The 143248-nt window shown below is 48.4% G+C and overlaps 1 protein-coding gene and 1 long non-coding RNA gene across 2 annotated transcripts; one reads left to right on the top strand and one right to left on the bottom strand.

Moving 5' to 3' along the window:
* Positions 1-23945: 23945 nt before the first annotated feature.
* On the bottom strand, positions 23946-33803 carry LOC147004324 (uncharacterized). Its single transcript, XR_015047384.1, has 2 exons — positions 33541-33803; positions 23946-26374 (listed from the first exon to the last, which is right to left on the bottom strand). It is a non-coding gene; the product is annotated as an uncharacterized LOC147004324 (long non-coding RNA).
* On the top strand, positions 33081-137802 carry Col15a1 (collagen type XV alpha 1 chain). Its single transcript, XM_021160109.3, has 40 exons — positions 33081-33481; positions 33565-33653; positions 70203-70750; positions 72344-72418; positions 74022-74102; positions 79040-79184; positions 82234-82343; positions 83766-83900; positions 84943-85071; positions 86881-87147; positions 87550-87678; positions 93755-93847; positions 94942-95067; positions 95595-95657; positions 104150-104185; positions 104560-104700; positions 104895-104960; positions 105599-105634; positions 105734-105817; positions 107389-107454; positions 109476-109511; positions 112033-112095; positions 113935-114003; positions 114110-114145; positions 116917-116970; positions 117067-117126; positions 117837-117905; positions 118023-118064; positions 120730-120775; positions 123430-123510; positions 123980-124029; positions 124463-124555; positions 125228-125372; positions 128645-128709; positions 131271-131399; positions 131536-131595; positions 132387-132446; positions 135000-135185; positions 135398-135513; positions 136696-137802. The coding sequence occupies exons 1-40, from the start codon at positions 33471-33473 to the stop codon at positions 136907-136909; spliced, it is 4104 nt and encodes a 1367-aa protein (XP_021015768.1). The 5' UTR covers positions 33081-33470; the 3' UTR covers positions 136910-137802.
* The last annotated feature ends 5446 nt before the right edge of the window (positions 137803-143248 follow it).

Genomic DNA, 143248 nt, shown 5'->3' with positions numbered 1-143248 from the left:
GTGTTACCTAAACTGCCAACGGCTTCTAACACAGCAGTGTCATGCTTAAGGCACATGCCCCAGGCTGCGTTCCTGCAGATATACGGGAGGCGGAGTGACTCGGAATGCTCGCAGCCACGGGGCATTGTTAGTAGTTTCCTCTTCTGAAGTAAGTTTCCAAATGATTTGATGACTTTTATTTTGTGAGTATGAGAATTTTGTCTGCATGCACGTGTGTGTGTGTGTGTGTGTGTGTGTGTGTGTGTGTGTGTGTGTATTTGCATGTGTAGGACAACTTGTGACCCTGGAGGAGCATCAGTCACTGTCTTACTCCCCAGAGCTACCTGCCAGCGGTCTGGGCCTTCCTGTACCAATCAGCAATCAAGGAAAGACATCTCACAGAATGTCCATAGGCAACCTGATGCAGGCCTTTCTCAGTTGAGGTTCCTCTTCCCATTTGATGCGAGCTTGTGTTGAGTTGATAAAAAAACTAGCTGGACTGTTGGTCTCTGTGATATAAAACTACACACACATGTGAACAAAGAGAGGTCTGAAACGGATGCCCTTCTTCCACTATGTGTGTCTCAGGAATTAAACTCGAGTCACCAGACTTGATAGCACATGCCTCTACCTGTTCAGCTATCTTGCCTGTTTTTGTTCTTGTTTTGCTTTGTTTGTTTGTTTGTTTCCTTTTCTTTTCATTTAAAAATAGAATTATTTTCTTTCCAGGCAGATAGAGAGAGAAGTCTGTTTAACACGGACATTTGACCATTTCCTGTTTCTATTTATAAGCCCTCCTATGGATTCTCTGCTCTCTACCAAACAGACTTGTAAAGCAATGCTCACCTACTCCTTTTTCTCTCCTTTTTCTCTCCCATCTACCGTGATTTGGCTTAGATGGGTAGAAAGGCTGACACACACTGCTGTGGGCATGTATGCTCTTTCTCCCATGTGCCCCTCTCATCTTGATGCGCTCTGGAGCAGGCTGGCTCCTCCTTTGCCTAGACGGCTTCTCCTGTCTCCTTCCCACCTCCCTTGGGCTCTCAGCTGACGTCTCCCAGGGCAGCTTCAGGAAGCGTCCCAAGCTTGTCCGAGATTCCTTTCCCACACCGCCCCAGTGTCTTCGCTCACAGTACACAGTTCTCAAGACCCTGTCCTGGAGTGCGTCTCCCTGACTCATTAGACAGTAAGCTCCCCGAGAGCGGGGTCTGTGTGGTGTGCCCTGCATTTGTGGAATGGCTCTGTGTGGTAGCCAGCAGGGAGGAAATGAGTCTAGATGCATCAGTAAGATGAGGCGTGGGAAGTGGGGGGAGCGTTGAGTGAATGTGTAAAGAATGAGTGAGGTCCTGGATGAATGGGTACTGTTGATAGGAGCACAGCTATGTCAATAACCAATGCCTTAGACCCAAGGGAATCTGGCAAAATCGCCCCACTGAGTCAGGCTCAGAGGAATGGCAAAGCTTTTCTCTGGTCCAAGTGTGAATATTGACAGTGTGCAAAAACGAGAAATTATAGCTCCATCCTTCCAGATATTTATAGCCAGAGACCACTCATGCCTGGAAACTGCCTGCTGAGACAAGCTGGCCCATCCCCTTGTGCTGAAGGTCTGGATTGCTCTGTAGCTGGTACCACTCCATCCGAGCATTCACAGCTGCCAATCCCAGCCTTCCTCCATGTGCATCTGTCCTCTCTTCATTCTCTTTCGGCCACAGTCATGAAGGATGGGTAATGGGGAACCAACTGTTGGTCAGGCTAGATATGAGTCCAGTCACCCTCATATCTTCAGCATTCAGATATGGGAACTGAGGTCTGGAGCTGCACACCTGGTCTGTATGGAGCCAGCTCTGCTCCACAGTCTCCCGAGGGCATGCTGGGAGACTCTCCCCTACACTGTACTTTGAAGAAGTGGGTTACATCACAGTTAAAGGAAGTGTTCTGAGTCCTACTTCCCATAGTCAGGGATACCAGCCTCTCTTCTGTCCTATAAGCCAGGAGCCTAAATGGCCCATGTCCTATATGCTTGGAGAAAGCAAAAGCAAAGCTAATGATATATAGTGAAAACCTGCTGTGCACAGGCATGACCTCTCAAGCCTCTGGAGTATGTGGTTGTAGGTAGCTTTTCCCATGTGTGCATAGGCAGCCTGAAGTAAGGCAGTGCACTCATAATCACTAAAGCAGAGATGGATTGGTCACCATTGATGGAGGGAGTTGAGTGGTATCCTAACCCTAACTCTCTGTGGTCTGTGCTCTATTTCTGCACAGCAGAGAACTCCACAGAGGGTTGGCCTGGCCTTCTTGGAGCTGTCCTCACTTCATGGACTTTCTGGTCTTTCCGGTGTCCATCGTTTGCCTCAGGGTCCCCAGGTGACGTCAGCTTGAGCATCTGTTGGGCTGACTCAGGTGTCCAGGAGGAAAGAGCTTGGCCCCTTGATGGCAGCCGAATGAAGCAGCTGGTTCCCAGAAGGGGACCTCTAAACAGAGTTCCCAGGAAGCCCAGTCTGCTCAGGGCCGCCTATGGAAAGGGCCAGCAAGGACAATTGGCTACAGGGAATTTGATGAACACCATCAGCTGCAAACTCCCACAAAACAAACAGAGCTTGATCCAGAGGTCTGAATAACAGCCCCCTCCACCAGATGGCTTGCAGGAGCTGTGCCAGAGAGAGAGAAAAAGCCTCCTCTGCCCTGAATTTCTTCTTTGTTCCAGACCTGGCTCTTCCAGGATATCAGTGGGGTGCTCCCGTGGGCCAGCTATCCAGATAGTGTCTTGTGCTTGGAGAGATTAAGGCAGCTGTCCCCTGATCAGGATTTGGGGACAGTGAACTGGACAAAGAAGCAGCTTCCTTGTCCCAGCGTGAATCACCACCAGCTGAAGGGATCACACAGCTGTCCACATCTGGGCCTGGAATGCTGGGATAAGAAGACTCTCAAAGAGCCCTAGCCCCCTGTGGTCTAGACCAGGAAGTTATAAGCAAGGCCACCCTGCATGAAGGCAGACCCCCTGGCCACCTCAGGTCTTTCCTTTAGGTTTGATCTACCAGGACCCAATGCCCGCTTGTCGCCCTGTTAAACAGGAGCTGAGCTTAGGGCAGATGTGGTCAGTACTCAGCCCCCTCATTGTTCCAAGGACAGTGGTATAAGATCAAGGCCTCTGTGGTTTGAATCCTTGCTGTGTATCATGGGCAACGTATTTGACCTCTCTGAGCCTCGTTCCTACTTCAGAGAGAGTAATAGATTGCAGTTTTAGTGCACACAGCAACTGTCCTATTCCATACATGCCTTCAATGATCCATGGCCCAGTCACTGCTGTTGTCTGCCCTTCCAAATGCAATCCTTTCACATCTTCCCTGAGTAGATTCCCATGTCTACCAAACTTTAGCTACTCGGTTCTCCAGTACAGAGTTGGACTTGCTAACCGGCTGCAGACTCTGGAAGTGACAAGGGAGGGCATGGTTACAACTAATTTATATCAGGCTCCTCTGAACTGCCAGCTGGCTTTGAGAACTTTCTTTTCCTGGTAAGACATAAAGCCACTTACAAAAAAAAAATCTTTACTACTACAGTACATTTATTAACCTGTATGAAGCACCCAGTCTGTCTGCAGGGATAAGCCAGGGTTTGCTGTACTAATGACTCTTCAGTGAGGAAGTTATCCAACAAAAGTGTTTCCACCCTAGAAGGTTGCCAGGTCTCTGTCCACACTGGCCTTTAGCAACTCAGTGTTCACCTTCCAGACTGCTGTCAGTCACTACAGCAGAGGGGGATGAAGAAGAGTCACACAGCTCCTTTCCACTGCACCCGCCCATTCTGTCGACCGGAGCAGACACCTAGAGCTTCCTGTAGGGGAATAATCAGAAACTCTAATGAGTGCTGCCAGCCTCAGCCACACAGAGGCTCAGTATCTTGACAGAGTGGAGGAGAACCTGCGGTAAACAGAACTTTGGAATCTTCCACCCTGACATTCACCAACACGAACGGTTATCAGATGGTTGCAAACAGAAGATGCCCTGACATTTGCAGGAAGCCATTCCTTGCCTCTCCCTTCAGTCGGCTTCAGTGGGCCTCGGCTGCCAGTGTACCAGGGATTTGTTTAGCGGTGTGTGGCACTGCTGACCAGTTCTAAGCGGCTACAAAGGATTTTGAACATATGTAGCTATTGTCTTGGGTGTGCTCAGGTTAGCACCAAATCTACTTCAAGGGTGGGTGACTACTATATTTAAAGAGGGTTTCTTTTTTCTTTTCTTTTTTTTTTTTTTTTGGTTTTTTGAAACAGGGTTTCTCTGTGTAGTCTTGGCCGTCCTGGAACTCACTCTGTAGACCAGGCTGGCCTCGAACTCAGAAATTCGCCTGCCTCTGCCTCCCAAGTGCTGGGATTAAATGTATGTACCACCACGCCTAGCTAAAGAGGCTTTCGTGTTTTGTTTTAGATTTCAAACATTTACCTCCTTCCATCCCCACCCCCCATTTTTTTATTGTTTTTTGAGATAGGGTTTCTCTGTATAGCCCTGGCTGTCCTGGAACTCACTTTGTAGACCAGGATGGCCTTGAACTCAGAAATCTGCCTGCCTCTGCCTCCCGAGTGCTGGGATTAAAGGCGTGCGCCATCACGCCCGGCTCCCACCCCCCACTTTTAAAGATTTCAGACACCTTCATTTCTTTTTTTTTAAATTTTTAATTTTGTGTCTGTGTGGGGTATGTGGGTGCCAGATCCCCTGGAGCTGGAATTATAGGCTAGTTGTGAGGTGTTGGACGTGGGTGCTGGGAACTGAACAGGGGTTTTCTGTAGGGGAAGCTCTTCTGCTTCACTGCTGAGCCATTGCTCCAAACCCACGACTCCTATATTTAACCTTGATCACATTTAATTGTCCCAATGATTTTTCACCTTCTCTTCTGTACTTTTTATTTCCAGCCCTAGAGACCACTCAATCTGAATTCAATTGCAATTGATATTTACCATAAGAATTTATAACTAGTGGTGTGTGTGTGTGTGTGTGTGGCCAAAGGTATCTTGGGTGTCATCCCCAGGAGTGTTGTCCACCTCTTTTGAACAAGGTCTTCCATTGGCTAGAACTACATTGGCTGTCCACTAAGCCCAAAGAGTCCTCTTGTTTCTTCCTCTACAGTGTGGACTACAGGTTATCTATCACCCCTGCTATTTTTATGTGGCATCTGAGGTTCAAACTTAGCTCCTCATCCTTGCAAGGCAAGCACTTTGTTAACAGAACTAGCTTCCCACCTCCACATAATAACTTATCTTAGTCTTATTCAAAACTCTGAAACCATCTTCCACCTACCTAGTAAACCTCACTACATCCCTACAGTTACTACAGAGCATTTATGTTATTCAGAGAGATGAACTGGCCTGTCCAATGAAGCAGTACACAAATATCAAAGTCAGGCTTTTGAACCCATTTCTGGTGTCAAACACTGTGGCTTTTCCTTTATCTCAGGGTGAATATGGATTTGGACAAAGAGGCCCTGTTTGGAAAGTGGGTGAACTCTGCTCTGGAAATCTGGAAAACTCAAGAGAGAAAGAGGAGGCTTCTTCTCTCACTGTCACCCTGCCAGCCAGGACGTGGAGCCTGCCGTATCCGACTCTCACCGGGATGATGGGGGCACTCGTTTGAGGAGCTACAAGGCCAGAAGTTTGGGTTAATGAGGCTTTTATTCATGGATAAACATCCCGCAGAGCACTCAGCAGTTGGCAAAGTCAGCCTGCTCCAGTTGGGCCTCAGACCATGAGATTCCCATTAATGTGCAGTGCATGACAGGGTGAGGTATGTATTCCCATGTGAACTGCTTGTGTGAGGGTGTAATGTATACAAGCATGTAGGCTGAATCATTTTCTGTGCAGGGTCCATGTTTTTTAGCCATCTCCTGGTACAAGATCACTAGATAAAATACAGGATGCTCAGATATATTTGAATTTCAGTTGAGTAATGAAATTTTTTTTTGTTAGTGTAACTGAATGAAAAAAATAAAAGAAATAAAAAGGAGGACCATGACTGCTCCTAGGTATGGTGGAGGAGAACATTTATTAGAGATATGTGGGAGAACATAGCCAGAGGCAGGAACATCTGGGAGAGCACAGAGTGAACATGATCAGATTGAGCTGTGCCATGTAAGGAGAGGGGAGTGGGGAGAGGGGGGAGGGGGGAGGGGGGAGGGGGAGGGGGGAGAGGGGAGAGGGGAGAGGGGAGAGGGGAGAGGGGAGAGGGGAGAGATGGGAACCAGGTACAGCAGCCAGGAGGTCCAAAGGAGAGTAGACCCAAAGGACCAATTAACCAAAATGGCTGGACTATATAGGGAAGGGCAGCTCAACCCCTGAGCTGGAGGAGTTCAGGGTAGGGGTGGGATATGCCAGTCAGGAGGGCCCTGTAGCCGGTAGGGACAGAGAGATGCTGCGAGAACCTGATGACCAGAGTCTGCCCCTCAGCCATTTGTCCCACATTTGTAGATCTAACAGTAAGTCTGTCCCAGGTGTTCTATGGACATCCTTATACTCAAACAAACAAACAAAGAAACAAACAAACAAAAAGCATTAATCTGAAAGTCAGTTGGAACCCGTGTCTTTGCTTTCCTGGCAGGCAGACCTCCAAGTAGGTGTGTCTATGTCAGCATCTCAGGGCTCATGAGTGTGTATATTTGTGCTGGAGTCCCTGAGTGTTCACAGGAGTTTGTGTGCTCATGGACCTGTTAAGGAGTCAGCAGATAGAGCCAACAGCCCCACTACCCCTAACGCATCTCCTCTCAGACCAACTTCTTAGTGTAAAGGGAATCAGGATGAGCTGTGATTCAAGGCCAGGCCAGCACCCCACATGGCATGTAACAGACATTCCAGGATGTTTATGGCATAAATGAGTGCATGCATGGGTGCATGTTTGTGTGTGTGAGTGTGTGTGTGAGTGTGTGTGTGTGTGTATGTGTGTGTGTGTGTGTGTGTGTGTGAGAGAGAGAGAGAGAGAGAGAGAGAGAGAGAGAGAGAGAGAGAGAGAGAGAGAGATGGGGACAGGAGTAGGAGGAGGGTGGAGGAATAAGAGAGGGAGAGGAGCCTAGGAATGAGGCTGGCTGCAGCTATTTGGGGAACCCTTGAATTTGAGGTGACTGTAGGACTTCAGTGTCCAGAAAGGCTGTGGCCCTGGGCCAGCTCATGCCAGAGGTCTAGGCTAGAGAAAGAGATTCAGGGGTGTGGGTGGGACTGAAAGGGAGATGGAAACCCTAGGAGAGAGGCAGTGATCCCATCAGTAGAGAACAAGGTGGACCAGGCAGGCAGTGGCTCAGAAGGAGGCTTAGGGACAGCAGCATTTGGGAAACAGGAAGAGAGAGTCTGAGAAGGTCACAGGGCTGCTGGGAGCTAGATGAGATACCCACATGCTTGGTAGTCCCGAAGGTCCAGACAAGGGGTGATTCAGAGCAGCACCAATGAGGAGATACTGGCCATTGGGTCTGGCTGAGCCTTGGGTCCTTGGACTCGAAGCTGTGCAGTGTTAATTCTTGAGCTTCTGGGTCACAGGGAGTGGGGTAACAACAAAAACCCAGGGGTGGGGGTGGGGGTGGGGATGAGGGTGCTCAGAGTCACAGGGGTAGGTGTAGAGTGAAAACATGAAATATTCTGCCCAGTGGGCTGGATGCACAGGGGCATTCCATGCCCAGATAAAGCTCTATGCTGAAGTAGTGTCTAGCAAATGACAGTATAAAGAGAGCCTAGCATGGTGCCAGGTATACATTAGGTGCTCCATAGATGGTCCGGCTTTCTTTTCAGGGTGTAAAGGCTCTTCAGGAGGCTCTAGAAAATCCCTCCTAGAGTACAGATTTTCTCCTTAGGGAGTCAGATTTTCCTCTTTGTTGGGAAGACCTGTCTTTTCTGCCATTAATTTCAAAGGCACCAGGCCTGACAGCTTTCTGTGGTTGAGGGGACAGTGGAGTCTGAGTGAACAATGGTGGCCCCAGGGGACAGCTCTGATCAGGGTCACCCCTCCACGAGCCCCCCCTTCCTTCCGATACGGCCTTGTCATCTGCCGGGAGCCAGGGGCTTCTCACGGGGCTGGCTCACAGTGTGTGCTGTGTAAATGTTGGCCCTGATTATTTTTGTTATTGCTGTCCCTGGGCCTGGTGTTTCCTGAAATTGAATCATTTCAGTGACTCTAACGTTTAGTTTATTTTAGTTAATCCAAACCTCAGGCTGACACCTCAGCAGCCCTGGGTTCCCAAGGCAGGGAAGACTAATTTCAACACAATCTCCTTCCGGTTCTTTGAAACCCTCACAGCGCAGGAGAAGGTGGGCTGCCTTCAAGAGGCCACTTAGTTTAGATAAACACTTGGCCTGTGGCTATACATAGTCAACAGGCACCTTCCCTAGGTTCTGAGCATCCGGAGTCTATATGTGCATTTGGCCGTTGACTTAGCCACCTGATTGTGTCCTCCTATATGTTACATAGGCCAGTCTCTCCCTCTGTTTGTTCATTACTGCAAATCCATTGCTGGAGCACTCCATTGCTGGAGCACTCTGTGTCACATGATAAGGGCTGAGGACATATTTGCTGAATGAATGAATGAATGAATGAATGAATGAATGAGTGATGAGTTGAATGACCAATACCAGAGTGAGACACAGTCCTGGCTGTTCTAGAACATGTGGTCTAGAACACCCGCATTCCGTTCCCATCTCCCAACATCTACCTGAAGTCCACACCAGACAAATACGACTGCCAGGCACTTGATCAACACTCCCCAAAGATCACAGGAACCTGGCAGGAGGGGTGACATCCCACTGGGTGTATAGCAATTGCATCGTAGATGAGGCAGCATCTGGTTGGGAAGAGTTGGAAGAAGCGGCCTAGGACCCAGACCTGTAGTCTCATTATGGCCCTGGAAAGATCATTCGCTACCTCGGGGTTCTGTTTTCCCTGTGTGCTGAAGACAGTTGTAAGTACAGGTGAGACAAATCTGAGAGGCAGGAAACCAAGGCTTGTAGGCCAGCCTAGCTGTACAGGCAGCTCCATCAGGGCAGCCACGGTTGCCTGCCTTAACCATGGTATATACAACTTGGCGTGAGGCACAGACAGGGCTCTTAATATGCCACAGAATGTGGGCCTGGGAAACTAGCTTGGTTGACAGAGTGTTTGCCTAGCAAATGTGAACTAGGCATGGTGGTACGTGTCTATAATCCCAGCACCCAGGAGGTGATGTAGGTGCATTACAAGTTCATTGTCATCCACAATGGGGCCAGCCTGGGATATATGAGACCATGTAGACCAAGGAGAAGAAGAAGGAGAAGGAGGAGGAGGAGGAGAAGAAGGGAAGGAAGGAAGGAAGGAAGGAAGGAAGGAAGGAAGGAAGGAAGGAAGGAAGGGAAGGAGGGAGGGAGGGAGGGAGGAAGGAAACTGGAGAATGAAGAAGGATGACTAGCCTAGAAAGAAAAAGCAGGATCTAGAAACTGTTTGGGAGGGGTTGCTTAGCAACCTTCCTGGGCTCATTGCATCTTTCCACCCCAACCTGGAAGGAAACTAGGTCCACCCTCATCACCTCTACATCATTCTGCCATATGAACCTATAGTTAGGACTAAGATGCCTCTTCAGGATGGGGCACCCCTTCCCACCAGAGGCGCAGCCAGCCTTAGGGCACCAACACATAGGTAAAAGGGCAGCAGGAAAAGGCTGAACTTGAAGTCAGAAGATGTAGGCTGACCCTGTAACAGATCACTGGGCAGGGTGGTATCATTATTATGAGCATGGAGTCTGATGTCCGCAGAAACCATCTGGGTACCTTGACACCATGTCTACAGCATGAGGATATCATTAGATCTCTCTCTCTCACAGGTCTCACGGGTTACAGAAAGACACGTGAGGTACTCTTAATGCCTTGTTTGTCAAAGTTGATCGCACTCAGTGACAGCCAGTCATGGATTATGGTGTGGTCATCTTTCTGAATCTCTGTTGCTTTGTCTGTATAATGGGTATAAGAACCTTTGCCTGGAAATTGTAGAGTGTCTGTGCAGAGGCAGAGACAGTGGGACATGGTCCAGTGGCAGAGCTGAGGGATTCTGTGTCCTTCCCATCAGTGTGGTCCTTTGCTGAGGGAGACCTCACCAGATTCAGTTTCCTCTACCCAACCTAAACCCTCAGTTTTCTCTCCCTCTGGTGCCTAGATCTCTCTTCCTCAGTCTTGATCTCTAAGATATGTCTGTCTATGTCAGACAGGCCAGAGAAGAAAGGATGTGGAGAAGGAAGTGGGCAAGGCTTTCCCGCAGGTCCTTCGAATTCTCGGACCTCTGCCTCTGACCCCTTTGCCAAATGACTGGTCTAGACTTTGAAATGACCATTTCCTGCCCTCCTGGTGTGCTCGACATCAGAGAGGTGGGAGGAGTGCCAAGATTCGGTTCTAGAAATTCCGAACTGGATTTGCCAGCTTCCCCCTGACGTTGCCTCCCCTGGCTCTGGTGGCAGGCCTCACTCACTGTAGAGGCCCCCCGCCTGTGGTCTACCTTGGACTCACCACAGGCCCAGCTGCCCTGACCATGGGACTTCTTTTAAGAGGCCTTGGCTGGCAAAGCTTTAAGCTACTGTGCTTCCCTGATACCACACCCTCATCCCCCATTGCCACCCAGGCCTCAGGACAGGGAAATTCTCAGACTGTCTCCAGGTTTTTACAGAAACCTCCAAAGAAATGTGTATGGCTCTCATGTGAGGCTCCCAGGCCCCTAACAGTCTCAGACACTTCTACTTTCTCCAGGATGGGGTCTTGGGTAACATTAGAGCATCTCCTTGAGCTAGCCAGGTCCCCATACTCTTATCAGCTCACTGATCATGGGTCTCAGAGGATGCTTATGGTTTTTGTTCTGCAGGTGGAGAAACTGAGGGACAAAGGGTGGGTTATGTGCTCTGAGGCCCCAGCCCCAGCTGCCTGAACCCAAGCTCCAATCATCCCCACCAGAAATATGGATGCTACATCCAGGGTCTGGATGCCCTATGGGGTGGACACACTTACCATTGTTTAGGAAAAGGGAGTGGGTAGGGAAATTCGAGGACTTAAGGACATTGAGGGAGGAATAGCAGAACTGTGGAGGGATTCCCACCTGTTTGGGAGAACAAACCCACATAGGGAGTCTTGTCCACATTCATCCTGTGACCCGACACTCTTGCTCTCTGCAAATGGACTCCTTGGGCCTGTTTCCAGAGGGCCTTCAGTGAGCCAGGAAGCAGGGCAAAGGCAGACCATGCTGAGCCGATGGCACATGCCTGCAGGTCTGCCTAAAGAGTCTGTGAGTCCCTGTGGCTCTAGGCCACTCCCCAGCAAGGATCAGACCACACATCCTGCCTGATTTTCCACCAGTCCCCACTCCCCACCCACCAGCTGCACAGTGCCTTGTTGGCCTCGCCAGACCGCAGAGGCCTATGGGGTTGCCAGGACCAGCAGTGTGCATCTTCAGCAAACTCTACCACTGCCTCCTCTGCACCTTCCTAGCCCATACTGGTGTGTGCACTTAACAGTTTGTAGAGGGCTTCCACAGCATCCACATTGTGTAAGTTGAGTCCTAGGGTGCTTCTGGGAGGTGGGTAATAAAGCATTTTACCTAGGAGAAATACAACCATAGTCACATACCCAAATCCCCCTCTCAGGGGTCTCACAAGGTATGGAAAGGCACATGAGATATGCTTAATGTCTTGTTTGGCAATCCCTTGTAGTCAAGGGACTGAGACAGAAAGATGTAGTTTAAAGCTAGCCTCAACTACTATGGTCAAAGACAACCTGGGCAGTTTAACAAAACCTTGCCTGTAAAAGTCGATAACAAGAAGGAAACTACTGAGAGAAGAAGGCAGTTCTAAGGGGTGATGTACCTAGTTCAAAGTACACACCCAGATGAGAAATATTAGAGTCAGAAATGGGAGCTGGCTCAGTCTTTCTAGCCACCATTATAGGCTAACATCGATTTGACCTCATTAAGAGTTAGAGAGTGGCCATGAACCAGGGGACAAGCTGCCTCCTACAAAGAACTTCCCACCCCATTGACTCTATCCCAGTTAACCACATCTTTCCTTCCCAGAGTAGACTAACACAGGGACCCAAGTGAACCAAGCCTGCAGGCCGGATCACTGTGAGCTCATGATGTAGGTGCTTAGTTTGAAAGTGGCCTAGGTCCCAGACCTGTAATCTCATTATGGCCCTGGAAGGATCATTTATTTACTACCTCAGAGTTCTGTTTTCTCTGTGTGCTGAAGATGGTTGTAAGTACTTGCCGCTTATGAAGACACAGCAGAGAGGGCTATTGTTTCCAAGTACCTCTGTAGAAATTTAATAACTGTTATTCAACTGTCATACATACCATTGAGGCCTTACAAACAGCTGAGGCAATGGAGACTTGCATGCTAATGATTAAGTAATCCTTAAATGATTTACATGGCTCCCCATAGTCGTGTGAACAAAAGCCTTGTTATGGTTTGAATCTGAAATGCTCTTCTCCCGCCAACTCATGTTTTGAAGGCTTGGTTCCCAGCTTGTGGAGTTATTTTGAAGTCAACGGAACCTTTAGGAGGTGGGCCTGGTTGCTGGAGGTGGGCCACCATGGGAGAGCGTTTGAAGGTTTCTCAGCTGTGCTCTCTGCATTGTGGTCTGTGCAGAGCAACAGCCCACACTATTTGATCCTGTGCCTCAGAGCCATGATTGCTGTTGTGGCCTCTCCTGCCATGGCGGACTGAGCTCTCTTTGAAACCAGGAGTCAAAAGAAATCTATCCCCGCTAAAGTTGTTTCTGCTGTGAATTTTGTCACATTAACAAGAAAAGAAACCAAATAAGTCTGAGGAGATCGGGTACCGTTATCATGCTAGAGGAGGAAGTGAGACCAGAGAGTTTTGAGGAATGGGTTTCAGCAGAAGCAGGCTGTCAGATCTTGATAGTCTGGTACCAACAGGGAAGCTAGCAGTCTTGCTGCATCAGAGTCAACGAATGGCTGATTAAGCACGAGGCTGGGCACAGCCCAGAGTTTCTGATCCAGCAGGTTGATGATGGAGTTCTAGCTCCCAGGTAATCAGGGACCACACATTAAAAAAACCCTGTCCTCTCTCTCCTATTAGTGGTCTGTCCCAGGCTGTCTGAGGCCCATTGGCCCAGGTTGTCTGGACACCCCAATACTTCCCTATGTCCTGTGGTCACAGATGCTGCTGGAGGAGAAGAGGGAGGGAGGGGTTGGGAGACAGAGGATCTCTTTTCCCTTATGAGTGAGGAAAGATACTCCATCCATCTACTTGTGTCTGAAACCCTGCAGATGACTGAATCCTTGTAGCAGCCTAAGCCCCTCAAACACAGCCAGAAGAAGAAGACCACTTGTCTGGATCTCGGAGAAGAGATTCATAGCATCCTTCCATAGATTACATCAGCCGTGTGCCTCTAAGAGTCTCAGGCTCCCAGAGCTCAGGAAATGGTACGAGGAGGGAGAGATAAGGACCAGCTTTTGAAAACAGAGAGCACAAGCCAAGAATATATAAACTTAATTAAACAGTTAAATTTATGTTTTTGGAATCAGATGACTTCTAGAAGAACAGAAGCATTGCAGGAAGCAGGGGCATAGGCAGCGGAGAACGGAAAGTCAAAGGCTGATCCATCGTGACCTGAGTTGTAATTTGATGGTTGATCTTAGGTTTGGAATCACCCAGAAGACACAGCTCCCGGGAGGGAAGGGCTACCCTGAGTGTGAACAGCACCATCCAGGCTGGTGTCTCAGATCGAAGGAAAAAGGGGGAGGGAAGTGAGCCCAGCACAAGCTTTTTTCTCTCTGCAGACAATCTTCACACCATGCCCCGCTACTGTTGTGGACCGACCAGCGGCTCGCTAGGAACGGTACAACTGAGATGGCAGCTCGGGCTGAAAGAGAGGAACTAGACGGACGGAAGGAAGAACAGAGCCAAGTCAAAGCAGATTTTGATCAAAGCTCAATTTTACTATTTTGACACGCAGTTATGAAGGAGGGGAAGGGGGGCCCGATTCCCGCCAAATAATCTTGGGGTCCAGTAGCAGGGTGACCACGTGTATGGCTCTGGAACAGCAAAGCGGCAGGCTCCAGCAGTGGGCGTGGCAGAACGATTGAGCAGCAAGCTCCATCCCAATGTAAACAGTGGAACCTAAGCAGGCAGGTTTCAGGCTGGGGGAGGGGAGGCTATACCCTACACCATGATGGACTCTGCACCCTCAAACCATGAGCCAAAATAAACCATTCCTTTCTCTTTTTTTCTTTTTTTTAATTAGATATTTTCTTTATATACATTTCAAACTTCAAATGCTATCCCGAAAGTTCCCTATACCTTCCCTCCGCCCTGCTCCCCTACCCACCCACTCCCAGTTCTTGGCCCTGGTATTCCCCTGTACTGGAGCATATAAAGTTTGCAAGACCATTCCTTTCTTAAGTTGCCTTCACAGAGTGAAACAGGCCACTAATGCAATCTGTGGAGAAGTCTACGCATTCTCCACTAAACTCCTTGCACTTCTTTATCAAGATCTAGAATCCAGGGTTGAGGAAGAACGCATGGGGTGGGGGGACCCCTACGTCACAATCACAGATGTTACCACATGTCTGCAGCAGCCAGCATGGCACGCTCCTGGCTGAGTTAGAACTATAGCCCAATGTGATAGAACTTGAGAGCTCAGAACTAAGACTTCACATTTTTGATGGAAAGACTTTCTGCAAGGTGACTGATTGAGGAAAGGCAATCTTAAGCCGTGGGATTGGGATCATGCGTCCACAGGTCAAACCTTTCCTTCACACAGATAAAGCAACCAGTTCCCAGCAAACCAAAGGTACAAATGTAGACGTTACAGTGATAAAACTTGGAAGAGCAAATGGCCATGTTTAGGATCCTGAATTAAGCAGTGGCTTATTTAAGTCTGCTTCTCTCAGTGATGAGTGCGCTTTTCACTGTAGGCTTTTCACATTTTGAACCAGGTTTGGACCTGAGCATTTTATATTTTATGCTATTTTAAACGGTATTCTTAGTCAGGCATGGAGGCACATAGCTGAAATCCAAGCCCTGGGAAGGCTGAGGCAGGAGGGTCCCTTCAAGTTGCACACTGGCCTGGATGATGTAGCAAGACCCTGTCTCATAAAATAACAACAAAAAATATTACTTAAAGTTTTTATTGTCCAGTTTTTGTGTCTCTAGTATAAAGAGACAGAAGCATTTTATGTATTAAACTGGTACCCTGTAACTCCTGAGTCTGGTCTGCTGTTCTAGCAGGTTCAATGAGGATGCCCTGAGTTTTCTCCCTGGATCTTGATGCCAGCTATAAAATGAAGTTGTTTCCATCTTTTCTGATCTGGATGCCTTTCAGTTCTCTGGGCTTCAGGAACATTCTAGAATCTCTGAGAAAATAGAGCATCAAAAAGAGCAAATAGCATCAGGGAGAACAGCAGCCTCCTGGAGTAGGGTGAGGTTAAGTGATGTTAGTGATATTCTCCTGGACAGATGGAAGACTCACCATTGCTCCCTCTGATTCTTAGTTCTGAGGCTTTTAATTGAGAATGGACATCAAATGCCTTTGGGGCATGTATGATATAGAGAACACCATGATCACAGATGACAGTCTAAACCCAAGGGCAGCCTTGGCTATCTCTGAGGAAACCTGGGAAGGGGAGGAAGGAGTCCTGACATGACTGGAGTCCTCCTCGGGGAGTTTGGTGTGGCTTTCCTTGTGCATAGGACATTGGACAGTGAACTGTAAAACTGCTGTCCTTTCTTCTGCACCAAACTCTCAGAGGCCTTTGACTCCTGAGCTCTACCTGGTCAAAACTGCTAAGATGGATGAAAGTTCAGATTCCTCCAAGAAATGGTGGTGTTCATTTGTGAAGCACTTTTGAAATACCAGGGACTGGCTGAGACCTGCGTAATAGCATCTCCTGAGGGGAAGTTTAGGGGAGTCAATCTCTCCAAGACACTGCCTGGCCTTCCTCTCTTCCTGGCCCTAGGGAGAACAGGCTAGAGGCTCTACTTGAACGCACTCCCTTAGTCATCAAACAGCCCTGGAGTGGGAGTGGTAGAGGCTGCTTCCATCCATTGTGTCGTGAGGAAACTGAGGCGCATGGTGGAAAAGTGACCTGGCCAGGTAGTGAGCGGCATTGCTGGCATTTGAAGCAACCTCTGTTCATGCCTAGTTTGTCTGTGCTCCTCTCTCATCACTGTGACAAATACTCAAGAGGAACAAATGAAGGGAGTAGTTTATTCTGACTTCCAGTTTCAGAAGTTTGAGTCTGCCAGGTCAGGGAGGAAATGGCAGAGTCGAGCAGATCACCTTGTGCAGCCAGAAAGGAGAGGGAGAGGGAGAGGGAGAGGGAGAGGGAGAGGGAGAGGGAGAGGGAGAGGGAGAGGGAGAGGGAGAGGGAGAGGGAGAGGGAGAGGGAGAGGGAGAGGGAGAGGGAGAGGGAGAGGGAGAGGGAGAGGGAGAGGGAGAGGGAGAGGGAGAGGGAGAGGGAGAGGGAGAGGGAGAGGGAGAGGGAGAGGGAGAGGGAGAGGGAGAGGGAGAGGGAGAGGGAGAGGGAGAGGGAGAGGGAGAGGGAGAGGGAGAGGGAGAGGGAGAGGGAGAGGGAGAGGGAGAGGGAGAGGGAGAGGGAGAGGGAGAGGGAGAGGGAGAGGGAGAGGGAGAGGGAGAGGGAGAGGGAGAGGGAGAGGGAGGGAGAGGGAGAGGGAGAGGGAGAGGGAGAGGGAGGGAGAGGGAGAGGGAGGAGGGAGAGGGAGAGGGAGAGGGAGAGGGAGAGAGAGAGAGAGAGAGAGAGAGAGAGAGAGAGAGAGAGAGAGAGAGAGAATGTATAAGCTTGGTTTTTCCTGTTTTCCCATTTTGTTTCACTGATGTCCCCACTTGTGAGAAGATGCTGGCTGCATTTTGACTGGATCCTCCTCTCTTAGTATGTCCTCCCTGGCAAAGCTCTCAGACACAGCCAGAAGTGTGCTCTCCTGGGTGAGTGTCAATCTAATCAAGCTGACACGATAAACCATCACTCACTGTGCCTTGATTAGAACCCAGAAGGTTGAGCCCCACCTCTGTGTTTGCTTCAGCAGGTAGGAGAATCTGAACTCCTAAGGACTCCCAGAGTCCTGGTGTTTCTGGTCCACCAAACAGACTCTGAGAACACCCGTCCTTCAGTCTCCTGTGCATCCACAGCCATCCACAGCCATGTGAAGATTCTAAGAGTGAAAGAAAAGAATCCTAGAGGGTGAGCCAGATCCCCTGGGCTCATGAGGAGACTGAGAGCATCCGTTTCCCAGGGTTGGACAGAGCAGTCGGAGTGGCACCCGGAATCCTCACCCAGAGTCAGCCAGCAGCTGCAGTTTGAATTAGGGATGGATTGACCAGCAGTGGGAAGCTTCGCAGGGACTTAAGTCATCTAAAAAGAATGCTTGACATTTATTCTGAAAGATATCTGTCTTTCAATCCTTGTAGCTCAAAATGATACCCTCCCAAGTACATTTTTATGTGTTTCAAGTGGTGTCTAATTCATTCTGAGACATCTATCAGACAGACAAGGTGCATGGAATTCTTAAAGCTTTTCGGTAAAGTTTTCTAAGAAAAATTAGACTTGGGGTGCAGTGGGTTCAACACTTCATTCCAAGAAACAAGGTGAAGCCTGGCTGGGGAAATCCCCTGGTTGGAAATATGTGTGGACATTCCGAGGTGTCAGAGGGGTTGGAGTTATCTTTAACCTTCCAAATCTTTGTTTTTAAGTATCCCCCCAAAAGTGTTATCAGAGAGAAGCTGGTTTTTATTCATTCACTTGCTCTTTCCTGGGATTACCAAAGACCATGGTAGGATTTGGAGGCACTTTAGGAAGCTTTTTAGAATCTCTGTATGTGGAGCAAGCCCAGCAGAGCCACTGGAGACGGGGTTATAATCAGGGACAGGAGCAGGGGCAGGGTTGTGGGAACTTGAGGGCCAAGTGCAGTGGGCCACTCTGCTTTCGGGACCAAGGTCTTGGTGAACCCCCTGCCTTCACCGGTCTTTATGCAGGGACATAAAGACCCTGCATATTCCTTCCTGGGGTGAGACCTGTGAACACAACTGCAGTTGGGGCTCAGGTTTGAATGGGAAGGGAAGCCCTATTTCTTAGAGGTCTTCCTGGGGCCAGCAGCTTCCATAGTCCTGGGAGGGCCTCTTCTTTTAGAGAAGTCAACAGAGAGGTGAGGTGATTTCCCCATGGCACTCAGCTGAATCTGAAGCCATCTCTCCCTCTCTCTTTTTGCTGCTTCCAGGCACAGGGAACCCTTCTCAAGGGAACCTATTCCTCCTTCAGCCAGTCACAGCCTCCCGTGACTGCTCCTGCATCCCTCCCACATCCATCTCCAGCCTCCAGCCCTAGATTCTAACACCAAGCCCTACAGGGCTGCTCTCTCCAGTAGTCTGGGTAGACAAATGCTCTGTGCTCCTGGTCAGCTGTTACCAGTTTTTAGACTTGTACTTCCTGGGGCCACCTTCTCCCCTAAGAAAGAAATGCCCTGGTGATCGGGAGGGTTCTTTAAGTTACATGCCTGCAACAGAATCTGAGGCATTGCTCTTTTATGCCCCTTAGAGGCTGCTGGTCCTTGGATCTACTGGACCCGGTGCTGTGCTTGCTGGTCCTTTTTGTTCTTGTAGCATCCAAGATGTCAGAGAAGGAAATGAAGGGAGGATTTGCAGTTGGTCCTCAAATCCCCATTACAAATAGAACACTAGGAGAGGTCACCAGAAAGCAGGGTGTTTACAGAGAAGTTAGCAGTGCTGGGCATGAAAACAGAACCCTTGGTCCTGTCTCAGCTCTGCTGAAAGCTGAAGCACTGGTGGCTATGGAGTTTCTGACTTGTGGTCACATTACATATTGGACAAAGATGGGGTTTTCTGTAGCATGAGTCCTAAACCAGAAACCAGTCTCTGAGGGTTCCAACATGTCAGGTCCAACCACTCACCCCAAAGAAATTAAATAGAAATCGGGGTGAAAGGATAGGTAAGGAACTTCACCAAAGCAGCCATCTGAGAAGACAGGCACCGAGCATTCCAGCTGTATCTCAGTGTTGATGAAAACCCCAGGGTTACACATCACACACACACACACACACACACACACACACACACACAGAGAGAGAGAGAGAGAGAGAGAGAGAGAGAGAGAGAGAGAGAGAGAGAGAGAGAGAGAGAGAGAGAGATTCAGAATTAAGCAGTCTGGGTCCAGCTGTTGTCTGGTTGATCTTTTGATCTTTATCTTGGTTTTGGTCTCAGACTGACCCAGAGAGAAATCCATGTTGCTGGAGGAAGAGATTCATAAAATTATTGTTTGTGCTGCTGAGGGGTGCGTCCCTCAGGACTACACCGGGAGGTGATAGACCTGGGAGGCTCCTGGAATCCTGAAGTGACCGCAGGATTAGGCAAATGTTGACTAAGATGCTCGGGTATCTTTTAAGGGTCCTTAGCCAGACATTGTAAATCAATCAAGATAATCCTCAGAGGGCATACCCAGAGCCCCATCTTTCAGGTGATTCTAGGATCTTTTAAGTTGACAGTGAACAGTTACCATCGCAGATGGATGCCTAGTGAGGGCCACTGAGCCCCAAGTGGATGAGTGATTTCATGTGTCGTGGAGAAGACTTCTCAAATGTTCTATCACCAAATGTGGCAGCTCATTTCTGTAATACCAGAATTGTGGAGGCTGAGGCAGGAGAACCCTCAGTGAGGCCAGACCCATGGGCTACAATATTGAGACTCTATAAATAAATAGGCAGACAAATACATAAACAAATGCTCTACCAGTTTGCAGCACCACCAACACACACAAGAACTCTACCTTCACGCTCTTGTCTGCAATGGGTCTCCTGCCCACATTCCTCCTGGTCACAATTTCCCCCCAACTGAACATATTTAAAGTGGGTCTGATTCTGTGGTATGCCCAAGATGGTCCTTCAATCTTTGCTACCTCTCTCTTTGGGAGTCGGGGTTTTAATCCCCTTGCCTTGAACCTGGGCAGCCTTTAGTGCCCTTCTTGATTAATGCTGTGGGGTAGAAACAAATGTCTTTGACATCTGAGGTGAATAAGCAACAAGAAACCTTGAAGCTCCTACCCGGGATGGTTGGGGTACTCACGGTGGGGGTGGCGGTCACCATGAGAGGGGCACTGCCAATCTGAGGATGTTCCAGCAAAGCTACGGTCTACTGTTGGATGTCACTGAGTGTCCTCAGATGCCATGAAGAGCAACAGAACCACCCAATTGAGCACTGTCTTAACTTCCTAACCCTTGATGCTGTAGCTTAAATCAAATACTCAGGGATTTTAGGGTGCTTTTATTAACACAGTGGCAGATAACCAGGACAGAGATCTTTGCTTTCGTCCTCTTAAAAACAAAAAATGAAAGAAGGAACAACAACAACGAACCACTGGTTGATTGCTTGATTGTGTGGCCCTTGTGGGGAGGTCAGAGGAAAATTTGTAAGATGCAGTGTCCTTCTTCCTTGTGGGCCCTGGGTATTAAACTCAAGTCATCAGACTTGGCATCAAATATTTTGCCTGTTGAGCCAACTAGTGGCTCATCCCTTATCTAGCTCTTGTGTGAAGCGGCACTGGTTAGTCCTGGGGTAGAAATTTGACTGCTTCATCCCTGGAAGACCCTGTTTGTATGTCTGCCTTTCACCCACATCACTGAACTAGAGCTTCTATGGAGGAGACTTCTACTCCAAAGCTCCCTTCCAATTCTCCCCTGCCTCCAAAGTTCCTGGATGAGAATTTGGGTTTATTTCCTACATTTAATATCCACATCCAACTGATGAAGGCGCAGAGAGTGCTGGGGATGAAATAGAAACTCTGAGACGCTCAGCATCATTTCAAAGCTCCCTCACAAGAAGGTCCTTGTGTGTGTATCCACAGCAACCGAAAAACACAGAAATAAGAAATTGGTTAAACACTAGATGGTTTCTGCAGTAATGGAATCTGGTATTTTTGTGCCTAGAACAAAACTACATTTAAAAATATTTTCCTTTTTTTGCATACATTTGTATTTACCTCATTTTAAAAATTTGGTGTGTTCGAATGATAATTAATGATGGAACAGGCAGTTTTTCATCCCAACTTCTAATCTTTATTGTTTATGGTTTTTTCCTGGCTAAATCACTAATTTCCATTGTTTTTCTTTTTCTTAAAGAGATTTCAACTGTTATGAAAAAGTAGAGATAAAATAACAAAAGGGGAAATTGAAAACAAGGTACAAATCCACAAGCCTACCATTTTGACATAGTGACAACTACATTTTTACATTTCCCTTTTGCTTTTACAACTTGTGTGCATTTGGATATTTTTCCAGGCGTTTCCACCTAATATTTTATCATAAGCGTTTTCTGTGACCCTTCATGAATTTTATGCCCCTCATTTTTAATGGCTATAGAATATTTCTTCAAGGTTTAGACTTAGCTGCCCTCCTTCTCCTTCATTGACTATTTGGGTTGACTCCAGTTTTTAACTGAGTAGCTCTTTGATAGATATTTTTCTACATATGGCTTTTGCCATATTTCAGTGTGTTTTCTTAGGCTAGCTTCCCAGAAAGGGATTATTGAGTCAAAGCCTATGAACATTTTTATGGCTTCAAAGTATCTTTTGAAGAAGGTAGGTGTTCCATTTCATGAGGTCCCCAAACATGAGAGAGGAAATTTGGCTTACAAAAAAAAAAAAAAAAAATTCCTCATCACATGCGCATGTTAGCATTTTGGCAAAAAGGCTGCTCTGATAATTTTCTGAGTAATTAAAACTTGCCTTTTCCAATGAAACAAATATAAAAAGTTATGTCTTATTTTATTTGTTTCTGGGGACAGTCTTTTCTGAGACACTTTGTGCTTCTGAGTTTTCCTCGTGTTCCAGAAGCCCTGTTCTTTCCTAGGTACTCACAGACCACAGGCAGCTTTGGGCATGGAGGTGGGGGTGGGGGTGGGGATGGGTCTGACCCCATTCCAACCACAAGATACCATGTCAGTCTCAGCCCCTGTGGGCTTCTTTGGACCCAACATGTTGATAGAAAAACTCCCAAGTTGTCTTTTCTTATGCTGTATGGACAGTGAGGTGGACCTGATCAGTAGTTCTATTGCTCTTTTGAGAAGGCAAGTGAAACAGAATGAATGAATGAGTGAATGAATGAATGAATGAAATATGAATGGGAAGCCAGAAGTCTCTGCCCTTTGTCCACTGACTGACTTTGAGAGTGTTGATGTTATTGGCTTCCTCATCTCTGTCATGAGGATGGGGGCACAGCCCTGCCCTAGGCTGCTGTGCTGATCCTTTGAGCTAAGGATGTCCTGATAGTCCAAACCATGTGAGCTGGCATCATCTCATAGGTTCTAAGAACAGAGGCTACAGCAGAACCAAGGCTTTCCTTTTGCTAGCTTGTTGGTGAAGAAGATATGAAGTAGGGGCACTTGGCTAGGGCAGGGTTCCCCAGGCTAGAAGTGGGAGTGAGGGTTGGGGCTGCAGTGTGCAAGCATGTGGCTACACAGGTAGTGTCACAGGGATAGGGGGGACAAGTAGTATTTTTGACTGGGCTATCTGTACGGGAACACAGAGTCACAAAAGTTAGGAAGCAGAGAATTGAGCCAGGATGTGGGGGCTGTCCAGGGTGAGGAGCTGGGCTCCATTTTCTGAAAGGGTATCTTCCAAACATGTTGATAGAACAGTTGTTGAGAATACTGTTACAGAGACATTGGGAGAAGAGAAGAGATCACTTGTGATAGAGACCTTAATGCCAGCCGATTGAGCACTGGTGGTGAAGGCTGGGGAGATCTTAGGTACAGAGAGATGGAGACCTCTACCCAGAGTGTCCAGGCTCTTGTCACTGCTGGGAAAAGAATTTAGAGAAGGGACAAAGTAAGGAGTTGGGAGCGAGTTTACCTCAGAGCAAGGTACACACACTCAGGGTGACAGGGAGTAGAGACTGTGATGAAGGGGGATGGTTATTCATCTGTTAAGGTGGGGAGTCCCAGGAGTGAATGGGGATTTTTCCAGCAGAGAGTTTGTTCTTGTTCTTGGATATGACAGGGTGTCAGACGCACGAAGGGAACACACAGTTTTCAAGTCTCATGACGTGCAGATATCATTATAATGAGGCAAAGGGAAGTTAACTGAACCTCTCTGTTGGCTACACTGCCACAGATGATCTGTTTATTCATTTATGTTTCAAGTGTGAGGTATGTGTGTGTGTGTGTGTGTGTGTGTGTGTGCATGACTGTAGGTGCCCACTGAGTCAGAAGAGAGCATCAGTTCCCTCCCCCTGCCCCCCCCCAAGCTGTAATTGCAAGCTTCTGGAATCTGCAATGCTGGGAATCAAATCCCTGCCCTCCGTAAGAGCAATGGATACTCAAGTGCTGAGCCATCTTTCCAGCCCGATGAAGCCCTGTGATTTTTAAAAAGTCAAGCACGAAAGCAGAAGGGTGATTCCCATCTTGAGAATTGCCCAACGTTCCTATCCAATGGCTGATTAAATAGTTTGAAATCATCACATGGGTCACTGCCTACTTGTGGATCATGGAAACAATTTAAGGGGTGGGTGATCAGCTGATTTTGACCTTTAATAAAATGGAGCAGAATAAGGTAGAAGATTTCTGAGAACTATGTAGAAAGGAGAAGTGTTTCTGCATGGTGAGTGCAGATGGGATTGTGAACCTGATGGTCTCTATCAATAAAGATTGACAGCTACAGTCTGGGTGCATCTCTCAGTGTGCACCACTGACACTGTTTTGCTGAAATGTTTCATGTTAGGTAGACTACCTCTCTCATTGACAAATATGGCACCCTTGGCCTGCCAAGTGTTCATAGCATCCAGCTTTGTTGTGACAAAAGAGATTTCCTTTAGCACACCCCTTCTCCATTTCTGAATGTTCCCAGAGCACTACTGAGCAGCTGTAAACCTTTGAACCTGTAGGACTGAGGGAAAAGGAAGCTTGTCTTAGTCAGGGCTTCTATTCCTGCACAAACATCATGACCAAGAAGCAGTTTGGGGGGGAAAGGGTTTATTAGGCTTACACTTCCATACTGCTGTTCATCACCAGGGAAGTCAGGACTGGAACTCAAGCAGGGAAGGGAGCAGGAGCTGATGCAGAGGCCATGGAAGGATGTTCTTTACTGGCTTGCTTGCTCTGGCTTGCTCAGCCTGCTCTCTTATAGAACCAAGATTACCAGCTCAGAGATCGTCCCACCCATTGATCACTAATTGAGAAAATGCCTTACAGTTGGAGCTCATGGAGGCATTTCCTCACCTGAAGCTCCTGTCTCTGTGATAACTCCAGCTGTGTCAAGTTGACACAAAACTAGCCAGTACAGAAGCTATACCCTGCTGCCAATCCCAGGGACCTCTTCCCAGTGGTACCCAGAGGATTCAGGTTCAATGGCCAGAGACAAGAGATAGTGTCAGACAAGGCGTGGGCAGAAGAGATAGCATGTCACTGCCCACTGTCAAAAGCCAGGTGAGGCTATGTCACTTATGAATACCCATCACTTTGGACCAATGTCTTTTCCCCTTTCTGGCTTAGTTCAAGGACACATTTGACAACACTTATACTTGACACAAAAATAGTAGTCCCATCTATCATATTCATATTTGCCACATCTTGTGTGTAGTGTTCAAAGAGTGGCAGCCATTGTCTGTGTATCGATGGGGGAGCCAGGTGGAATGGAGGGCAAGGAGCCTGAAGCTATGGAGCTCTGTTTGCATCATATCGCACAGGCTGCTGTCCAATGACAGCAAGGCGATTGATTCCTCAGTCACACTAGTTCTCGATTAAGCAGACCTGCACAGCTAAGCGTCCATTTGACTTGCGAACAGGTTACAAGGTCTCTTTTAGTCCTAGGTAGCTTTCTTAGATCCTAAAAGCCTTAATCCAACAAAATGCTTTTTTTCTTGTTCTTCCCAAGGTGGGTGAGTGATGAAGTTTATCTAGGAGCAGTATTAGCTGCATGTCTCCGCTGGAAACAGTAAATAGGTCTTTGTTGAGACAGTGTTTGAAACCTAAGTGAATTCTCATGTGAATGATTCTAGGACAGAGTTCACCAAGCAGGTGCTGCAGAGTGACTCTAGACTCTCCGTGACTGTGCACACGAGGCCCCAGGAGATGCTTAGCTCCAACTCGAAAGCCCAGCATGAAGCTCGTGCTCTGACAACACAGAGACTGGGAAGCTGGACTTCTTAACCTTCCTCCAACAAAGCAGTTCTGAGGCAGGCACTGCACAGGCTAGAAAACAAATCCGCCATGGCTGTCGAGTGCTGTTTGTTAGAGCAGAACCCTCTCTGGCTGGGTTTAACCGAGCGCGTAGAACCTTGGGACATCTTAAAGGCACAAAGCGGGCATTCCCAGATCTGATGCGCAGTGACCTTGACGCCGTGTGTGAGAGGACTGGGCAGAGAGAGGGGCAAAGGGAGCAGTCAGGACTTTGGATTAACTGTGATGCTGGGCAAGTCATTACCCCCTCTGGAGGCCAGTGGAGCTGGTCTTGAAGGTCTCTGGATATTCTGCTCTAGTTGTTATTCTATGACTCTGAACCCAACCCTATTATTAGATTGGAGAGACCAAAGTATTCAGTGATACAGCTGATACACAAAAACACTCACTGTATTACTATGTGTTTGAATCACTTAATTAGGGGCTCCAGGCACTTTCTATTATTACGATTACTTTTTCCAATTCATGAAATTTGAAGAGTAGAGAGAACTAGTAACTTTCCTAAGGTCATACAGCCTATAAGGGACTATATTTGAATTTAAAAGTCTGTGGTCCAATCTTTGGATACCTTACATTGCTCATACATCATAGACTGGGTAGAGTTCCCCACTATCCTCTTGGAAACAAACATCACCTTCCTCTATTCTGTGGCTTTTGGAAGACCAAAGTCATCTTCAATATTTAAGCAAGTTCCCAGGGGCCAGTATTTTTGTGTTTACCTTGGATGCTGGCCTCTGTGTCTAGTAAGTTATAGACATTCTATAGTTCCTGATAGTATAGTCTTCTTGCTTCTGGGTCCTGGTTGTAGCTCATCAGTGTGTGCTTGTTCTGTTATTTTGGCCAAGATACAGAGCTTCTGTCTCCATCAGTGCCATAAGACTCCAGTGCCCTAGCATGTCTGTGTTTGGTAGACCTACCAAAGTTGTCACAAGATTGTCGCTTCTGGAAGAATTCTTGGGAATGGAGGGTCAGAGGAAAGAGAAAATGAGCATCTGGTAGAAACTGGCTTGTCTCCCTCGTGCCTTTAAAGAAGCTGCTTCTCGGGTCTCATCCGGGAGAGGAAGGGGAAAATATTTATTCACCCATTGTTTCTGCTTGCCATTGTTCAAAGTTGTCCACATATTATTTCCTGTGCCTTTGCAAGGGGCTCATGTGTGCACAGCAAATGAGCCCCACAGCATCCCACACTTCCGGCCCCATGAAGTCCTGTGGCAGGAAGGAGAAGTGGTTGAGAGTTAAGGCACTGTCTAGTTGTGAGCATGGCAAATGGTGGATACTGTGGTGACTTCAGTAGCCAAGGCTATACAGTGGCCGCAGCAAATGGCCACCTGGAGGCAGGAAATTATAAAAGAGGGTGCTCCGGGAAACCGGTGAGGCCAAAGCTGTGTCCTGGGTTGTGCAGTCCACTTGTGAACTGCATGCACAAAGTTGTTCCCAGTCAAGAACAGATATTGCTCTTACACAGCAGTCCCTGCCTCTGTGGTTGTAATTTCCACAGTTTCAGATACCTGCAGTTGACTGTGGCCCCAAAATATAGATGGATAATTCCTCGGCTTCCATTTCACACTACCCTGTGCACACCATCTACCTCACTTCCTGTCAAAACGAGACATTGCATCATTCCATGTCATCACAAGAGAAGGATGGAGTATGTATTAAGGAGAGCGCAGTGGAGGGGGGGCAGGGCAGAGAGAGTGAGGAGGAGGAGGGAGAGGGTTACAGCAAGGGGAGGGAGAGAGGGAAGGCTACATCCACAGGTTTTTATTGGCCATGTTGATGTGACTGCTCTCATTTATCTTTATTTCATGCTTTTGACTCTTTTACTGTGCCTAATCCATATAGTACATTTTATCAAAGTCATATATGTTTTTAAAAAAATGGTGCGTGTGGGGTTCTGATCCATCTGCAATCCCAGGCATCCACTGTGGGGGGGTGTCTTAGAATGTACCCCAGAGATAAGAGAGAATGGTTGTACTGTTGCACAGGGCCTTTCATTTTATGGGAACACAATGTTCTTCACATATTTTAAGAAAAGAGATGAAAGACTGGTAGTCAGAGTCCCTTGTGAGACCACGGCTAACTGACATCTCTGCAAAGCCAGAGAGTAAAGGCAACTCCATCCCCAGCTGAGCCTCCTCCTCCTCCTCGTCCTCCTCACCCACTCTAGATTCCCTTTGTTCTCAGCCCACACTTCAGATGCTCTGGCCAGTTTGCCTGGAGAGACGGTCCAGACTTCTTCATCCTTTTGAAGTTTAGTCTCATGCTTGCTTTGACTGCTCTTGGACCTCCTGGCCATCATCCTGAGATCCAGAAACAGCAGAAATCGTCGAGATTGTTCTCTTTATCTATACGTGTCTTCTGCCTGTACAAAGTAGCAGCTAGGATGGCTCCTGGTGCCCATTGAGCCTCGCTGTCCTCCCCACTGCTCCCCATCAACACACAATTTTTTTGCCTGTTTGTCCACTGTCATGAGAAACTCAAAATGGCCTAGTCAAGCCACAGCTTCAAGATTCATGGAAGCGCTGTTCTACTGGAAAAACTTTTCTGTTGGATGCCACCACCCTGACCTGTGACAGCCCAGGCTTTCAATGTTTCTCTGGACAAGGAAAAAAAGACTTAATCCCAACATGCTACCTTGATTTTTCAGACCCAAGTATATTTGGCCCTCATATCTGTGGGCTCTGCATCTGGGGATTCAACCAAATGCAGGTTAAAACCAGACATTCTGACGGTACTATGTGCATACTTTTCTTGCCAATATTCCATGAACGAGAGAGCGAGAGAGAGAGAGAGAGAGAGAGAGAGAGAGAGAGAGAGCAAGCACATGCATGTGCATACAGGTCCCAATAATAACTAAAGACCATGGATTTGAGAGAGAATAAGGAGAGGTCTTGGGAGGAGTTGGGGGAAGTAAAGGGAATGGAAGGAAATAAGGTAAATTTAAAAAACTAACTAAATGAAGTATGTGGGAGGGTTGCATAGATATGCAAGTATTATGACATTGTATATGAGAAACTCAAGCAGTTTTGTATTTGGTGTCAGAAGGCCCAGTTATCTATGAATACTGAGGGACATCTGCATCCTAGATCCTTAAGACAGGGACGGCAAATCAGCGTCAGCTGTTTTGGTACTGGTGAGGAAGACTCCCTCCATCTGTCTGTTACCAGGGTGATGGCTGGGCTTTCTGAGGGGTGTCATGGAGATCTCAGTGTGGGCATCTGTGGCCAGTGGGATAGACAATCAGCATTGTCAGTGACTAGACATGCTTCAGAGGGGAGGGGTCCATACTGTTGGACAAGAAGGAAGAATGGCTGACCTCCTCAGGACACTGGTTGCAGAGTCTTCTCTGTGGTAGGTAGTCTGTAGTGAGCAATGTGAGATGCACAAACTTTGGGCATATGTAGGCCACCCCACATTCCTCTTCCCTATGTTTTCTTGTGTGTGTGGTGGGGGTGGGGGCTGGTGGTATCTGAATGTATGCTTGCTTGTGTGGAGACCAAAGATCAACTTTGAGTGTTCCTTATGTTTTGAGACAGAATTCCTCACTGAACATAGATCTCACCATTTGCCATTTCTTGTAGTCTGGCTCTCCAACAAGCCCCCAGGATCCACCAGTCTCTGTGCTGGGGTTATAGGTGCTCACACCACACTGGGTGTTTATGTGGTTTCTTAATTTCAGTCCTCAGACTTATATCTCAGATACCGGAGCTGCTAACATCCCCTTGGCCCTCCCTGGGACCTCCTGTCCTGAATCAGCCATCCTTGTCTTTCAGACTGCTGGCCATCATCCAAGACCAACTTCTCAGGCCTCTCTCTAAGGCCACTCCTCCCTCCTTCAGGGAGGTAGGCCAGCACACAACCTAAGGGTGTACCAAGAGGGAGGGTTCCTTCATGGTCACTATGGAGGGAGATGCAGGACTGTATGTCTACACCCCATGAGGACCTGCACAGCACCCTCATTTACCTGCAACACAGCTCAGTTCTCCCCTTCCCTTGCTCACTGGTTGCAGTAAACCACCCACGAAGCTGGAGATGGGAGTTGAAGAAGGGGCCTTGGCATAAAGCAACAGAGGACACAGGAGGCTGCCTGCCTGTTCCCACGGTTTACCTGTGTTTCCTGTACCGTTGGGGCCTAATCTCAAGTACCCCTGTACACTGAGCTTCCGGCAGAGCCTTACATCAGCAACTTGACTTCTGCAGGAAAAGTCAGCTGGGCGTTCCTGAGACTTCTTTCCCACTTTGCGATAGAAAAGCAGAAGCCATCCAGACCCCAGAAAGTACCGAGTGCAGCAGCAGCAGCAGCAGCAGCACCAGGACTTAAAAGGAGAAGGTGTGCCAAGTCCCTGGAAAAATCCAAATGGACCGTAGCATACGATAGCAACTCACCCTGAGCTTTGCCAGATGGTAGCATCAATGGTAGCTGCAAGGCAGATGTAGTGTATTTCCTGGAACTGATCAGCACAGCCTTTGGCAGTGAGTTACAGGATGATCCTGCAAGTGGGGTCTCAGGGAAGGCTCCAAAAAGTGTGCTTTCACATAGTAAAGGTGGGAATGTATGATAGTGTTTTATCCTGCAGGTGCATGGACTCTTCAGTGTGCACTATCATGAAACCCATAGGAATGCACCTCTGTAGTGCTTGTCCCTCTCCTATGTTGATGACATTATACTAACCGGAGCCTGTGAGCAGTGAGTGACAGACACCTCAGATACTGGGTCAGGCACATGAATGTGTGAAAGTGTGGAAGAGAAATTCCCTTCTCTCATCCTAGGCTCCCCAGACAACAGCATCTGGGGCAAGTCTTAGGTGCCTCTGTATAGTGAGTATCATCTTAGAGAACAGGGGTGAAGGCATGGGGCCTGTGGCAGGGAAAAAGGAAGAGCCCATTAGAGGCATTAGCTGTGTGCATTGTGAGAGAACATTTCAAATGACTTGAGAAATTCCTCAAAATGTGGCTGGAGGTAGAGCCCAGGGGGAAGAGTGCTCACCTGCTGTGTGCCCAGCCCCAGGAGTATTTCCTATAAGGGGGGGGGGGAGGAAGAGACCAAGAGGAAGAGGAAGGTTAAGAAATCACTGTTTTTGAAACACAGCATCTAGAAGAAAAAAAGAAGTAGTAGATATTTTCCATTGGCTAAAAAATTGGAAGGGGGAATTTAATTCTATCATGCTTGTAGACAGAATAGGCTCCAGGGCCAGAGAAAGCATTCAGGTAAAGGGATGTAGGTGCAGCCAAGGAACAATGGCCACTATGCACATAAATGACAAGAGAGAGGAGGTAGGAACACATTTGACAGGGCACTGGGTGTTTGCTTATGCACTCTCTCTCCTGTTTTCTCTTGCCTGTCTGGCTTGTCAGACTTTCAAATCCATCATTATGTGACATGCTGAACAACACGTTTTCTAAGCCTCCTTTGCATAGACACAGCTGAGGTCTCATCAGAGCACAAGCCCCTCCTGGGCAGCAGATATATGCAGAACTGTTGTGGTTTTCTCCTGGTTATCCAAGAGGCAGCCCTCTTCTCTGGCTATTTTAATAAGTTCACTTCTAGCAGGCTAGCGAAATCTGCCTTTTCTGTTCATTAATCAGATACACAAGGCAGGCTTTGTGTATCTCTTGTGAGATACCAAAGACACATCCTACCCACATACTGAAGAAAGTCCAGTTCAGAATGCCATGCACTGAGTCTTGGTAACCTTTTCTCGGACCAGGTCTGGGGTGCTCCTTCCAGGTTCCAGTGCCCTTCCAGCTGCTGGAGACGGTCTGAAGAATGCCCTTGCAGACAGAGCCTCCTGGAACATTTGGCTGGATTATAGGAAAATGGACAGTCTACTCCTTTAGTCAAGTTCTGGAGAATTCGGGACATTAAATCCCCAGTCTCCACACGTCCCAGTCTTGCAGCTTGGCCTGAACCGTGGTAAACAATTTAGACTAGCTGGGGTATGACATGATGCTTCCTTTTGGCTATTTCTACAACTCTGCATTGAATGGAAGGAAATCACTTAAGCCCTCGCAGCACTGTCTGGCAGGAGGTGGAATGCCTCGCTTGGCTTCCTGCCCCATCAGTCCCACACCCACAGGGGACCATCTCCCGCTCCCTCTCAGCTCCTAGGCCTGAGATATCCCCGGTCTTAGGCCATAACTCTCACCTTCAGGCCAAATTTCAACACAACAATCTTGCTTGCCTTTTCCAGGTGAAGAAGAAGCAAACCAGCACGATCGGCCAGGTTCTGCTTCCAGTCACCACGTGAAAGAAGACCCAACGGGATATTTGTCTTTAGATTTCAAGGAGCTGGGTCTCGGGTGCTTACCTAGAAACAACAAATGTGTACACAGGACTTCTCTGAGAGGATGGTAAAGGAATCTACTGAAGTATCCAGCACTAATGAGTTGAACCACAGTCAAGCCCCATCAGCTGAATACAGGATGTACCTTCCTCCTGGGGCAGGCCAGGCTTGTGGCATAAAGTCATCTTATATGTATAACCCAACTGTATCTGTGCATTAAATATAAGCTCTTCCCTATTTCATTTAGACACGGCCATCTCTCCATAGACCCCTTGTTTGCTCGTTTGGAACAGGGTGGTGAGCTCTCAATCCAGTTCCACTCTGACTTATGAGCAAAGACAGACTTCAAGTGTGGTATTAAATAGGACTGGTCCTTTGTCTTGTTGTTGGGCGAAACAGGAAATGGTGGCAACCATGGTAAACTGGAGGATATTGCCCAACTGATGCAATTCCAATAAAATCTGACATCAAGAATGCAGGTTCCATGTCATCAGGTCTACCTGAATTCTAATAGTCCACAAATTTGGTTTTTCAATTTGTGTGCATGTATTTGTATGTACATGCATGTAGGAGTGCCCACAGAGGCCAGAGAAGGGTGTTAAGTCGCAGGAACTAGAGTTGCTGGTAATTGTAGGCTACTCTATGTGGGTGCCGGGACCTTGGGTTCTCTTCAAGAGCACTACATTCTTTTAACCTCTGAGCCATCCCTCCAGTCCTACAAAATATGGATCTTAATAAACAGTTCATAATTATAAAATGTTGTTATTATTAACTTTTTAATTTGGAAGCTATCACTGACCAAACTTATCTGCGGACCACATGGAGACCCAGGCCACCCGTTTATAGCCACTGGCTCTAACTGTCAAACAGAACAGCCTTGGGTGCTACAATCTTCTTAGGTAAATCTATCTAGGAAGTCAGTTACAGATCTGGCTGGTGCATTTTACAAGTAATAGAGAAATCCAGACCCAAGAAAGCCAATTCCCCATGGTTAATCATTTGTAACAAGTGTTATGCCCATCACAGAAGGCACAAAAGGGGAACGAGAGTCAAATCCATAGACAGGGTGAACAGATGTCAAAGTCACCTTAAGTGGGCAGTATCCTTAGAATGTCCCCTATCTTCCTTGTTAGTTCCTTGGAGCCCTCCTGGCTTCCGGTGCCTCAGTCCCTTAAAAGCCAATGGTCCTGCCTGGCTTGACCCTTGTTGTGTGTCCTCACCCCCACGTTTCCTGCAGTGCACTAGTTAGTAACTGCAAGAGCTCCTAAGGATAGCGTGTTCAAGAGCTAAGCTCCCAATTTCTGCCTTCTGTGTTGCTTGTTAGTTAAAGGGGTGTCTTGTCCCCAGCGGGCAGGTAACACACCTGACTCTATGCGCCCAGGTCAACATTGAGACCTTGCTCTTTCCTCCAATGTTGATTCTCTTGTGTGGCTCACTGGATGGATGCCTTGGTAAATCGTTTGGCTTCTCTGGACTTCAGTTCCCCTTGGTCAAGGTTTTGGGATTCCAAAATATTCAGAGTCCCCCTTGAAGGACCCCACGAGTCCTTCAGAGTCCTTGCTCTGTGCATGACTTCCATCCCCACCGTGTTACTCTGGGGCATTCAAGTGGGATCCTGGCTGGCCTGCTGGGTGTGGCACAGCAACCAGGAGCGACTTCAGCCGCGTGGCTTTGGGACACTGCCACTCCCCTCTGAATCTCAATAGCCTAGTCTGTCATGTAAGGAAACCCCAGCGATCCCAGCCGGCCCTGGGTTGTGGAGCTCTGCGTCTGCATGCGGGGCTTTCCTCGCGGGTTACATAAGGCTCTGGGGTGGTGGGAAGAAGGGGGCGTGGGGAGGCGCAGCGGGGACCGGCGGCGAGGTGGGGCACCGCGCGTGGGGGAGCGCAGGGCGCGGCGGAGTCGGGTTTCAGAGCGCGGGTGACTCAGGCGCGGGCGGCAGCCGGGATCCCGCCGTCGCCACCGAGCGCAGCCTTTGTTCCGCGGGCGAAGTGCAGCTGGGGTCCGGCGGCTGCACCATGACACACAGGTAGGACCCGCGCCCTGCTCCCCCTGCACCTTCGCCTCACCTCCTAGCCTCCGCCTCACCTTCTCTGCCACCGCTTCTTGCAGGAGGACCGCGCAGGGCCGGCGCCCGAGGTGGCTGCTCTCCATCATCTCCGCGCTGCTCTCCGCTGTCCTGCAGACCCGCGCTGCGACAGGTAAGCCACAGCCGCCTGGGTTTGCGCGCCCGGGTGCTACGGCGCCTCATTCCTGGACATAAAAGGGAGTACTTGCTTGGCGCGGCGCACGGGCCGTCTTGCCCTGGGTCCTCCCGGCCCCCCGGGTTCCTAGGCGCTGAGATGATTGCCTCAGCCAAGGCACACAAGAGTATCTGGGCTGGACGTGGCTCACCAGAGCGGGCAGAGAGGGGTTTTAGCTGTACAGTGACACCATACTGCCAAAGTATCCCAAAGCGCGCTGGGCACCCGTGCGCACTGGGCTGTAGGGTGAGCAGGTCCCATGTACACTCAGTCCATGGGAAAACATGGTCTTCGGCAGGGATACCTTGACATCCTAGTCGTTCCTGACTGAACAGAGTCGCTAGCACGTTTGGTTCAGCCTGAGTCACTAGAGGTCCCCATCCCTGCCGGACAGAGGCGCAGTGGATGATGGACTAAGCCTGAGAAACTGATCTTTCTTTCTCTTCTATGGGCCTCAGTTTCCCCTGAGAGGACTCAGAAGCTGTTGGATTAAAGTGGGTCTGACTTAAAGTCGAGCTGCCAGTGTGAATTGCGCCTCTGTCGGGTGACTGTGGGCACCATTTTTTCACTCTGCATGCCTCAGTTTCCTCATCTGAGAAGATCTGGTTAACTAGACCCTCATTGTTCCAGAAGCGTTGAGAAGTGTAACGGACAGATGGGAAATAATGTCCCTTCCATGAGAATAAGTGTCGGAAAGATACTCTTCTCAGGAGTGCCTGTGTTGGAAAGCACTGTTAGGAAAGGCTTAGGAAGTGGCGACTATGAAAGCCAGAACTCAAACCCAGTTGGGCAGGTTCCTGTCCCTGCTCAGCCTTTGCATTATGCACTCAGCAAAACCAGGCTTTTGGAACAACAGCCCTTACCCGCTTTGGACTTAGAGAAGTAGCGCATAGCCCAGTTGAAAACAGTGAGGGCAGAGAAGCGTCGTTTAGTCCCCTAGGAAGCTGGTCCAGGATTGGTGGTCTTGTTTGATTCTGTAGTTACTTGAAAATGCCTGGTACCACTCCGCCTGTGATCTGCAAGGGAGCAAGGCGCAGATGCAATGATAGCTTTTCCTGCCAGGGCACCCAGCCTGGTGTTTCGTGCAGATCAAAGGGCAGTTGGAGCAGAGTTCTGGTTTCTCCCAAGGATAGCCAGTGTGGAAACCTTGCAATTTCCCATATGACATAGGGCTTTGCCAAGTCAGCAGCAGAGGGCAGCTGATGCCATCCAATGCCCCTTTGGGATTTGAAGAGGGCTCCTGGAGCCCTGAGCTGTATAGATCTTGCATGTAGTTTACATGGTTAATTCTTACTCAACCTTGCATTGAATGAGGTCTGAATGGGTTCCTGTCTCAGTCACTATCCCAGGAGCTGGAGACTAAGGACTTAAGATATCCTATTCTGAGCACACTGAATCCAAGTCCTAGCTTTCTAAGTGTCTAGAGTAGGATTTGATCCAGGTACTCTTACTCCAGAGACTTTGCTGTCAACCATCAATCAAAAGAGTTTCCCAGACAGAGATGGCCTTAAGGTCCCCCAGTTCCCGGTGAGTGCTCTAAAGGGAGTGTCCTCCTCATGAGAGGAGCGCTGTCCACCTCCAAAGCTCTTATATCCTGCTGTGTTTCCCATCTCCTTACTAAGAGAAGAGGCCCAGGAGGGGCTGCAATTATCCTAAAGCCACTCAGTTGTTCCAAGGTAGTTGTACCACAGTTGTTCTGTGGTAGACTGCAAGTCTGTGGGCTCTGAGGGACATTCCCCCTCAGGGCCACGGTTCAACTGGCTGTTAGGAAAAGAAAGAAGGAAGGAAGAAAAGGAGGGAGGGAAGGAGGGAGGGAGGGAGGGAGGGAGGGAGGGAGGGAGGAAAGAAAGAAAGAAGACAAAAAAGGTTGTGCTGAGCATGATGGCACATGTTTGTAATCCCAGCATTTGCAATGCTAAGGCAAGAGGATTGTCAGTTTAAGGCTGGCCTGGGTTACTTAGCTAGACTATATTTCAATGGACCCCCCCCAAGCCTTTATAGCTTTTTAGGCAACAGCAGAGTTCACACCTGCCCCCACAGATGCGGCTTCACAGACAGTGATACCAAGGCTCATGTCCATGAGCACTTGGCCTTCATTGGTAGAAGTCCAGCTGGAAGAATCTATGCTCTTGACCACTAAACTAAATGGTTAAGCTTGTTTCATTTCCCCAGTAGCTAGGCAGCTTTTAAATACTAAATATTGATTACACCACCATCTAGTGATTCTACTCCTTTAATGTCTATTCAAGTGAAAGAAAAATCATATGTCCACTCAAAAACTTTTATGTGGCCGTTCATAATGGCATTATACATAACGGCAAAGTATAGAAAGAAGCTGGGTTACCAACTGCTAAACAAATGAATAAATCATGGTATATCCACTAAGCGAAATATTATTCAACAATAAAAAGTGAGGGAGCACAGACCCATGCTACAACATGGTCAGTGAAGGTGGCCAGGTAAAAGCCTGCAAGTTACCCTAGTCCACTTAAACAAACTTCCTTAAAGGGAAAAAGCCACAGAGATGGAAGGTATCCTTAATCGCTTAGGCCTAGGGGAGGGAGCAGGAGTGACTAAAATGGGCAGCTGGGGACTTGGTAAGGCCTGGACTGAGGTGCTGGGCTGCCACACCGATGCCTTACCTCACTTCACTGTCTTCACCACGAGCACCACTGCAGACCTCAGCAAACCTGCTTAGGAAAACAAAAAAGAATGCACTTTGCAGATGTCCAACCTCAGGTGGGTGAAACTTCTTGTCTGGTTCCCAACAAGCCAGACATAGAGCCTGCACGTGGGTGGCCACTTCCAGGCTGCCAGCCCCATCAAGTACTGGCTGCCTTGGGAAGGCTGTTCTGAGTCCTGGCTACTCCTCTGGGTCTCCAGCTCTATTGTCTGTGCTGTCCCTGAATGCCACCATAGGCAAAGCTCCTATGGTGGGGATGGAACACAGGCATACGGTAATCTTCAGATAGTGGATGTACTACTAAGTAGATCTTTGCTCCTCCATGACCCAGTTTTGAGGATTGGAAAACCCATGGACCCATTCTTTCAGTAAGCTGAGATGACTAAAGTCTCCTTCTGAGCCTCTATTTTCCCATCTCTGAGATGGGATATGGCAAGATTTGCTCGGCTCTGTGTTTCTTCTAGTTTTGAACACTGAGCAATAAAACAGTATTTACGACATCTGGTTCAGCATACAGATTGAGCCAGGCCTCCTGCAGACTGGGGATAGGAAGGAGCCAGGCCCAGATCTCCCCTAGGAGGCTCTGAGTTCACAGGTAGAAAGAAAGGTCACATCTCATTCCATATTTCTCTCATCCTGAGAGCTCCTCCGTCATGGCCTCTTGTGTCTCTGAAGGGTCAGGGCTAGGCTGCTGGCCAACACTGCAAGCTCTCTCCCAGTGAAATAGCTGGTTTGAAATGGCTGCTGTTTTGGAGGTTGGAATGGCTGCTGAAGCAGGTATTGTTGTGCCTGTTAATAAGGTACTGGTGTGTACAAATCATCTGCTTCCTTTGCTTTCTCCTGAGGGAACACCTTCACTCAAGAGTGCGTCTTGAAAGTCCAGCCCAGCTGAAACAGAGCAGGAAGCAGAACTCCCAAGGTTTTGACCTGCCCTGGTTAGGGGTGGGGTTCCCTACCTCTCAGGGGTGATTGTCACCTGGACCTTTATAGTTGTTGGATCTTCTCATTGAAAAAAGACAACCTAAATGCACACCCCTAAATGCCTGGGCTCTAGCTTATTTGACTTTGAGCCTTTTCCACAAGGGATATATTTTTCAGTTTCTAGTTTTCTCTGAATATTAAGGTTTTGAGATTCCTGTGGGAGGCAAATTGTTTTCTCTGTGGTATAATAGTGCCCTCCGTGACTGTACCTGCTGTGAGTTTTCCTTTTTTTTTCAGCAGCACGTGGGCTGTCATGTACCTGTGGAATCTGACAGTGGGGTATGACTGTTGTCGTGTGCATCTCAGGATATGTATGTAGGACACATTTCCTTTAGTTTCCTATCCAGATGGGGTGCCTGCAGGGGTGAATATTCTCCACATAAGCAGGTACGGCTGGCATGCCTTTCTCTGTTGTGGGCATCAGGAAGTGAGAGTCCCCATCCTCACCATTCCGGCCAGCATCTGGCCTCATCACTGCATTTAATGTCAACATTTCTAACAGGTGCCAGGTAGAATCCTAATGAAGCCTGTATTTGTATTTTCCTTACTCGTGCCGATGTGTATGTGTTTCTCTTCTGTGTGTGTGTGTGAGTTTATGTGTATGTGTGCACCCCATCATCTTGTTTTTTTAAGACAAGGTCTCTCACCTGTCAGTGTAGACTGCCTGTCCAGCTAGCCCTAGGGAGCTTCCTGCCTCCACCTGCCCAGTACTGGTGTTACAGTGTACACTAGGGTCAGCTTTTAACATAGATGTTAGGTATGTGACTCAGGTGCTCATGCTGGTGGAAGACACTTCACTCCCGGACACATCTCGCCAGGCTTAGTTGATCAGTATTTCGTATGTTTATGAACCATTTGTATATCTTGACTGTTAAAAAACTGACGTGAAGCAGGGCAGAGGTGGCACATGACTTTAATCCCAGCACTTGGGAGGCAGAGGCAGGTAGATATCTGAGTGCGAGGCCAGCCTGGTCTACAGAGTGAGTTCCAGAAGAGCCAGGGTTATACAGAGAAACCCTATCTTGGGAAAACAACAACAACAACAACAAACCAAACCAAACTGATGTAAGACTATTTTAAATATGGACACAGGGTCTCTTACTGAACCTGGAGCTCAGGGATTAGGCTAGACTTGCTGGCCAGCCAGCCTTGGAATCCTCCTGCCTCAGCTTCTCAGCACCAAGATCACTGATATGCACTGTTGGGCCTGGCTTTTTATGTAGGTCTGAGGCATCAGACTGTGAAGGGAAGCCCAGGTAGCACAGCCAGACACTGTCTCAAAGGCTGTGGTTTTTGAGGATCTCCCAAACTATTCTCCATGGTGGTTTCACCCTTTTAGGTTCCCAACAACAACATGTGCAGAGTTTGCACAGATAGGCAACACTTCTTCCTCTCTATATTTTTTTGTAGTCACCTGAGTGATGTGGAGCAGAACCTCACCATGGTGTGAGTGAGTGACATGGTCTGGTATCCAGCTATGGTGTGAGTGAGTGACATGGTGTGGCATCTCCCTGTGGAGTGTCTAAGTGACATGGAGTGAACTCGCCCACCCGAGAACAGAATGAAGCAGAGGGCTCATTCTTGTATATGGAGATGAATCTCTCTTAATCATGCCACTCTCTGGTTTACTTGCCCTGACTGTATCTAAGATGCACTTCTGCTTCTTGCTTGAGGGACCCACTTCCTCAACAGACAGAGAACCCATTGGCTTAAGCTCATGATGGACAGCTATAGGTTTCTGAAGGAGATGTTTGGTGCCAACATCTTTCTGCCCAGACACTCCCCTTCTAAACATGCTTCTGTTCCCCTTCGTCTGGCAACCCCATCTTCCCTTAGGATTCTGCTCTGGGAGTGGCCCCTTTCCACTCAAGCCTTTTGAGTGCCTCTCAGTGGCAGGGCACTCAGACTGTATGGTGACAATTGACAGCTCCTGCCTCTCAGTGGCAGGACACTCAGACTGTATGGTGACCACTGACAGCTCCTGCATCCCCTGCTTCACAGGAAAAGTCACAAGACAGGCCTGGGCCTTATCTAACTCTGAGCCCCAGAATCTAACACAGAGACTGCCACACGTGGATGCCTAGTGGGGCTTTTTAATGAATCAAGGCAGGAAGGAACATGTCTATCTGACTTTTCCTTTAGTATAGTGTCTCACCATATCCTCCATGGTACATAAGCCATACCAAACCTCAGCCCTGCCAACTGTAGAGTGACTGGGTAATCAGAGAATTCTAAGAGACTTGCAGTCTCCTTTCATAACTTCCTAACTGAGCTGTCTGGGTTTGAACTCATGTCAGCCTGCTCCCTGTCAGTTCTGACTGTATAAGCTAGGTGACTCGTTTATTTGCTGACTCGTTTATCCTCTTATTTCTAATGGTCACTGTACTCCAGGACAGAACAATCATCTTTCCTCTTATGGATAAATTTCTGAGTTTAACTTTGATGGCGACCACCCAGTTCCATTTGAAATGGGCCAAAGATGAAGGTTTAAGCTGCAGTCAGTTTTATTCTACATGGGGGTGAGAATTCCTAAGTCATGGAGTGTGAGTTGTTGCCCAAATTGTGTTGTTTCCTTATACACGTCTTAAAAATGTAACAATATAAATTTAATTCTTTAATATCTATATTACTCTTTACTTTCATTCAAAAACATTTGTGTGCTGCCTGTGTGTGTGCATGTGTGGATGTGTGCATGTATTTATACATGTGTGTGTATGTGTGTGTGTGGGTGGGTGTGTTTAAACCCACATAGCTTTGATAATTGTTGTCTTAAAACCAGATCAGGGAAGTCACCCTGGTGTATTCACTAAGACATGGATTCTTTTTTTTTTAATCATGTATTTATTTAGTTATTTAGTTATTTACTTATTGTGTGTGCATGCACACATGACACAGAGCATTTGTGGAGGTCAGCAGACAGCTTTCTTCTTGGTTCTCCTTTCCCAGGATGGACCTCAAGCCATCAGGCATGGGTACGAGCCCTTTTACCCCAGAGTCATCTCAATGGTCCAAGCCATGACTTCTTTAGTAGGTTGGTTGTTAGATCATTGCCTAAGGAAATGATTGGGCTCCTGGAGTATACTGGTGTGGGTAAGTGAGGGTGGACAAAGGCAGTCAATCTCACACAATTCAGTGAGAGATAACAATAGCTGAGGAGAACGTTATAAACAAATGCAGGACTTTGTAGTTGGAGCATGTGACTGAGGGGTGGGAACTGGTGCTGTCAGCAGAGGCCAGGAAAACCAAGATGATGTCAGAGGTTTTCTTCAGAGGAGTCATGTTTACTAGCTGACCAGATTCTGCTCATCATTAATGAAATGACAAACAGTCTAGGGTAAGAGTAGAACCTACAAGAAGGTCCAGGCCTATTCCTGAGCAGCATAGAATGAGGAGATGATGGAACCAATGGACTTCAGTGAGTGCAGCCCACGTGACTTCTCCATAAGACCTTACTCAGTTCTACTCAACTAAGCCCAACCCCACCCCATCCAACAAAACTAATCAGTTCTTTAGTCCAACTGAACCAGCATGGCATAACTGATCCCAACTCAACCCAACCCAACCCAATCCAACCAAATTCAGTTCAACTCAAACCAATCCATCCAAATTCAGCTCAAGTCTTTTCAGTTCAATTTAATGTCATCTCATTCAGTACAATCCAAACAAACTCAGTGTAGCTCAAGCCAACACAACTGTATTCAACTCAGTATGACCCAACTCAACAAACTCAACACGGCCTGATCCTCTTCAGTCTGTTTTTGTATCCATGGTAACATGGAGACCAAAAAGAAAGAGAACTGTTCTGAAAGGACTACTCTTAAGTGAACAGGACTCCAGCTTTAGGACTTAGGGAGCACACTTTTGGGTTTGGGAAGCTTGGCTGGGGTCTGGCTTGCAGGTAGTAGTTGTGGGAATTGACAGCTGTTTTGATGAGGGTCTCAAAGACAGACCAGCTGAAACGTCTCTCAATTATAGTCTCTTTAAACTAGCTTCCTCCCCAAAGGCTCTCCTGACAATGTCTTCAGATGGCCTGCCCTTCTGTCATGGCTGCTTGTAGAGATTACTGTCTTCTCCCCATAATTCCTGGCTGTCCTGTTCTTTTAGGGATCTCTGGAGTAGAGGTGGGGTAGTTAGAGAGGCAGATTCACTGTCCCTCCTGGGAGAGACCCACTGGAGGCTTGAATATGGTAGGTGGTTTGTATGTTGAAGGCTTGTTCTGAGTGCCCCCATAGGCTGAAAGAACGTGCGTGTACTACTAAACTAGGGAATCTACTTCCACTGAAAATGGTGAAGATAGAGGGGTATAAACAGTGTGTGTGTGCATGTGTGTATGTGTGTGCGTGCACAGGTACATATGGAGATTAAAGAACAACCTTAGGTGTCAACCCCAGGTGCCATCATTGTCTTTTGTATTTGTTTTGTTTGAGTTAGACAGGGTAACTCACTGGCCTGGAAGTCACCAAGTAGGCTACGCTAACTGACCAGGGAGTCCCAGGGATCCTTCTGTCCCCTCTCCAGCACTGGAATTGGACATACTACAGTGTTCAATAGTCAGCCTTTAGGAGAGAAGATTGTTTTAAATACCATAAAATGTAATTAGAGTGATACATAGTCACTACAAAAGCCTAGAGTCAAACAAAAACCACACAAACAAAACTGAAAACAAAAACAAAACAAAAGGATTATTTTGGTTTTGTTTTTGGCTTGGTTTGGTTTTGGTTTTTAAGGCAGTTTTTCTGTATAACAGCCCTAGTTGTCCAGAACAACTTTATGGACCAAGTTGGCCTCAAACTCTCAGAAATCCCCCTGCCTCTGCATCCAAGTGCTGGGATTAAAGGCCTGCATTGCCACACCCTACAGATTTGTTTGTTTGTTTGTTTTGAGACAGGGTTTCTCTGTGTAGTCCTGGCTGTCCTGGTACTCTCTCAGAAATCCGCCTGCCTCTGCCTCCCAAGTGCTGGAATTAAAGGTGTGCGCCACCACTGCCTGGCTGATTTTTTTTTAATTAATATCACATGCTATCTTATGACTGCGACTCAGCAATCAAGAAAGCCTACTTACATGTGGGAGGATCTCTTTCACAATTGTTGCCCTCATGTGAATAGGCCCATCTATTAGAGATCAGAGTACTTTGTTGACTGCTCTTGTCTCATGATAGTCATCTAGATGCTTCCTAAACAGCCCCTGATCATCTTTGTGATTGAACTAGCATTGCACGGTGCAGATACCACAGTTAAGCTGGTTCTCTTGTAGGCCTTTAGCCGCTGCTGCTGGCTCATTGCAAACCCTACTGTGATGGCCGCAACATCATCTCTATTTGATGACTATTGTGGTTATTAGTGACCGCAAATTCCTAAAACAAATCATTGGAGGCTTTGTTGTGGTCTTCGGCCAGGCCATGGTAATTTACAATCAGGCCACAGCCAGGGAGAAAGCCTCTGCCTCCTGCCTTTGACCTGGGCTGCTGCCTCTTCAAGCCTAAATGAAAATATAACAACAGCCAAGGTGCCAGGGTCTGCACACTTCCCCCATGCTTCTGCCAGGGTCTGCATGCTTCCTCATGATCCCGCCGTAGCCAAATGGATTCATGGCTTCTCTTCTCCATCTATTCACCCATTTTGCAGTGCCTTGTGGTAAATGCTAGAAAGTATTTTTCAGAAAATTGGAACGTGAATGTGCACAAACTTGGTATCTACAATCCCTAGAAACTCTAGAGATTCCCAAAGAACCACTCTCCGGTTGTTCTTCTTCATCTAAGCTGAGCTCCGGCCACCAGTGGGTTTTAAGAGCGTCTGGCTCAACCAATGCTAAGGAGCAGCAGTGTTAATAACAACCAATCCAAGCAGGGCATGGTAGCTCCCATCTATGATCCCTGCACTTACAAAGCTGAGGCAGGAGAATTACCAGGAGTTCAAGACCGCCCTAGGCTACATAGTGAGATTCTGTCTCAAAACAGCAAACACACACACACACACACACACACACCCCACAGGCACGTATACACGTACACACGCATACACACATTCATGTGTATACAAAGTCATTCTCCAGTTCTTTTAGAAGGAGATGGTCTTGAGTCCCAGACAGAATCTATATTTGACCACAGCCCAGGGGGCAGAGCTGGCACCCAGGAAGAGATTTAGGATGTGTGGTTCATGCCTCTGGTCTCCAGGGTTCCGGGTTCAAATCTTAGCTCTACTGTTTCCCTCTGACTGATAGATTTGTCTTTCTCATCTTTAAGCTGGGACAGGATGAGAAGTGAGTCAGGAGCCTGTCACTGATGACAAAGCTCAATGCCTCATTAACCCCTTCTGTCCCAGTGTGGATTCCTTAGAGAAAGGACCTTTCTGTTACTTACCTGTTTCCCCAGCACAGACCACGGCACCCAAAGGCCACATTGAGCCCTGGAATTTGTTGAGGATTGAATCTTCAAAGCCTGGGACTGAGGGGATCCCAGAGAAAACCCAGCATCATAAGTCCTATGATATGAATATCTGTGTGCTGGAGGCTACTCTGTCCTTCCTTCTGGTTGTTGGAGGTGGTGAGGAGCTGAAAGCAGGGCTTACAACATAGACAAATTAGGAAGGGAGTGTGTCTGCGGGCTGGAAATGTTGCAAAGTGTTAGAGAGCTTGTGCAGCGTGAACAAAACCCTTGGTTCAATCCCCAGCACGGCATAAACCACATGGTGGTTGTACTCCATAGAAGTTCAAGGTCCGCTACACGATGAGTCTGAGACCAGCCTGGGCTAAACAAGATGTTTCCTGAAGAGCAATCCCTGTTTGGTTTGTCATGCTGGGAAATTATAACTGTTCTACCCACTGGAAGGGAGATGCCAAGATCCAGCTGATGAGTCACCATTTCATCAGTACTCTGTGCTTCTCCACCCTCCTCTGCTTCTCCACCCTCAGTCACACAGCCTTGCAGCTGCTTGCCTCTGGCTTTCTGTCCAGCCCAGAGAAGTACAGTGACTAGCTGGAGGCTAAGGTGCAAATTGAAAACAGAGCCACATCTACAGGGCCTTCTGGCTTCTAAGTTAGTGCTCTGGGACTTAACGCGGACCTGGATACTGATAAGTGTATGGTGCTTTCTATGCATTTTCATTAAAATTTGTCACACGCTATGTTTTAATCACGGTCCCACCAACTCCTTTCAGACTCTCAACTCCATGTCCACTCCAACTTTGTGTTGTTCTCTCTCAGTCTCTCTCTTTCCAAAGAAACCAAAACAAGTGAAAAATCAAAAGAAAAAGAACGCCAACAAGACAAAAACAAAACAATCTACAATCTGGCACCTTGTGATGTGGTCAGCGCCCTCTGCTTCTCTACCCCCAGCAGAGTTTGTTTTGCATTGGCCAGCCGCTCTGGGCACAGGGCCTGCCTTGGTGTGGTTGGTATATCCAGTGACACTCCACTGTAGAAAACAGGCTTCCCCTTTCCCAGCAGGTATGGAGTGTGTAACTACCTGGTCAGGAGTGACACTCTGTGCTTGCTTCCCCTTCTCAGTGCTGGGAGTTTGTCTGGTTTGAATCTCTCCAGGTTGTGTGTGTGCTGCCACGGGCCCTGCGAGTTCATATGTGCATCGGTCCTGTTGTGTCCAGGAGACACCGCTTGTTGGGACTCATCGGCCGTCTATGGCTCTTACAATCTTTCTGCCTCTTCCTCTGAGCCTTGAGGGGAGGGGTTTGATGAATTTCTATGGTTCAAATACATACTTGGGTTACAGAAATGTATGTGTTTAATATTTACCAACTATAAATACATATGACATCTGTGCAGTTTATATTTATCAACTATGGATATATGTAATTATATGTTATATGTAGAAATTATATGCATATTAAGTGTCTATATGAGTCCATGTTTCATATATAAATTATATGTATATATAAGCTTCTAAATAGTAAGTGTCCATGTGTGTGTCTGGCATTTAGATATGCCGAATGTACATATAAGTACACTATGAATTAGCGAGTGTATGTGTGTGTGTAACACACCTAAGTCCCAATAGCCCTATGGTGGGAGAGAGTTGAGTCTCAGCGTAACAGAAGCACCCAGGTCTGTTCCATCTCCAGTGTCTACCCTGGTATTCTTCTTTATAATGCAACCTTCACAGTCTCTGGCATCTTTCTGTTCTGTTGTGGTCTATGAACCAGTACCACCTGGGGACTCCATAGAAAGGCAGAGTCTCCAGCCCCATTTCGAACCCAGTAAGTCAGAATCTGCATTCTAATGACCTCATGGTGGAGCTCATTATCTATTATTGTTGTTTCTGATTATGTTGTCCCAGACTAAAATCTTTCCCATGATAATCACTATAATAGGCAGAGTAACAGTCTTCCAAAGGCATCCATATCCAACCCTGGTCCTGTATCAGGCAATGTGGCAAGGAAGAATTAAGGTTACAGGTGAAGGGACAGCACCCTGGATGACCTGGCTGGACCGAGTTCATCCACAAGGTCCTTGAGTGGAGGAGAGAGGTAGAAGTAAAGGGAGGCTGGAGTGGTGTGAGGATGACTTGAGCAGCTGAGTCACAAGCCAAGGAAAGAATGTGGTCAGCTTGAAGGAACTGGACACAGCAAGGACACAGATGTTCCCCTGGAAGCTTCCAGAAAAATCCGTCTATCCCCCCTTATTATAACAAGACCTATTGGCTTTCTAATGTCCAGCTAAGTCTTTGCTGACCTGAGCCCTGAGTTCATGGCGACTGATAAAAGTAGAACTAGGCAGTGACTACAATAATTAGTCCTACTCCCTCTGTGGACCTACTAAGTGCCACTCTAGCCTGGTCTCTCAGACCTTTTGTTCTGAATCCTTGGGGAGTCCCACCTCATGTTCTGAAGGCATGAGATCAGGGTGAAAAGAGCAAAGCATTTAGCAATGGGCCTGGCCTGAGGGCTGAACTTGGGCTACCTGCTCTTGTTGAAGGAGTCCTTCATGCAACTTTGCCACAGGTTAGTCCCAACCAGGGAACCCTTGTGCTCCTCAAGCTCACCATGAGCAGGAGGCAGCTATGGCCAGGAGGAGGGTTGTAACAGAGACTAGCCAGAGCCTGTGTTGGCATTCTCTTGCTCTTTGTCTGCCCAGGTAAGTTTCTATACATTCCTGGATCTCACTTTCCCAATCTGGGAAACGAAGAGGTCAGATCAGGTGAATTCTGCATCACCATCAGCAAGAACACTTTAGCATGTCTGTGTTCAGTTTGGCCCAACTTTGTGACAAATGAGGGCATCAATGTGACTGAGCAGGGCCCAGCCCAGATGTCTGGACCCAAGCACGTCCTCTCTCACTGACAGTCCATTCATGAGCAAGGCTCAAATCTGCCGAACAACTGTGTATATTTGGTACCAAACAGAGACTTCGGCTGCTCTGGCCGCCGAGTTAAAATGCCAAATTACTCATTCTCCTGCAGAAAGCACAGGGAAAAAGGAATCATTTCTCCCTGCACAGTTTTTCCATGTGACAAATTTTCTAATTTTACTTCAGGTTAAGCTGAAGCTCATGGCTCCACTCCAGAGTCTCCTGACCCCTTTCGTGATTCAAGTTTCCTGATTAAAAAACACAATTGGTTTTGCCAGTTTAATATTTGCAAATGTGAGCTGCTATCAAATTTGCAACCAAACTTCTTCATCTTCTCTACTTTGTGATGTCCAGCAATGGCTTCTTGGTCCAGTTGTTTGGGTCTAGGCCTGGCCAAGTCCTGTTCACTCTGTGTACGCAGACACTTGTATCTGCTGAGGGAGGGGAAAGCTGGCTTAGATGGAGCCCATGTGGCTGGATGGGAAGGAGTGATTACTGGGTATGTTTCTAGGGGCGGTTGGTTCTATTGAGACTGTTGGGATGGGAGCTCATACCTGCTGTCAGCTGTGGGTCTACTTAGAGGCAACTGGAACACTTTTAGCATTGGAAAGAGACTGGTAGCTATGTTTGACTGACATGAATTCTGCCTGTGTGGCATCTACTGCATGCCATCACTGTCTTCCACCCGCTTGCCACCCTTGGGGTCATGTCTCTCTGACAGTCAGACGTTGCCTCTCTCTGACCTCTGGTTTACTTCTGTGCAAGCAAAGAGACTTGTCCAAAGCTCATGCCCTATCGTGTCCCTTCTTCAAATCCCTCTATGCTTTCCATTACAGCAGCGATCTCTACACTGCCTGGGCTGCAGCCAACCCTCTCCTTTCCCATTTCTCCTGGCTTCTGGCTCCAGCCCTGCTGAACTCCTTGCTGGTCTCTGAGATCACAGGCAGGCTCTTTCTCATCCTTACAAGCCTTATGTTTTTCATAGACTTGCTCCTTGAACTGTGTTGGTCCCTGAGCCAGCTGCATGGGCATTACCCTGAGATAGTTAGGGATGCAGGGTCCTTTCCCCAGATCAACAGCATCAGGCTTTGTGCTTTAGATGCCTCTAGGCAATTGCATTTGATGCCAAAGTGTGATCCACAGGGCTCTGTGGCCTGGAGTGTGCAAGTCTGGAAGAGTTGGTTTGGTTTCAGGCTCCACAAGTTAACAGTTGGTGACCTTGGATGGCTTCTTAATCTCTCCAAACCTCACTTTCTCCATCTGTAACAGGAGGGATAAGACTAGGATGTATCTCAGGCTACTTGTGATCAGTAAATGCAGCACTGCCCCTCCCAGCTCAGCACAGTGTATATGGTAAACACTCAATACAGGGCAATAAGTCTCATAGAGTGGGTGAGAGAGGGACAGAGACAAGCTGGGAAGTGTGGCGTTATCGTGTGTCAGAAGTGAGGGTCCCTTCTTATAATTCTCTGAGGATGGGGAAGTTTTGCAGCATAAGCCTGGTGGTTTCTGATTCCTAGGCAGGATCAGAGAAGGTGGTGGGGAGCAAGATGAGTGGCTACCAATACCCTTTTGATGTAAAGCCACTTCTTCCAGGGGAGAGATTGTGGCACCTGTAAGTCTGGCAGCTAGGGACTCACAGTGCCCATCCCACAGCCCTGTTTTAAGAAGAAAGACTGCTGAAGGCACTGTGGCCTGAGCAGCTGCTGGATGCTAACATGACATCCTTATAGGTCACAGGACCGAGGCCGAAGCTCAGTGTCACCAGTAAGCCCTCGTGTCGCTTCATTCCACGTTGGTTTACTCTGTTAGGGGACAGAATTTATCTGCAAGTCCTTTTCACCAAGGACCTTGAGGGGGCCAGGTCAACACCACTCACCTTTGGAGGTTAGGGTTGTTGAGCCTTCTGGGACAGGGAAAGCAACAACTGTAATTACATGTGGGAGAGATGAGTCTGCTAAGCAATGATGGGTGGACAGAAATAGTTGTGAAGTTCTGTGGTAGAAAAGGCTCATCTATCTGTGGAAGCCTGGTAGGTTTTTCAAACTCATGCCTCTGTTCCTTCACTTTCACTTAAACACTGTACGCAAGGCAATGTATGATGTGCTGGGTATAAAATGATGGACAGGCAGGCCTGGTTCCACTGGGGGATGCTAACACCAATGATTTATCCAAAACAATCCTTTGGTGATGATAAATGGCAAACAGGGTTCTGAAGGATAGGAGCCAGGCATGGTAGTACATGCTTTTAGCTTAGCACTCAGGAGAAGGGGGAGGCAGGCGGGTTACTAGTTCCAAGCCAGCCTGGGCTACAAGGCAAGACCTGGTTTCATGAAAAACTAAAGTATAGGGTCCTAACACACACACACACACACACACACACACACACACACACACACACACAGGATACTTTCATCTGTATGAGGGCATCAGGGAAGTCTCCCAAAAGTGTGACCTATAAGATGTGGTCCAAAGGATGAATGAATTTACTCAGGGAAGGGTGCTGGGTTGGTAGAGCTGAACCTGATGGGTAGTGAACCATATTCAATTCCCAGCACCACAACTGTCTGTAACTCTAGACCCAGGGAATCCAGTGCCACTTCTAGTGGCCATCACAGATACCAGGCACCCATGTGGTGCACAGGCATACATGGAGGCAAAACACCCATACACATAAAATAAGATTTAAAAAATATTTAAAAGGAACAGCCTGCCTTGCCCAGAGTGCATGAAGAAAAAGAGACAGAAGGGGTCTCTGGGAGGAAGGTGGATGCACCATCAGTACCCTGGCCTGGGTACCATGACCCTCAGGTCCCATATGATGCTCACAGCCCAGGGATTGGCATAGGATGGAGGCCTTGAGTCCTGGCGGAGTGTAGAGTGGGACTCTGGGTTTGAGGACCTGCCTTGTTTCTCTTCCTCTGCTAATAGAAGAACATACTGATTCCAGTGAAGGATGTAGGCATAGATCTTTTGCAACCTATTTTTAATAAGGGTCCAATCTCTCCCCTAGACCACTACCCAGCAGAGGTAGTAGAAGAGAAAAGTTATTAGGATACGGGGGAAGTGGACCTGTTCAGCAATAGTTCATTGGGGGCAAGCTTGACCCTCTTTGTCAGCAGTTCAGTCTTGTAGCAAACATCAGATATGACTCAGCAGCTGCAAACCAGTTCTCTAGGCAGGCAGACACCAGGTATGAACTGGCTGCTACAGTCCTGTCCTTTCAGCAAGCAGACACCAGGCAGCTGTAGTTCAGTCCTGAAGAAACTGCCAGGCTGGCCAACCAACCTAAGACAAGGCCGCAGAAGTGACAAGTTGCCTCATGAGCAGTTCCTGGGCAAGTTTCTCTCAATGTCAAAGTTATCACAAGTTGAGCTCAACAATGCTACGTAAAGTGAATTAATACATTCCTGTTGCTAGCAAAGAACAACGAAACAGAGCAAACCAAACCAAGGCTCAGTGCTCATCTCCCACTGTCTGTGAGGTCATATTTATACTCCTTCATCAAGCATCTTTCCACGTGCCTGCTATATCCAAACATCCTTTCACCTGTGTCTGCTTCAGGAAGACAGTCTTTCCTGTGTTTGCTTTAGCAAGACATCCCTTCACCTGTGTGCCCCAGCAAAATATCATTTGGTATAACTGACTTTCCAAAGAAACTAGAAGTTTCCACTTCACAGTACTAGATTCCATCCTGCTCTTTCCCTCTCTGTGGAAGGTGTTGTTGAGAATGTACATCCATTGTGAGTGAGCCTTGGGTTCTTCTTGCTGGGATAGAGGAGGAAGCTAGGTCCCGGAGAGAGTGTCTGGGCGGGAAGACTAAGAGAGCAATTCCTCCAGAGACAGTTGCACCTGCCGTGCCTGTCCCTCATCCATCCCTTTAGTGGCTCCTCTGACTGCTGTGCAGAGAGGTTCCTGGTTGGGTAACCAAGGCCTGCAGAGAGCCGCATTGTTTATTTCCTGGAGCATGCACTTTATTCAGCGGTTGGGAAGTCGGGGCAGGAGACCAGGCACAACTGGGGAGAAATCCAGAGCATCAGTAAGAGAAACAAACACCCGTGAGCTATGACATGAGAACTGAAGGGCTTTGCAGCAGGAGGCTCTCCTGGAGTTTCTAAGCTCCTATGGTTTGTAGGCTAAGTTGGGCCTACAGGTGTGGGGTCCTCTCTCTCTCTCATGATGAGCAACTTGGGTAGAGGTGGGATTTTATGTAGAACTGAGGTTCCCAAATTATGGGAGAGACACAAGTTGTTGTCCAGGGTGCCAGAGTGTTATTTGGGCAAAATTTTACTCCTTCACAGCCCATGTGGATTAGGACAATGTACTGGATGACGGTATGTAGACCATTGTGGTTCAGGGTCTTGCAAGAGAATTCTCAAAGGATTTGTGTCTGTCACTGTTGCACCTCCAGCATCTAGAATGGTGCCTGCCACACAGCAGGTGCTCCATAGATAATGCTTGCTGCATGAGTGAATGTGTGTGTGTGTGTGTGTGTGTGTGTATGTGTGTTGACGGCTTCCAGAAGCTTGCCTTCTCAGCCCATGTTTACCTTTCCAGGAATAAGTGAGTGGGGCTGCTCTCACATGGGAAGCTTGGGTGGAATGTGAAAAATCCTCTTCATGAATATGCATGCGGGAATCCAGCCAGTGCTGCCCCAAGCTTAAGATTTCGAAGAATCACCCTTTGGAGGCAGCCTCCTACCCAGTGTGGTTTACACCCACACATTGGGTCCTTGTGGGCGAAGGCACAGTTTATCATTCATGTACCTCACCCGGCTAGCCTTCCCTTCTCATGGGTCCTGCACATTTCTAGCACCTGGGTGTTGGTGATTGTCTATATGGGCTTTTCCAAACTGCAGGTGGGAACAGGTAGAGACCAGCCATTGTCAGCAATACAAGGTTTCAGAACCTAGTCTAGAAGCGTCTGCAGCTGTCTGGGTAAGTGAAGCCCCCACCCCTTTCTTGAAGTTCCCAAGAACACTTGAGCACAGGTGAGTTGTCTGTCTGTCCCCTAGCATGGCATGGCTAGCAGCAAGCTCTGCAGGCATTAGATGAACTTCAGATCCCAGCTCTGTCACTTATTAGTGCTGTGACCAGGACACCTTGCTCAAGTGTGGGCTTCACATCTGGACAGAGGAGCAGGAGATATCCTGATGCCCAGACTACATGAGATAGTCAGTGGGGATGCTGAGTCTGAGGAGAGCATCTGCCCAGCATGGGTGCTCCTGAGACCTTGGTCCTCACTCTTCTGGGTAGCAGTAGGCCTGGAAGCTTCATGAAATACCAAGGCCTGGGGCATCACCCCAACTCCCCTTGGGACTGAGGCCAGGCACCTGTGTTCTGAAGCTCACAGTGCATTGGCTCCCAGACACGTGAGGAGCTCAATGTGGATGCCTGTGCTATGGGAGCAGGATCACGTCTGACCTGTTCTCTCTGAATGTCCAGGACCAGCAGTGGTAGGCCCTTTCTAATCATGACATTCACCTTACACTGCAATCCTGAGGGCGAGGTATTGCGTCATCTCAGTGTCTGGATAGAGACTTAAGCTCAGAGAAGTTGAAGAATGAATGCAAGGTCCTCAGCTAGGAGGTGAGTGGTCAGGATCTTGCTGGCAGATCACTCTGGCATCCACTTCCCATCTCTTACTCTCTGTAGCCCACTGTGGGACGCTGGTCATCCTCTGGTTCCTGCAATGTGCCTGTCTCTTCATTCCATTTCCTGGAGCCTCTAGCACCTTGCAGATTCCCTCACAGCTTCTTAGAGGCCACAAGTCCTTCCTCCGGCAAACATTTGGAGACTGTCAAGTTGTCCTTTCATCTGAGTTAAACAAGAGTCAGTCTGTTTCAAAATATGACTCTGGGGTCACCATCTGTCCTGGCTGTTCCCTTAAACTCAAATCCCAATGCAGAGACAGGCTCTACTCCAGCAGCTCTGTGAGGGATTGGGCCAGAGAATTTCTACAAAGACATAGTGTCTTTGATAACAACTCTGGAGCACATTTCTTTTAAAAATGTGCATTGCTTATTGTCCCCTCACCAACAGGGCTCAAATCATTATGGAGGGCCCCAAGCCCCTGGACAGGTTCAGTGCACTTGCCTCTCCAGCATGCATCTTATTGCTGTCTACCATGTACCTTGCATGGCATTTTGCCTTCTCTCCTTTCTCTGGAGCCACAGGTGGGCGTGGCCTGGGTCATTTGGAATCATGCCATCAGCCCGGGCCTTGTTTTACTCATCTTAGGGACTTGGTGTCTTCCAAGATCCTTCCTAAATTTCAAGGTGACCCTGCCTTTCTTTTTCGTTTTTGCTTTAGAGAGTGTAAGTGCCATCTCACCCTGCCTGCTACAGCTGGGAGCTCATTCTGCTATAGCAGCTTGTCTGCCCTGGCTGGATCCACACCAGCGCATCTGTGGGGACGCCCCAGAGCCGTTCCCAGGGCAGCTTGATTTGCCCAGGGCGTACATGCCAAGTGCTGAGAGAATGCAGGCAAGTCTGCCACTGCCAAACTCCCACGTGCACTCTGCATTCCAAGTCCCCCAGTCCCGCCCTCTCCTCAGCAAGGGAATGGATGTGGGGGCTGACTGTCAGGGCAACCGCTGGAGGAGAAGGAAAGATTCCTCCTAAAATGGTCAGGGGAGCTTTTCCCAGAAGTCCTTTGAGGTGCCTGTCATGTAAAGTTAAGTCTCCCAGATCTGATTCTTGAGTGCCTCTGCTCTAAGGAGAGAAGACGAATGGGCTCCATTTCCTTTGCCCTCAGCCTCCTTACCTGAGGTAGGGAAACCATCAGGTTCAATGTGCTCATGTGTTTAGTCTGAAATTGACCTGCGGGTGGCCTGATAGTTCTGGCCCCGTAGCTCCTGGCAGTTCTTTGCCAATCTCTTTTGCACCCTCCCCGAATCACTCAAATCTTAGCTTTCCTCACATGGCCTTCCTTCCGGATGCTTTTCAATGATTCCCCTCTTTCAGGCCACTTCTTAGAACTTTCAGGAGGTCCTGCAGGCCCCCTTCTGTCCTTGACTCATAGTCTCTAGACTCAGGACTTCTAGGTCAGCTCTATGTGTATTGGCAACGAGGCTGAGAATCAGGTGGAGACCAACTCTCTTATTTTCTCCTTGCCGTCAATGCTTGCCTAGGCCAAGTCCTGGCAGGGTTGCATGAGGGATGCTAGTTGTGGGCAGACACGGGCAGGATCAGGATAAAGTGAATGGTGAGAGCGCAGCTCTTGGCTCCTCCTCAGGGCTCCCATCTTTCTTGTGGCTCTGTTCCAAAGGGTCTGAGGCCTGTGGATGGCCACTCAGAAGGCGTTTGCTGACTACTTAGCAGCAACTATGCTATACCCAGAGGTTCAAGGGACCTAGGACATGTTTCACTTACAGATGGTTACACTCAAGAAAGCTCCAAAATCACAAAACTTTCTCAGACTCACCCCCATCTCTCCACGATGCACCCACCCAATGCCTGTCTCTTTCATGAGCTTGGGCTTTATCCATGCAAGAGGACCAGGGATCTCAGAGTTCTGCTCCTGGCGCCTGGAGGGCTGGACAGTCTCATCTGATCTTGCCCAGTTGTCCAGCACCATGATGGGCCATGAGCACCCTCCCCAACCGAGGCACAGAGAAGGGGAAGCATCTGTTATTCACAAGTCCCACCCAGAACATTGTTCCAAGGAGAGGGAAGGTGGAGGCGGCTGGAATTTCATCTGAAGTCTGAGAAGCCAGTGTGTCTCAGGGGCACTCCCAGCCCAGCTGGATGAGAGCCCTGGGCAGCCATCTTGCAGAAAGCTACATTTCCTAAACCTTCCTGTTTAAGGGTCAAGTGAGAGTGTGGGACTGCAGGCCTTTACTGTGTTATGTCTGGACAGCGGGGTCAGATGAGGGTGGGGGTTAAAAAGTACATGTTAACTAAATGTTGGTATTGGTGAACAAAGATTGGTTTTTATAGGAGTTCTTTTTTTTAAAATTTTTTGTTGATTGATTTATTGATTGAGGTTTTTAATGGATATTTTGTTTTTAGAATGTAATACATGTACTCATGAAATGTGATCATATCTACTCCCAATTTCCTCCCTTTCTCTTCCTCATGCCCACTAATATACCTCCTCTCATTTTTATAACTTTTTAAAATAACACACCAGGTTCAATTAGTACTTCTCCTACAGGCATGGGTGCAAAACCATCCACTATATTTTTGGAAACCTACCAGTGACATCTCTAAAATCTCACCAAATACCTTCTGCTAATGGCTCCTCAATTTGAGTTTGGGCCTAGAGATCACATTCCTCATACACCAGAATTTTGGCTGGTTTGATCTATATAGGTCTTGTATAGGTAACTACCAATAATATGAGGTTGATTTCCTTAGCCATGGCCAAAAAAAAGCAATATTTCACAACTCTCGTCTACATCCTCCAACTCCCATATTCTTCTGCCTCTTCTAAAATGATCCTAGAGCCTATAATAGTTCTTTATGATCAATGATTAATAAATATACAGTGCTAAGGTTGGCATACAGTTATTCTTGTCCAGAATTCACTAAGCTGGTTCACTTATGCATTATTTGTTTATTCATTCATTCATTCATTCATTCATCCACCAACTGTTTGACCTTTGCCAAGTCTCAGGCAAGACTCTGTGTCCAGAAGCTGTAGGGGGAGTCTGGAGGCTTTAGAGAAAAGACAGGAGATTTCAGCTGTCCCCTGCAGCACCTGCAGGTCAATGGGAGACAAGGACAAGTGAAAAGATGGTGACAGAGTAGTGAAAAACTGGGGCTTCTGGGAGACCAGGCAGGGGGAGAGAGCTGCTCCTGAGATATGGCGTGATACATCTGTGGATGAGCAGAAGGGGTTCCAATAGGGAGCTACAGGCCTACTTCCTGTTGAAGCTGGATGTCTGTCCATGTCTAACTACATGTGGGACAAGACAGATTGGGATGAAGCTGTGGAACCAGGTGCTTCCGTCACCTTGGGAGGAATGGGTCTGTTCTGCTCTAGACTGCACAGTCCTTCCATAGAGCAACACCAGCTCCTCGTGGCTGGTCACATAACCCTTGCCCAACAGCGCCTGGACCTGCCAAGCTCCTTCTCTATTCACCTACTTCCAGGGACATCCCTACATAAGCTTCTCGCCAGTCACCCTCCTTCTCATCCGTGGGGAGCATGTGGCATCCTCCCCCTGGCCCTGGAACAAACTGCTTCCTATCCGTAAAATCTGGTGATTCACACAGTCGACCTGGCTGGGAAGCCACTCAGCTGCTATGTTCCTAAGTTACAGGGAAGTTCAGCTTTCCCAGAAAGTTCTGGGGCACTCCCTGTATAGCTCTCTCTTAGGAGAAGCCGCTGGATTCTTACCCCTGTACTCTGACTCTGGGTTTCTGGCCATGCATAAGACTCCTGCACTGCTTGCTGTCCAAGACTAGATGTAGGCCACCATGCTAGCCTCAGCCACAGAGCAAGCTTCAAATTTGAGTGTGAGCCATAGACCCTTCCAGGATTGGTAAATGCATGGCATTCAGGGCTCCACCCCCAAATCTGTGGTGTTTTGTGTAGATCCTGAGATCCAGTAAGTTCCCGGATGCTACCAGTCCAGGTGTCACACTTGGAGAGTCTCGGGTGTCCTAGGAAAGCAGATGGGCTATGGGGTCTGAATCCAGGCCATAAAGGTCCAGACTCTTCCTTGGGTGGCTGGATCCTTCTGCGCCTCCATCTCTGTGTCTGAAGAGCAGGGTACACTGTAATAGCTCTTCGCTGGGTTCTTGTGAGCGTTGCCTGTGGAATGGTGCTGGTGTGCATCAGGACATCTATGAGGTACCCAGAGAGCTGTTAGAACAAACACCACAAAGTAAGCGAAAACATCTATCATTTATCATCGTGCAGTTGTGGAGGCCAGGAATCTGAAATGGAGAAGTCCAGAGCCCTTCTCCTCTGAGCTGTTTTCTCCCTGGAGTCCCCAAGCTGAGCCCTCCAGAGGAGCCTGTGGAGTGGGATGGTGACTCATTACAGCTGATGTCATCTTCAGGAGTCAAGGCCCTGCTCACACTCAAAGAGCCTTTGTTCCCCAAGTGGAAAGCAAAGTCCTCGCACTCAGAGAGTTGACTGCAAACTCTTCCCTGGTAACCTTGGCATCTCTGGTCCACTTGCCACTTGTCCCACAGCCTCTGGGGGTGACATCACACTCAGGTTCCGAATCAGGTGTGGGAAGGCAGGTGAAGAGAGGGATCAAAGACTCACACTGCAGAGCCCTCGGCTCACTCGCTGAGGCACAGATATGCATCTTGTGGGGAGGCTGGTCTCTCTCTCTGTCTCTGTCTCTCTCTCTGTCTCTCTCTCTGTCTCTGTGTGTGTGTGTGTGTGTGTGTGTGTGTGTGTGTGTGTGTGTACACATGTACATGCTAAATGAACTGAGTTCCAGAAGAGGAATGAGGCCGTGTTCTGCAAGCTTGCTTTCTGCAGATTATTTCTTTCTGGCTCTATTTAGCCAATCGCATTCTTTCCTTCCTGTCTCAGAGATGTAAGATGCTTGTGAGGCTAATCTGGGACATGATATGTTGAGTTGGGGGGCAGAGGTCAACAAGAAATCAACTTATCTAGGCCTCTGACTATAACCCAAGTGATCCATGCATGCCAGGCCCCGTGTTTAGCCCGATGTTCACTGAGTGACGGATCTCGTATTCTCAGCCAGGGTCCATCATGTCCACACAGTACACACTGGAAGGCCTCAGCTCAGAGAGGCCAAGTGGCTAGCCCATAGCCACCCGAGTGGTTAGTGGCAGACTCAGGACCCAGTGTATATCTACCTGATGTTGAAACTGGCTCTTGCCTGTGGCTGTTACCTGCGACAGGGCATCACACCCACCCAGGCCAAAGCCTAGAGAATTCTACTTCCTTGAGACCAATCAGGAGGGGAACAACCATCAGCCCTTGTCATCCTGCCATTTATATCCTGGTTGCCAGATGTGAAGCGGGACTGACAGTTCCTTCCACTTGGTAGAGAATCAAGCATGAGGAGGAGCTGGTCTGGCAAACTGTTGAGTTCTGGGCACAGCACAAGCCCATAGCAAAAGGCCATGGATAGTATTGATTCTTGTCACTCAGTTCATTCCCAGATCACTTATGTTAAGGCTTTGCTGGGGACTGAGAGGTAAGCTAGAGTGGTCCACGTGGAAGCCCACGAAAATATGCAGCAAGTGCATAGGAAGAGGGTGGCTCCACGGAAGGACAGTGAGGTGCTGGAGCATAGAAGGTGCTTCCATGGGAAACGCCATGAGAACAGTGGAGGCAGCGGGATGCGGCGGGCGGGCAGAGCCCTCTTCCTGTCTCATTGCTGTTCCCTTGCTCTCTAGGAATCTCTCGTGAGAAGTGAGAGAGTATGGGAGGAACAGGTGAGGGGATGCCTGAGAGGCTGAAGAGGTTACCACTGGGCAGGTCTACTTGCCAGTTTAAGACCAGAGAAATAAACTGTAGCCCTAAACCCCAGATCCTAGACCGTAACTAACCATCCTTTCTAGAATAGAAAGGGGGAGGGAAGACGGAGGGTCTAGAGCAGAGGAGAGAGGGAAGGAGAGAAAAGGAGAGAGAGAGAGAGAGAGAGAGAGAGAGAGAGACTTGCTTGAGGGAGTGCTCACACAGTAACTTCATTGAGAAGGAAAATTCTTTCGCTATATATGAAAACCGGAAAAAGGAAGAGGCGTTCTCAGTTTACTTGGAGAAAAATGCTCTTCTGTAATTCAGAAAAATGGGGTCTTTGATCACCACCCGGCCAGGTCTCCTTTCTAAGTGGGTCCAGGACTTTTCCCTGGCAGGAAAACATTCTTCTAAGAAAAGCTTTGGGAGGTGGGTTTGTCTAAGAACCTCTTGCACTGTGCTGTGTTCATGTCCCTCACGTAGGGAGTCAGGTAGTCCCAGGGTCTCTTGAGACCGGAGGGTCCTTGCAGTTTCCTTCTAGGGCGGGGCTGGTTTTCCATACAGGCAGAGTGTGATGACATTATCGAGGGCGCTGCTGCTTCCCAGTTCTAGCGAGGCCAGGAAGTCTGTGGGAGAACTGTTCTCCTGGCCCTCGCAGGAGTCATTTCTTCCAGGCCTGAAGGAATCGCTGCCTGGGGTGGTTAGAAAAACTGGGAGGCAGACGAGGAGGATGAGGGATTGGAGGCACTCCGACCTGGCAGGGGCCTTGGGAAAACATTTAGGCCAGACTCTAGTTCGCAGATATTGAGCCAGGGACTTTGGAAGAGGCAAAGAGACTTCTGAAGCCATGTGTGGAGTTGGTGATTGGAGGCTGTCTTAAAGACTAGTGCCGTTTCTAGGACCCTTGTGACATCTGAGAGACCACCGTATGGAAGTTGACATTTTTGTCTACCCAGGGGCCAGAGCTCTGCCAGCTGGCAGGGTGGGGCAGCCACAGGGAGGATAGGCTTAGCTCAGCCTGAGCAAAACCCTTGAAGACTTAGAATTTTCTTAGGGCTGTTGACTAGGAGCGAGCTCTCCAGCAGTGGAGGTGAGCAAGAAGAAAGCAGGTGGCCTTTGATGGGTGTGGACTGGGGGAGATTGTCCACAGAAAGAGAGATTTCTTTTTCAGAAGTCTGCAGCTGGTTAAACTCCTCATGTCTTTTCTTTCCAGACAGTGAAAGCCAGAGAAAAGACGGATGTGGGGTGTGCCTTAGTCCTTGGGGTCAGTTTTCTGCATGGATGTTCAAGGAAAAAATCTTAGATGGACCTGTTATCAGAGGCCTGTATGTGGTTTCAGCTATAGGGAGGCTGAGGCCAGCTTGGGCAATTTAGTGAAACCATGTCTTGAGATAAAAAGTAAAAAAGGCTAAGGGTAGACCCAGCAATGCAGGTTTTGCCTAGCATCTGTGAAGAATGGAGAGTCAAAACTTAGAACTGAGAACAAAATATATTAATAATCCTAAGAAGGGTGGGCATTGCTGTTCCCAGAAAGATAACTGGGAAGTGACAAGGATGATATAGGGGTCCTCCTTCAGCCCTAGAGTGGTAGTTGAGGCAAACACAGGGAATTCTGGACTGGAGGAGACATGATAGGGTTCTAAGGACAGTCACTCCCACCTTACCCTGAACGGCCCCTAGATTGCTTGCTGGCTGTACCCCAGGCTACAACCACCATGGAGAGTCCTTGACCATAGAGACTACACACACCATAGATGAAGATCAGCTAAGTGTTCTGTCAGCTTTCTAGGCATGAGTGGGAAGCTCCGCCAAACAGAGAAGAATATCTTTGCCTCCCCAGGCAATCCACGTTGGAAAATAGGATGAGAGCTATTCCTCTGGGTTCTAGGCTCAGCGTGGTCACAGAGTACTGCATAACGTCATGCCTCTGCTTCCGGGGCCGCTTTCAGATCTCTGTGATTGGGATCTGGGTTCCTCATGGTTCCTCAAGCCAAGTGCACTCAGTATTCCTCGGACCCCCGGTCTGGAAGTTCTGAGAAGACGCGGGTCCCCGCGTGGCCGCTAGGGGCCGCTGCCGCGCCCAGTGGTGGAGCGTTCCTGGCTGTGCCGCAAGGCTCTTGGGACTTCTCCACATCCCAGCCTTGACCTGGTGCCAGAGGAAAGCAACCAAGTCTCTTGAGGCTTCAAATGCTGACAAGCAAGAGCCCTGGGCTCAGGTCCCAGATGGTCATCTGTGGGATAGAGCTTTGCAAAGCCAAATACAGTTCCCTAGGGACATCAGGCTCCAAAGCCCAGACAGGAGACCCCACAGATGGAAAGGCTGATCCAACCCAGTGCACAGAAAGGGAAACTGAGGCTGGAGGGCAAAAGGAGATACAGGTGTCCAGGGGTCTGTGGCAAAGAGGAGGGATCTTGTTTCTTGCCTCCTCCAAATGCTGAACCTATCAGTCCAGTTTGTTTCTTCACTGTTAGGATTCTTTCCTGGTTTCCATGGAAACTGGCATCCGGACCCTTGGGAAGAGAGTGGCACCCTGTGGGGACTGCTCAGATTTTCCTCTGCAGTGTTCTCTAAAGCCTTCTGATGATTTCTCCCTATGCCCTAGGGAGGGGCCACCCTGAAATCACTGAGGATTCTGCACCGAACTTTCCAAGGGCAAGAGGCCCAGGCTGTTTCTGTCTGTCTTCCTTTCCTCAGGCCACGTTGCAGACTACCAGCTCTGCCAAACCCTGTGAGTGTACAGGGAGGGATGCCTGTAGGATGAAAGTGGAATTCCTTGTATTGGGGTACAATTGACCGAGCCTGGAAATACTGGTGAGAAGATGCAAAAGATAGTATTAGGGTTCTGGAGAGATAGATAGCTCTGTGCTTAAGAGCACCCACTCTCTGGCAGAGCACCTGGGCTCACCTCCATGCAGCCACACAGTGCCGTGTAGCCATTTCTTGTTCCAGTTCCAGAGGATCAGACATTCTCTTCTGACCTCTGCAGAAATTGCTTGTTCATGGTGCAGGGACATAAATGCAGGCAAAACACTCATGCATATAAAAAACTTTAAAAAAATAATAGTGAACAGAAGAAAGAAGAGAAGGAGGGAAGGAAAGAGAGGAGGGTAAGAAGATGATAATTTCTGTGTTCCTCACACTCCACTGAAGATAGATCCAGAAACTCATATATGCTAGGCTCTACCCCTGACCCCAGATGTGCCCAGAATGGAATTTTGACTCTGTGTTGAAGGAACCAGGGAGCTATTGAAAGCGTTGGAGCTCGCAAATAGCATGAACAGATAACCGCTAACCGTTCCTAGACAATGCTTCTCTTTTCGGTTCAGCTCCCTCTGTATCTTCAGCACTATACGAAGCACAGCATGGGGACAGACTTTATTTGAACAATGCCCAACCCCCCACATCCCCCATGAAACTCCTATGCATTAAAGAAATAAAGGAGCAAGACTGAAGTTAAAGTCAAGCCCACGAGGTGTTTGAGGGCAGCAGCTATACACAGACAGCTCATCTTGTTTAATCCGGGGCAGATTGGGGTTCTGAGACAGGGAGGGGTAGTTCATGAGCAGCACAGCTGAGAACTTGAGTGAACTTGAGCCCCACCTCTTCTGCCTGGGGGTTCACTGCTTGCCCCGAGGCTGTGTGGCTTCTGAAGAGGCTCCCTGGGAGATGGAAGGAGCTTGCACATCTAGTTGATGGATGAGCACGCAGGTGGTTGTAGGGTGTGAGGCTGGAGGCTGGCCCTACTGATGCTCATTAGAACTTTAGACTCAGAGCCTGGATGTTGGTTTAGTCAGCAATCCCATCTTAGCCAAATCAGCGAGCCCCAGGCCAGGGGGAAACCCAGTCTCAGTGGTTCCTGAGGAGTGAAAGGTTGGCCCCTAGCTTCTGCATATGCATGCATTCATTCAAATGTACACACACACACACACACACACACAGACAAGGATGGGATCCATTCATGCCAGTTTGACCTCCAATTTAGGGACTACATGGAAAAATAACAAGGTAATTATAATAATGAGAGAAGTGTATGCTGAATGTTCTAGACACAGTTTTGTTCAAATTGCCCTATGATAAATGTTAAAATCTGTGGAGAAGTGTGAGCCACTTCAATGACCCCAGGCCAGAGAGTCCCATTAACAGCCCCCACCAGCAGAGTTTCCAGACTTCCAGGGTTTGTCGCTCTGAGATGGAGAGATTTCTTCCCACCAGCTGTGACCTCCTTCTCTCCCTTGCCCCCAGCACAAAGCCATCCCAGGACAAGTCATGGACCAAATTGCTGAGCCTGTTTCTCTTGGCTCCCAGGCTCCTCCTTCCCGCCCCTCGTGGCTGCCTGAGCAGGTGGCCTTTCCGCTGGAAGCCAGGGATAAATGAGCCAGCAGGCACAGGCCCAGCCCTGAGTGTGGGTCACTCCAGGCCAGGGGTCATTCCCCGCCATACCGCACCCACCGTGGGACCATGCCTGTGGAGGAAGGCTGGACTGCTGAGAGCAAGGCTGAGGACTAGGGCTTGTAACAGACTCTGTGGCTCTCTTTCTGAGGCCGAGTCGATGGAAACAGAGCCTGTGGCCCAGCGTCTGCACACTTGTCCTCTCTTGCTGGTCTGGGATTTTCGGATGAGGGCGGGAGCAGAGAGGGTATCTGGAGAGAGTCTACAGACTACAGCTTTTGCTAAGTTTATGCCTTGCAAGCTGCACAGCTTGCTGATAACTTGGACACCATGTCGCCATCCCATAGGATCTCCGTAAGGGAAGTGGGCAGGAAGGCCCCATGTCAACCTGGTAATCTACTCAAAGGCTGCATGTTTGATAGAGGGTAGAGGCTGGAGGGGAACCCAGCTCTGACCAAAGTTAAAGGAGTCCTCCACTGCAGCCTGCTTCCTCTTCATCTCCCCTTTGCCAGCCGGCAGACTATGGGTCAGTGTCTAGAAAGGCTGGGTAGCCAGGGATCTTGAGGGATTTATGATTTGGGGTCTGGATAACCCCAGATTCTGCTGCTAGGCCTCATGACCATGTCTCTTCCTCCTTTCCATCAGTTCCCTGGCCCATAAAGCAAGGAGGTTGATTGATAGGATTATGGAAAAACACTTTAAACAGATCCCTGGAAATAGGAATTCATGAGATGGCCACATGCAAGCCTAGGTGAGCCGTTATCTGATCCCTGAACTCTACGCAGAAATAGAGCCCTGGATGTGAGCCAGCCCACTTACCCTAATGGACCCACAACTTCTGCAGACGCTGAAGGGTCCTACCAGAGAGCTTCCCATCCTCCCAGTAAAAGAGAGGGGAGGGGATGAGGGGACAAGACAAAGAAGGGGTCACATACTTGGGGCTTGGTGTTTTATCTAGAGCTGTGACAAGGAGGGGGGAAACCTGAGTAGGCCTTTCTTCCTTCTTCCCCATTTCTTTCTTACAAAGATAGCTTCACCCTAATGAAAAAGTATGTTGTTAAATTTCCTTCCTTTCTCTCTCTTTAAGATAGGGTCTCTTTATGTAATCCTGACTATCCTGAAACCCATTATGTAGACCAGACTGGCCTCAAGACTCAAGACTCAAGATAGAAATCTACCTGCCTCTGTCTCCTGAATGCTGAGATTAAAGATATATGCCCTATGTCTGGCACAAGTTCTTTCTAAATTTCTAAAAACAGATTCAAGGATTTAAGAATACATAAATATCTTTATTTTTCACACCAGGTGACTGGTGTAATGTAAAGGTACCCAGTGAAGAGGGGCGTCATCTATCCTCCGTTCTCTACTTCCTATCTGGACATGATTTCTAGCCCCAGTTTCTTGGAAATCCTTCTGGAGAGATCCTAATATATTCTACTATATGCATTGATTATGCATGTTGGAACTTGACGGATATACTTGAATTAAGAGCTTTGAAGCCTCTAGACAGCACCATCTCTTGGGCTACCTTACACATGTAGCTCACTGTGGCTAAGAACAGTATGTAGAGCATGACTATGGCCTTCAACGCCCTTTGCATGCTTATGTATTTGCTACAGGCTACTTCCTGCTGGTAATTATTCTTTTCTTTTTATTGACTGTATCCTGGCTACTGCTCAGATCATTACCTAAGGACTCACAGCATTCAGGAGGCTACATCTAATTCCCTTGAGTGAATATATTTTATCATTCACACTGGGTCAAAGAATACATATGCATTGGTACTTTTGGAAGGTGTCAGATTGCATCCCATGGATATGACACAATTTAGGATTTCACTAGCAGAGCAGGAGATGGGCCCATGCTGCCTCAGCCTCTTGCCAGCATTTTCGATTAGCCAACATTCTGATTGCTGCCAATCTGATAAGGAAAATGGGTTGGCCTTGCAGCTCTGCTCTTCTTTCATTGTGAGGTCAAACGTTTTTCATATACTTACATCTGAGCCGCCTTCGTTTTTTCCTGCTGTCTATAGAACTTCCTAGTCTTCACCCATCACTCTACTGACTTGTGGCATTACCCATCTGCTTTGCGTGTTAAAGGAGTGGCGTTGTGACGTCTGGTTTCTGCTTTTTCTGTTGGTTCTTGGTTTTTAAGCTGACATTGTGGGGTTTAATATTATTATGATTTTTAAAAAATGTTTTGGTCCTCAGATCTTTATTTCTTTGTAGGCAAATTTAACCAGATTTATGTCTTTAAATTATGAAATCACTATTGTGAGCCTTTGCTTTGTCTAGTTACATTTAACCAGATTTATTGTTCTTTTAACCTATGCCTTGTGGGGCTTGAGCCTCAAACTAAAATTACTTCAAATGGATGTCTTGTCTTGCTGTTTTAAAGCAGGCTATAAACTGGAGAAGATAGTATTCAGTTGAGAATTAAGTCTGGGTTCATGACTGTTGGACACTTTCCCTCTATTAACCTTGGCTTTGTGTTCTGTAAAATGCGGAGGTCGGAAGTTTCCATCCTCCCTTCCATCCATCCAGCCATCCAGCCTTCTGTTGACTCCTTACTTTGTCCATTTTTATACTCATCCTCACTGGCCTGGGTCCTGGGAACCATGAACGGTGAAATCCTTGTACACAATATTCACTGGGAGTAGAAACAAGCAGTAAATGGTGACATGAGGAAGGGGCTGTGATAGAAGACCCCAGTGTGGATGCAGGAGGCTTACAGTGCAGCTCCACCAAGAAGAGCTTATGGGCAGTGAAGGGAAAATGGCTGCAGGGGAGGGGTCCTGGACTGAGTCTTGAGGAGGAAGAGGAACAGGGGGAGAAGGAGGAGTTATTCTGAAAGGTGATTGGGTGGATGGGGTGAGTGTCATAGGGAAAGCATTGGGGTAGATGTAGGTCTGTAACAACAGAGGAGCACTCTAGGGGCCGTTGTAGATTATCTTAGGAGGTCAGGGGAGAATGACTGGGCACAGACAGAAAAGGTCTCTCAAGTCCCTGGGTGGCTGCCTGACCCTGGAGACCACAGATGGCCATGGAAGATTTCTAAGCAAGGACTCTATGTGACCCGATTTTCTCTTTAGGTAAAGAGGGTGGTCATCTTCATAAAAGTTGTGAAGTGTCTCCAGTGAAGTGTGTCCTAAAGAATCCTTGTGGTCACCATGACACACATTATTAATCCTGTCACTGGGGAGCAGAGGCAGGCAGATCTCTGAAAACTTTGGGGGTAGCCTGGTCTAGAGTAAAACACTGGGCCAGCCAGGACTACCTAGTGAGACCCTCTTTACAATAACAATAATAATAGCAACAATACAGTGAATACTTCCTGGGAGCCAATGTTAAAAATTAAACATAGTGAAGCTAGAGAGACGCTCAGAGGTTGAGAAGGCCATATAGTGCTCTTCCAGAAGACCGGAATTAGATTCTCAGCTCCCGCCTCAGGCAGCTCACACGACCTGTAACTCCAGCTCCAGGGTGCTGTGACACCTCTGGCCTCTGAAGGTAACCTGCCCTCATGCACCCACATCCACACACATAATTAGAATAATAATAATCAAAATAAACATTTCAAAAACTTAAACATACCGCTGTAATTAAAATGGACCTCTTGCAAGTGAGTCTCTCTACCTCCCCTCAGCCTGGGTATCCGAGGCCACCCGTGAGTGTGGTCAGTGGAAGAGAATCTCCAAAGGGCACTTGAGCAGCAGCAAATAAAACTGTAAGTGAACAGACCCTTGTCACCCACAAATCCCTGTCATCTGTGCAGTGGGATGGCCTGTACCCATAAGCAGAGGAGGCGAGGATGAAGGAATTTGTAGCAAATTGGTCTGGAAAGTCACGTAAGCCTCCCTCTCCATCACCAGAAAATCGACCTTGCCCATTGCAGCTCATGCACCTGTGGTAGGAGGGGGCCCAGCTTCAACAAGGATTAATCCGAAAATGATGATGTTGGGAGGAGAGGGGAGAAAGAAGCGAGGGATGGACCAAGGCGGCCTGCCAGTGTTTGTGTGAGGGTTGGAGTCATCTGTGGTGGCCCTGCACTCTGTTACAGACAAGGCTTGCATAGTAAATGCAAACAGAGGCACGGGAGGGAATGGTGACATGGAGTCCCCGAGGGGCCTGGGCTGAGGAAATGGACTGGAGAGGGTCAGCAAAGCTGGCGGTGGCTCTTAAGAGGAGTGCAGGGCACGTGCTGTTTCTGCCTGCTATCCTTTAGTTTCTAATTTTTCACACTGGGACTGGAATGGAGAGCAGATCTTGAGGGCCTTGTGCCTGTTGGACAAGTGTGGATCCAGGGAGTTTTAATCCATTCTCCTTTCTTCTCTCTCTCTCTCTCTCTCTCTCTCTCTCTCTCTCTCTCTCTCTCTCCTCTCCTCTCCTCTCCTCTCCTCTCCTTTGGTTTTTGAGACAGGGTTTCTCTGTGTAGCCCTGGCTATCCTGGAACTTTCTCTGTAGACCAGGCTGGCCTCAAACTCAGAGATACATCTGCCTCTGCCTTCTGAGTTCTGGCACTAAAGGTGTGGGCCACCAGGCATAGCCACCCAATCCTTTCTTCGGTTTAGTTTTGAAACCTGGTCTTATTACCCAGGATGGGTTTGAACTCACAACATATCCACAGCAGACATCAAACTTACCATCTTCCACCTCAGTCTCCTGTGTAACTGGAATCATAGGCCTGCATCACCAGACTCAGCTAAAAAATTTTGAAATGAAATAACATTTAACCCTCAAACTTCCAAATTATCATTTGAAATCATAACCAGTATGAGAATCGTTAATTAGCTATGTTACACTGTTTTTTTTCCCCAAATTGAGTCTTTGATATCCAGTTTGCATTTAGCACAGCATATTTCAAAGGGAAGACCTGCGATCCAAGTGTTCAATGGCTACTTTTAGCTAGTGGTTCCCATGCCAGAACAGGAGGAGTTAACAACACAGCTTAGGCGGAGTTTGTATCCTTTCCAAACCTGAAAGTCCATGACAGTGATGGGAAGGGCAGAGGTGAAGGGTCACCACCACTTACTGCTCATGAGCCCTGTGCCAGCATCCCACACTGTGTCGTTTCATCACCTCAGTTATCCTGCGTGATGACTAGTGCTTTTCTTTGTATAAGTTTACTTGTGTATATGAACACATGGACATATGTGCGGTAGGTGTGTGTGAGTGTGTGTGTGTGTGACAGAGACAGAGACAGAGGGGGAAAGAGAGAGAGAGAGAGAGAGAGAGAGAGAGAGAGAGAGAGAGAGAGAGAGAGAGAGAGAGAGACAGAGAACGTGAGCACTCAGAGGCCAGAAGTCAAGTTTGAGTGACTTCCTTCTCTCACTGAATCTGGAGCTCACAGATTCAGTCTGTCTGGACCAGCTGGCCAGCTGGCTAGCTGGCGGCAGGCTCCAAGCATTCTCTTGCCTCTGCTTTCCTTGCACTGGGATACAGGGAGCGCCATTACAGCCATGTTTTTATGTGGAGGCTGAGATCCAAGTTCAAGTCCTCAGATTTTCATGGTAAACACTACTGACTGAGCCACCTCCTCAGCTCACGTGTGTCCCCCACTGTGATTAAATATACATAGCACTTGTCATTCTGACCTTTGGATGAGTCTCCATATTACTCTTTATATTCTTCTATATAACCAAAACACATTATGGCTTAACCACACACACACACACACATGTAGACATATACACACAGATACAAATACATACAGACACACACAGAGGCACACACATACTGTCAGGCACACATGTGCTAGCTGCTGACTATGTGACTGTGACCCTTACCTCGGGGTCCTGTTGGTGTTCGGGATCTGCCTTCAGCTGAGTTTCATCCAGAACTCTTGTGGCAACCCCCCTTCTAATCAAACTCAGATATCAAGTCAACTGGAAGTCAGGCTAGCTTTGGTTCGCAGATCTCCCCATCACTGACTGTGTCTCCTCAGGCTAGGATTTCATGCCCTAAGCCTCAGTTCTTCATCCATAAAATGGGTTAGGAGCAGTTGATTTCCAGGGCTGATGCAAGGACAAAGGAATACAAAAGATGAAAAAACAGCAGTGACCACTCTGCACAAGGTGTTCAAGGATCCAGTCCAGGGAAGTCTTGACTATTGTGTAGCTGTAACAGAAAGGATTGTTGTGTCTACTGTCTTTGACTGGAGGCTACATGGATGGTATTCTACTTTACTCTCCTGTTGTGACAAAAAGCAACTTGAGGGGGTCAGGGTTTATTTCACCTTACTCTTCCAAAACACTATTTAGCACTGACGGAAGTTGGAACAGAAACTCAAGGCAGGAGCTTGAAGCAGAAACCACAGAGGAACACTGCTAAACACTCCCTAACCTCCGCTCAGCTAGCTTTCTTAGTCTAGGACCCCCTGCCTTGAGTTGACAAACCCCACAGTGAATTGCTGCCCTCTATACAAATTGGCCATCAAGAAACTGTTCCCCCAGAGTGCAGTTATAGAGAATGCTTCAACTGAGACTCCCACAGATAATTCTGGGCTGTGTCAAGTTGACAGTTGACGCTAACTAGGGAAGACAGTCTTGATCATTCATATGGGTCTTCCTTTGGCTTCCTCATGGGATAGAGAGAGAATCCTAGCCATGGACTAGGGGCCTCTGACTGTTGGCTATAGTCCAGGTGGCCACTAGGATATCCGCCCTTCTATCTGTCTGCCACTGCTCCATTCTGAGGCTCATTGCTCTAGGATCTGACTCTGGCCCTGAAGCCATGTCCACTGGCTCAGTGGCATGGGTATGTCCACTGTACCTGAGTCCTGCATTCCTCTCTCGCTCAGTTCTGTCACTTCCGAGGCAGCTCAGGGATGTGTGTTGGTCCCTGGAGCAGCTTGTAGCTTTTGTTCATGGACAATGGTGGTCTGTCAACCTCACCAAGCTTGCTCGTGAAGAGCACAGACTCGAGTCAGGGGAGATCTCGTTTTGAATTTTGCATGTTGAATCTTGCTTGCAAATTTGCTAGCTTCTGGCAGGCTTGGTTTTCTCAGGAGTAAACGGAAATAACAGTACCCAACCTTGTGGAGCTCAAGTGAGGATGAAGTAGGTTTAATTACGTGAGCAGTGCCTGGTACACACAGAGAGAGCTGGGATGCAGATGCTGCTGCTACTGCTGCTGCTGCTGTGCCTGATGATGGTGATGATGACGACGACGACGACGATGATGATGATGATGATGAGTGTTTACCACTATGAAGCAAAGCTCAATTGTGCTGGACTCCAGGGAACAGCCCCCCGCACTTTGTGCCTGCTTTACCCCTATGCTCTGAGCCACTTAAACAGAAGACCTCATTGTTTGTAAAACAAAGCAATCCAGCCCGATTCCACTTGGTTAAATAATCTCCATTAACTTGGAGATTTCTAGAAACATATTCTAGAAACGATTTGTGTTTTTCCAAACTGTAGATCACCGCGCATTAGTGGGCAGTACAATCAATTAATGAGCCTTCCCGGCATGGTTTTAATTTTTAGAAGAGAAAAACAACAATTAAAGGGGAGGAGAAAGCAGTGGAAGGCCCGGGTGAGCTTTCACAGTCACCACGCAGCGCTTTCTAAAATGGTGTTTCCGAGTTACAGTCATGTGTTTTTGTGCCCAGTGTACACCACACTACAGCACTGGGGCTTGTTTCAAAAGTTTGAGAAACTGCCATTCAGAAAGTCTCCTTTGAGTGGATTCCCATGGCGCCCACCTCCTTGTTCCAGCATAGTGGACTCACGGCCTCTCTCCCTCTCTCCCTCCCTGCAGGGTCAGCCTCTCGGGTTCACCTGGACCTCACAGTGCTCATTGGTGTCCCATTACCCTCATCTGTGTCCTTTACCACCGGCTATGGCGGTTTCCCGGCTTACAGCTTTGGGCCTGGTGCCAACGTCGGCCGCCCAGCCAGGACCCTCATCCCACCGACCTTCTTCAGGGATTTCGCCATTGGTGTGGCGGTGAAGCCCAATAGCGCCCAAGGGGGCGTGCTCTTCGCTATTACCGATGCTTTCCAGAAAGTCATCTACCTGGGCCTGCGGCTTTCCAGTGTGGAGGATGGGCGCCAGCGGGTTATCCTCTACTACACGGAACCAGGCTCCCACGTGTCCCGTGAAGCTGCGGTTTTCTCCGTGCCCGTGATGACCAACAGGTGGAATCGTTTTGCCGTGACCGTCCAGGGTGAAGAAGTGGCCCTTTTCATGGACTGTGAGGAACAGAACCAAGTCCGTTTCCAGCGATCGTCCTGGCCTTTGACTTTCGAGCCCAGTGCCGGGATCTTTGTGGGCAATGCTGGAGCCATGGGGCTGGAGAGATTTACGGTGAGTTTCAGTCCACTCCCCACAGACCAGGGAAGTTTGGACACGAACTCCCACACACTAAGGAGGAGCAATGATCATTATTATTTTACTCTCATGCTCTCAAAAGGCATGAACACCATGTGGGAAGGACTCTAGGCCTGGAAGCCAGTGATCCCAGTACTCTGCAATAAACTGGGGCTGCAGTGTTAGGCAGTAGTGTATGCCCCAGTCTGTTGTGCTGGCTGAATGTGACACAAAAGCCCCTATCCGGAGGCTGCACTTTTTGGCCCATCCTGTAATCTCAGCACTCAGGAGACTGAAGCAGGAGGATCACGAATTCGAGGCTGGCCTGGGTTGCATAGTAAATTATAGGCCTGTCTGGGAAAATAGTCAGAACTGCTTTATTCACTGAAAGCCATGACTGAAAGTCAAGCCTGCTAGTCTCACGTGATTTAATTTCCACATGTGAGTGGTAGTTGTGTTTGTTTCTGTAATGCTGGACAAATCTGAACAATCGCATTCAGGAATCACTTCTCTGTCCTCTTTTAAACAGTATGTCCTAAAACTAACAAACCAGAAGACTGACTTGACTACCAAGGTGCATTCTGGGGAAAATAACCATTATCAGAGGCCCTAGGGTGACTCAGACACAGTAGGGAACACAAGAGGCCTGGCTCAGACCTGCAATTTCAGTACTCACATTTCTGTGAGTCATGAGTTCTAAGCCAGCCTGAGCTGAGTGAGTGCCAGGTTAGCCTACAGACTGAGAGATCCCACCTCAAAATCTTAGCAATCCAGAATCAGGCAGATCTCCGTGAGTTCAAGGCCAACATGGTCCACCTAGTGAGTTTCAGGACAGCTAGAGCTACAAAATGAGAACATGTCTCCAAAAATAAAAAATTTTAAAAATTAAAATATAAAATTTAAAAAAGAAAGGAAGAAAGAAAGAAAGGAAGAAAGAAAGAAAGAAAGAAAGAAAGAAAGAAAGAAAGAAAGAAAGAAAGAAAGAAAGGAAGGAAGGAAGGAAGGAAGAAAGAAAGAAAGAAAGAGAAACTCAACCCCAACAACCAACCAACCAAAAGGAAATGAAGAAGTCACCACTAGAGGGCAGAAATTGAATCTATTTGCAGCTCAGTGGGGACGCTGAGGCTGTGTGTACATGCTACATGTGTGTGTGCTACACATGTGCGCATGCTGGCGTTGGTGTCTTTTGAAGAATGAGCTCCAGATCTGGGGAGTGGGGTTGGGAGGCCGCTGGCCACTCGCCACATCACAAGAAAGTCTAGCAAGGAAGTTTTGAGCTTTGGGGGCAAAGGAAGACATGTTTCGGGGCCTGCTGCTGACCCTCAGAGGCCCTGGAGATGCTAGGAAGCTGTTGTGGCTGTCCATATTCTGAACATATGCTAAGGGGGTCCATAGTCTTTGGGAGCAAACAAGGAGGGTCCCTTGCCTGGAGAGCTGGAGGGGAGGGTTGCAGCATTCCTGGCACCTCCATAGACAGCACAGTTCCAGGCTGGTTCTTTGCAATGTCCTCACTCGCCAGGACACTCCTGTCCTCTGTGGGCATTATCATGTACACCTGTAACCCGTGACTCTGGTTTCTCTCTTCCTCAGGGTTCCATACAACAGCTTACCATCTATTCAGACCCCAGGACCCCTGAGGAGCTGTGTGAAGCACAAGAGTCCTCGGTGAGCCTCTGCGGTTCCCCCGCCCCACCCCCATCTCACCCAGGGCTCTGTGCCTCCATCCCCCAGTCAGCCAGGGGAAGGCTGGATGCCCATGCAATTCTTCTCCCTCAGCGTCATGCCGCCGCCGCCTAAAGCCTCTCATCATGGCCAGCACTGCCCCAAGTCCTATTTTGGGCTTTTGGCTTTCTTTCACTTTTTAAAGCTTTTCAGCCGTCTCCTTGGAGTGGGGGCTGTGTGTCTTATAAGGTGTTCCTCGGGCTGTGGCAGTCAATGGCCTGGTTTCCAGCCTTCCTGCCAAGAAGGGTGTCAGGATTCTAAAATCAGAGCTAAAATGCTAAGATATTCTTGGTGTAAAGTCCTATAAAAATGAACCTAAATTTAGGTTCATTTTATGCTTGGCAAGTGAATCGATTCCTAAGCTGGGGGTGGGGTGGGGGCCAGGGAGGAAAGATGCCTCCTTCCTTCCCTCCCTCCAGGATTTACTGATAGTGACAGCCCCTTGTAGGCTGGGGATAAAGGGCTATACTTCAGGGGCCGTCCCCCCCTCCAACCTATGACAGGCACTTAGAGACACAACTCAGTGAGAGAGTCTTAGACCTAGCTCAGCAGGTCAGGGAGCAGAGGGGAAGGAGGAGGAGCTGGAAGCCAGGGAGGGAGAGACACTGTCTGAGGGTTCTTCCAGGCAGACAGGAGCATCATGCCAAAGCCAGATGCAGGCCGGGTGGCGAATCCTGTGACTGTTGCTCTTTAAGTGATGTCAGCTTCTGAACACATTAGAAGTTGGTTTCACTAATTTAGTGTTTCAAAAAAAAAATCTGCGCACCAGAGGTAGCATTTATGCTTGTTTGAATTTCTAGACTCCTGAGCCAGTGCCATTCAAGAGAGCTGGGAGATAGGATGAGGAAGTTGTCAAATATTTGTCTCTGCTCTGCATTCAAGTTGAAGTATAAATAACCCAGAGGTCCCAGAACAGAGGAACCTCTGCAGACATAGCGCTGGCTCCTGGGTAGACACAGGGGCTGGCTGTGAAGGTTAGGTGACAGCAGGAAGCCACCTTGGATGAGTGCTCCCTGAATGGGTTCCAGGGAGCACCTTGCACATACCAGGAGCAAAGGGAGCCTGCACATGGTCGGAAGGTGAAGTAACGAATTGTAGCAATAGCAGTGTGGCGGGAAATAGAAAAACCAACCACGCACTCTGCCTTTCCCACCCTGTCTCTGATCTCATGTTTGCATACATGTACACACACAGAGAGGCACAAACACCACACATACATGTATTCACATGTACATTCATGTATGCATGCATACCACACAAACATGTATATATGTGTACACATGTCTTCATACACATATATGTATGTGGATGTATATGTGCACACACATGCATGCATACCAAACACAGATGCACCCACACAGATGCAGTCAAACAGATGCACATACATGCATGTAAGTGCACATATACACATACATGCAAATGTACACGCATGCACATACGGCTCCTCCGCAGGAGTCTGCTTGTCAGTCTCCGACCTTCTAAAGTACCACAGTCCAGTGTAACCTGCTCTCATGCCTCATGTGTGTTGTGACTTATCTCCTCACAGGCGTCTGGAGAAGCCAGTGGGTTTCAGGAGATGGATGAAGTCGCTGAAATCATGGAAGCTGTCACCTACACACAAGCCCCGGTGAGCATGCATGCTGCCCCCGTGAGTGAGTTGTCTGCCTCAGGTTGTTGTCAAATAGGTGAGGTTAAGTACCAGATCCTCTGGGGGAGTCAGGAGGGCCCTTTGCTACCTCACACCCACACCCAAGCAAGCTGCCAATTTCCCAGGGTCGCCTGCATGCATGGCTATGAAAGACATGCCGAGGCAAATGAGCTCTGTGGCCTTGGAGAATTGACTCAGACCCACTGAACTTCAGTTCTCTTCTACCAGGTGATGATAGCATATAGGGTCATTGATTGGAGAGGTAGACAAGGCAGTCAGGAGTGAGCCTCAGAAAGTCCCCGGCATGAGGGAAATAACCCTGAATGATACTGAGTGTTGTGTTGAACCCATGGCAAAGCAGCCCCTACCTCATCCCAGCATCCACATTTCTCCCTCCTGGGACTGTGTTCTGCAGAGAAGAGAAAGGGGTTTGTTTCCAAAGCCTTGAGTCAGACCATGGAGTTGCAAGGATCTCCCACCTTTTGATAATAGCAAGGAGCGTCTGAGCTGCAAGCAAAGACAGCTCCCAGGCTGGGCTCAGCACTCAGTAAAAGCTTCTGATAGAGAGCAGGGAAACAGAAATAAGGCAGGGACTGTACACTATAGACCTCAGGCAGCAGGGATGTGGGTGTGGCAGGTAAGAACCATAGTCTGCTAACGCTAGAAAGACTTAGACAGATGTCTATACCAGAGAGGGAACCTGGGCAAACTGAGAGCACAGGTCTCCTGATATCTACCCATGGGTTATGGTCTGGGTGGGATTGTGGCAGTGCACCCCCAAGACCTTGGCCAATCTTGGCTGAGATGGGGAAGCCAAGGATCCAGGAGTCTGTGTACTGCTTGGGGGCAGTGTTGGAGTCCTGTGTGTCCGTTAGGCTTAGCCACCCATGGGCACATCCTGGCACAGGTCAGTGGGCCACATGCTCAGGGCTCTAAGCATGACGTTGCTTTGTATAGACAGGTTCATAACGTAGAGAGAGGCTAACTCACAATAGGTGGTCCCTAGAGCAACCAGAAAGTGCAGTAGGGTCTGAGAGGTGAGAAGGTCACAGGGGTGAGAATGGGGCACGGATTTGGGAGGGGAACGTGGAGACAGCCATCTTAGGACAAGCATAGAGGGTGAAGCAGGAGAGGAAGAGAGCTCATTGTTCTGTGGATACGATGTCTTCCTTGCACCCTGCATGGAAGGTGATCCACCATGACATCAGCGCTTCAGATACAGGGACTGATGTGGGGAGCAGGGGACAGCATCAGCCTGGAGAGGGTGTGACATTGATCTCTGAAGACCTGGAGAAGTGATGGAAGAGAAGCGGCTGGTGGCGTGGTGCACTTGGGTCTCTGGGGCAGCCCACTCTTTTCTTTCTCCAGTTCTTAGGAACTTGGGAGAAGGGCTGTACTCAGAGACCTACCCACAGTAGGTCCTAGCCCTGTTGTTCCTGGCTACTGGCCTTCAGCGGGAGACCTAATGTCTCTAAGATAGCTTCCCCCATTAGTCCAGAGCATGCCTGCTCGTGGATTGGTTTGAGAGGTGGACAAACCGCATGGTCCAAACACTCAAGTAGACCTTGGTACACAGAAGTGGTGGGTAAAGTCTTGTGGTGGTCCCTGCAGACTAGCTGGTGAGGATTTCAAGAAGCCAGGGAGCTCAGGGCCAGACTCAGTGCAGCACACAGTTGGTTCCCTGTTGTTTTGGAATCCCCTCCACACTGGCTTGCTGGTGTCTTGTTGTGCAAACCCTCTATGGCTGTCCTCTGCTTCAGAGAACTCCCCTAGACCCATCCTGTTGGTCCCAAAGCTGCTGGTTCCCAACACCCACAAGGCAGACACCATCTTCAGGGTTCTTCTGTCCCTATACATTCGTTCCTCCACCTACACATGCTCACCCTCCAGAGGGCGCTGCTGAGTTCAGATTCATGTCAGAGAGGGCTTCTGAGGTCTGTTCTATAGGAGAGGGCGTGGAACAGCATTGTTGTTGTTGAGGCCACATGGCCTGAAGGTGACAGAGCCACCTCTTGGGCCACACCCTCACTCTACCTTAAAGGGCATCATGGCTCTTTTTTGGCACAGGGAATTTCCCTCTTGGTCTCAGACAGCCCTTCCTTTCTCTGTCTGGCTTCTTTCTTGGTCAGAATCTCACTTCTCCATTTCAGCCTTTGTAGCTTGCTACCCTCCGGGACATGGACCCTAACTGGCAAACAGAGCCAGAGTTAGCTTGTCCAGCCCTCCCTGCTCGTCCTGTTTAGGGTCAGCACCTCTGCTGCCCCATGCCTTTCTCTCCTGCCGAGCCAGCTCCTGTTCATGTGCCTTTGCATATCTGAAAAAACAAAAAACAAAACAAAAAAAACAAACAAAACAAACAAACAAACAAACAAAAAAAAAACCGTACCTTCTGCTGAGTTAGAATTAACTTCTGTTTCTCAGCTCTGGCTGTACACGTGAATCACCTGTACCCAAATGTACGTGGGACCGACAGAGGTCCTTACTAAAGAAGCCCCAGGGCTGCTTCCCTGGGGTGTTCAGCGTGTCTGAGCAAAGCAAGAATCTACACTGGCAGAGAGCTCTGAGGGTGATTCCCAGACACAGCCAGGACCTCTTCCAGCCACACCTAAGGGCTCTCGGCTTCCCAGACATACCATCTGGGACTTCCAATTCCGACAGCTCTGTGCAGTTCTGCTTGCCTGGAACCCCCCACCTCCACCCGCCCTTCCTTCCTTCCTTCTGGCAAATTCTTATCCACCTCAGGATCCAGGCCAAATCCTCTCCCGTGAGGCCACTTGCTTCCATGCCCCTGTTTCCAGCTTGGCTCTGGCTTCTGCTATCCTGTGTGCTCCGTGATAACAGCCTGTGAGGCTGGTCTGTGCCCCAGGGCTCAGCCCACAGCTGGGCACATAGTGGATCCACAGGAACCTACCTGTGAGTGAGTACATCCAATTGTGACTGTGAGGGTGGGCAAAAGCAAAGCAAAGACACACAAACACACCTCCACAATAACTTGAAAAGGCACGGAAGTCTTCAGACTAGATCTGCCTACACTGTCACAGCCCACACTTGGTTCCTCGCCCGTATTCTTTCTGCAGCCAAGAGCTGTGTGTTTGAGATGAGGTACCTCACTTTCTCCACAGAGTGGGATGCCTGGAATCTCACCTTTCCCCAGAGCAGGGCCCAGGCGGCCATGGCTGCCTGCCTAAGATTTAGTTAGACTTTGGCTGAAAGGCTAGTCAATAACTCTTCCTGAGATCTCCTTGAGTAACAACAATAGCTAACCCTGTTTCAGGCTTGTCCCTCTGCTTGCCTCAGCCTTGTCTGCTCCTGAGGCCCATGTGTCTTACAACATATCCTTGCTTCCAGCCATTGGCATCCATGGAGGCTACAATTGGGCTTCCCTAGCTCCACTGGGACCCATGGAAAATAGGCTCCTCCTGGACCCGGCACAGGGAAAGAAGATGCACACCCCAGGGTGGGCCAGTCCCACCTGGGTTTTACTGCTTTTCCTGGGGTTCTCACTCTTTCAGCACCCCTAGCACCTGCTGTTTGGGTTTTTTCAGAGTCTGACTAAAACTCCTGAGCTGGTCTTCAGCATCCCTAGTCTACACCCTTTGAGCCGCTCCCTCCCTCATCACTGACCTGGTCCCTTTTATCAGATTTATTTTTATTTTATGTGTATGAGTCTTTTGCCTACCTGTATGTTTGTGCATCATATGTGTGCAGTGCCCACAGAGGCCAGAAGAGGGCACCCGCTCCCCTGGTGTAAGAACCAGTTGCACAATACCAAACAGGTGCTGGGAATTGAACCTGGGTCCTCTGGAAGAGCAGCCAGTGCTCTTAACCTCTGAGCCATCTCTTCATCTTCTGTGGAACATTTTTTATTGTCCCCATTGTACAGAGGAGAAAGCTTAAGCCTAGCGAGGCAGTATGATTTGTCCAAAAATAGGTCAGTCAACTAAATAGAGAGCAGACATCCCACCCATGTCTCACAGTAAGGACTGAACTATGAACTCTAAAGTCACAGGGCTCCTCCTAACAGTCCTCCCTGTTATGATGGGCTGGATATTTACCCAGTGGAGTCTGACATCAAGAGTTGTGCCTGATCTTGTTAGGATGTTCAAGGAGTGCTGCCGCAGCAAATGAGCCTGAAACCTTAGTGTCTTAACACAGCAGAGATGGGTTTCTTTCCCACACACTAAGTACAACATTAAACTCTTCCACTCAACCCTCCATCCTTCCCAGCGACCTGCTGGAGCTTAGAAAAATGAAGAGACTAAAGGCTGACAACCCTGGCTCTCACAAACTGCTCCCAGCATCTAGGATTGCTGTCCAGACATTTAGTACCAGCACTGAGTTTCCTGCCTGAATTTCTGAATTGCTTTATTTCCAGCCGTTGGGTTTTGTTTTCCCCTAGTTAGTAAGACTGGTTAAGACCTTACCTGGCTTTGGAGAAGCTATACAGATGCAGGTCTTCTGTAGAAGAAGAACATGGACACAGCCATCGCTGTCAGAGCCTTGTCTACCGTGCTGCTCTGGGGCTGGGTTTATCTTGTGTTACAGTGCAGCCTGACTCACTGAGATAACTGTCCACATATTCCTGAATCCATCATCTGCTCTGTGCTAGCCTGAGACCTGGGCATCCCAGAAGTGTGGTTTCTGAGCTTAGAAGCCTTACTCTGGGATCAGCAATGTCTCCCTGGGCAGTGAGTGGGATGGTATGACACCCAGCACATACCTCTTTCTAACCTGGGAGGTACAATGCTACCCAGAGACACAGCCAGTGTAGGCATTCGGGATTATTCAGAATTCCAAGGATAAATTATTTTCCAGATTCACCATTAAGTAAATCCCTTTTTACGTAAATTTACTTAAAAGTAAATTTAAAAAAAGTAAATTTTTTTAAAAGTAAATTTCATTTCTTCTCTCTTCAGCCTAAAGAATCACACGTTGATCCCATAAGCACGCCCCCTACGTCATCCTCTCCTGCTGAGGACACGGAGCTTTCTGGTGAGCCAGTACCAGAAGGAACCCCAGAAACGAACTTGAGCATCATTGGACACAGCAGCCCTGAGCAAGGCAAGTCCTGACACGCACATGAGACTGGCAGTCTATCACTGAGTGATCGACATGTATGCAACACACAGAGCTCATGTCATCATCCCTTCTCCCTTCAAGGGAAACTGAGTCAGAGAAATCAGGTAGCCCCTCCAAGACTGCATGGCCCGTTAGCGGCAGAGCTGGCACTTGCTCTCCAATGTCTGAGCTTGAAACCTTCAGATTTCCCTCTGCTTTCCCTATAGGAAAGCTTAAAAGAAGCACTGCAGCTAATTGTGTACCTACTGTGTGCCAAGTGTGTACATACTTTTCCAGTTCCACCGTGCCATCTAGTCCATAAAGCTAGCTGCAATTTTACCAGTGGAAAAATCCAACCCCTGGAAAAGGCCAGGGAGTGTGTTCACAAGCTCACAGCCCCATCTCCGAATCTCCACTTGTTCTGATTTCTGCTACCCACAATCTGGATCTCAGAGGATCTGGTCAGCTGAATGATGGCTAGAAACAGGCATGGGTCACCCAGTGGGTAAATGACAATGGAAAGCAAGCCTCAGATCCTTTCCTGCTGCTCCTCTGCTTCTGCTCCACCCCCACCCCCACATACACACACTACAGTGCACAAGCAAAAGCCCAGAGAACATCTGTGATTTCCCCTAAGCAGCAGACTGACATGCACCCATGGCCTGAGAATACCGTGTTGTGGAGGGCAATAATGTGTAGCCCTAGCTGCAGCAAAGGCCAGAGCTCTGAGATGTAAAGGCAAGGTGATTCCCAGCAGCACTGTTCATCCAAATTGCCTGTAGCAAGGATTTGTTGAGCAAACACGATGTCCTGTATCCACGTGATGGGGATGACCTGATGAGTTAGAGACATGCTGTGGAGCCTTCACCACAAGAGTGGATTTCAAAACTACTAAATCCAACGCTATGAACACATGTTATTCGCATGTGTGGGGGATACATTAGCCATTTGGTACAACATCCAGTGCGGGGTAGGACTGCAGGTGGTTTTGATTCTCGCTGTTTAACTTCTGTGTTTCAAAACATCGTTTACGGTAGTCGTGGTTCTTGCTCTCTTTGCTTCTGCCATTGGCCAATGAGAGTTATTTTAACAACTGAATTTGGGGAGTCTATGGATAAGACACCAAGATGACTAGACAGGGAAATTATAAATAATTTAATAATGTTACAATGAAACTAAGGAGTCTTGAAGATGTGGCAGTGGGAAGCCGGGAGGGCAGAAGGAATGCCAGCCAGCTTTGAGAGAAGCCCTATGCGGTTGCCTATTTGCATTGGGGCATGGCTGAGATTGCAACCTTTCTTAATTCTCGTTGGTGAATTGTAACCATCCTTGCTTCCTGGTGACTGAGAGGGTAGGCTGCACTGTGGTTTCCATGCTCCTAGCAACACAGAAACATCATCAGGCACGGATACTGTTGTGTTGGTCTGAGTAGGGCAATAGGCAGGGTGGCTTTTCCAGTCTGAGAAGGCAAGATCTAAATGGAGGCCTAGACTTCCACCTGAGGAGAGCCTCTCACCCATACCCAGTGACAGCTTTGCTCCTCATCTAACGGCCAGAGGGAAACCCAGAGCTAGCCCAAGTGCCCCTTTTCTTGGTGAGTTAACAGCCCGGATGGTGGAGAGAAGGAAGCCTGTAGCCCAAGTACCAGTTGCCTGGCTCTCTGATATTTGAGGCTTTCTGACAGTGTCTGCCCCAGCTCCAGCCAGGGTAGCTGCTTGTATAGCACCCCCTGGTGGTCAGAGCCGGGAGGATCCAAGCACAGGCCAATGCGGGACAGAACCCTCCTGGAGTTCTCAGTGGTCGCACAGGGGCTGCTGAAGACGTGAGGGGACATGTAAATGCTACACGTATGAAGAAAGTCTTGCATGGAGACAAGTTTGTCTATCTTACAAGCTGCTCCCAGTCACTACTTTTGCTGTGATTTGGCTCCTCGGCAGAAGGGTAATCAGGATAAGACAGATTTAGTAGCACAGGCCTGTAATCCCAGCCAATCAGGAGAGCACAACAGGAATATATCATAAGTTCAAGGCCAGCCTAGGCAACTTAGTGAGACCCTTTCTCAAAAATACACACACACACATACACGCACATGCACACGCACAAAGAGGGCCAGAGATACAGCTTAGTAATAGAGTACTTTTTAGCTTGCAAGACATCCAATGCTAAGTCTTTAACACTACCACTACTACTACTAGTAATTAATAATAATTATTATTACTATTTTAAAGTTGTGATTAGAGCAAGATACCTGCCTTGGGGTGTTATTAAGGAAGCTGAGAATGAGAAACTCTGGTCTGGCAGGAGGTTGGTGGCACAGACACCTTGGCGAATAGCCATTCAGAGCCCTCTCCACAAATGTGTATTCAGTCTTCATAGGGTGGTAGGGACAGCGGTGATACTGACGACGAAATGATAATCTCTTCTCTTTCCACTCCTGTAATCTGGAAGAAGCCAATATTCAGCACTGTGATTGAGCGGTCTATACACATAATTATATAAACGCCTACACAAACAATATGTGTGCTAGGTAATATTTACTACATAGCATACATATGTAATAGAATAATCACACGGAATGATAGAAAACATGTGTACTCATAGGTAGTCACCTTTCTCTTCCGTGAGTATAGAACTCCAATGCTAATGAGTATTTGTGAGTGACTTGCTATGTGCCAGGCGCTGTCCACCACACTTTCCTCAAATCATCTTGGTCGGGTAATACAGAGTCATCAGCATGGTTTCTACCCTCCGAGGTAGGAATCGTGATCTCCACTCATAGATGAAGGAACTTGGGACACAGGTTAAGTATCTGCTCCACTTCACATTCTGGGGCACGGCAAAGCATGATTTCAGGCAGCAAGAGGTGCCAGCACCCATGATGGAAGCCACCAGGTCCTAGGTCCTTGTCCCGTTCTCTAGGCTGCCTCTTCCCTCCTGGTCCTGTATCGTGGAGTCATTGACATCTTCCCAAGCTACTATGTACAAAGTTGCCGTGTTCTCTTCCGAGACTGCAAAGCATAGTTATTGACGTCACAATTTCTGCTCCCTGTAGGGTCTGGTGAGATCCTGAATGATACGCTGGAGGTCCATGCGATGGGTGGGGACCCTGATACTGATGATGGTTCAGGGGGTGGGGCCTTGTTGAACGTCACTGATGGTCAGGTGAGTGGTAAACTTGATTCCATAGCCTAACGGGGAGTGTGTTTCTTTATTTTGCATGTGATGGGGACTGGGCGTGGAGAGGTTTTAGTTGAATGTCATCAGGACTGATGTCCTGTGATATGGAAAGAGCACAGTGGTCAAGCTCCAGGGACACACCAGTAAGGGTGGAGGAGAAACCACTCTAGCTTGACTTCACCCATGATTGGCGATAAATACAAATGTAGCATGCTCACGATGGCGACCACCTTGCATGGGATCCTTATGAAGACCACAGTCCCCTCAGGACAGGACAGGGTCAACTGCAGACTTGCCCACACCCTCCTTAGCAATTGTCTTTCATCTTTACAAAGCCAGTTTGAGAAATGGCTTGATCTGATTAGGGGCACAGCACCATCTTCTCAACTCCTGCATTTGTGTACATGTACGCGTGAAGGCCTGAGTGTGGATACTCAGCACATGAAAAAGCTGGTGGCAGTGACGAGTCTGTTACCCCAGTATGAGTGCCAGGGAGACAGGTAAGAGGATCCTAGACGCTTGGTAGCCATTCAGCCTCCTAGAACTGGCAAGCTCCAGAGTTAGCAAGAGACGCTGTCTCAAAAATAAGGTGGAGAGCCATGGATGAAGACTCCCATGCGCTCATACATACATGAACATGACCATATACACATGTGCACTCAGACCTAATTCACCCCACATGAAACCCTAGAAAACAAAAATAACATGCCATCCCCACATCCTATGTAAACCACTATATAGACCAGGCTACTGCCTTCAACCTCACAGAAATCTGCCTGTCTCTATCTCCTGTGTGCTGGGGTTAAATGTGTGCACCATTGTTCCTGGCAAATATGTGGCATTTTATGACACCGGCAGCTATAGCTGTTCCATTTCCCAATTTGTTCTGAGACCTTGTAGACATTTTTCCATTTCCCAGAGGAAACTAAATGACAGAGAAAGAGAGAAAGGCAGGTTAGCACTGGCGTGGACTAGGGACAGAGTCCTGCTTGCACATAGCTGAAACCACAAGAGCAATGCCATTATACTTATGTCTGGATGGGTGTACAGGAGTGGTCACAGGAGGTCTGTGTGTCTAAACAGAGTGTCCAGAGCTGGAGCCAGCTGACTCAGGAATCAGTGACCTATGGTCACCCGGTGTGTAAACAGACGTTGGCATGAAATGTGAGACATCAATGTCTCAGAGATGTCCTCTGTCCCCTGGATTTTGCAAGTCTGGGACTGGCCTGAGACTTCTGTGGTGAAGTCACAAATGTGGAGGTTCCTAAGGTCAGGGAGCTGCACGGATGTCAGCTGGCAGGGTGTGTGTAGGAGGAAGACCCAGGTACCCAGTTCTCTCCAGCCATAGGCTTGTTGATCAGAGCTAAGGGACCAACAGCAGGGTCTCTCACCATGTCCTGTTTTCAGGGGTTATCAGCAACAGCAACTGGGGAGGCCAGGGTGCCTGTCACCACTGTCCTGGAAGCAGAGAATGGCAGTATACCCACTGGGAGCCCCACCCTGGCCATGTTTACCCAGAGCATCAGGGAAATGGACACTCCGGTGAGTAGCTTAAGCATACTTCCTCTGCTAGGGCTCGTTCCTGGTAGAAGCAGGCACTAGCCTCCTGTCTACACAATGCAGAGTAGCAACCCTATGGGGTGAATCCAGGTGGGCACGAGCAACTGGCTGCAGGGCATTCACTCACTGGGAGAGGCTTGTAGAGCGTTGTGCCATACCAGGCACTGGTTTTGCTAGCCAGGGCTGATGGTCAATGGGATAGCTGAGTTCCCAAGACACAATGACTAAGGGACACAGGAGTTCCCAAAACAACTTGTGAGTATAGAAAAGGGGTTCAGAAAGGTAGAAGGTGAACCTGAGAGTCTGAGGGAAGTATCCAGGCTGATGGCATAGGTAGATGTTATAGGTGAGGGTCAGTGGAGCAAAGACCCAGAGGCCACACAGAACTGATGAAGTACAGGGTGCCTTTGGGGTCTGCAGGGGAATGGGGGTGACACCCTGATGTCACCTAAAGCTGAGAAGATGGAGCTGGAGAGGCCCAGTACATGAAGGCTTCTGCTGGGCAGCCTGACAACCTATAGTGAAGTTGCAGCCTTTGAAGCTCAGGAGAGGGTGGAGACATCTTCATAGGATTAGGATTCTAGAACAACTGCTTTGGCCTAAATGGAGAAAGGACAGAGGAGTCTTCCCTGGGTACAGGGGCACAGGTCCAGGCTGAATCCAGATCCAGGTGAACATGGGTGGCCATGGACATGCCAGATCTTTTTAAAAGTTCCAGTGAGCAAGGGTCTGGAAAGCATCCATTGATTTTGTCAGCGTGTTTCCGAGTGGCAATGGAGAGGGCAATTTGAAATGTGGAGGTTCTCAGCCAGGGGAACAGGAGGCAGGAAGCAATCAGATGATTTGGCAGTTAGGGGTAGTGAGGTCAGAGACTAAGGACAATTAGATGTGTCTGTCCTTTGAAAGTGAGCGGGGATAGGACACAGGTACAAGAGAGGCCTTGGCTATCTGTCCCCTAAAGCCACAGGCATGGGTCAAAGTGGTGGTCCACTAGTCTGGACCTTCGGGATATCTTTCCATCCAGGATCCAGAAAATCTAACAACAGCAGCATCAGGGGATGGTGAGGTGCCCACCAGCACTGATGGGGACACAGAGGCTGGCAGCTCACCCACTGGAGGGCCAACCCTGAAGCCAAGAGAAGAGGCCACTCTGGTAAGGTGTAAGGCAAGCTGGAATAGCCTTCTTGCAGTGTGTGTCTTACACTCAACAAACCGGGGCAGAGGGGGACACCTCTCTGACCAATGCTAGTTCAGAGGTGGAACTTGCCAGGACTTCTAAGTATACGGCTCAGCCCCTGTAGTCTAGCAGAGTCTGAGAAAAGAGGCAGGTAACCTGTGTGGATAGAAGAGTAGAGGGGAGTCCTAGGACTGTATGCAGAGCCTTTTGTCCCCACCAGCAGAGGCCAGGGGCCAGGGGTATGCCCTACATGTGAGGGGAAGAGATGATGCTGTTGCTGTGGGTTGGTAGGGTGCAGATAGGCAGACAGAGCAGGGTGAGGTCAAGGTCATACTGTCCAGTGTAGAGAAGGCTGAATATAGGCATCCCAGCTGGACAGTGGACCCATCTGTCCCTGTGATGTCCCCATAGAAGCTCTCTACCCATTAGATTCAAACCTGCCTCCTCATGCCACTCCTGGGTTCCCGCCTCATGTGAATGGAGATAGTCTCATCTCAGCTGCTTCACGTGAAGTTACCTTCCCTCTTCCTTCTGTCCGATATCCGATGAGAACGGAGTCCTGTTGACTTTTCTACGTAAACCTGTAATTGACTGGTGTGGACCCTGCCTGAGTAATCCTCCCCAGACAGACAGTTACTCACTCACACTCTGTAGTCTCTCACAGAGCCTGGCTGGGTGTTGCCCCTCTTCTTTGAGGCTTTTCTGACCTTGACCTACTCACCCAGATCCTCTGACCTTGACCTACTGACCCAGCTCCTCTGAGACGCCAAGTAGGGTCTGGTCCCTGCCCTTCTTGGCTGCACCTTGGGGCTTCTGTGCTCCAGACCCAAGCCACGGCCTCCTACTTCAAGCTCCTCTCAGTTTCTTCTTGCTCTGCAGTCTTCCCACACTCCTCCTCACTGCAGAGAGACTCCCCCCACCCCTTTCTTCACTTGTCCTTCAGAGTCTAACAGCGCTTCCCCTGGAAGGCGCTGACATGGGCTGTAAAGGCAGCTGGCCTTGTCCTTGGAAGACCTCTTCATAATGGACTTGGTAAACAGGCTCCATGTGTAGTGCAGGCCTGGCTCCCTAGCACATCACGAGCCCGGTGGGGATCGGGTCCAAGAGACCCGGCTTCCCCGGTCGCTTTGCCTCTCTCAAGTGGTAGGTGCTGGGCTAATTTGCTGAGTGAATTCGTGAAGGCAGAGGGCAGCTCCAAGCTCCTCTGTAACACACATGGGAAGGCAGCCTTCTGCTCTGCTCTGCTCTGCTCTTGTATCCACACAGGCTACTGACAGGATTCCCCAGGCCACCTGACTGTTACACAGAGGAGTTCAAAGTTCTTTCCCTTTCCTCTCTTCTTCCATTTTCTTCTTTAAAGACATGGTATGTGTCACAGCAGGAGAAAACCAGGGACCAGAGTCCAATTCTACCAAGTCTCAGCTTTAATAGAAGCTGGAGCTTGGCTAGCAGAGGAAATAGGAGGCCTGCCTGCAGAGGTGATGTACTCCCCAGGACCAGGAGTATGCAAACTAAGCCTGAGATATATAACACTGAGCAGAGATGGATAGCTAGGTGGGTGGATTCCAGAGGTAGGCTGAGGATGCCCAGGAAGGCGTATTCTGACTCTGAGCCCCAGCAGCTCATACAATGAAGCACAGTCCTTCCTCAGTGAGTACAGCAAAGAGGCAGAGGAGCCGCTGAGATCTGATTGTCCCCGTGGTTTCCTTTCCGTAGCATGTGCACAGCCACCGAAGTGGAAGTAGGGGGGTCATGTGGCATCATCTCATGCCAGCTCTCTTCCAGGGTTCACACGGTGAAGAATGGTTAACCCCAGCTGTGTCCAAAGTGCCCCTCAAGGCTTTTGAGGAGGAGGAAGCCAGTGGGACTGCCATCGACAGCCTGGATGTCGTCTTCACACCCACGGTGGTCCTTGAGCAAGTCAGCAGGAGACCTACAGACATCCAAGCCACTCTCACACCCACAGTGGTCCTTGAACAAACCAGCGGGGCCCCTACAGACATCCAGGATGCTCTCACACCCACAGTGGCCCCTGAGCAAATGTTCACTGCTGTAAGTCCCAGCTAGCATCTTCTCTGATATGTGGGGACAGAACGGTCAGCATCCTGAGCCATTAAGGTCCTCTGCAGAGACACACACAACTTCAGCTCTGTTGTGAGAGCTTGGGAGACTCCAACTGGACAGGGAAAAGAGACAGTGATTAAAAGGGGCCAGGTTGCTGGCTTTTGTCCCAATCTGCTACATCCTAGTTTTGACTACTCATTTTCTTAGAGGTCAATGTCCCGAAGGTGGGAAGGATTTTAAGGAAGTCACTTCTGTGACTGAGCCAAGTGTGAGGATGTTGGTAGGTAATGTGTTTTGACATTGAACAACCACTATAGAAGTGATACCCCCAAGTCATGCAGCCTCGTGGACTGGGGTCACAATGACCCTTCCTGTGAATATCTTTGACAGGAACCTACAGATGGAGGAGACTTGGTGGCGTCTACAGAGGAAGCTGAAGAGGAGGGATCTGGTAGCGTGCCCCCCAGTGGGCCCCCGCTCCCCACACCCACAGTGACTCCCAAGAGGCAAGTCACCCTGGTAAGTGTCCTGGGGAATTCCACTCAGCTAGCAGATCTTTCGGTGTGGAGAAAGGCTGCCCCAACCTTCTCAGGGTCAGTTCTCATCTTGGTTTGTAAAGACAGTGTTTGAGGGCCTTTGGCCGGACAAGCCAGAGCAGACTGTAGCTTGGGTAGGAAAAGGCCAAGAGTAAAGACCTTGCTTAGGTCTCCAATTGCATCAGGATTAGCAGTGTCACAGGGCATAAACACTGAGTTAGGGCTGAGCAGGGTCTGTAGAGGCATGGAGCATAAATGGCATGTGGACCTGCGGGGGCTGGGGGTCTGAGGCTGTGGTCTGCCACTCCTGACCTTGAGCTGTCCTTTGATTCAGCAGGCTGGCTTCTGGTCTGGAGTCAGTTCAGAAGATGTTCAGATCCATCCCTGCGCACCCTTACTTACAGTGGCCTGATAGGGATTGTCACTGACTCAGAGACTCAGATTGTCACTGACTCAGAGTCAGGCTTGTGTGAATCTGGGCGAACTGCTCTTCAGGGGGGAGACAGTTCTCAAGGAGAACCTCCTGCTGGTGACACACCTTGAGTCAGTTCCCAGAGTGACACTCTGAAAGCCGCCCCTCAAGGTCCAGTCATGTGACCCCTCAGCTGCAGAGCTCTGGTGGCCTGTGCTCAGGGACTGCAGAGGTCAGGAGAGCTCTCTGAGAATACTGAATGGCCCTTGCCCAAGAGCGTCTCCCAGTGACTAGCTGGTTGCCATTTGGCTTCCTTTCTCAGTGGTTAGAGTTGCCCTCACCAATCAACTGATTTGGGACCTTTGGGTTGTTTGTTTGGTTTGGTTTTATTGTAGTCAGAATATCATCTGTCTAACAAAATTTACAGTAGCCTCTTTATGTTCTCTAGTACTTAGGTTGAGTTTTTAATGTCCCTTGTCAGTTTAGTTTGACTCTGAATCCTCTTCAGTGTGCACATTATGTTGATACTGTATAAACTGAGGACATGATTTTTCCATGGTATAGTTAAGGTGTGTGTGTGTGTGTGTGTGTGTAACACACACACACATGTAATCTATATATATATATTACATGCTACTAATCCCTCCTATTCAACTTCTTCTGTAGAAGCCACCAAGTCTTCCAGGAGGGGATATGTATATATATATATATATATATATATATATATATATGTGTGTGTGTGTGTGTGTGTGTGTGTGTGTGTGTGTGTGTGTGTGAATGAGATGAAAGAGACAGAGACAGTCAGAGAGACAGAGAGAGAGGGAGAATGAGAGAGCAGCAGCCACATGCATTTGGAAGAGTGATGCGTTTAGAAGAGTCCAGAGCAGAGAAAGAAAGAAAGAAGTAGACTGTATATATAGCCATCAGATTGGACCTGGGCAGGACTGTCTGTGAAACAGGAGAAAAGAACAGGAAATAGAAAATCGAGAAAACAGAGGGGTGAGAGGGAAAGAGGGGGAGAGAGAGAAGACATTGAAACTAGCAAGGTTATAAATGAAGGAGTAGAATTGGGGAGGGGGAAGCTTGTGAGCTGGAGAGAATTTATGGTAGAGGGGAAGGTGAGAAGGAAGTTTGAAATGTGTGTCAGGTCCTTGTGCCACTGAGGAGCCTGAGGCCAGCATGCACTTTGATATGCTAACAGGCACCATGGCTGTAGGTGCCTTCTGTCCAAGGTAAAGGAAATGTTCCTTTTGTTAGAGGGGAACCAGCTTCACAAGTTCCTTGGGGATGCTGGCTTTTATCTAACCACCAGAAATTCTCCTACCTAGACAGAGCCCATTTCTGGGTATTTGAGCTGCCTTTTGGAGTTTGAGGAATTGGAGTCTCCTTTGGATCTAATAGATTCATCTTTCAGGGGTCTTTTCATCTCTGTCTCCCACCTTCTTTTTTCTGTTTGCCATTGATTTTGGGGAGGGGGGGGGGAGAAACTGGGCCAACCATCCTTGCATCCTTGAGTTCTCTGTTCTGAGAAGTTGGGCTGTGGGGGCCAGTCATACTGGTGGGTTGAGGGTAGGGGTAAGTGGGTGGGGCTTAGTGCTTCTGGGAAACTCTGTCCACATGTATTAATGACCACAAAACTGCATATTAACAACCCGAAATTAACCACCACACAATTGCAACCGGGAATTTGGGTTCAAGCGTCTTCCTCAATGGAGACAGCCTGATATGTAACAAAGGATTTTTTCCCTAGAATGTTAACCTCAATATCTGTCCATAATAGAGGAAACTTGGGACTAATTTAATTACTAGCCAAAGGAGACTAATTGAATTAAAGTCTATTCAAATCCTGGGAACATTAGACATAATTAAAATTATTCTCATTTGTACCCAGTGTTGGAGAACATGCTTAAGGTGCCACGCTAAGTGAAAGAAGATGGCTATAAACTCGAGTGTGCTGTGTGGTCTTAACTGTTTGGGAATACATACTCTGGAAGGGAACGCCCTCCTTAAATGTCGGCAGTGTTGCTTCAGCCTGGTGGGACTGTGGCAGTGTGGTTGGGTTCTTCGTGTGTTTGTTGTTGGTTTTTTTTTGCTGCAGAGCTGTCTAAGTTTTTGCAGTAGATTTTTCTCCTACTGGTGTTTGTCTAGTTTTGTAGTGTTGGGGGTTGAATCTAAATCCCTGTACACGCTAGGCCAGCTTCCTACCATGGAGTGACATTCCTAGCCCTGATGACAGAATTTTTAAAGTAATATTTTAATTGATTTATTTATCTGGCGAGGGGTGGCAGCCATATGTACATGAGTGGAAGCCAAAATAGGGCACCAGCTGTCCTCTATCAGACTTTAGCTATTCTCTTGAGGCAAGGTTTCTCTCTGAACCTAACCCCCCTGCCCCCTTTTCTCAACTAGACTTGAAGCCAACAAGCTGCGTCAACCCTTCTGTCTCGCCACACTCCTACAAAACAAAAGCAAACAAACAAGCAAGCAAGCAAACAAACAAACACTACAGTCATGAGCATGGGAAGGATGCCTAGATTGTTAGCGAGTGCTGGGATCCAAGCTCTCATCCCTGAGATTGTATAGCAACCAGTTTTATCTGCTGAGACATCTCTCTAACCCTAGATTCATTGGTAAATCTCTAAGAAGAGAATGAGGGGAAGGAGGTATAAGAGAAGCAGGGAGGGAGAGGAGGAGTGTGGAGAGGGGAAAAAGAAGAAGGAGACACGGGAGGAAGACAATTAGGAAGAGATGGGGTAGGCGAATGAGCAACTGAGCAAAACACAGCACCCTGGCACACAAGTCGTAACGGCAGATCATTGCCGAGTGCTTGTCAGGCAACTGCTAGGTGCCCCGGCTTCTGTGTGGAAAGCTTAAGCTCAGCCAAGAGACACCTGCCCTGCTCTGGGACAGTCTCAGAGTCATTTTGAATCACGGAGGCCATGCGGTTCAGGGAGTACAAGAGGATCCTGACTCTCTGCTCACCTGCAACCAAGTTCTTCACGTCTCTTTGCTTCATGCCGCTCGCAAAGGTCAAGGACCACAGCACCGTTGGGTCCTACCATGACTTGTGAGATTCAGTGAGTTCATGGGTAGAGAGCTTTGCCTAGCACATCATAACTGCTCAATAGATGAGCTACATGCAATTATGTATCCCATGAAGCTCAGGGAGGGTTATGCTCACATAGTTTCTGGAAGTAGGGATGGAGAGAGAACATTGTTGTGATTTGAATATTTGTGCTGTCTACAGCAAGCCACCATTATCAGACATGACCCAGATACTAGTCAGCAAAGCCCACCCATTTTAAAATGAAATCCTTCCATTGGCTGAGTCCTTTGACGTCTAAGGGCCCCGGCTTCCCTATCTGTTATGGAAAGTCCTGAGTCACATGCCTTGTCCCTGGTTTTCCTCTTGAGAGGGGGTTGAAGAAGATGAGGACACAGGGCCTGGGTTGGCCTCTCTGCAGATGGAGGATCTTAGTAGATATGTAGTCTGTGGTGATGGGGGTTACCTGTGGCTCAGCTGCCAGGATGAAGGGGTGCTTAGGCAAATGCTGCCTGAGGTCCATCACTGTAGAGGTAACCAGTTGTCTTCTGGAAGAACTGCTAGGGCAGACTATTCCAACATCACTGTGACCCCAACTGTGATTCCCCATGACTCCTGCTCTAGCCCCTCTCCATCTCTGCCCTGGGCCTCTGTTTTCATCTTTCTTAGAGAACAATCTCTAGGGCAGCGGGTGGTCCGTGGGTGAGGTGTCCTCCTTGGTTCCACTTCAGGGAACTTCCGAGGCAGGGTTCAAAGGGCGTTCGGGGAGCCCTAAGAAGAAGCCTCCCGACACCCACACTGGGGGGTCAACGTCCCTCTGCACTGTCCTTTTGTTCGGCTGAACCGTTCGTTCATCTTATTTGTCAGGACAGCCATTTCTCCGCAGGCTTTCTGACAGCTGACAGCTCCTTCTCCCTTCCCTCCCTCCTTCTCCCTTCCTGTCTTCCTCCACCTCTCTTTCTCCTCCTCACATGGACACTTGTGGCATCCACAGGCATTTTCTTAACACCGTTATGCCAGGCTATGGACTAGAGGGGCTCTCAGGAGAAGTCCATGGTTTAAGGATGGGAGGAGTCAAGACCTAGAGAGGCTTTCCGGCTGTGGTAGAATGAGCAGTTCACTGGTTCCAGATGCCAAACCTCTGGCAGGGCCCAAACAAGGGCTGCAGGAATCCTCAGGCAACACCCCGGTTTGTGCAATGTGTCTGCATGTGCAGCTTATCCTACGTGCCCCTTCCCTTTCCAGTGGGATGCGGGAACAAAGGGCCAATGAGCCCCGAGAACCAGCAGGTGGTGGTTGTAGGGGTCAGGGTGACAGGGTATGCCTTGGGCCATCCTTATAAAAGGAAATGCCTTCCTTCAGTTTGAGTTTAAAGATTAAAGGTGGACAGTTTCTACAGAGAGGAAGGGAGCAGTGAGATATGTGTCACTGATCCCGTGGGTCTCTTTAGGATGATGCTGTGGAGAAGGGGCATTCCCTGGACCTCCAGACTCTATGGCTCCTTCAGTCAGACCTCAGGCTTCCACTGTTCTGGAGGCCTGTATAGGGTTCAGCTCCATATTTCACTTATATCATTATATTTTCTGGGCTCCCGATGGAGCAAGAAGGGTACCCCAATTAGTCCCTGACTCAAGACATGGTTCTTTCTCTGGGCTTACTATCTCTAGGATTGACACTCCAGAAACAAACCATGAATGCCCTCAATGGGTCCCTCTCTGCTTCCCATCTAGGCCTCCCAAGTTCTCCAAGTGATGTACTCCCTCCTCCGTCAGATGAAAGCATCAACGTTCAGTGGGGTTTCTTACCTCTAGTGCTACTACCTCTGCCTTGTTTACTGTTCTATTGCTGTAAGGAGGCACCATAACCAATGCAACTTATAAAAGAAGACATCTAATTGGCTGCTTGCTTACAGTTTCAGAGGGCTAGTCTATTACCATTAAAGGAGCACGGTGGCAGGCATGCAGGCAAGTGCTGGAGAGAAAATGAGAGCTTACATCTATCTGACCCTCAAATTACAGGCCAAGAGAGACTGAGACTGGGCATGGTGTGGGCTTCTGAAACCTCAAAGCCCACACCAGTGACATGCCTTTTCCAGCAAGGCCACACCTCCTAATCCTTCCCAAATGTTTCCACTATTTGGGGACCGAGTATGCAAACATAGGAGCCTATGGAGGCCATTCTCATTCAAACCATCGCAACTCCCTTCTGATGGCCACAGGACAGTGAGTCCTGCCCCTATCTCTAACCTACAACCCTGATCCTCCTCGGACCCCTTAGTGAGGTCTTGGCATAGACATATTTGACAATCAAATAAAGCTATTCCTAAGTCCTTACCTGCAGGATGCTTTCACACTGGAAGATACCTAGGAGCTAAGTCTGGAGATATAACAGAAGGGCTTAAAAGGAAGCTGAGTCCAGGCCACCTATAGGCTGTACCCCGGGGAGGCTGAGGCAGGACTCAGCTGGAAAGGGGAGTAGAGGTGAGACCAGAAGAGAAGTTGGCCATAGATATTTTAAGGCTATGGAATATGAGCGCTTGAGGTGGCATAACTGTCTACAGAGACTGGAGGTTGAATCTGCATGTGGGGATTTCTTTTTCTTCAGGTAGGAGTGGAGGCCGAGGGGTCAGGCCCTGTTGGGGGCTTGGATGAGGGCTCAGGCTCTGGAGACATCGTGGGCAATGAGGATCTGCTGAGAGTGAGTATTAAGGGTTTTGAGGGCTGGTATTGGGGACCTGGGAGGGAAGATCGTGGGTCAGGCAGCAGTGACTATAGATTGGCCCCTTGGGATCTGTTGACTCTTGTGTGCGGCAGTCATCCCACACTCCCCATTACTTCATACATGTTTGATATTTACACCAAATTTTCAATACACATGAGCCTGGATTTGTGTTGAGAACCCCCTTCGCCTCCTTCCTCCTTCCCTGGAATCAGTTCTTTTCTCCCTCATAGCACGTTTGTTCACTGACCTTCACCTCTACCCATGTCTCCTGCCCACCCCCTTATTTATGAAAGAATTACCCTGGTTTCTTCTATGTTTGGATCACAGCTCACACTCAGCTTCTAGTGTAAAATCCTGCATAGCCCCCAGTCTGTTCTTGGCCCATTCTTGGTGCCTATGGCACATCTGGCCTGCCCAAGGCTGGGCTCCGCCAGTCCTCTTTATAAAATGCTCACAGGGAAGTGTGGCTGGTTCTAGATGCAGCTGTTGCCCCATCCTTGGCCCCAACCCTCTCTCCAGCCCTTCCCCTGAGCCCTGTGCTGCCCCAGCGTGAAGCTCCACTTAGCTGCCCTCTGCCAATTACTCATGCCCAGGGCTGGAAAGGTTCTGGGCTCAGTGAATGGGTGGTGTGAAAGCCCAGTAGATCTACCAAGAACATTCTGGGCTGGTAAGATTTGACAGCCCAGCAGGAGGCTAAGGAAACAATCCCCTTTAGTAAGCATTTCAAGATGAGGCCAAATACAGGCTGTTTGGCTGACCTTATAGTCAATTAGAAAGCTGAATTAGCCAAGGCTCCTCTGGGACTTAGATAATTGGCTCTTTATCGTATGCACCATTTGGGAGAAAGCATGGTGTGATCTGCTTGGAAAGCTGTACATTCAAATGTCAGCTCCCTGCTTTCCAACTGCGTGGGTGTGAGCCCTTGAGCCTCATGTCTCCTCGAGCCTCAGTTTCTCCCTGTGCAAGGAACCCCAATCCTACTTTACGGCTTGTTTCGAAGATTGGAAAGAAGGTTAAATACATGCTTGGTATTCAGCCTCTCTCATTGATTCTAATAAACTGTCTTTCAGGGTCCTCCAGGTCCCCCAGGCCCACCAGGATCACCTGGAATCCCAGGGAAACCAGGAACTGATGTTTTCATGGGACCCCCGGGGTCTCCTGGGGAGGATGGAGCTCCTGGTGAGCCAGGACCCCAGGTAAGCAACTGCAACCTCCTCCCTCACCCTGTGATCATGGAGGTGTCCATGGGGCTCCCTTTCATACACAGATTGCAGACCCAGCACTACCCAAGGCTGAAAACCAAAACCTTCCCCATCTGAATCATTGCTGAGACTCTAGGGAAGGACAGCCAAGAACCTTCTGTATGCACCAGTTTCCTGATTTGTGTGTGTGCGTGTGTGTGCATGTGTGTGTGTGCACGCTCACACACGTGCTGGTTGGGGCTGAAGGCTGAAGGCTCATGCAGGTTTTGGAATTGACCACAGCATACCACAGTTAGGCCTGGTATGGGAAAGCCTTGGATAATCTATTCCTGCTCTGCCCCTGATGTCCTTCAAGAACAGAGCTCTGAGCAGGTAACCCAGAGAGAGCAGAGTGGGTTTGTCTTGGGTCACAAGCTGCAAGCCAAATGGCCTTGAGTTCCCCAAGCTTCTCTCCTCCTTGTAGGGTTTTGCATGGTTTTTAGCAGAGATTCTGTGAACTAATTGTCACTGATATTCCCCAGGGCCCCGAGGGACAGCCTGGACTTGATGGAGCCTCTGGCCAGCAAGGAATGAAAGGAGAGAAGGTAGGGGACAATGTGAGGTTCCCACCCAGGATGGCAGCCTGGCCACTCTCTCACCCTAACCTGAGCTTGTCCCCTGTGTTATTCTCTTTCTTCACCTCTCTGGGATGTTCCCACCATTGGGCTCACAGTCCCCTTACCTGTTTCTCCTTCCCACTCCTGTGTGCCATAGCATCACTGAATAGTAGTGACACTATCTACTTCATGCCCTACCTATGACCTTGCTGTGTATCCTGACCAGACATCCTTCTCTTCCTGACCACCTTATAGCATTAGGACCTTCCCTGATGTCCTCTCCTCCTATAGTCATCCTCTGTCTGTGCCTGTCCACCTTCAGGTAGCAGACACTCACCGAGTCCTGAGAAAATATCTATGGCACCCTGTTGGGCAAAGCCCGAATGCATGTTGTGATTGGCACCAGCTGTTTCTGTAGCATGTGACTACTGCTCACTGCTACAGCTCTGAACAACAAGCCAGTTGCTGTATGGTCCTCTCCAGAAGGTTCTAAGCCGCCACATGTGGTATCTGCCTTGTCAGGAATGCCACTTCTTTTTGTCATTAATACCTATTTCAGATACAGTGACCCTCCTTTATCCTAATGGTTATAAGACCCTTCTCCACACATTTATATTGTTAAACAATAAATTGTTCCTTGTATACACACACACAACAAACACAAACACAAATACACACACACACACACACACACCTATTTAGTATCTAACTTAAGTACTGTAAAAGATTAACTGCAATAACTCATGATACAATAGACCAATCATAACAATATACCATAGTAAAATCACTGGTATCACTACTGTCTACTTTAGAGCTATCATTAGGTAAAACAAGGGCTAATGAAAGGGTGAATGACGGTCTGCGGATGACAGCTAAGATACTGATGAGTTGGTAGTATATAGAACATGGATATGTTGGACCAAGAGATTGCTTATATCCTAGGTAGGATGGAGCAGGAAGCTGTAAGATTTCATTGTTCTGTCGAGAACAGTGTGAACTCTAAAACTTGTGAATTGCTTATTTCTGGAACTTTCCATTTAATAATTTCAGCCTCTGGCTAACAGAAAAGCTGCAACCAAAGACAGTGGGACTTGGATAAGGTGGGGGGGGGGGTACTAAATGCCCTTCTCTTCCGTCTTTTGGAGTCAGTGTTTTGTTTGGGATTTGTTAAGATGAGGTCATGTTACCTCGGCTGGATTGGCCTTGAACTCGTGATCCCTCCACCCACCGTCTAGCGCTAGAATTATAAATGTGTTCCAACATGCCTGACTTCTCTCAACATTTCCAGTTCCTTCTTCCTCTTTCTGAGAGTACAGGGAGAACCTTCTTAGCAATAACACAGAAGTTGCTAGCATTCCTGTGTAGCCTGAACCCTTATCCTGCCTTAGAGCCGAAATATCCTTCCAACCCAGCACAGCCTCTATTAGTCTTTTATGAGTAAGTGGAATATTCTTCAAACAGCATCTTAAGCTAGCATTTCTCCTTAGCCTGCTTTCAGTCTACTGAGGTCGCCTACTACCCATGCCTGTGCTCTTGGGGAGGGGCAGGTCATGCCTCTATAGCCTTACCAGACATAATGAAGACATGCCTCTTTATACAAAGAGAGATAATAAATAAAAACAAGACACCTTGCACTAGCGATATGTTAATGAAGGTTCAACAAACCCACTGTCTAGGAGGTAGGGGCCCTGTACCTCACACCCATGAACATGTGTGAAGTGTTTCCTGCTGGGGCACCATGGCCACTGAGTCCAATCCCAGTTTCCATCCATCGGCCTTGAGTGTGCTTAACTGAAAGGGTAAGCTGATTTTTGAATTTTTCTCAGAAAAAGAAACAACGTGCAACCTTAGGGAAGTCATTTTATACAAAACAACGGCTTCATAAGAAATCTAGGTCTGCGGGAAGCCCCGCCAACCTACACTTACCTTGTCTGCTCCTACAAAGCAGCAACTAAACCTCCCACACTGTCTGTGCTTGCAGACACCCTGGGCTGCATACTGACGCCCCTGTTGGCTACAGCTGGCTCAGCTGCACAGCAAGGAGGAAGAGCCACCCTGCCCTAGATAGCTGCTGCAGATCTATTTTGCTGGTTTATTCCTGGCATTTGCTAAGAGATCCACTGTTGTCCTGGGCGCATGGGATGCTTTGGGGATAAGCAAAGGCGGGCTCTAGAAGGACTTGGACATTTGGATTTGGAGAGTTGACGGGAAAACAAACAGTCTGGCATACAGTCACATAAATGGCTTCATTTGGGAAGGAAATGAGTGTCTCAGGGTCCTTATGAGACATCAGCTGCAGTGATCCATTTGACCCCCAGCTCCTGTCACAGTGTCTTCTTTTGGCTCGCACATCCTTATTGACAAGGTCTAGCCAGGACTTCCCATGACTGGATAATCTGAGTTATAGGAAGTCTTTTCTCATGCTATCAATCTGGGCTATAAACCCAGGTAATTACGCAAAATGGAGGACAGTCCCATGCCTCCCAGGCTGGCCTCCAGCTCCATAAGAGCTGAGGATAACCTTGAACTCTAATCCTCCTGCCTCTCCCTCCCAGTGCTGTGCACTGTCATGCCCAGCTCAAAGTGAGTTGCTTTCCCACCATGCAGAATGAGTAAGACTCAATTTATTTGCCTGGGAAATGCAATACTCATATATAAAACCAGTGTTACCAAACATGAACCTGTCATCAAAGTGTAGATGGTCATTAAGAGTCTATCTAGTAGATTTTTTATGATGTTCAGCATAAACAGAGGCACCTTTTATCTTCCCCATGCTAACCTGAACAGCTAACCATGACACCTTTATCCCAGGAAGGAAGAGGTGAGAATGGCCTATTTTCGCAGCTGCAGAGCAGACCTGGGAGGGCAGTTGAGGATCCTTCTAGAAAGCAGGATCCTCGGATATTATTCCTTTTGCATTGAAGCTTCTGCCTCCAGTTCTGCCAGGACTGAGGCATGAAGTCTTCAGGATCCAGGGTATTCATGCTATGCATCTGTCGTAGAAGGTTCTGAGACACCCACACAGGAAAGAGTCTATACTCTGAAATTTTCTTAACTACTCAGAATTTCTGAGGAAACTTTAGTGCCCAAGAGCTGTCTTTGAGTAATCTCACTGGGCTGGAAATGTCGACGTAGACTCAGCTTCTGTCTTCTCTTGTCAACTAGAAGAGAAATTTGACGATGTCGTCACAAATATCTCTTAGATATCCCAATCTGCTTTGGAACATGGCTCATGTGATAGCATCAGGGTACCTTTGAAGACTCTGAGGGTAGATCTGCTTTTGCCTAGAATCCAGAAACCAGCTGTGTTTGAAGTCCAACACACCACAGTATTGGCTTCTTGGCTTCTCTCTATTATTATCAGTTGGCTTTGACACATTTGCGTGGAGGGTTTCCATAAAACCAAAGAGACTAGTCTGTAGAGGATCATTACTACAAAGCTCTCTCACAAAGCCTGCAGACTACCCTACAAGGAACTCCAGCAGGAAAAAAAGGTCGTGTATCTGGGCCTTTCATGTCTCCTTTATATTGACATCTTGTTATATCCTTGATAATTCCTTGATAAATTTTCTACTGAGTTCTGTTAGCATTCTTGATGCTCTGACTAAATACCTGAGAAATGGTAGAAGAATTTGCTTTGGCTTTTGGTTCAGAGGTTTCAGCTCGTCGTGGTGGGAGCCCACGGTGAGTCAGAGTCAGGGGTCAGAGGCTCCGGGCATCACAGTAAGAGTCAGTGGTGGGGCAGTACAGAACAGCTCGTGTTAGCCAGAAACAGAGTGCATGCCTGAGCTAGTAGCTCTCCTTTTCCCAATTGTATTCCATCTGGACCCCTAGTCTATGGGTCATGCCCCTCAGATTCAGGCTCATGGCCTCCCTCCTTATTTAATCCTCTCTGGAAACACCACAGATATGCCCAGAAGTGTGGCTTACTGATCTTGACATTCTCAGGCCCATCAAGCTAATAGTTAAAACTTATCATCACAGATTCTAAGCTACAGCACAGGCATGGTAGCTCACACCTTTAGTCCTGGTGCTATGGAGCCAGAAGCAGGAGGATCCCTAAAAGTGTGAGGGTACCCTGGTATATTTGCATAGTAAGTTCTAGGTCAGCCAGGGCTACATAACTGAGACCTAGTCTCAAAGTGCTAAAAAAAAAAAAAAAAAAAAAAAAAAAAAAAAAACAAAAAAAAAAACAAAACTTAAAAAAAGTGAAGTACGACCTTATGACACACAGTACTGTTGTGAGTTAGTCAGCTGTAGAGTTGATCTCTCCATAGCTTCCTACGTACAACCACATATCTCTACTAGTTGGAATTCCAAGAAAGCGCTGGACTCAATGCACACAAGTTCTTCTGGCTAAGGAGTGGTGTCTGCTACTGTCTCACTTCGGAAGTTCAGCAGATTTCCTGAGCTATTTCTCACAGTTCTCAATTTTTACCCTATTCGTTCATGAAAGCTCCAGTAAGATAGACCCTTCTACCCCCTGGCTAATCTGCTCATGTTCCAATCTGATGGCCACCATGCCTGCGAGGCAGTGGACTGGACCTAAGCCCTACCTTTTCCAAGCTGAGTAAAATAACAAGAGAGAGAGAGACAGAGACAGAGACAGAGACAGAGACAGAGACAGAGACAGAGAGAGAGAGACAGAGAGAGAGAGACAGAGAGAGACAGAGAGAGAGAGACAGAGAGAGAGAGAGACAGAGAGAGAGACAGAGAGAGACAGAGACAGACAGAGAGAGACAGAGACAGACAGAGTCTAAGGTGGTTTCTAGAACTTTCTATCAATCTGCTACAAGATCTACTTGGCTTAAATGAACTTGGGAAAGCTATTGGAAATAATGCATTTCCCCTTTCATGATACAGTTCTTTTTAACGGGATCAATCGGAAGTGCCGCTGAACCTCACCAGAGTTGGGGCAGCCTTAGGTATGATTCACAAGAGCCCCGCTGGTGGTTGTGTGTCTGGGAATAGATAGTTTTCTTAAGGAGGTACTGAAGCAGACAGTGTGCACTATGTAACTGCTCGGCCCAAAGGGAAGAGAAATAAGAAACTGCAGCTAAATAGGGACTCAGTAACTTGAGACACATTTCTGCCCCAGGTCACACACCTTTCATTGCTCAGTGTGCCCCTGTTGGCCATTGGTGAAAGTGAGGGTGGGGGTGGGGCGAGAATGGGGATGGGATGGGAGTAGGGGTATGGGGGTGGGTGGGTGCTGTCTTTGATCATGACTACTTACTCTGCTTAGTGTTCCATTTCCTTGTGTCTCCAAACAGCCAGGACATCTCTGATGGCTTCTGGGCTAGAGGGCATTTGAGCTTCTGCAGGGCTGCCTTAGGGCCAGCTACAGAGGATTCTGACTGTGACCATTGGGGACACTCCAGCATCCTCTCCCTGCCCTGGGAGTGAGGTGCCACCTCCAACAGACTCAACACTTTTCCTGCTCAAATCCTTAGCCCAAGGACTGAGCAGGGTCTCCTGACCAAGGAGCTGTTACTGCGATGTGGGGCCTTTCCTCTATGTCCCATAGTTACTAGGCACCTGTCTTCCTTCAGCACTGTTGGAAAGAGAGCCCACATCCATGGAATCCTGAGCCTCACCGCAGGGAGCTCCCTGGAGCCCGAGGAAGGTTATCAACAGGCCCCTGAGCAGAGAGCACTGGACAGAGAAGCCTGGTGCCTGCCTGTGGGTCTCTGGGTGGCTTGTCTGTATGCTGGACTACCCAGCGATGCTCTCACCTTTGCCATTTACCTGAAGAATGTCCTATAGGCTCACTCCCAGTAAACATTCCCAGAGCCAGCTGGAAGGAACCTGAAAAAGTATTCAATTCCTGGCTTCTTCCTTATGCCTTTCTTGGCAGAGCCATGAGACAAGGAAGTGTGTCAGGCTCTGATGGGAGGTCAGAGAAGCTCTGCCTTAGGCAGTCTTTGAGTGAATTTGTAGTTAGAAAAGTAGGCAAGGTGGACACACCTTTCATTGCTTTCTATGTCTCATGCTTCCTCCTCCAATATTCTTGAAGGATGATATACGTTGTCTTCAGAGCGGGTCTGTGCACAGCAAACTTTCCAGACTTTGGCTGTTTAAAATCTTCTGTTAGCCTAGTGATGCTAACACTTAGGATGCAGAGGGAGGTGATCTCTATGTGTCTGAGGCCAGCCTGGTCTATCTAGATAGTGAATTCCACACCACACATAATGCCGTCCTGGCTTATTTGGTTGCGTGGGCAATTTTAGGTTTGAAACCATTTGCCCCAGAGCTTTGAAGGTAAGCATTCCGTTATGGAGGATGAGCTCAGATTTCACTTCTAGTCCCAGCCTACCTAAAGCCACCACCTCTTCCCTTGGCAGGTTTTAGGAGTCACTTCCCTTTGCTTGGTGTGCTGAAATCCCTTGGTGCGTCGTTGCTGGATGTGGATTCTTTAACGCATGTATTCTCCCACTTGGTGCTAAAGAGCCTTGGGGTGGAGTGGCGTTTAATCTGGAGGCCTCTGGGTTGTGAAGCTTCTGTGATTTGTTTTTCCAGAAATGTTCAACGTAGACCTCAGCCTTCTGCTAAGGTCAAGTGCAGGAATGTCAAGTTGTTGTCTGCTTGCGTGCTGCTTGCTCTGTTCTCTTTACTCTTTATTCTGTTTGGTCAGTAATTGGAATTCCCGATTATCCTCCTAGCTCTATTTGGGCATTCTTCCTATGCCTTTTATTCATTTGTGCTAGTTTTCAGAGCAGTTCTTCATCCTGTTCTTTGGTCTTCTCGGCTGTATTTCTCTCCAGGGTGTGTCTCTTTCTCTTAGTCCCATAGAGTTCTTCATTTCAACCATCATAAGTTTTTATGACTGTGGCCCCCACTGTTCTCACTGTTCTTGTTTTGTGATTTTTGTCGCGTCTTCCCTCTTCTCCCGGAAAGCATCAGCGTTCGTAGCATTCTTGTTGCGCTGTGTTCTTTGTGCTGTTCCTGACTTTGTCTCCTCCCCAGTGTTGCCTTTCCTCAGATCCGGGATTCTTTCTGTGTGTTGGCTAACAAAACTGGCATCTCATGTAGTGTCTAGGCCTCCGTTGGCATTAGACCATTGAGGAAGTAGACACTGGCTACTTCTGAGGCATACAAGTTTCTCAGTGGGGATGGAAAGACCAGAATGTCCATCTCACAGGACACCTCAGAAACTGATCGCACTTTGGGTACCCAGGGATCTTCCAGGCTTCCAGAGCACTGCCCTCCCTTTGCTCCTGAACATAACTCTTACTGTTCTTATGGTATTAAGGCACCCCCAGGTGCTCCTTGGCACGAGTGTGCAAGAAGGTGAGGGGAACTGGGGAAGGCTGACGGCTATCATGAAGTAGAAACTCATCCTGTCTCCCTGTCAGAGGATCCTGGGGACATCCCTACTTCTTGTTTCCTTCAGGGTTACCCCTGGTCCTTCTCCCCACCCACCCTATGCACACTCTTGCTTTCTCCACCACCGAGCAGGGCATTTCAGTCTCTGTGGTTCCTCTCTGGATGAAGCCTTCTTAGTTTCCTGTCTGTTTCACTTTGGCATTTCAGGCCAGGGGATTTCTGTCTTACTTGAGGACAGTAATATAGACTCACCACCTATTCTACCGGTGACGGAGGTTACTGCTATGCATGGGATTTAGCCCAGGAAAAGGACAAGGAAAGATACAGTCTTTCGTGGCTGGCACGTCATAGTCTGAGTCATAGCTTCTGTGTGACCATGCGATAGCTGGGCTATCTCCTGCCGGAGAACAGCCTTCGATAGGTTCACAGTTTCAGGGTTTGAGGTCCAGTTGCCTAGCTACGTTGTTTGGTCTGGGCCATGTTTGAGACAGAATCAGGGCAGCAAGATGACATGACAGAGCACAGCTTCGAGCTTTCTTGGCAGTTGAGGGCAAGGTGGTGGTGTGGATGCAGAGCTGACTGGCTCCCTGTTTCTTCTAACTTGGCCCATGGACCCCCCCCCCAGCCTATGGGATGGTGCTACCCACATTTGTGGCACGCCTTCCCCCACTTATTTGATGCTCTCTGGAGACTCCCTCAGAGACACACCCAGAAGTGTGCTTTACAAATCCTCAAGGCACTTCTCATCCCAACCAAGTTGATAATCAAAATAACCACTACCTCTTCCCTTGTTTAAAGTTGTAAGCACCCCTTACCTCTATCATGACAGGAGGCAGGGTAGGGGGCAGCTGCCTTGGTGTGAGTCTCCAAGAGACTGCTTTGATCTCTCCAGCTTCCTGCCAACTGCCTTAATTTAATCTCAAGGAGGAGGGCTTGGTTAATTATTGAAGAATGGGTTTCTCGAGGTTTGGGCTTGACTTGTTCAAGTAGACTGATATCTATGGTAATGTGCTCAGCCTGGAGACACCAGACAAACCCAGACAGAACAAGCCTGTTGTCATAGCCTGCTATTCACTCGTCTGTAATTCTGCATTTCTCTTTGAGCAAGCCTAGCGCGTTGCATCCTAATTGGTCCCTGTGTTCGTGTGTTTCAGGGAGCAAGAGGGCCTAATGGTTCGGCTGGCGAGAAGGTAATTGAGAATAGCTCTTCTCCCCCTCTACTTTCCTCTCCAGTGTACCCTTGGGCCAGAAGAGCGAACCCATAAATGTCACAGAGCAAAGAGAAGCACTCCCCAGAGCGAAGGCTCGGGAAAGATAGGCCAGCTGGGATGGTGGGGAGCCAGCCCGGCAACGTTCCTCCTTCCTCAATACTCTAGTAAGCACATCAGCCAAGGGAAATGCCAATTAGTGAGACAGCTGTTCTGTGCCATCAAGCATCGCCCATCAGACAATTTCTAAACTTAATTAGCTTCAAGGAGTCATTTTCTGACTCAGGTGCTCACACGGCTTCTTCTGGGGGAGGGGAGAAGCTGCAGCTGGTAACTATCCTGTCGTCTCCTTACAGGGCGACCCTGGAAACCGAGGCTTACCAGGTCCCCCAGGGAAGAATGGAGAAGTTGGCATCCCTGGGGTCATGGGACCGCCAGGGCCTCCTGGACCCCCTGGGCCTCCAGGCCCGGGATGTACCACAGAACTTGGATTTGAGGTACGTTTGCCCTTTCTGTGGCTGAAGAGTGATGGAGGGTAAAGAGCCCTGGAAGCCACACACACTGGGTACTGGCCTCTGGGTAGAGGCTTTGTCAAGTCTCCTGTGAGTTCCTTGCCCCCGGCATCCTGCTTGGTCCAAGTAGGTAGTTGCCTGGCAGTGAATTCTGAAATCCTTGATTCTTCCTTCCCCAGATTGAAGGCTCTGGGGACGTCCGGCTGCTGAGTAAACCCACAATCTCAGGACCCACCTCTCCAAGTGTAGGTAGACTTCTATGAACCCTTTTCTGAGAGCAGTCCTGATGTTACCCCTGGGGGAGGAGCTCAATTTGATAATTCACACACACTATGCCTCCTGCCCCGTGCTGTGCTGCCTGTAAGGTACTCACTGCAGTGAGGAAACTTGATGGTCATCTTCGTCCCTACTGGCCAGTTCCTTACTACTGAGCATCCCTGTTTCATGGCTTCCTGTCACCGTGTTAGGCTCCCACCAGGTGCCCACCCTGTCCACTTGCTCATCTCCAGCAGGCGTTGCCCTTGTCCTGTGTGGTACACCTGCATGAAGACACTCCCCTGGATATTCTGATCATTGTCACACGGAACCCAGAGCCAAGTGCCGAGGGAGTAACTTCTCATGTACAAGACAGCTTCTCACACATACAGGATCTAAGGGTGGGGTCAGGAGGGTACTTTCATGCTGGGAGAGGACCTCTGTGGATTGTTGTGTGTGGGGACCTCTCTTCTGAGTCTAGAATGGGAATTTCCCCCTTGTCCTTTGCTCCATCTTCTGGGACAGCATCCATCGGAGAGCTTAGGGAGAGATGCAAGAAGGTAGCATGCACCAGCGAACAGGAGAAAAACCAAAGATGTCTAGTCATCTGTTTGCTTATTTTTGTCAGGGTCCCAAAGGAGAAAAAGGAGAGCAAGGAGCCAAGGTAAGTTAGCCCATTGGAGGCAGGGTCTTTCTAGAAGGTCATAGAAGCATTATCCATGGACTGTGAGCATTGCTCTTTACTTCCCTCTGCTCTAACTAGGGTGAACGAGGAGCAGATGGAACCAGCACTATGGGGCCGCCTGGGCCCAGGGGCCCACCTGGGCATGTCGAGGTTCTGTCCAGTGTGAGTATCACCCAGGTTGAAGCTTTGCCACATGTTTTCTGCTTTGCTAAGGGGGAATAGCAGGCAACCTGTCACTTCAGGACTTTGAGGCTGGTGGCTATACAGGGTGTCCCTGCCTGCACCTGCCAGCATGCTAACCTATCTGTTCCTATCCCCTCCATGCCACCACACTTGTACATACAACTCTTCTACTGGGCAGGGTCAGGAATCAGACAACCGCCTGGAAAGTACTGGAGTCTCAAGGAAGCCCCAGATTAAGTGCCCCCAAAAGCTCTTAGCCAGTTGAGAAGTCAAGTCAAAGCTGGACACACAGGCCTGAGATCACTTTCACTGCTGGCAGAGAGAGTACTGATGTCTGCAACCCTGTGGGCGAGCCACTAATTCCAGAATCCAGCCATACTACTGAGTAGAGTAATTCTAGAGTCAGACAAGAGAGAGAAGGACAGTACTGAGCATGCTCCAAACTGCCATCAGGAAGCATCCCCCATCTTCCAGAGTGCGGGTAAAGAGGAGCTAGGGTTATACCCCTGAGGGCCAGTTCTTATTGGGAGGTGTCTTCAGAAGAGCTCATTGGATGGCTCTTTGTTTTAAAAAATCTGTTAGTAGTCATATTCCAAAATCTCACATGAAAAGCTTACCATGTGGGTGAGTAAAGCAAGCCTCGTTCCACTCTGACCCCCCATTCCCGAGGAGGCATCGATATGCCCCCGATTTCCAGGGAGGCAGTAGTGTGTGGTTTTCCTGTCACCATCAATCCCTATGAGGAAGCAAAGGCTCGGTAATGCCTCCCCTTCCACCTGCCCCTTACCTTCTGCCTGTTCATACCTGAGTGTCATTTAAACCTCTGTGTCTGCCGTCAGCATTCTGATGCAGACACTCATGCCAAAAGAAAAAGTCCCCAAAACCTGGGAAAAGAATGGCCAGGGTTAAGAGGAGAAAGAGTAGGATTTAAAAGTGCCAAGCCCATGGGGATGGAAGTAGACAATCTTGAGCACTTGTGGGGGAAGTGTAAATTGCATGGCCCCTTTGGAGGGCTCCCTGACAGTCTGTTCAAACTAAAAATAGATGTCTTCCAGAATCGCACATAGAAAGCTCCACACAAGATGATGGAGTAGGGGAGAATGAGTTGAAGGGGAGGGGACAGGGCCTAATGCCATTTATCTAAAGTAATGACATACATGAGTTATATTACACACATACACACACACACACACACACACACACACACATACACACACACACACACACACATACACACAGACACACAGACACACACACTTTATATGGGCACATGTATGTATGCATGTATGTATGTATGTATGCATGTGCTTATAACTTTAAAAGAGAAGGAATTCATCTACTGGATAATTTTAAAGCTAATTTAAAAGGAAAAGTGACAGGCAGGCTGGGGCTGTTTGACGGGGAGTGGGAGGGCTGGGTGTGTTTGGCAGTGACTTTGGGGTGTGATCAATGTACTCCATACTGGGTGACTTCAATTAAGGTCTCTTTGCCAGAAGCAAGGAGGAGCACTTGTCTTTCTTTGTCCTTACTGTGAATTTTTTCTCTTTCAGTCTTTGATCAACATCACCAATGGATCCATGAATTTCTCAGACATTCCTGAGCTCATGGGGCCTCCGGTTTGTATCTGCATCTGCCCTTGGGTGAGGTCTCTACCCAGATGCCCCCGTGGAAAGGGTTGAATTTTAGCTCCGGAGTCTCTCAACGTCGGAAAGAAGGAAGCCTGCATCTTTGAGTTTATATAACACTAAGTCTCTGGTGCAGAGTTGTGTTCAGGGAGGAGAATGTTCAGTCCTGTGCACCAGAAATCTGTGTGAGATGGGAGAGCACCTGGAACCACCGCCTCCTGGGCGGGATCGTGGGCCTACACGTATCTGCTCAGTCTCATTTCTTGGAACAGGATGCTGCTAATGGGACACTGGAGCCAGAGGAGTATTGATACCCACTTCACCCCTCCTCACCCCATTTTAGAGATAAATAAATCAACATATGGGGGAACTCAGTGTCCCCCTCGAGGCTCATGGTTGTCAGGGTCTCAAAAGAAGGAAGGCGTTCCCATGGCATCTGACGGGGACCAGGGAGGAGAAATGCTGGCCATAGGAGCCTTGGAGGTCCACCCTCATCTCTAATGCCCACTCAGAGCCCCTGGTTCTCTCTCCAGACGTTGGGACAATTTATATGAGGTAGAGGAGATGAAAGTGCTTGGTACCCCATGGCACTTGACAAGTCACTCTGGAGCCAGAGATACATGCCTGTAGCTTTGCATAGCGGATGTCTGCTGGGGCAGCCCACCCCGCAGCACCCAGGGAGGTCCGCCATCCATGTTGGGTGGGTGGCGAGGGAAAGGACCTGGAATATACCTCGAGATTTCTGCAGCTATCTGGAAGATGCCTCTGCCCCAGCAGCATCTGTGAGGCTCATTCTACCATGACCTCTCCTGCGCTGTGTCTCATGGGGTTCCCATCCATTGATTGCTACTGAAATGAGTAATCCAAAGACCCAATACTCAAAGTCCAAGGCAGGCAAGGCACTGGGCAAAAGTCCATTCACAGGGGTCTTTGTTCTCCCTAGAACTGCTAGAGAGAGGTTTAGGGTGCTAGTGGGTGGGTAGCAGAGCAAGAGGAGATGGCCTAAACACGAACTCCCGCGTCTCTGAGCTGCTAGGTACCCTGAGCCCTTGGTAGATGGATCCCAGGCCTCGCCTTCCGTACTTTGTTCCCCATCGACGTCCTCCTGAGGGTGAATCCAGGTCCTCCTCATCCTTAAGGCTGGATCAACCTACTTACTCTGTAGCAGCTTCCTCCTAAGGGGACTCAAGTATTACATTCATGTCTCCACCCTCTAGCCACTGGGTTAAAGAAACTTTTTTCTAACTAGTTCTTTTTAAAATGTAATTTCTTAACAGTGTGTGTGTGTGTGTGTGTGTGTGTGTGTGTGTGTGTGTTTTGAAGGGCATGTGATGAAATGGGGATGTGTGTGCCACAGAGTGCACATGGCGGTCAGAGGACAAATTGGTAGAGTTGGTTCACTGCTACCTGTTTTTACCCATGTAAACCATCAGGCTTGACAGCATACACTTTTATCTGCTGAGCCATCTTGCTGACCCCTCTATGTAGTTCCTGTGTGTGTGTGTGTGTGTGTGTCTGTCTGTGTGTCTATCTATCTATCTATCTATCTATCCCGTCAAACTCCTGTCCCTTTAATAGCATCAGCAACCTGGACTTGTGACCCAGTGGGGTGAAGTACACTCTGTTTGCCAGACCCTCTAAAAATTCCCATCCCTTTCATAAAAGTCTAGCTCCCAGCGTGGACCCACTTCTCCCCTGGCCTCCAGCCTATCTTCAAGCCCATCTTCAGAGCTGACTTACCCAGGCTCCCATGCTGTCCGTCCCTGCCCCTGGGAACTTCTCACTGAGTCATCACTCAGAAGAAGCTCCTGTGGAGAACAGGGACAGTGACCCACAGTGGGTGGGAATGGGCTTAGATCCTTGGCAGGTCCCTGGGATCAGTGACTTACCCAGGTTCCCATGTCATCCCTGCTGGATTAAACGGGCTCAGGTCTTTGCCCTCCCGAGAGACTGTAGCCCATGAGGCACAGTACTCCCGACTCTGAAAACCCTTTGTGTTTGGTGTGTTGCAGGGGCCAGATGGTGTGCCCGGGCTGCCAGGATTTCCAGTAAGTACTGCAGTGGCTAGCTTCCACCTGTGCTCAGGGGCTGTGCTCGTTCTGTTTATACCCCTGAGATGCTGTTCCCTCATCCCTCACGACCAAGCCTTGCTCCATCGCACACACTCATATCTTTCATACTCTCCGCAGACATGTCCTCTCCTTTGAGACCCATAGGGTTTATTTTTAACCATCTCATATTCATTTTTTTCTGCCGTAAGTGTCAGGTTCTCCTGTGTGTATCTACTTTTATGATAGCTACAGAGGGCTGGGTCTTATGTCTCTACCCCTGGGCCATCCAGCCCTGGGCAGTAGCTGGGTGACCCTAGCATATCAAGGAATAGTCTGTGAAGATGAGAGACATAGGAAGTCCGTGGTACACAAGGACAGAGGAGAGCCGTGGAGTGGAAGGCTGATAATTAACAGCCTGTGTGTGCCTTATTGGAAGGCGACACGTTTTTTGCATTAGCAGCTATCGGTTTAGTCAGAGTTTGTGCCTATGCAGAAAGCCAAGAGAGGCCCCAGGGGGAGAGCTGCACTGCTTCTTTGAAACTCCACAACTTGGAAAGGCCTGAGGTGCTGTGTCCGGAACAAATGAAGAAAACAGATAAAAGCCCCGTAGGAGTGTGTTCCTGATGGCTGAACTGGGGTTGATCTCCGCTTATCTTTACATACTTTTTGGAACTTTTAATACAATGACGCTTTTTTCCCTTTTTTAAGTGAGCATAAATTATGAAGAGGGTTAAAAAATACCATATTCACTAGACATTAGAACAGAAGAGGGAGTGAGCAGCAAACATCCTTGTGGTTAGCGGGGGTGGGAGTGGGGGAAGAGATCTGACCTCTTAGCTGCAGCCCCCGAGGTGGCTGCTTCAAGTCTGAGGGCACATTCTGGAACATTCCAACATGCTTTCCTCCATGAGAATGGTTGTGTGCTCTGAGGGGAACACTGCAGAAAGTTAGGGAGGTCGCAGGAACAGGAGCCAGGCCACATACCTCAGACGTGAGTCTTCGTCTGACAGATTTGGCCCTAGTTGTCCTTTCCTTAAAATTATTTTAAAAAGAAAATGAACAAAAAGTTCACCGCTAAACAATAACACTCAAATGTTTTCAGGACGCTGCTGTGATGGGTAGCAGACCCTTTCGCCTATCTTGCTAAATAGCAATAAAGTAATAAAATGCCTTGGGGCAGTGGGCACCATGAGTGGGCAAGTCATTGTCACGAATGTTCTGTGTCTGCTGGAGTTGGGGATCATGAACCCTGGCTGAAGTGTAGGATTTGGCTCTGCAGAGGGTGCTGGGTAGCCCAGCAAGGGGTAGGGGCTGGGGCACAAACGTTAGTGCAGGGGCAACAGGTCTGGTGTGAGGAGGTCAAGGGAACAAAGTAACCTCTATGATGTGGGAGATGACATGTGAGTTCCAGCCAAGATTAATGGCAGGCTAGGATGCTGGATCCCATCTTGTGATGTGGATGTTGGGCCGGCACATAGAGGATGCCCAGGGTGGCTGGGTGAGTCAGACCAGGGGGACCAGGTAAAAGCAAGTCCGGGTCTGCCCGCCTGAAGGAACCAACAGTCAAAGGAGTTGATGTCTAGGCGAGCAGGAATTTCTCTACCAAAGAGTTAAAAGGCAGGAAAGAGGTGTTACTGGGAGTCTTGGGGAGTTCCAGCAGCAGATCTATCCTATACCACGGAATCAGGGTCTCTGTATGGGGTTCCCACTCTTATTAATAAAAGAATTAAGAACATACTTACATGGAGGCACAATGACATTTTATTAGCATTTAGATGGAAACCCCAGAGTAGGCAAGCTGTAAATCTCACAGCTGCCTGGAAGAGGAGAAAGGAGAAGATAAACATGGAGATCAGCCTTCTGGTGGCAGGAGACCACCCAGGGGCACGAGTCTTAAGAAAAAGCAAGGAAGTCAAATCTTTGATTAGGAAGGAACTTAAAAAGCACCTTTCCGCTCTGGCCAGCATCCAAAAGAAAAGGACAGGAGAAATAGACCTATCTGGGGAAAGGATAGTTGACGGAGCCCCACCCCACCCCACCCCCCAAGTGCCTGGGAAGGAAAAGAGGTCTGACCTATCAGCTGCAGTCCCTAAGATGGCTGCTTCAAGTCTGAGGGCACATTCTGGAACATTCCAACATGCCTTCCTCCATGAGAATGGTTGTGCTCTGAGGGGGCCAGTCTTCCTAGGGGGCCAGTCTTCCCTAGCCAGCTCCATGAGATGCTCCACTGGGGCATCCTGCTCCAACGCAATGTGGGCTCTCCAGGCCTCCAATGCCCTTGGCTTCTGCCCAGTTCCTTGCCTCCTTACAGTTAGGAAAAGATCAGATCTAATCACAACTTCTGCCTGCTTGACAAGAGCTTGTTCTGAGAGAGGCTTGGGGGAGCCACAGAGACAAAGGCACAGAGACAGACAAGACAGACAGACAGACAGACAGACAGACAGAGAGAGATGTTTTCTGTTTGAGGAAAAAAAAAACTTTTAACCATAACACAATGCTCTCCAATGATTCTTTGCAGGGCCCCAGAGGACCAAAAGGTGACACCGGTGTGCCTGGATTCCCAGGGCTAAAAGGAGAACAGGTAGGGGCCCAGGTGGGGATGTGCTTGGATCTGGCTGGCCATTCCTATTTGGCCAACTGTTTCCTTCTGGAGACACAATCCCTACAGTGCAATTCAGTGACGTTTAAAAGATTCCCAATCATCACTATTCTCTCATACCTGGATGCTTTCTTTAATTAAAATTTATTGTCTTATTTTTTATATGTATGAGTGTTTTGCCTGCTTGTAACTCTGTATACCATATGCATGCAGTGATTGCTGAGGCCAGCAGGGGGCATCAAATCCCTTGAAACTGAAGATAATGAAGGTTGTTAGGAGCACGTGGGTGCTGGGACTTGAACCCCAGTCCTCTGGAAGAAGGTTCATGCATTCCCTTCTCCATTTGTGTGCTACCCCTCTCTCATCGTTTGATCCCCTAGGGATCCTGGCAGTTTCTTTCTTATACCAAGTATACTAGGAAGACAAAACAGGAGTCTAGTGAAGATGGTGAGGGTACCCCCTTACCCCCACCCCCACCCCACCGCCATTTCAGAGGTTGCACATGGGTGGGGCTATACCTCCCTGAAGAGTCTAAAAGGAGCATCTTTGAGAGGACTAAGGACTGGAAGTTTCTCTGGGCTTTCTTTCTCATGCACCACATTGCCCCCAGGACAAAAAAAGAGGCCCCAGAGACTTGGTCTTCAACACTAGGAAGCAGAGAGCTCAGTGTGTTGGGCCAAGTTTAAAAGCACTTGAGAGTGGTGATGTCTGCCTCCCTATGGTGGGCTGGCAGAGAAAGGGTGGGATTGGGTTGACTCTCGCAATTCTTGTTTCCCATGTTCCTTTTTCTATGTGGCAAGGTAGGTAGACCTAAGACTCTAGGTCCCAGAGGCTACTCCTGCTGCTAATTCTCTGTCACTTTAAGTGTCTGGGACAGCCACCAGGCAGCTCTGCTCCAGCTCTCACAGCAACTGTACCTCCTGCCGCTCTGCCTCTAATGCTTTTGTGCTTGCCTCTTCCTGCTGCTCAGGACTGCCTTTCCTCGCCAACAAAGTGGTAAGACCCACGCGTCAGCTGCGGGCTTTGGGGGATGGAGAGGCTTCCCTGCTCACTTTGATGCCCTACCTGGCCACTTTCAACGGTGGAAAGGAGGTTGCTGTATTGCCAGCCCAGTTGCCCAGGGCTAGTGCAGAGGCCTAGAAGGATGCTAGTTTCAACACATGGCTTTTGTTTCTGCATGCATGTCTTTTCTAGGGATAGTAGATGAGCCTATTGAGGGCAGGATTTAAGAGCAGTATCCTGCATCCTTACCCCCAAATCTCCCATCATCTGTTGCCCAGCATCTAGGATAACTCTAACTAACCAATAAGCTATTTGCACAGAGGCTTGAAGAATGGAGGACACCTGCACATCAAGACAGGTGGCTCTTGTGTGGAGAGAGGCGGGCACCGTGCTTATAGTGTTGCCTCTCCTAGTTTCAGCTATTTAAACAACAACAATAAGGATTCTTGGAGGGGACAAGTCTCAAGTCATTTGGAAAGCAAACTATCAGATTTGATAGGAGCTAGATGTCTAGGATGCCCTGGAAGGACAGGGCATGCTGGGGCAGGATGCTGGGGTCTGAGAATGAGGGTACAGATCTGTCCTCCTTTTGGAGCCCTTGAGGGTGCACTTGAACAGTTAACTTAGACAACTCATAGAAGATCTCAGAAAACATTCCATCATGCAAGAGACTTTTCTAATCCTTTAGCAAGAAGGCTTTGCTTGAGTGGCGGGGCTGAAGGGGTGGTCTAAAGGTCAGAACCCATGGCAGCAGGACGGAGAGCTCTCAAACAAGGCGGCAGGAGGAGGCTGGACCTTAAAAGATTCTCTGCATTGCAGGGTGAGAAGGGAGAGCCTGGAGCCATCTTGACTGGGGACATCCCTCTGGAAATGATGAAGGGGAGAAAGGTAATTCTGCCAGCCCACCCTGAGGGCAGACACGCTTTGGCTTGCCATCTTTGGTTGTTTCTTAAGAAGTGTTTTCTGAGTGACAAGTGCCTGTCTCCTGTTGTAGGGTGAACCTGGAATCCATGGTGCACCGGGACCCATGGTAAGCTGGGGGGTCTCTCCACTGGGTTGGGACAAGGGCTCAAACCTTTACCGTTCTTTGGCTCACTTAGATTGAGTTATTCTACTTGTGAAAATATAAAAGGTAATGCAGTAACAGGTGGCAGAGCATGTGTCTGTTTGTGGGAGACAAACTACAGTGGTTGCCAGGCCTACACAAGACTTTCAAAAATAAACAAAACAGGGATGGAGGGAAGAGAGATGGGGTTCAGTGGTTAAGAACACCTGCTGTTCTTGCAGAGGACCCAGGTGTAGTTCCCAATACCCACATGGTGAATTAGCTGTCTATAACTCCAGTTCCAGGGGACCTGTCACTCTCTTCTAGCTTCAGTGGTCACCAGGCATGAATCTAATACACATTCATACATGCAGGCAGAACACTCATACATATAATAATAAATAAATCTAAACAGCAATAAACAACCCCCCACTGGTTGACATAGGAGTGTCCCACTTCTCACTCCTGCATAATCCTCTGTGGCTACTTCCTGCTCAACCTCTGCCCTCCAACAGTGACTCCAGCATCTTTTGGATCCAAAGTCACAAGAGTTGTCTAGTTGGAAGCCAAGACAGGAGAAAGAAGAAGGGACGATAAAGGGGACTGGGCATCACCCTTGCATGTTCCACTGGTCAGAACTCAGATTCTTGGGTGGGGGGGAGGGGGGCTCGGATATGTAGTGTAGCTGTGTGTCCAGGAAGAAGAGTAGAACTGTGAGAACTAACAGATGCCAGGGAGCCCCACAAGGACCCTCAGGTAGTACTGGGTCTGCCGTGTTATTGCTTTGGGGGCGGGGTATGCCCTCTTCTCACTTTCTGGGCTTCTTCCTGCCCATCTGTATGATAAATGGATTGGATTCCTGCTAGATAGTATCACAGGCTCTTTGACTTTGCTCTTTTAAAAACAGGTAGCACACTTGGACTTTTGAACACTTTGGAGTTCTTTCTTCTAAGAATGAACTCTAAACTTCCCTGTTGAGCATACACACACACACACACACACACACACACAACCTCAAATGAAGAAAGATCAGGTGTGGCTCACCGCTGAAGGTCAGGCTCTGTGCAAGCTTCCTAAGGGACATCTCTTTTCAGCCTCACACTCCTCTGGTGTGATCACATGACCCTCCTCCCCCCAAGTCTATAGACAAGGAAACAGGGGTTCAAAGAAGATAAGTAATGTGTAAGAAAGTAGGAGACTTGAGGCCAACCTGGCATGCCCTGTATCTGGTGGGGCTCCCTTCCCCACCTCCACCCCTCCACACAACCTCCGAGAGATAAGCTGCAATCTATCTATCTATCTATCTATCTATCTATCTATCTATCTATCTATCTATCAAAGCACAGTGAGTGTCAAAGTTCACACGGCATCTGTTTGACTGAAGCTGGACCTCAGGCCTGGGGAGAAAGGTTTGCACGTGAGTGAATGCCTATGTGTTCCAAGCACATCCTTCAGGAAACCTTCTGAGGCTTTTGAGTCCCTGAAGTCAGGCAGAAAAGACCAAATATAGACTCCATGGGCTGAGAGTGAAGGCAGATGGGAGAGTCTTGTTCCCAACTGGTTAACCACTCAGTAACCTCCAGCTCTATGGGAAATGCAAACAGTTAGTAGTGGGGCCAGCAGGAGGCTCCAGATGGCTATGGCGGGTGTCCCACTGAAGGCCAGCTTGTGCACAGCTTGCCAAACACAGGCAATAAGGGCACCTTTTAATTTGCATAATGCTTCCATCTGGGCTAACTATGGCCCTAGAGACCAGTGTAGCTTACGACTCTTCTACAAATATGCTAAGGCTTGTTACTCAAAGTGTGGTCTGTGGATCAGCGTCCCCAGCATCACCTGGGAGCTTAGTAACAATGCAGAACGGCAGGCCCTGGCCCATATACCAGCTCAGACACTCTTCATCTGCACTTTCATGAGACCCAGGACACTCCATGTACATGCGCACATGGGGAATGTTCCAGAGAACCACCTACCAAGTGGCCCACCCATGCCCTGGAAACTCCCTCTATTTTTGCTTTTCACTTCCCTGAGAGTAATATATATTGGAGATTTTTTCATGCTGACCCTCTCTTAAATGCATCTTTTAGGGCATGCTATCTATAGTAATGGCGGTGGGCAGAGGGGCACATAATTATAGCTGCTATTCCTCAGGCTCCAGTAGACAAAATGATTCCTGCCAGGAGCTTGGATCAGGGCAGTGACTTAAGAAGTGTGTGGACCCAGAAAACCATCACTGGAGAAGGGTCTGTGGGTCAGGGACTCTACAGGAGGACCGAGGCATTGTTCTGAGGCTGGGCTTCAAGATGAGTGGGGGTGGGGCAGAGACTACCACCCTCCAGCCTGTTCTTGGGCACACTGGCACAGGGAGGAGCAGAGCTGATTCAGAGTAAAGGACATGGGGATCCTGGAATGAATGACCAATGCAAAGCTCCATGTTCTGTGCCAGCCTAGCATGTGAGCACCTGGGCGGGTGAGGCACGAAGCTGCTGGCTTCTTGCTATTTCTTCCGTTCCGACTGGGGTGGTCCTGGCTGTGTAGCCTTTAGAAAAGTTGGGAGATCTGAAGGTCTGAGCAAATGCTTCTAGCTGAGGAGAAGCAGGAGACCAGGAACTGGGCAGGCGGGTACTCCAGGACCATTGCTAATGTCCCTTCATCCTGTCCCTGCTGCTCTCCCTACAAGAGCAGTCCCAGCACTCCCCTATCTCTGGACTCTGAGTTTCAGACATTTGCTAGCCTGGTGCTTGTTTTGCTTCTAGGGACCCAAAGGACCACCAGGACACAAAGGAGAGTTTGGCCTCCCAGGACGACCTGTAGGTATCAGTGTTCCCCAGACTAAAGGATGGGGCATGTGGTGGCAAAGCTGACCCACAGCAAAAGCTCACTAAGGCATCTTGTGTGCATCTCAGGGTCGCCCAGGACTGAATGGCCTCAAGGGTGCCAAAGGAGATCGAGGAGTCATGCTGCCTGTGAGTACCATGGCTACTTCTGCACCTCATGCCCTGGGGGTGCAGTGCAGACAGATCCTGTTAGAGTGCCCAGTACCTCGAAGTTCAATGAGTGGGGCCTGCAGAATGTGTGCTCAGGGAAACTTTCTTTCTCCATTGCTTCCAGAGGTGCTCACACTCGCCCCCCCCCCCATCTCACTCTCAGGAGGGTCCTGTGTCCCACCTAGACCATTCCCGTGCTGAAGAGTGTCAGTCTCCCCAATGCAGACACCAGACAGAAAGGAGAAGGAAAGAAAAAGGGTTCTATGCATCCTGTGTCCTCCTCCTTGCTCCCCATCCTGTGTCCTCCCTCCTTGCTCCCACACACAGCCCAGGAATGCAGATCTTAACGGAGCATTGCTCTGGGAACCAGAATCTGGGTTCCAATTTCAGTTCTCTGTGAGCTGCTGTGTGGCTCTGAGCAGGTTGTATCCCCTCTCTGGGCCTCATTATTTGTGGGTGTCAGCCAGGATGGCATAGCTGTCCAGCTGTCTCCCGCATGCTTTACCAACCCTTTGCAGTACGGCCCGGTGTGGGAGTGCTCTGTGGATGGGCAGGCAGATTCCAGGCAGAAGCCACTCTAGTCTCCAGAAGCTCCTCCCTCCCAGCTTCCAGCTCAGAGTGTGTGGTAAATGCTGTAGCTGCCTCCCACATCCTTAAACACAGCAGCGGCTTTTCTTTTCTTCCTTCAGGGTCCACCTGGCCTACCTGGACCCCCAGGGCCCCCAGGGCCCCCTGGAGCTGTGGTTAACATCAAAGGTGTAAGTTAGGATGGGGTTGGGAGAGGCTTTCCTGGGGACCCTGCAGTGCGCACCAGATTGGCTTCAGCTGGTGTTAGGTTTCCTGATGCCTTCACCCCTCATATTCTCTTTCCACAGGCTGTTTTTCCAGTACCTGCCCGGCCACACTGCAAAACACCAGTAAGTAACTCCCATGTCTTCATGCAGCAGGCTAAGTACCAGTGCCTGTTTTAGGAAACGGATCCATCTTGCCTTGGGCACTTTTCCATTCCTGTGTGTCTACTCTCTGATATCATCTATCCACATATAGGCCCTTAAAGATCTAGAAGTTTCTAGATAACAGACCCTGGTAATGAAATACCACACACTGGCTTATTTTAACAGTGAGTCGTCTATTAGTGAAACAAACATTTGGCCTCAGGGGCGGGAGAAGCATAAAATTGCAAAATAGACTCCTTCTTAACCAAAAGAAGTGACAGAAACTCGTGGCCTCTGAGCTGAGAACTGGGGGTTAAAATTTGTAACTACTCAGCTCCACCCTCCTCAAAGATTGGGTTACCCAAGAGGCAAGCGTTATCTCTCCCAGTTATCATGGGAAGACAGCTACCCACAGAAGCTCTTTGGTTAGCCCAAGGTCACGGAGCGTGGGGCAGCTGGGACCACAGCTCAGATCTCCTGGTGACCAGGAAGCAGGTGCAGGCACTGTGATCCTTGCCCAGCCTCCCCCTCCCCCAGGCAGTTGGCAGCACTGTCTGTAGGATTTTGCCAGTATCATAGGGAGACATTTATTTCTGTGAGGAAACACGGGGACAAGGCATGAGTCATGAATCTGTGCGTAATCATTCTCTCATTCTTTCAGTAAATATTTACTGAGCTCTCCCCAGTGCCAAGGACTCTTGTTAGGCCCCGGGAGAACACAGGAATGACCTAGACAGACGTGGTCTCTCCTTTCTGGAGTTTGCAGATGATCATTTCAAAATATTCTTTGAAGTGGGCATACACTGATTCCCATGGGAGTGGGAATGCTGCTGGTCGCTGATGCCTCTAACTGATGCAGGCCGGCTGGCTGTGTATTGCCCTAGGCCTATGTCCAAATCTGACCTTTGAGGCGTCCATGTGGCCAGCCCATGGTCCAAGCATGCTAGCCTGGAAGGCAGAGCACGAGATCCCCCAGGGGACAGGGCTGAAGCTCCAAGTGAGCCCAACAGCAGCACCAAGGGCATGTTTATCCAGATAACTGCAGCGAGGCATGGTAATACTCCAAGAAAGCGCTGCATCTCCTCATACAAGGGCAGAGGCTGCCTAGGTCCCACTGTTTACCAGAGCTCAAGGTCCCTCCTCCCAACACAGCACCCCACTTCCTTACCACCTCCCACAAACAATCCCAACACATCAAGTATGAGACAGGAGACCACAAACTTTAGTCTGTTGTGGGAATGATACTGCAGTTGTACAACCTGTAGTGGAACCCTGTGTGGTATCTACACTCGAGGGATGGTGGGGCAATTATAGAGTGACTTAAAGTCAGTGCCAGGCTCAACGTAATTGGAATTAAGTTTTGTCTTGTTTTAATTTCCTGAGGCATACTGGGGCACCATGGCGTTTGGAGGCATGGGTGTTTCCTACGAGGTCCTCAAAGTAGACATGATCAAACAGAAACACACCCAGCACTTCGCAAGCATCTTCCAGTTCCATCAGTTTAACATCATGACAGTTTATACTCCTACCACCTTGCTTAACCACTTGTAAAAGTCGTCCTTAGATTTTCTTTCTGGAAGGTTCCTTCCTCTTCCCAATATCTTTTCATGATGACCCCTAAGCAGCTTGCAACCCCCACTTACAAGCACAGAAAGACCCCAGATTTAGATGGAGCATCTTCTGGGGAAAGATGGAGGCAGAGTGAGATGGTTACCTTTAATTGTCGACACAGAACAAATCAAATTGGCTGAGAAAAGAGTCTCAATAAGGAGCTGTCTAGATCAGATTGGCCTGGGATTATCTAGATTACCTAAGCCGAGACAGGAAACCTGCCCACTATACCCTAGGCACCAAACCCTAGGCAAGAGATTCTAAGCTGCCTAGGAGTGGAGAAAGTGAGCTGACACTCACGTGCATACATTAATTCATTGCTCTCTGCTCTTGACTGTGGATTTAATGTGACTAACTGCTTCCGTGCAATGCTGCCTTGACCTCACAGCAGTGATGGACTGTAACCTGGAGTTGTAAACCAAATAAACCCTTTCTCCCCTAAGTTGCTTTCGCTAGGGTTTCCAATCACAGTAACAAGGAATGAAGCTAAGACAGTTGAACAGTGTTATCCAGAACTGCTTGGATTCCAGACCCCTGTCACCTAATGAAGAGTCCATAAAAGCCCCTCCAATCTAATGACAACCCTGCTACTTGTCACTGCCACTGCTGCCTGACCTGTGCCTTATGCCTGTCTCTGATTACACTCAGTAGCAAAGCAGACGATTGGCCCAACTTCAGAACTTGCTCAGAGCTGGCTTGGACACTTGGCCTCACATGTGAGCCAATCCTAATTGATAACAAAGGAGGCCAAGACACTCAGCATTGGCTGCACTCACGAATGCAGTCTGAAAGCCTTGTGCTTCCCTTCTGCTTAGATTTTTGGCCAGAAATCTCAATGCTGTGTGCTCGAGGCCAGCTACATCATGGGTTTCCCAAATGAAGGCCTGAGAAGTCTGTGTTGAGGGTGCTGAGGAGTATGCGGTTCCAAAGCCAAATAGAAGCCTGGCCAGTGTCATTTCATCCTCTGCGATTTGTCCCCAGGACAAATGCTGGGTCAGGGCTTCCCATGTCTGACTGAGCCTTTCTCTCTCCCCAGGTTGGTACCGCTCACCCTGGCGACCCAGAGCTTGTCACTTTCCACGGTACACACTCTTTTCTTCACGGTTTCTCAGGGACATTCCTGATCTAGTGCTGGCCATGGATGAGGTGGTCAGGAGGGGCTAACGGGGCATGGGGGAGGGGTGGCAGCTGAGCTGTGGGACACACCTCTGTCTGCTTTCCTCATGGACCTGGTGCATCCTGGGTAGCGAGAAGCGCTCCCTCTGTTCATTCCTTTGCTGATCTGTTCAGAAGACAGTCATGGATGCCTGTTTGGTGCTGGCTGTCCCTCGCTGTTCCTGCCTCCTTAATCCTTAAAATAGTTCAAGTGACAGGAAAACTAATAATAGGACAGGAAGGATGTCTCAGCTGAAGAAGGCAAGGCCTGAGTCTCTGCGTTCAATCCCCAGAACCCACATCTATCATCATCATCATCATAAACAATAACTGCTGGGCTTGGTGGACAACATTGGGGGAATGACAGCCAAGGGCATCCTCTAGTCTTCGCACACATTTGCATACATGGGTATTGCACCTGTATATACTCACACAGACACATACACATACATACATATACACTCATACAGAGAGAGAGAGAGAGAGAGAGAGAGAGAGAGAGAGAGCTAATCCAAGAAAGCACCATGAGTACTTAGAAGACCATTGCCTAGTGTATCCATGGAAACGTCTCAGGGAGGCATGTTTGAAAGGCAGGACCCTAGGCCAGAGTGTAGCTCTGTGGCAGAGCACTCCCCTAGCATGTGTGAGTTCTTAGGTTTGGTCCACAGTGCTGTGAGGAGAGGGTAAGGCAAGACACAGTGATGCATAGTTATAACCCCACTACTCAAGAGGCTGAGCCAAGAGGATCATAAGTTCAATGTCAGCATCTGTCTTACATCAATCTTGTGGAACCTGCCTGGTCCTAACCTCCTGGTAGAGCTTGTGAGAAACCTTGTTCAGCCTCTCTCTCTCTCTCTCTCTCTCTCTCTCTCTCTCTCTCTCTCTCTCTCTCTCTCTCTCTCTCACTGTGTGTGTGTGTGTGTGTGTGTGTGTGTGTGTGTGTGTGTAGAGCACACCAAAGAGGGACAGGCCTGTAATCCTCTTTGACCTCCATACTTTGTCACACAATGTCTGGCTTTTGGTCAGAGAGTTGAAATACAGCATAAATAAGGGAAAGTCTTTATCTGCAATCCCCTGCAGCTTGGCTGTGTCACCTGGAGTCCCTAATGGTGTCTTCTGTATTTTTTGTCATTTTGGTCATCAAATCCAGATCATGTTCTGACTTGGTGCTTAGACCTGTGCCAAGGCCCCTTTCTTTTTGGTGCTAGACAAACCTAAGTTTTATGGGGCTTTGTTGTCATTTGAGAAGAGATCTTTCTATGTAGCTCTTGGTGGCCTGAAGCTAACAGAGATCCACCTGTCTCTGCCACTTGACACCTGGAATTAAAGGCATGATTGCCTTTGGCTTATTTATAATTCACATTATGACGTATATTATAATTTATATTAGCTGCTGGTGGTGGTGGTGGTGGTGGTGGGCCTTGGGTGGGAAGGGGAGCTGGGTTTGCTGTCACAGATCTTCGAGGCTCCACTGGGAAGAGGGGCAGGAGCAGAACTTTTTGGATGTGCTTGTCCTGGTGAGAGGTGGGATTCTATAAACATGTCTGAATGTTACTACTGCATCTTAGGGGAACACTTATGGTTGCCCTACTCCCTAGCTTCTCCTTCACGGATAGCTGCAGCCTCAGTGGGAGCCTTCAGTGCTGTGCATTTAGTCTCAGAAGCTTCCTGGCATCAGTGGGACTGGGACCCATGTGGTGTGTGTGTGTGTGTGTGTGTGTGTGTGTGTGTGTGTGTGTAGAGCACACCAAAGAGGGACAGGCCTGTAATCCTCTTTGACCTCCATACTTTGTCACACAATGTCTGGCTTTTGGTTCCCTGGTGCTCCCTAGTGGGTGCCATCACACCTTTGGTGCTCTTGGCTCTTCTTCTACATTGAGTAAGCCTGTGCCTACAAACCTTACGATACTATCTCTAGTCTAGAAAACATTGGAAGATTTAGCTGCTACACTTTTTAGGGTTCAAGAATTGAGAGGTCTCACATCTACCTGTAGCTCCCATCAAGGGGAAGAAAAAGAGGCCTTCCCTCCCTAAACACTGCTTGCCTATAAGCCTCTATCACATGTATCTCTCTTTTGAGGAGTAGAAAACAATGGCTGGTGTAGCAGTCCAGCTCCTCAGACTCATGGCTAAGGCACAAGTGGGTGTTCATTCCATCAGCCAGCTGTGGGAGTGGATGATTCCGCCTCCTTAGTTACACTGTATCATCACCCCTGGGAGATTTATCTGCTCTTCAAGACACCAGGCTGCACAGCCCCAGGGGACACGAGACTGGAGACCTGAGTGGGATTAGGTCTCCATCTGCATTCACAAACTGTCCCAAGGGAGTGAGAAGCCAGCTCCTGCTTGGTCATAACAGCCCCTGCTAGGCTCAATCCTTAGCCTTTCTTTTCTCTGACAACACTGCATTGCTGTGAACTGAGTCAAGATCTGGAGACCTGTCTGAGGCAGTGATTATGGTCCTCCCAGTCTCTATCTGTTAACTTCTAAGGGGCCTTCTAGTCTCATGGATTTTGCTCAAGTTGATTTTCTGCAACCTATTTTTCCTTTCTCTTAAATATTTGTGTGTGTTTGGTGACAGGTGTTAAAGGAGAAAAGGGGTCCTGGGGTCTTCCTGGCTCAAAAGGAGAAAAGGGGGACCAAGGAGCTCAAGGACCACCAGGTATGCCTGCCCCTGTTCTAGGCATTGCCGAGTCAGGCTAACTACACAGCCATCCTGCCCACGAGCACAGTGGTCTCTGGTGAGAATCAGTTACAGGCCTGATACATCCAAAGCAGAACATTGTGGAGAGAGCAGGGGCTAGGGCTGGAGGGCTGAGGCAGAGCACTGCCTGGTATGCTCAGACCCTGGCTTCCAGCCACAGAACTACAGGCTGGGGATGGGGTGGAGCTGATTTTCTATCATTCATATGTAAAATATGGCACAAAGAGAATGGGGGCTTGCTTGGGATCCTACAGTCCCTGGGTAGTGGGCCTTGTATAGGTCTGGAGATGCCTCCAAGCCTAGAGTCAACCCTAGTAAACCGATGCAGTTTCGCTTTTAGTAAGCGAAAACCATGGTTTCTAACTTGGAAACTCTTTGAAACCTCTGCCATTAAGTTGGTAAACTTACAAAGCATTTTTTTCTGTAGGCCCTCCAGTCGATCCAGCTTACCTGAGACATTTTCTCAACAGCTTGAAGGTGAATGTTCATTATTAAACATGGCCTATTATCCTAGTCAGTTTGTTGTTGCTGTAACTGAATACCACAGACTGGGCAACATGGAAAGAATAATGGTTTCTCTGGCACATGGTTCTGGAAATCCAGCAACGATGCTCATTAGGATTCTGCAGAGTTGCAAGGCTGTGCAGGAATCATACAGCAAGACAGAGCAAATATGCCAGAGGGCCTACTTTTATAGCAAAGCTGCTCCCTAGATTACAAGTTACTCCTATAACCTATAGACTTCACCTCTCAGTGCCAGCAACATACAAGTTCAGGGATGATGTTTCCAACACATGGAATTTGGGCCCCCTGAATACTAAAACTATAGCAGCCCGTGCCTCAGTTTCTTGAGTTTCTGTGAGAAAGAGTTCATGCCAGGCTTACTGCAACCTTCCATGGTCTCTTCCAGGGGGAGAATGAAGATGCTGCATTCAGAGGAGAGTCCAGCCACAACCTCTTTGTGTCAGGGCCTCCAGGCCTACCAGGACACCCAGGCCTGGTTGTGAGTAGTGACTCCCTGGGGACCTGTGGCTTTTCCTGTGCCCCAGCCCCAACATGAATAGGCAGTTCTGGAATCAAAGTCAGTGTTGTACATACTGGAGACCAGAATTTGAGATAAGCAGGCTCTCCTGTGTGTCGTTGCTTGCTGGGAGGTTAGCTCAGCCTTTAAAGCCTCCCAGGCTGGGTGCAGTGAGTGAACCTCAGGCACCAGCCATACATACTGTGGCAAGGTCACTCTGTAACCAGAGCTGTCAATAGTGAGGGGTTATCTTAGAGGATGAAGGGAAGGTTCTGGGAATGTCTTTAGAAGGATTCTTGATTCTTCTGATGTTTGACTGAAGGCTAAGCCTGTAAAGATTATCTACAGGTCTGGTCTTTATAAATGGGAGGAGAGTCAGGCAGCCATGAGAGAAGATCAAGGTTTGCCCCACATTTCTAACCTAACTTGACTTGAGGCAAGCCCTCTCTTCTCTGAGAGCTCAGTTCCTCCTTGTGTGGAGTGAGAAGGCCAGACTGAATCTCCAGGGCCCTCTGGATGCCTAGGCTTGTTGGTATCTTTGGACTCCAAACCTGGGCTGATGCTTGCTGGAACTGACACCACCTGGCATTACTAGATTTTCACAAACATGCTAAGAGGAGAGATTTCTCCCTAACTACGTGCTTGCCTCAACAGGGACAGAAAGGAGAGGCTGTTGTGGGACCTCAGGGATCCCCAGGAATTCCAGGCCTGCCTGGGCCACCTGGCTTTGGGAGACCTGGTGTTCCTGGACCACCGGGACCCCCTGGGCCACCAGGACCTCCTGCCATTCTGGGTGCAGGTTAGTACTGAGTGATGCCTCATTCCTGCTGCCTCTGCCTTTGGGCTCAGGGTAGCACATTGGGTGACATGTCAGTCTATTTGTTTGATAGAGGGCTGGATGGAGCCTCCCATCTTCTTTAAAATGGATTCAGTTCAGATATTATGACATGCACCTACTTCAAGTGTACAATCCAGTAATGTTGAAGGTACTCACAAGTCATCTTCGCCAGCACTTGTGGTTACACTGGCTCAGTCCTGATGGCTGTGAGGTGCTAGCTCACTGTGGTTTCTGAGTTTGCCTAGTGAGTAATAGTGTTGAACATCTTTCCACATATTCTAGAACCGTCCTGGCTGTTTTGTCGATGCCTTAATAATGTGTCTGGTCTCATGGAAGCATTTTCTTAATTGAGGTTCCCTTCTCTCAGATGACTTTAACTGTCAGGTTGACACAAAACTACTCAGCACAGTGGACCAGTATGAATGGTCACTCTTGATATGGAATTCCATTCAGGCCTCGGAACTTCTAGAGTACAAATGTTAAAATGAGTTATCCAATCATTGAACAATACCAAGTGCCAGGAAGTGTACTGACCATTTTACTCCAGTTTTCTGGGAATTCAAGAAAACTAAGAGCAAGGCCTGGGGAGGTAATTCAAGTCCATAAAGAGCTCCACATGTCAGCACAAGGATCCAAGATCCCCAGTACTTGTGCAAAACAGTCAGATGCGGTACACACTTATAATCACAGTGCTAGAGAGATAGAGACAGGAAGATTCCTGGGTCTCAGTGTCAGCCAGCTTCAGGCCATTGAAAGATCCTGTCTTAAATACAAAAAAAACCAGGAGGCAGCTGAGAGAGAGTAACATCTGAGGTTGTCCTCTGGCTTCCACACACCCTGGGTATGTATGCATAGCAAGCACACACACGCATACACAAAGAGAGAGAGAGAGAGAGAGAGAGAGAGAGAGAGAGAGAGAGAGAGAGAGAGAGAGAGAGAGAGAGAAGAAGAAGAAGAAGAAGAAGAAGGAGGAGGAGGAGGAGGAAGAGGAGGAGGAGGAGGAGGAGGAGGAGAAAAGACTAGTAACTTCATTTTATAGCTAGTTAATGGCACCCACAGAATAAAGCCCAGATACCCATAGCTCTAAGGCCTATGCTTTTCTTAATGTTCACTCAGTGGACATTCTGCAGTGAACAATAAAACCGAACATCCCTAGACCCAAAAAGCTTAACGTTTGAAGCACTCTTGAGCCCAACACCTTGTGAGTACTGGTATGGTGCCACATGTGGAAACTCTGTACCCTGAAACTGTTTAATGTCCAAAATTATTATTGAAATCATCGATGGCTTGGACTTTATACCAGTGAAAAGGTGTTTCTCCAGCCATAACAGAAGCCCTGAAGTCAATCCCCAGAACCATAACAAAATTAATAAATGAAATATAAAATGATTTTTAGTTTATGATTCTGGGCCTATCCCCAAGATCTGTCATGCACTTGTAAATATTCTAAAAACCTAACAAACAAACAAACAAACAAAACGAAACTCTGAAGCCCACCTTCACATGGTAGCAGCTCTAAGCACAATGCAATGCCATTGCATTGGCATGAGCTGGGTGTGGTGGAACACATGGTGGGATCCCACAGAGCCTTGTGTCGAGGAGAGCCTTGCAGAGGGTGGCCTTGGGGTTGGCTCCAACATGGCCTTGGCTCTCCTGGCTGAAAGCAGAAACAAGGCTCAAATCAGGTTGAGAGAAAGGGATGTTTGCCAGCTGGAAGGAGAGGCTAAGCAATCAGTTTGTGAGATGAGTAGACCAGCAACTGGAACCCAAAAGCAGTGTGAACCTAAGACTAGACCATTTAAGGATGCTCTGGCCATCCTTTGCCCCTCTCTGTGTACCAGCTTCATGCTAGCTCTTCACAGACCACACTCAATGCGCAGAGGGGAAGAGGGCTGCTGAAGGCTTAGTTCTTCCACTGTGAGCTGGAAATCAGGGGCTTCTTTGTCAACGTTGGTCTGCAATGTCTTAGGATAGGACAGTTGCAGGACAACATTCTAATTGGCTTGTCTCGAGCTAGGTGTCAACTTTGGACCAATCATCTCTAGTCAGGAGGTAGGACCACTTGGGAACATGGTAGCTCTTACTGTCAGGAAATGGTTGTGGGTGTGAAAGGGAAAGACCTCAAGAGAAAACCACAAGGACTTTGACAGGTGCTGGGTAGATAAACCAGATGTGGCTACAGGGCCTTGTTGGATAAATAGGCAGTGCAGAAGATACAGGGGGTTGGCAGGATGAACGCAGAAGGCAGAGAATCTGTTGTTCACAGAAGCACGTGGCTGGAACCAAAATCCAAGTCTTCCCCTGACCCTGTACCTACGGGCCACCTACCACCTATGTGTGGACACTCAAGCCCTGTGTTGGATCTGAAGATTTGTTCAAAGTAGCCTAAAGAATTAATGGATCCATTTTCTAGGATTTACAGGGATATCCTTCTACCTGCCAAGAGCTCTGCAGATTCTGAAGGGGATGGGCTTAGAGAGGCAGAAGAAAACCAAAGGGGAAATTTCAAGACTTCTGCGTTTTTCCAAGGCAGGGGCATTTCAAATGGGCACTCCGCCCCCTCATATTTTCTGGGGATCAGTATGGCAGCCTTGAGCTGATTTTCAGGGATCCTGTGACAGTACAGGAACTAAGAAGCCCTGGACAATTTGCAGTGTGCACACCCAGCCTGCATTTCCCTGGTTCTCACCAGCCTACCAATAGAATATTGTAGTGGCAGGGATGTCTGCTGGTGTCTCGCAGACAACTTTTGAGATCCTGCTTCCTCCAGAAGTGTGCAGCTGGCAATTAGCAGCCTGGTCTTTTTCTGTCCCCAAGACCAGTGCTTCCACCAACCTGGTCTCTTCCCACAGCCCAGCCCTTTCTCTTCCTCTTTGACACCCACTTCCTCTAAATGGCGGTCACATGCTTTGTCTCTTGAAAAAAAAGTTGTATGAGTCAGGGTATTTTCAACACCGTGACAGAAAAATTGACTCAACCTGGCTTTTTCAATTAACCACTAATGGGTTTCACTTACAATCCTGACAAATACTAGGCACAATTCATCCAGGACAATAGTGAAGAATTTCATCTCTTCTCCCCAAGCCAGCCAGTCTGGCTTTAATCTGCACGGTGGATAGCCCATAGCATGCAATGAACTGTGAGCACCCCTCTGGGAGTCAGCAGAGACACACACACACCCCGTACCCCCACACTGTGCTTTGTATCACTTCTCTCTTTTTGTCTTGTCCCAGCTGTGGCTCTTCCTGGCCCACCTGGCCCTCCAGGACAGCCAGGACTCCCCGGATCCAGAAACTTGGTCAGTACCTTGTATAGTAGCAACTCTACTGGATAGATTCACTGGCTACTATGTATTGGTAGTGGGGGAGGGAGAAAAGGGAGAGGGGGAGTGGGAGGGACCAGGCTGGAATTCCTTTTATTTTCAAATTAGAACTCTGCCAGGGGCTGAGATGTTCTTCAGTTGGTAGACTGTTTTCCTAACATGCAGGAGGCCCTAGGTTTGGTCTCTAGCACCACATGAAACCAGGCACACACTTCTTGCCCTAACACTTAGGAGGTGGAGGCAGGAGGATCAAGAAATTCAAAGTTGTCCTCAGAACATAAAAGTTAGAGACCCTATGTCTAAATAAATAAAGTTCCATGACAATAAAAATGTGCTGTTCCACCCATAGTAGACAGACATTTACTTCCTTTCCAGGTAACTTGTTCCATAAAGAGCTACAGAAAACAAAATGACTCGTTGACGTTGTAGCCTATGAGCCTTTAATTGACTAAAACTCAACTGTGGTCTATTTTTAAAAACAGCATGCACACATATGTAAACAGCATGCACACACATATGTAAACAGCACACACATGTGTAAACAGCACACACGCATGTAAACAGCACACACATGTGTAAACAGCACACACAGAGATATGCAAACAGTACACAAATGTGTAAACAGCATGCACAGGTGCTTTGCTGGCCACACTCCTCCTGGGTTGTTCAGCTAAAGCATGGCCCAGGTGCATTCACCAGGTCCCACAGAGCAGTGCAAGGGGTATGGCTTGCCTGACTGTTAGCTATGCTCAGAGAGGCAGACAAATGCCCACCAGACCTACAACCAATCCAAGACCAAATGCCAGCAGTCCTAGGAGCCTCTTTGCTGCTTAATGGGTTTCATTCTTAAAACGATTGCCTTTCAAAAGAGAACTGTCCAGCAGACAACAAGATTTGGCTATTTGGCTACTTTGGGGGATGGGGATGGGGAATTCCTATGCCATTTTGATGCATATTATTATTGTCAAGCTGAGATAATTTTTTTCTTTTTTCTTTTTTAATATATTTCCCTCAGTTACAATGAGACTTTCGGCTGGTAGTTTCTTGAGACTTGGTGCTATTCAGAATATTTTTTTTTTGCAGCTTCAGCTTCCTGAATCTGCTCCTAGATATGCTAAGTGGCTGCCATTCTTATTTTAGGCAACTTTTTGAGACAGAGACGCCGCAAGCCCCCGTTTTTTTAAACACATATTTAATATTGCAGCCATCCAGCTAGACTAAAGACTAAGTGCTAAGTATAATTGCCCACTTGCTTGCATTTCTTATCCCAAATGAAAATGAATTTGAAAGTCACTAAGGCATGTGAGCTGACGCCATTAGCCAGCGTAGCTGCTGCCGAGCTGTGTTTAAAATCAACACAAGTGGCAAAAGAAAGCAGCGTATTGATGATTTTGCTAAAACCAAAACCCAGCAAAGGCAACTCTGTTGCTACATCTTTATCTTCACAGGAAATTATCATTTGTGTTTTTATTCATTTTTTTTTATAATTTAGATTTGTGGCTCAAAGCAATGCATGTTTTCATTTCATGGAAGAACTCCCTTAGCCAAGCATGATAGCATACTCCTAAAATCCCAACACTCTGGCGGCCGATGTAGACGGATTATGAGTTCAAGGCATGTCCTGGCTACATAGTGAAAACTTACCTCAAAGCCTAGGGGCTAAGGAGACAGATCAGGGGATAAAGTGCCTGGCACACAGGCATGGAAATCCCAGTCAGACCCCAGTATCCACTTTAAAAAATAAAAAGCTATGTGTAGTTGCACACTACAGTTGTAACTGTAGTGCTAGAGGAGTGGGAACAGAGCCAAGTGGGTCACCAGAGCTCACTGCATCCAGTGTAGCCAGTCGGTCAGTGCTGGGTTCTGTGAGTGACCCTGTCTCAAAATGGTAAGGTCAGAGCAAGTGATAATGGAAGTTACCCAATGTCTACCCTGGCACCTCCCTACACACACACACACACACAGACACACACACACACTCAAACTCACACACATACTCACTCACACACATACACACACTCAAACTCACACTCATTCTCACATACATATACACACTCATACTCACACATTCATACACACAGATACACACACTCATACTCACGCTCACATTCATTCACACACATACACTCAAACTCACACATTCATGCACACACGTACACACACACTCATACTCACACACCTACACACACTCACACATACACACTCACACATACATAGGCTCACACATAAACACACACATACACTCACATACATGCACACATACACACATACTCACTCACACACCTACACATCCAGAGAGAGAGGGAGAGAGAACAGCCAGGGTCTGATGATGTAGCTCAGTGGTAGAGCACTTGCCTAGCACGTACAGGCTCTGGGTCTGCGCCGAAACACAAAAACCAAACTTTACTTATTAGTAAAGCATCATTATCCGATGCAACAGACCTTTGTCTTGAGTGAGGGATTATTTATATAGAAGGGTGGGTGTATCACATTTGGCCACGGTTTGATAACAATTTGGATTTTAAATGATCTGACAGGTCACAGCGCTCAGCGACATGGGTGACATGCTACAGAAAGCTCACTTGGTCATAGAAGGGACGTTCATCTACTTGAGAGACAGTGGGGAGTTTTTCATTCGTGTCCGAGATGGTTGGAAAAAGTTACAGGTAATTCTTAACCTTCCTTACAGCCCTCTCCCCTCCAAATACCCTCCAACACAAAGAGCATCCGCCCCAACAGTGCCAGTTCTTATGAGCGCTTTCTTGGAGCCGTTTCATTGGCAATATCCTCCTTCTCTTGCAGTTGGGAGAACTGATCCCCATTCCTGCTGATAGCCCCCCACCACCAGCACTTTCCAGCAATGTGAGTAGCTTCCCTGCCCACTCCCTGAGCTTCCTGCCCCCTTAGAGGGCCCTGCACCAAGCTACCTAAGCCTGTTCTGTGTGACTTAGTACTTGGGGGAAACTCAGTAATTTCTAAATAGGACACTGTCACCACAGAGTGGAGAGAGAGCTGGACGCTGGAGACCCCTGTTCCCAATTTACCCACATCATGTAGAAGAGTCCCTCCTTCCCTCCCTCCCTCCCTCCCTCCCTCCCTCCCTCCCTCCCTCCCTCCCTCCCTCCCTCCCTCCCTCCTTGCCTCCCTTCCTCCTTCACTTACATATTTTAAGACAAGATCTCACTAGTAGTTCTGGCCAGCCTGGATTCACCTGCTGCTGCCTCCTGAATGCTAAGGTTAAAGGTGTGTTGCCACCACACCTGCCTGGCAAACCCTTAACTTTTATTCACTGCCATAAACGAGCATAGACAATTGGCATAATCTGCTGTTGGATTTTATTGCAACCCTTTGAGGCCACAACCATCACCCCATTTCTCAGATTCCAAAACTGAACCTTTGAAGAGGAAGAAATGTTGGCTTTTAAACTGAGGTCCCCTGCTTCCCCAGCACAGGGATCTTAGAGATCTTGAGGACACTTCCTCCTTTGCCGGTGACTTTTTGTTTGGCTGTAAAAGGCCTCCCATGTAAGGGTCACAGTTAAAGGCAATGTCCAGCTATTTAAGCATCATGCCAGGGTTACTTGTACCTCAATGGACTCTGGAAAAGAGATTGAATGTGTATTCATGCTTTAACCTTTACCTTTCATGTCACAGCCGTATCAGCCACAGCCTCCACTGAACCCCATTTTAAGTGCCAACTATGAGAGGCCTGTTGTAAGTACAATTCATACATTTCCTTTACAAATAATGAGAGTGTGCCTGTAAGTGCTAAGCCCTGTGTTCGGTATCTAGTTTTTTATTTTGTTTTGTTTATTTCACGTATGAGTGGTTTTACCTACATGGTTGTATGTGCACCATGTGTGTGTCTCTGATGCCTGTGGAGATCAGAAGAGGAAATTATATGTCTTCTAACTGGAATTATAAACAACTGTGAATCACCATGTGAGTGCTAGGAATCCAGTCCTAGTCCTTTGCTAGAGAAGCCAGTGCTCTTAACTGATAAATAGTTCTTACCACTCAACAGCTTACAAACTAGCCAGGAGGGCACACACCCAAAAGAGACAGTTGTATCACCATGTGCTAAGCTATTGAGTGAGACCAACCCAAGATGGGGTTACCAGAAAGACAAAGGAAGTCACTCTGAAGGAGGTGACCTCTAGATGCAGACCTAAAGAACACTGGAGTTCAGGAGTGAGCCCGGCAGGGACAAACAAAAGTAGGAAATCCAGGCAGAGGGAAAGATGGATCATGGGAGGGTGGGATGCATGTGCACACGGGTCCTTCCTGTGCTGCACTTCAAACTGGCCAGAGGAATAGACTTCACAGCAAAGCTAGACGATTAGGCTGTAGAAGTGAACAAGAGCCGGAGCTGGGGAGTTTGCCCCTTTCCTGCAAGCGATGGGAGCTGCCCATAAGTTGAAAGCTGAGCAAGGGTATGTGGTAAGATGGGTGCCTTGAAATGACTTCGGTTTGAGCGTGTAAGAGGATTGGAAAGGGCAGAAGCTGGGGTACAAAGCAGTAAAGCTGCAGAAGATAACTGGTCAGAGAGACACAAAGGGACAGGAGAAGCCAGTTAGGTTCTGGCTGTGATGGGAATGAGTGAGACAGAGGTGACCCCAAATTCCCACTGGGGTGATCCAGTGGTCACTAGCTCCCAACCAGGCACCATCTGACATGAAGGGGCTGCAGACTCAGCCCTGCTCTATCTCTGGTGCAAATAAAGATCGTATTCCTGTCACTCCAGGGACTTCATAGAATTTGATCTCACGAAGTACAGCCAGCCTGGGAACTCTCTTTTCTGCTCTCAGTCATTTTGCTATTTCCATACACCCCCTTGTATAAGAATTTCTCTTCCTGTCCCCATCTAGCCCTTGCCTATGCAGGCATGGTACGCATGAGCTTGCACACAGCTCAGGGTTGTCACAGCACTATCTCATGCCCTAACTCCCTTACCTTGTGGCTGAAGAGCCCAGTCTGCCCAAGTCAGTTCAGAGTCTTGGGAGAAGCACTCCCCATGGTCTATCTTAGATCATCTACTCATTTCCACACCAATAAAGAACAGCCCAGAGATAGAGTCAAAGGCATAAGGCCTTCAGAGAGCAAGGCGTAAGCCACACCGCACAGATGTGCCTTCTGCAATGCTCCCGTGTCCAGAGAAGATCTCGGGTTCAGCAGAGCAAGTCTGAAGTGAGTGGTCCCAGGACAATCAAATGAAAGTGGGAGTGAGAGAGAGCATGAGATGTCTGAAACCCGCCTGGAGACCTTCAGCAGTGCGTGGGCATTGTAATGGGAATGGGGAGTCCCAAAAAGAAGCTGTACAGAGAGAACCAAAGAGAGGCTGATGGGAGAAACCCAGAGGCAAATGAGAAGCTTTGCCCTCCTAAGACAAAGAACAAAGGCCAAACAAAGTACTCAGGAGTCAATGGCTGCTGGGGGGACAAAAATGACTGAAAGTCAGATTTATAAGAGAGAGCAAAGTGTTTATGAAGCCAAAATGATTCTAGGAAGCTAAGGAGAAAATTCTCAGGGGGTGAGAGAGAGGTAAATTTGGGTAAACTTTCAATGAGCCCAAGAAGAAGTCAGTAAAGTGAACAATGGAGTTTTAAAGCAATGCATTGGTTTTTACTTTTTAAATACATCTATTTGTGTGTGAGATGCGTGTGACTCTCTCTCTGTCTCTCTCTCTCTGTCTCTCTGTCTCTGTCTCTCTGTCTCTGTCTCTGTCTCTGTCTCTCTCTCTCTCTGTGTGTGTGTGTGTGTGTGTAGGAGTGCATTTGTATGTCAATGCCAATTTGACACCCCTTAGACACAGCTAGAGAGTGGGAGAATGAGAGCATCCTCAGACCACGGACTGCACTTCATATGGAATGCCAGCAGAAAGGGCTGGAGGAAGGAAATGGGTGCCTATGTGCAAGCCAAATCAAATTCCCGAATGGCTTTGGTTTGGGGCTGATGAACAAGGTGTCAGGAATGGGAGGCAGGACAAAGCCACCCTAGAAGTCACAATTGTGACCAGGCTGGGAGCGTATCCAGATTTCTCAAGCATGGCCTGCACACTAGAATCAGATCTCCAAAGGGCTCTTCAATCTGAGGAGAATGTCTCATGCATCTTTTATTCACCCCAACGTCTGTTCACGGGTGCTAAGGCTGTCTTCACTGAGGATGGACAGCTGCACCTGGGTCACACCTTACAGTCAGAAGTGGGCCTCTTCCTCAGAACAGAAGAGGAGGGTGGGGCTGCTAACCACCCTGTCTTACTCTTTGCAGCTGCACCTGGTTGCTCTGAACACACCGGTGGCTGGGGACATCCGAGCTGATTTCCAGTGCTTCCAGCAGGCCAGGGCTGCAGGCCTCCTGTCCACTTTCCGAGCCTTTCTGTCTTCACACCTGCAGGATCTCTCCACAGTTGTGCGGAAGGCAGAGAGGTTCGGCCTTCCAATTGTGAACCTCAAGGTAAAGCTGAACCCTGTCGCCACTGACTTCAGGCACACCAATCCCCAAGTGGCCCAAGCACTTGCCACTTCATACAATTAATCATAGCTCCAAAGCCATACCTTCCCTCTTCTCCAATCACTGTTCTCTCTGAGCTGAGGACTCCCGAAGTAGTACCTGGGTCACACCATGAAGAGGGAGCCAAATCCTAAATGTGTCATTTGTCTTTGTAGGGCCAAGTGCTTTTTAACAATTGGGACTCGATATTTTCTGGTGATGGAGGTCAATTCAATACACACATTCCGATCTACTCCTTTGACGGTCGGGATGTGATGACTGATCCTTCCTGGTAAGTGCAGGCTTGGGCCCTGTGATGTAGCACGAGAGGCGTTTCTAGGACGAGTTCTAACAATGAGCTACCTCCCTGGAACACTGCCAGTGTGAAGCCACAGTGAGGCAGCTGAGTCACGGGAAAGCCATGGCCTTGGAGCCAGAAGCCTCGGGTCTAGTAGCTCATGATAAGACCTGGGCAAAGCACTTCACTCCATGAGCCACAGTGGCCTTGCCTGTCAAATGAGTACAGTCATCGGTATACCACAGGACAGTTGCGCATATGACTGTGGGTGAAAACACAGTAGGCAGTAATACTCAGTGCCTGTGCTACAACACATCTGAATGCAGGTCTGAAAGGCACAGTAGGCCCACACGGCCCTACACTTTAAGGGCTCCCGGTGTCGAAGGGCAATAGATTAGAGACTGTGTATAAATGTGGACAATTTTGTAGTTTTAAAATAGAAAGCTGATAATAGGAACAGAGGGGAGGATTTCATTTTTGAGGGCAAGAATGAAAAGGAGAGTCCTGTAAGAGGAGGCCCCTAAGATGTGAAGGAGTCCCAAGTCTGACCATGAGAGAGGCTAACCAACAAGTGAGCTCAGGAGCAATGGTCCAGATGTGTGAAACCTAAGGATGCCATTGGGAGATCACTGCAAGTGGGTATGGCTGCCAACATACTCTGTCTAGAGTATGTCTAGAAAGCAGATAACAGCCACAAGGCACAGGAGAGAACTTGGCATTGAACTGTGCGTGAGGAGGAACATGTCTACTTTTGCTACACTTATGCTAACTTCCTCACCAAGATATACCACAAAGAATTGCTATTTAGGAACTAGGGTGATGGCTCAGCGGGCCAAGGGCTTGCAGCACAAGCACAGCAACCTGAGCTCAGGTCTCCATCACTTATCTCATAGCCAGGTGGGGCAGCACGCATCAGCAACTCCAGCACTGAGTGGCAGAAATTAGTAGGTCCTTGTGGTTTGGTGGCCATCAAATCTAATTAAATTGGCAAGCTCTATGTTCAGTGAGAGACTGTGCTTCAAAAAATAGGGTAGGGAATAATTGAGGAAGATATGCAGTGTTGAACTCTGAAACACACACACACACACAAACTGTAAAATAAAATAAAAAGAAATAAAGAACTTCATGTTATTAAAAATGCCATTTAAAAAGTAACACTATAAAATTCCTTTCTAGGCCCCAGAAGGTCGTCTGGCATGGCTCCAACCCCCATGGTGTCCGTCTTGTGGACAAGTACTGTGAAGCCTGGCGAACCACAGACATGGCAGTAACTGGATTTGCCTCCCCACTGAGCACAGGGAAGATTCTGGACCAGAAAGCTTATAGCTGTGCTAACAGGCTAATCGTTCTGTGCATCGAAAACAGTTTCATGACAGACACCAGGAAGTGATAACCTTCCCATGATTCTTAAAAGAGTGTTCTAATATTTCTTACGTGAAGAGTTGACACTGAAGTCTAAAATGTTGTAAATATTACAAGTTTGGTTTATATATATATATATATATATATATATATATATATATATATTACACATCTGTCAAAAGAGAAACCAAAGAAAACATACCTCAGTATACTCAAAAGGAAAGACAGAAGGGACTCAGATCCAAGTCAAATCCAATCCACATATTGGTGCTAGATTCTGCAGGAAGACCCACCCCGACCCCCGCAGTGTGAACACATTCCCTGACACACAGTAGGACAGTCTGAAAACAGGCCAGCATGAATCCCCTGTGCATTCTTCAGAAAGAGATTTCTTCCTTGCAACCATGGCTGTTGAGTGTAAAATGTGCTTTGTGTTTGCTTACAACATCAGCTTTTAGACACACAAGCCCTTCCTAAGTCATGAGTGATCCAAGCGCTTGGGTGACTACACGCACGCGCACACAGCCAGGGAAAGGGATCCGCTCAGACGATCCTGCTCATGTTTCCTCCGGCTTTAGTGTGGTCCCCACTAAAATATTATTGCCATCATGCTGTAGAGTTCTGCGTGTTTACCCAGTCATAGCTGAGCGTGGCATCTGTTGATGTAATTCTGACTTGCTGGGAAGTTAAAACTCTAGGAGAGACACAGCACAGAATCCTTCCCTCCCCCTCTCTACCGTCCCTTCCCATTCCTCGCCCCGGTCTTACGATTTCCATTTGGCAAGCCTTGAATTACGACTGCAGCTGAAACAGATTGGCTGAGAAGAATTTTCTGAAAAGAAAAAAAAATCTCTGTATCATTGTGCTATAGACTTTGATATCTTTTTCCATGTAAGAGCATAAAGACATCTTTTCCAGGTGCTTTCTCCTGTTTCCGTCTTTCCCCCTGGGTCCTTCATTCCTTGGTACTGTGGCAGAAGAGGGCTGGGTGTGTGTGCTAATATTGTCACTAACACTGGGGACGATTCGTTCTAGAATTAAAGAGGGGTCGGGGTGAGGTAGGGATGACTCTGAGTGGGAGGCGAGCTCAGGGTCTCAGTGCATGGCTTTGGGCTCTTCTGTCTCTCTCAAGGAGAACGGGATAGACACACTCAGTGAATGGGATAGACACCACACTCAGTATCTGCTTCACTCGGTAAAAGTTAATCATCGGTAAACGAGGCCCCCAGCTCTGCAAAGTGGGTACATTCTAAACCTCTACTTTACAAATGAAGAAAAATGCAAGTGGAGGCTCGGCTCCTTCCTGGGTCCAGTCACGTGGCTGGCACATGCAGGGCTGGCTTCAGGCTCGGGCCCAAAGTCCTCTCAAGGCACCACTGGATATGGATGCCTGTTGGTTCCCTCTCCACCCCAAGTGCATGATTCTGGAAACATCATCAGTAGGCAAGAAGCATGCTGAGCTATTTCTTCCCATTCAGTGGGGACTGGCCCAGAAAGTCATCGGAGTGACTGCATCCTCCTAAGTCCTTGAAGTAGGAAGGAAATTCTGAACAAAAACAAAACAAAATAAAACAAAACAAGCAACCCAGACCGTCCACTTCAGAATCCACAGCAGGAAGAGCATAGAATCTTTCTAATGAGTCATGAACAGAAATGGCTACAGGGGAATGCCCCAGTGGTAGACGGCTGGGGACAGATCCAGTGCTGAGTTACAGCTGGGGAGTTCTTGGCATGGGCACAGTGGCAGGAGGAAGAGGACAGGAGGGTGCTGAGTCAGGAAGTATAGATGCCACCCACACCAGTCAGAGCCCGCCAGAACAGAGACCACAGAAAGGACAAGGTGGAGCAGAGCTGAGAGAAGCCAGGAAGAGAGACGCCCACTTCTCCTGACCCTAGGAGAGGGTGGTGAGGATTTCCCCCTCTGCATGCCCTGGAGGACCTACGTTCACAGTCAAGAGTCAACTACAGCTACGTGCACTCTGACGAATCATTCCAATCCTGTGCTTGGCATTCAAGAGACTTCACTGAGTGTTTGCCTTGCTAAACTTTCCTGTCCCGTGCCAAAATCTACCTGTCTGGTCTTTCACAGGGTCTCTTAGGCAAACCACATAGACTCTTCTGATGGGCCACGTCATGTCCTGTACCATCTTAGCAAAGCCTTAATCATTGTCTCTTCCTTCCCACAACACTGCTGTGACATCCCCTAGGCTGACATACCTGGTGTCATACCCCTCTCACTGGCTACCTGGTATACTTCACACCTGAAATATATCACTCAGCTAGCTAAAACATAGTGGCTGAAGAGTCTCCAAGCCTTCACTATGCATTGGCCTGGACGACTTGGGGGTACTAGAAGGCTGTTAAGCCAACCCTCACCCAGGCCAAACACAGGAAGGAATATGTAGGTATGTATGGCTATAACCTCAATAAGCTGGAGGGCTTTGAGGGTGCTCTGTGTCTGTATCAAAGACCTTCAGGTCTTAAGCTTGTGGCTTCAACCTTCCTGGATTTTTCATCCAGCAATACAACCAGAGCAAGAGAAAGGCTGCCAACCCACGTAGGAGAGGGGGCTGATCTTATGAGGACAACAGCTTGGGAAGAACTGAATAGCAAAAGAGCCGAGCAGCTCAGGGGGTGGGCAGGTGGGGGTGGGGATGGTGGTGGGAGAGTGTGGGGGTGTGAGTGGGGATGTGGTAGTGGTGGTGGTAGGGAAGAGTCTGGTGTGACTCCATGATATGGCCTGAAACAGACCTAGTAAGATGAAAAAACTGGGTCACAGGAACTACCCTCAGGTCTCCAGTGTTCTCTGGATCCCTTGACTAAGGGCTATGTCACCTGTACATGAACAGGATAGAAGCAGAATTGTGGGAACTGTCAACAGCCTAGTATCATGGTTGAGTATTAGTTAAGGTTCAGAAAAATAAAGAGTAAAAATAAAAAGAGGAATGAGTTTGTTCATGGGAGCAAGAAGTGGGACAGGAGTACAGACTTAATGTGGTAATGTCACACTTGGGTTAAGGTCATCTTCCCATCTGTCTGGCTGTCTGGCTGGCAGGATGGCTTCTGCTTTTCTCTATATATGTCTCCTTCCTTTCAACCAAAGACAAGCTGCCTTGCCTTCAGACAAGCTGAAGCAGACAGCTTCAGACCTGCATTGCCCTCTGTTAACCAAGAGCACACACCCACAGAGGGAAGGGGAGGCTTCCTCTCCCCATGGGGTTACGTCAGTTCCTAAAAATGACCACCACTGGACTCACTTGAGTTGTGTGTCTAGGGCTGTGATGGGCAGCCTCACCAGAGAGGAGACGTGCAGGAGAAAACAAAACTTCCTCCATCCAAAATGCCTAAGGTCTCTGAAATGACCAGAACATTGAAAAGATTAAAACACAGATTCATCCTGGCCAGCAAGAGGGATGGGATGGTGTGGGCAGGCAGGCAGAAGTGAGCTCACGTCAGCCTGGAGTTCTACAGTAAAGCATCTAAGCTTTATCTTACAATGAATGGGCAGGCACGTTGGGAAGATCTGAAGCGGGGGATGGGATCGGCTCTGGGTTGGTTAGTTTGCTCATTCACTCAGAAGTCTCTGGGATAATCACCTTTTTACTACTGATCATGTTTCACTGTGGAGACACAAACATAAATAAATGGTGGCTCCTTTTTCAAGTCCACCAACTCCTTCCATTTAAAAAAAAAAAAACTTTTTTAAGTTTCCTTTCTCCAACTCCTTTCATGACCCCTTCAAATTCCTGGCCTCCTCCTCTTTAACTGTTATCCTGTGCATAAATATATAAATATATAAATACAACCTGACCAAGACAACTCTAAATGCTGTTCTGAATTCCATGCACATCCCTCGGCACTCAGGAACTCTACAGTCAAGACAAATGCATTGTCCCAGTCTTCCTTAACCTAGTAGCTAGAGAGAGACTTTTCCAGCTACTTCTGAGCTCCTGAGGCACCAGGAAAGCACTGAGTCTCTTCAAAGCCTTTACTAGCCAGTGATAGGTTTCCCTGTCTTGACTTCTGTCGGGTCCTCTAATTCGTGTGGCAGTCAAATGCTGGAGAGTTCTTTGCCTCTGAATTTTGGCTCTGCCGCTTGCTGTCCACGTCATTACTGGCAAGTTTTCCAAGTCAAACTGAGCATCATCCCTGCACTTAATCCTTCCCTGCAACTAACTCAGTGTTGACAAATAGGGAGTCACAGAAAGTACTCCTCATTGGATGAGCTTACTTGTAGTGTTGGAAGTGATGTTTTAGCACTTCGGTGTGCCCACCATCCTTGGCCTGGCCAGGTGTATCCAGGAGGAGCTGAGCTTTCTTCCCCATGCTGTGCTAGATGCTATCTCCCAATCCACATAGCTTTTCCAGCCATCTTCAAGCCCAGGACTGATTCCCCACGTCCTCCCTGGTACAACCCTGACTGCTGCTGGTGAGTATCCACTTTCCCCACATTCTCTGGCTGCCCTGCTCTCCACTCCTTTTTCCAAAATCCGGCAACTAAAATGCTTTTATCATCTTGCTTAGTAGGAGCTCAGTCCTGAGACTAGAGGTAGATCCCTTCGGGTTAGCAGGGACTCAGTGTGAAGTAGACTTCCTATCTCCTGCATGAGCCTGGCCAGTGTGCCGAGTTCTAAAAAGGAGCCAGAACTCTGGTATAAAGAAACTTCTTTTTTCTTCTTTTAGGCTTGCTCTCCCTCTCAGTGAATGACACAACCATCTAACAGGGCCTGGATGGCTGATTATTTAGTCATTCACTCAAGAAATATTTGTGTTATTTTTACCTGGTGCAAAAACAATCGTATATACATTTGATGTGTTTGTAGTGTGTGTGACATGAGTAGAGCGAGGGTCAGATCAGGGTGATGACAGTCACCTCTCCTCAGACACTCACTATTTCTTTGTGTTGCAAACGTTCACACTTCTCTTTGCTAGCTATTTCGTTCAGCAATTATTGATTGACTGTCCCATCAGCAGTTATAACATCCAGAAACACTAAGTGTTTGGAACTTCAATGTTATTTATGGCTAAAGTCCAAAAAGTTCCCCCACAGGCTCAAGATCTAAATGCTTGGTCCCCAGCCTGTGGCACTGTTTTTGAAGGTTGCAGAACCTTTAGGAGGTGGGGCCTGGCTGGCTGAAGGAGGTCACTGGAGGGTTGGCCTTTGAAGGTTATGTCTGCCCATGAGCCATGTGAACAGCCTCTGCCTCAAGCTCCTGCTGCCACAGATGGAGCGTTTCTAACCACCATGCTTCTATACCACCATGGGCTGGAACCTCTCTCTCTCTCTCGAAGAGTGTGAGTCAAAATAAGGGAGCAGAAGACAGATGTTCCGTTTCAGCAACAAGGACAATGTGTAGCAACTTAAATGACCGCCATCTGGACTTTTAAAAAAGATTTATTTAATTTTTAGTTCTTTATATGTGCATTTATCTCTCTGTGTTTGGGTGTAGGGCAAGCGGGTCATGTCACCAGACAGGAGAACTGTTAAGGCTGACCCCGGGAATCTCAGAGACTTGAGATCAGTAGGAGTCAAGTCGGTCCTTATTTATTTCTGTTCCTGCTCTGGAACACATAACCCCAATACCCCACTGAAAGGACCATGGCAATCAGCCATAGAGCGTAAACACCTAGAGTTCTCCATGCTAATGAGGTTATCTAAACCCCGCCCCGCCCCCTGCTCCACCCCCGCCCTAGAGTTCAGTCAATGAGCTTCCCTTCCTGGGCATTCCTTCGTGCAAAAGGTATTTAATCCCTTTTTCACCCTGAGTAAAATGTATGCATTCACATTCATCATCTAATAAAGCAGTTTAATCAAGCAAGGGCCGTCTCTTCATCAGGGATCTATATGGGAAGGCCTTCATCTTAAAGAGTCACACCTAGATCTACCCGGAAGACCTTCTCTAGCCCCTCTGTGCTCATCGGGAATCAGACTGGTTCTGCACTCTTGTCCCAGGCTCTGTCTTCCCTTTCCTGCTCAATATGTGAATGCCCTAAGAGAAGTGTGGACCGAGGACACCAGTTCCTGACTCCCAGAGGTTGGCCCGGGGAACACAGGCGACCAGGAACCACAGCATTCATCCCAGCCCCCACTGTTTCTCCTTCCAGTCCTGCCAAGGAAAACATGGAATGTGGGCCTTCTGTTTCGGACTTCATTCAGCCTTCTCCCAGTGGTATGCCAGCAACATTCTGGGCACCCCAGGGCACAGTTAGACATATGGGCCTGTGTATGCAAAAATCCACAAAGGCCAGAAAAGTGTTGGATGTCCCAAGCTGTAATTACAGGCAGTTAAGATCTTCCCAATGTGGGTTCTGGGTTCTAAACTCTAGCCCTCTGAAAAAGCTGCAAGCACTCTTAAGCCTATAGCCA

Source organism: Mus caroli, unplaced genomic scaffold, assembly GCF_978045245.1.
Source record: "Mus caroli unplaced genomic scaffold, Mus_caroli_1 scaffold_6, whole genome shotgun sequence".
Lineage (NCBI taxonomy): Eukaryota > Metazoa > Chordata > Mammalia > Rodentia > Muridae > Mus > Mus caroli.
The sequence above is the reverse complement of the archived record's forward strand: the minus strand, read 5'-3'. Positions and strand labels throughout refer to the sequence as shown.

Coding starts and splice junctions, on each gene's coding strand:
- Col15a1 (XM_021160109.3), top strand. Junction 131,400..131,535: donor ATGGTTGGAAAAAGTTACAG/GTAATTCTTAAC, acceptor CTTCTCTTGCAG/TTGGGAGAACTGATCCCCAT. Junction 131,596..132,386: donor CACCAGCACTTTCCAGCAAT/GTGAGTAGCTTC, acceptor TTCATGTCACAG/CCGTATCAGCCACAGCCTCC.